The 135,171-nt window shown below is 43.2% G+C and overlaps 1 protein-coding gene across 1 annotated transcript; it reads right to left on the bottom strand.

The window, feature by feature from the left end:
• Nucleotides 1-44,126: 44,126 nt before the first annotated feature.
• Nucleotides 44,127-119,545, bottom strand: LOC126188104 (cytochrome P450 9e2-like). Its single transcript, XM_049929570.1, has 8 exons — nucleotides 119,484-119,545; nucleotides 99,481-99,868; nucleotides 84,851-84,988; nucleotides 60,710-60,918; nucleotides 60,419-60,611; nucleotides 59,461-59,682; nucleotides 48,428-48,691; nucleotides 44,127-45,090 (listed from the first exon to the last, which is right to left on the bottom strand). Exons 2-8 carry the CDS (start codon nucleotides 99,863-99,865, stop codon nucleotides 44,921-44,923), a joined length of 1,581 nt encoding a protein of 526 aa, XP_049785527.1. The 5' UTR covers nucleotides 99,866-99,868; nucleotides 119,484-119,545; the 3' UTR covers nucleotides 44,127-44,920.
• Nucleotides 119,546-135,171: the final 15,626 nt, after the last annotated feature.

A 135,171-nucleotide genomic window follows, 5' to 3' on the forward strand; every position in this document is an offset into this window, starting at 1 on the left:
GCAATTTATTGACCATTTTTTCCACTTCCTCAAATGTGATCCTATTTCCATCATCTTTCCTATCCCATTCTACCTTGAAATCTAAAATATTACTGATCGCATTTTCACCTACATTGAGCAACTCTTCAAAATATTCCCTCCATCTGCCCAAGGCATCCACAGGATTCACCAGCAGTTTTCCTGACCTGTCCAAAATACTTGTCATTTCCTTCTTACCTCCCTTTCGAAGACTGCTAATTACACTCCAGAATGGTTTTCCAGCAGCTTGACCCATAGTCTCCAACCTGTTTCCAAAGTCTTCCCACGATTTCTTCTTGGATGCTGCAATTATCTGTTTGGCTTTGTTTCTTTCTTCAACATAACTTTCTCTGTCTACCTGGGTTCTGGTATGTAGCCATTTTTGATACGCCTTCTTTTTCCTTTTACAGGCTGCCTTGACTGTATCATTCCACCAAGCTGTTTGCTTCATCCTACTTTTACACACTATTGTTCCAAGACATTCTTTAGCCACTTCTAGTGCTGTGTCCCTGTACCTTGTCCATTCCTTTTCCAATGACTGTAATTGACTGCATTCAACTAACTGGTACCTTTCTGAGATCGCTGTTATGTACTTGTGCCTGATTTCCTTATCCTGAAGTTTCTCCACTCTTATCCTCCTACATATGGACCTGACCTCCTGCACTTTCGGCCTCACAATCCCAATTTCACTGCAGATTAAATAATGATTAGTGTCATCAAAGAATCCCCTGAATACACGTGTGTCCCTCACAGCCTTCCTGAATTCCTGATCTGTTATTATATAGTCAATGACAGATCTGGTTCCCCTGCCTTCCCAAGTATACCGGTGAATGTTCTTATGTTTAAAAAAGGATTTTGCAAAAACAGACATTATGTCTTATGGGATAACAGCAATGAGTGATTTTATAAGACGGATTTTAAGTAACATTTTAAAAAAGGAGTTTGTGATTACTAAGCCCATACTGGCACAGAAATCCAAGAGTTGTTTCCCGTTCCTGTTGGCCTCCATATCCTCTCCAAATTTACCCATAACCTTTTCATACCCTTCTGTTCGATTTCCAATCCTGGCGTTAAAATCACCCATGAGCAGAACACTGTCCTTGTCCTTTACTCTAACAACTGCTTCACTGAGTGCCTCATAAAAACTATCCATCTTATCTTGATCTGTCCCTTCACAATGCGAATATACTGACACAATCCTAATTTTCTTGCTAGACACTGTCAAATCTATCCACATCAGTCGTTCGTTTACATACCTTATTGCAACTACGCTGGGTTCCATTTCTTTCCTGATGTAAAGCCCTACACCCCATTGTGCTATTCCTGCTTTGACTCCTGACAGGTAGACCTTGTATTCTCCCACTTCCTCTTCTTTCTCACCCTTTACCCGAATGTCACTAACAGCTAAAACGTCCAGCCCCATCTTACTTGCAGCCTCTGCCAGCTCTACCTTCTTCTCAGAGTAGCCCCCATTGATATTAATAGCTCCCCATCTCATTACAATTTGTTTGCCAAGTCGTATCTTAGGAGTCCCTGGTTTGTCAGTTAGAGGTGGGACTCCGTCACCTCCAAAGGTCCGAGGCATTTTGCTCTGATTGTTGCCAGCATCATATTTAAAGTACCAGGGAAGCAGGTTGCTAGCCTTACTTGCCCCGAGTCCCATTGTGTTTGATCCCTAACGGCTGAGGGACTAACCAGTGGATTTGGTAGTCTTTGCCGTATCAGCGCAAAGGTGACCACGGCTCGGAATATGTCCGAGATGCCCAGCCTTATTCCAAAGTAACTGGTATCCCGACTGTCGGGACCACTTACTTGGCCACTCATACGTTGCCAAGTGGATGTGTTAATAAAAAATGTGATGGACAAAGTCAGCGAGCCGCAAGAAGTATGCAAAAACTTACCCACAGAAGTACAAAAGTTAAGTCTAAGAGTGGACCAGTTAAGTTTAGAGTCAAAATTTGCCCAAAAAAATGCAGAGATAAGATATGTGCAGATGTAAAGGAGATACGCGAAAAAGCTGATGCCGGGATGCTGAATAAGAGCAGCACCGTTGCTAAAAAGGTAATGTCAGTGTGCAATATCTATGTAGATACAGTAGAAGAAGCTCTAAAAGAGAAAGAAAGTCAATTTCTAGCTAAAATCGATTCAGGTTTAAAGGAAGCGAGGAAAGGTTACGAGGCAGTATTCCTAAAACTACTGATATTCCAGAACAACATTTGACAGAAAAGTAACCCATACTTTTAGAGAAGTTAGATACTTTCACTGGTTATCCAGAATTGTGGCTAGCCCCTCGAAGGAAAATAGCGAAGATTGCAGAATGCAGCAACACCTGTCAGCAGCTATAAATGTCGAGCAAACGCAGTTGCCATGTGCTATCCACAAGCGAATATAAACATGCCTGTCACTGACAGGACGGCATGTATGTCAACATTACTTGCAGATGAAGGATTACTTAGGCATCGACAATTTCCGGTATTTACCACTGAAGCGAAAAGAAGAAACCCCATGGTTTCGAAATGTTTTAACTCATACTTGGACCGAAGCCTAAAAAATTAGATTCGTTGTTGGATACACAGAGCGTGACGTTCTGCTATGGGCTACGGCCATGGTGGAACATTGCTAGTACTATGAACAGTTTGAGAGAGCCTTTATGGATAAATATTGGTCTGAGACCATGAAAGAGAGGCTCAGACATGAAGTATTCAACCCAGCTCCTTTCAATAGCAAACGTATAAGCTTAAGGGGCTATTGTGGAAAGTATTTGAATAAAACCAGGTGCTGGACGAAACTGTTACGTCAAGTAGACGTGCTGAAAATTTTGAAGAGCTGTCTACCAGCCCAGATTAGCACTCATTACCATTCTGGAATACGACGCCAAATACTTTCTATATGTACTGGACTCAATAGATTTGATGTATGAAGAGAGACCAGTACAACCCAAGCCCGTTAGCACGTAGACAGTGCCCCAGAGATTTACGGACCAACAAGTGAACAACAGATTCGTAGTACAACACAGATGGCAACTTAACCCCACACAGACCTATGGTAATGGCAACGGTGAAGACAATGGCAATGGCAAAAAGCCGTAAATTCAAGGGCAGATATAAAAGAAATGGGCAAAAATTTAACAAAAACAATTACAATGGGCAAGTAGCATATGGCCATCCTGTACAATATGCACAGACACAAGCTACCAGGAATAATCAGCCGATTGCTTGGCAAACACAGAACAATACCAGACAGACAAATAACCCATAGACAGTAAAGTAACGCACATATGCCAAATAACACTCAAAGGCAAAGAGAATTTCAGTCAAGAGCCTCAAAGGATACCAACTGGCATAATCAAACATCAATAGTCCATATAGTAGAAGTTACGCCTAACCCAGACACCAAAACCACTATGACACCAGAAAACTTGAATGGAGTGGAGGCACAAGCTTGACTGACTCTTGCTCCGTAAGATATGATGACGGCTGCTTCATAGGTCACCTGTGCAATGTGACTCTGTCAGTGGTAGTAGTGTTTGTAAACCACTTCTCTTGTGGATGCATTGTAGCTCCTTAAGATTCTTCCCATGAGTCGCAGACCAGCATTTTTTTCCCTACATACTGTTTTACGTAGTAACTCCACTTTTGGCCTCCTAGGATGCTTAGGCCTCGGTATTTTACAGTATTTCTGTGTCTAGCAATAAGGCAATAGAACAGTGCTGTACTTTTTCTCATATGTATGCACAATATATTACGTTTATTTACAACTCGTCTCTGTACCAGTCTTATAGACTACCGCATCATTTATGACCAGCAGTTGTGTATTGTGATAAGCAAACCGCATGTGTTTTGTATGCATACAGTTACTCTGACCCAAAAGACCTATTTCAGCAGTAAATTTAGCGGTATATGTGTGTTGAAACCATACTTGTAGTTTGAGAGGCGTATTGCATCATTGTGCAGTAAAGTGATACATACTGCAAATTCTCACTCTATTTGCAACATTTTGCATACAGCGGTTGTGTGGCGTGGGCTGGGCGTTTTTTTTTAGGTTAGATGGCTTTGGTCAAGTACAGAAAGGGCAACAGCCTCAACGGGTGCGGGGCAAAGTCAGGACATGCGGGGACCTAGCAGCAATCGGTATTGTAATTGTAAACTGTCGAAGCTGCGTTGGTAAAGTACCGGAACTTCAAGCGCTGATAGAAAGCACCAAAGCTGAAATCGTTATAGGTACAGAAAGCTGGCTGAAGCCAGAGATAAATTCTGCCGAAATTTTTACAAAGGTACAGACGGTGTTTAGAAAGGATAGATTGCATGCAACCGGTGGTGGAGTGTTCGTCGCTGTTAGTAGTAGTTTATCCTGTAGTGAAGTAGAAGTGGATAGTTTCTGTGATTTATTATGGGTGGAGGTTACATCAACAACCGAGCTAGGTTAATAATTGGCTCCTTTTACCGACCTCCCGAGTCAGCAGCATTAGTGGCAGAACAACTTAGAGAAAATTTGGAATACATTGCACATAAATTTTCTCAGCATGTTATAGTCTTAGGTGGAGATTTCAATTTACCAGATATAGACTGGGACACTCAGATGTTTAGGACGGGTGGTAGAGACAGAGCATCGAGTGACATTATACTGAGTGCACTATCCGAAAATTACCTCGAGCAATTAAACAGAGAACCGACTCGTGGAGATAACATCTTGGACCTACTGATAACAAACAGACCCGAACTTTTCGACTCTGTAAGTGCAGAACAGGGAATCAGTGATCATAAGGCCGTTGCAGCATCCCTGAATATGGAAGTTAATAGGAATATAAAAAAAGGGAGGAAGGTTTATCTGTTTAGGAAGAATAATAGAAGGCAGATTTCAGACTACCTAACAGATCAAAACGAAAATTTCTGTTCCGACACTGACAATGTTGAGTGTTTATGGAAAAAGTTCAAGGCAATCGTAAAATGCGTTTTAGACAGGTACGTGCCGAGTAAAACTGTGAGGGACGGGAAAAACCCACCGTGGTACAACAACAAAGTTTCCAAAGCTGTTTCACAGAGGAAGACCGCACTGCAGTTCCTTCTCTAAATCGTCGCACAAACGAAAAAATGGCTGACATCGAAATAAGTGTCCATGGAATAGAAAAGCAACTGGAATCACTCAACAGAGGAAAGTCCACTGGACCTGACGGGATACCAATTCGATTCTACACAGAGTACGCGAAAGAACTTGCCTCCCTTCTAACAGCCGTGTACCGCAAGTCTCTAGAGGAACGGAAGGTCCCAAATTATTGGAAAAGAGCACAGGTAGTCCCAGTCTTCAAGAAGGGTCGTCGAGCAGATGCGCAAAACTATAGACCTATATCTCTGACGTCGATCTGTTGTAGAATTTTAGAACATGTTTTTTGCTCGAGTATCATGTCGTTTTTGGAAACCCAGAATCTACTATGTAGGAATCAACATGGATTCCGGAAACAGCGATGGTGTGGGACCCAACTCACTTTATTTGTTCATGAGACCCAGAAAATATTAGATACAGGCTCCCAGGTAGATGCTATTTTTCTTGACTTCCGGAAGGCGTTCGATACAGTTCCGCACTGTCGCCTGATAAACAAAGTAAGAGCCTACGGAATATCAGACCAGATGTGTGGCTAGATTGAAGAGTTTTTAGCCAACAGAACACAGCATGTTGTTATCAATGGAGAGACGTCTACAGACGTTAAAGTAACATCTGGCGTGCCACAGGGGAGTGTTATGTGACCATTGCTTTTCACTATATATATAAATGAGCTAGTAGATAGTCTCGGAAGTTCCATGCGGCTTTTCGCGGATGATGCTGTAGTATACAGAGAAGTTGCAGCATTAGAAAATTGTAGCGAAATGCAGGAAGATCTGCAGCGGATAGGCACTTGGTGCAGGGAGTGGCAACTGACGCTTAACATAGACAAATGTAATGATTTGCGAATACATAGAAAGAAGGATCCTTTATTGTATGATTATATGATAGCGGAACAAACACTGGTAGCAGTTACTTCTGTGAAATATCTGGGAGTATGCGTGCGGAACGATTTGAAGTGGAATGATCATATAAAATTAATTGTTGGTAAAGCGGGTACCAGGTTGAGATTCATTGGGAGAGTCCTTAGAAAATGTAGTTCATCAACAAAGGAGGTGGCTTACAAAACACTCGTTCGATCTATACTTGAGTATTGCTCATCAGTGTGGGATCCGTACCAGATCGGGTTGACGGAGGAGATAGAGAAGATCCAAAGAAGAGCGGCGCGTTTCGTCAAAGGGTTATTTGGTAAGCGTGACAGCGTTACGGAGATGTTTAACAAACTCAAGTGGCAGACTCTGCAAGACAGGCGCTCTGCATCGCGGTGTAGCTTGCTCGCCAGGTTTCGAGAGGGTGCGTTTCTGGATGAGGTATCGAATATATTGCTTCTCCCTACTTATACCTCCCGAGGAGATCACGAATGTAAAATCAGAGAGATTAGAGCGCGCACGGAGGCTTTCAGACAGTCGTTCTTCCCGCGAACCATACGCGACTGGAACAGGAAATGGAGGTAATGACAGTGGCACGTAAAGTGCCCTCCGCCACACACCGTTGGGTGGCTTGCGGAGTATAAATGTACATGTAGATGTAGATTTTCGATGATTGTGATCCTGCACAGGTATCATTGATTGACTGTCGATGTGTACTGATGGCTTCTGGGAGAATTATACCCCTACCCAATCCACATCTGCACTCCATATATTACACGCGTCAAAACAAGTTTCGCATCTTCCCTGGTTCTCAGAACTCCTGAAGATAGACGTTGACTGTGGACATTGTATCACAGACACAGTCCCTTTGACTGTCCAGAGATGTCACTAAATCCGCCCAAAGATGTAAACAACCATGCATGAGCAGCGCCTATTAGATTGAGGGGATCCGACAGCTGATCAGTTCCAGTCATTCCACCAGGAAGGAGGTACATGGCTTGTGTTGTCTGTAATTCAACCATGCCTATACGGTCAATACCGCGGTTCGATCACGTCCGCATTGTTACTTTGTGCAAGGAAGGGCTCTCAACAAGGGAAGTGTCCAGACTTCTCGGAGTGAACCAAAGCGATGTTGTTCGGACATGTCGACAACATGCCTCCTCAGGCTACCCGAGGGCTACTACTGCAGTGGATGACCGCTACCTACGGTTTATGGCCCAGAGGAACCCTGACAGCAACGCCACCATGTTGAATAATGCTTTTCGTGCAGCCACAGGACTAGTGTTACGACTCAAACTGTGCGCAATAGGCTGCATGATGCGCAACTTCACTCCCGACGTCCATCTTTGCAACCACGACACCATGCAGTGCGGTACGGATGGGCCCAACATGCCAAATGGACCACTCAGGATTGGCATCACGTTCTCTTTACCAATGAGTGTCGCATATGCCTTCAACCAGACAATAGTCAGAGACGGGTTCGGAAGCAACTCGGTCAGGCTGATCACCTTAGACGCACTGTCCAGCGAGTGCAGCAGGCTGGAGGTTCCCTGCTGTTTTGGGTTGGCATAATGTGGGGCAGTGGTACGCCGCTGGTGGTCATGGAAGGCGCTGTAATGGCTGTATGATACGTGAATGCCATCTTCCGATCTAAAGTGCAACCATATCGGCAGCATTTTGACGAGGCATTCGTCTTCATGGACGACAATTTATATCTTCCTTCATGATAGCAACGTCGCTCGACTAGAGTGGCAAGCATGTTCTCCAGACATGAACCGTATCAAACATGCATGGGATATGATTCTTTTCTCCCGGCGTATTTGATAATCAAAATATCCACAGGTGTGCTGCCGGTCTATAGTGTCCAACGGGCACAATATTTCGGCGATCATACATGTCGCCATCATCAGGTGAACTGACGGACTGAGCTCCTGTGAACGTGCCGGCACGGAGATCCGTACGCTATGGCTGCTCAGAGGGAACTGGGTTCGGTCGCGGCGGCGGCCGATTTAAATACCCTCCGCCCGATGCGCGCTCCCTCCGCCGTCCGCGCCCCGCACCACGGTCGCGCGGTGGAACAGATTGCGACGGCGTCTGAGATGACGTCGGTGTGATGGCTCTGTCCGCCGTGGTCGTCACAACTATACGTTTGCTCGATTTACTCTCGATTAACCCAATCGCTGGTTTCCAAGCCTTGCTAAGATTATAGCCACAGTCGCGGTTTATGAGGTCGTCATTGGTGCGAATTTCGATGGCCTCTCTAACAACGCTGTCCCAGTATCTTAACGTCTGCACCAGAATCCTCGTGCGGTCATACTCCATGGCGTGATTTTCCGACAAACAATGTTCAGCGACCGCCGAATTGCTCGGATACATCAGTCGAGTGTGCCTCTGGTGTTCACGGCATCGATTCTCGACGGTACGCATCGTCTGACCAATATACGACTTGCCACATTGACACGGAATCTGGTACACGCCGGCCTTCCTCAAACCGAGGTCATCTTTGGCGCTCCCCACCAGTGCACGAGTTTTATTTGGAGGACAAAACACAGTTCCGACCTGGTGTTTCTTCAGAATGCGGGCGATTTTCGCCGAGAGTGCGCCTGTGTATGGAATAAATGTAGTGCCTACCTCCTCCCTCGTTCAAAAAGGGTTCAAATGGCTCTGAGCACTATGGGACTTAACATCTATGGTCATCAGTCCCCTAGAACTTAGAACTACTTAAACCTAACTAACCTAAGGACAGCACACAACACCCAGTCATCACGAGGCAGAGAAAATCCCTGAACCCGCCGGGAATCGAACCCGGGAACCCGGGCGTGGGAAGCGAGTCCTCCCTCGTGACTGCATCCATCTCAACAGGTTGTGCTGCAGTGGTTGGGCGGAGAGCACGTTGAATCTGCCACTCTGAGTACCCATTCTTTCGAAATACAGTTCTCAGGTATTCCAATTCCTGGGGTAGACTCTCTGCGTCAGAGATAGTGCGCGCCCTATGTATTAGAGTTTTAAGTACCCCGTTCCTCTGTGAAGGGTGCACGCTGTCTGCGTGCAAATACAGATCAGTGTGCGTTGTCTTCCGATACACCCCATGACCTAGGGTGCTGTCAGCCCTTCTCTTGACCAAGACGTCAAGGAAAGGTAATTTACCCTCCGTTTCAGTCTCCACTATGGATGCATTTATCCCATACACAGGCGCACTCTCGGGGAAAATCGCCCGCATTCTGAAGAAACACCAGGTCGGAACTGTGTTTTGTCCTCCAAATAAAACTCGTGCACTGGTGGGGAGCGCCAAAGATGACCTCGGTTTGAGGAAGGCCGGCGTGTACCAGATTCCGTGTCAATGTGGCAAGTCGTATATTGGTCAGACGATGCGTACCGTCGAGGATCGATGCCGTGAACACCAGAGGCACACTCGACTGATGTATCCGAGCAATCGGCGGTCGCTGAACATTGTTTGTCGGAAAATCACGCCATGGAGTATGACCGCACGAGGATTCTGGTACAGACGTCGAGATACTGGGGCAGCGTTGTTAGAGAGGCCATCGAAATTCGCACCAATGACGACCTCATAAACCGCGACTGTGGCTATAATCTTAGCAAGGCTTAGGAACCAGCGATTGGGTTAATCGAGAGTAAATCGAGCAAACGTATAGTTGTGACGACCACGGCGGACAGAGCCATCACACCGACGGCATCTCAGACGCCGTCGCAATCTGTTCCACCGCGCGACCGTGGTGCGGGGCGCGGACGGCGGAGGGAGCGCGCATCGGGCGGAGGGTATTTAAATCGGCCGCCGCCGCGACCGAACCCAGTTCCCTCTGAGCAGCCATAGCGTACGGATCTCCGTGCCGGCACGTTCACAGGAGCTCAGTCCGTCAGTTCACCTGATGATGGCGACATGTATGATCGCCGAAATATTGTGCCCGTTGGACACTATAGACCGGCAGCACACCCGTGGATATTTTGATAATGCATGGGATAGTTTGAAAAGGGCTGTTTATATATGCCGCGTGGGATTAGCCGAGCTGTCTAGGGCGCTGCAGTCCTGGACTGAGCGGCTGGTCACGTCGGAGGTTCGATCCTCCGTCGGGCATGGGTGTGTGTGTTTGTCCTTAGGATAATTTAGGTTGAGTAGTGTGTAAGCTTAGGGACTGATGACCTTAGCAGTTAAGTCCCATAAGATTTCACACACATTTGAACATTTTTTTTGTTTATGTATGATGTGATCCACCAACCACTCTGAGGGATCTACGCCGAATTGCCAATGAGGAGTGGGACAGTCAGGACCAACAGTGCGTTCATGAAGTTATGGATAGTATGCCACGAGGAATACAGGCATGCATCAATGCAAGAGGACGTGCTACTGGGTATTAGAGCTACCGGCATGTACAGCAATCTGGACCACCACCTCTGAAGGTCTCTCTGTATTGTGGTACAACATGCAATTGTTGGTTTTCATGAGCAATAAGAAGGGCGGAAATGATTTTTATGTTGCTCTCTATTTCAATTTTCTGTACAGGTTCTGGGAGTGTTGGAGCCGAGGTGACGCAAAACTTTTTTTTGATTTGTGTATTTACAGTAGATAACATAGTGCGTGTGCTCCATAAAGCTCTTCGCAGATGCTGCTAGTGTGAACTGTACCGAGAATCTGGTGCCACTGCACGGTGTGTGCTGGAGAGTACCCCCATCATACTTGCATATTACAATAAGCAACTTGCGTCTGCTCAGCTCCCCATCTTTCACGTGTGTGTAGCAACGTTTTCGTAACACCCATCGATGTGCAGATATGAGGCTGTCACCACAATGCAAATCGAGAGCGAGTGCTGCTGAAGGCTGCGAGTATACCTCTACCACTAGCCCGACAGCTGCTTCTGCACCACATACCACCTGATAAGCACAATGTATTCGCATTGCAATGTGACCGTTATCCTGCGAAGCTGTAAGACAGTTCTACATTAGTTCTGTGATGGCAGCATACAGATCAGATTGATTTGTAGCTATTAATAGCTTCCAGCTATAGTAGCTAGGAAGCGTTAGATAAGGATCAGAAGGACCAGTTTTTGATCCCACTTCAGTCGTAGGATTTGTATCTGTCACTTGTTTTAACTCTTTTAACGTTGCTTTGTGTGGGGCTAAACACTGTCATTATTAACTGTAGATTAACAATCTCTTCTCTTTTAGTCAGGGCAGTTCATAAATTTGGTATGTTGGCTAACGAACCGTAAATAGCGTTGGAGTCTGTGTAATCGGTTTCCATATAGTTAACATGTAAGTTAACCACTTTAACAAAACAAATGGTCGTTAAACATAACCACCACATACATTTTCAAAAAGCTCTATTGTTGAAATACAACAATCTTTTTTTGCTACATCAAGCACACTTAGATCAACATTTAATACGAATACATTGTGATCTTACTACTTTCTTCGAAAAAACTGATGAACGTTAAGAAACCCTAATGTAGTTTGGTGCCGGCCAATGTGACCGAACGGATCTGTGCGCTTCAGTCTGGAACCGCGCGACCGCTACGGTCGCAGGTTCGAATCCTGCCTCGGGCATGGATGTGTGTGATGTCCTTATATTAGTTAGGTTTAAGTAGTTCTAAGTTCTATGGGACTGATGACCTCAGATGTGTAAGTCCATAGTGCTCAGAGCCATTTGAACCATTTTTTTTTTTTTTTTTTTGTAGTTTCGTGACTTCGAACTGTTGGACAAGAGTCTGCATAATACTACCGTTTGTCGATATAGAAATTCTTCTACAGGATTAGAAAACGCGATTTCATCCCTCCGGGATACTGTTGTTAACGCTGTGTCACAGAGTATCATCCATTAACAAGTGCTTTACAATGTTCTACAATATCAGAATCCAATTAAAGCATGTCAGAAAAGGCTGACCTACACATACAAAACGCAGTGTTCAGAGGACACGATAGAAATTTGCGACAGAGTCTGTGAGGCTTTAATGTAAGTACTAAATATAAGAGAGAGATGACACCACATATGTGAGCATTAATAGAGGAAAGGTGATACATCTTAGAGACGCAGTGTCGAGATGAAACTACCATATCTCCTACACATACACTCCTGGAAATTGAAATAAGAACACCGTGAATTCATTGTCCCAGGAAGGGGAAACTTTATTGACACATTCCTGGGGTCAGATACATCACATGATCACACTGACAGAACCACAGGCACACAGACACAGGCAACAGAGCATGCACAATGTCGGCACTAGTACAGTGTATATCCACCTTTCGCAGCAATGCAGGCTGCTATTCTCCCATGGAGACGATCGTAGAGATGCTGGATGTAGTCCTGTGGAATGGCTTGCCATGCCATTTCCACCTGGCGCCTCAGTTGGACCAGCGTTCGCGCTGGACGTGCAGACCGCGTGAGACGACGCTTCATCCAGTCCCAAACATACTCAATGGGGGACAGATCCGGAGATCTTGCTGGCCAGGGTAGTTGACTTACACCTTCTAGAGCACGTTGGGTGGCACGGGATACATGCGGACGTGCATTGCCCTGTTGGAACAGCAAGTTCCCTTGCCGGTCTAGGAATGGTAGAACGATGGGTTCGATGACGGTTTGGATGTACCGTGCACTATTCAGTGTCCCCTCGACGATCACCAGTGGTGTACGGCCAGTGTAGGAGATCGCTCCCCACACCATGATGCCAGGTGTTGGCCCTGTGTGCCTCGGTCGTATGCAGTCCTGATTGTGGCGCTCACCTGCACGGCGCCAAACACGCATACGACCATCATTGGCACCAAGGCAGAAGCGACTCTCATCGCTGAAGACGACACGTCCCCATTCGTCCCTCCATTCGCGCCTGTCGCGACACCACTGGAGGCGGGCTGCACGATGTTGGGATGTGAGCGGAAGACGGCCTAACGGTGTGCGGGACCGTAGCCCAGCTTCATGGAGACGGTTGCGAATGGTCCTCGCCGATACCCCAGGAGCAACAGTGTCCCTAATTTGCTGGGAAGTGGCGGTGCGGTCCCCTACGGCACTGCGTAGGATCCTACGGTCTTGGCGTGCATCCGTGCGTCGCTGCGGTCCGGTCCCAGGTCGACGGGCACGTGCACCTTCCGCCGACCACTGGCGACAACATCGATGTACTGTGGAGACCTCACGCCCCACGTGTTGAGCAATTCGCGGTACGTCCACCCGGCCTCCCGCATGCCCACTATACGCCCTCGCTCAAAGTTCGTCAACTGCACATACGGTTCACGTCCACGCTGTCGCGGCATGCTACCAGTGTTAAAGACTGCGATGGAGCTCCGTATGCCACGGCAAAGTGGCTGACACTGACGGCGGCGGTGCACAAATGCTGCGCAGCTAGCGCCATTCGACGGCCAACACCGCGGTTCCTGGTGTGTCCGCTGTGCCGTGCGTGTGATCATTGCTTGTACAGCCTCTCGCAGTGTCCGGAGGAAGTATGGTGGGTCTGACACACCGGTGTCAATGTGTTCTTTTTTCCATTTCCAGGAGTGTACTAGTCTACCTGTATTGCAAGACATTTTTTTGTAATAGCAGGGTGGCTTTATTTAGGAATCCAACACATCATATTGTTCCTCACTCTTTGGCTACGAAAGCTCATTTTTGGACATAATCTCCGTTAAACGTGACAGCCTTCTAGGAGGGCTTGTGTGCCCGCACAGCACCGCTCTGCTGGTCGACGTCACAGCCAACGCCTCGCTGCGTCAGTAACCTCCCCGGCATCCACATACCTACTGTTTCCTGTGGAGTGCGTCCCTCACTGGGGCAAATAGACGGAAGTCGGAAGGTCAGTTTCTTGAGGGTTTGCACAATCCACTAGAGAGTTGTCGTTGCTCCACAAGTGAACATATCAAATCGATTACCCCCCCCCCACTCCCCCCTCCCAGAAGACCCTCGCCATGGGTTTACCAGCTGAGGGCGCGGCTGTGAACTTTTTCGTCAGTGCCACCACTCCATCGAATGCTGTTTTGTTTGCAGTTCGAAGTGGTGAACCCATGTTTCATCACCTGCGACAATATTGAACAAAAGTTGCCACGATCAGCCTCTTAACATGCAAGCACCTCCACACAGATAGTCCTTCGTTGCTATATATGGTCTTCTATGGCAGTAAGGAACACAGTGGGCTTACACCTTTGTATACCCCAACTGGTGGGCGAGGGTATCAGCATTACGAACAGAGACGTCCAGTGGTGCAGTGAGGTGTTTGACTGTGGTCTGTTGGTCACTTCAAATGAGACTGTCGGCACATTCCAACACTGCAGGAGAGACAGCTGTATGCGGCGGGCCGGCACACGGGAGATCGGACAGGTTCTGCACGACCTTGTGACACACGCCTTGCCCAACGACTCGTCATGCTTTTTTTTTATCTCCCAGGTCTTCATAGACATCCCACAAGCGCTTCTGAATATTTACGTTGCTCTGGTTTTTCGCCAGAAGAAACTCAGCAACAGCTTTCTGCTTGAAATGCACGTCCATTACAGACGACTTTTTGGAGGTTACATATAATACCGCCACGTATTGGAACTTCATGAAACTGTGGGGGCTGAAACGAGAATTTTCCACGTTATCTCTCAACGAATTTCGCATTTTTTCAACTGAAATTGGGCGAGAAAAAATGTGTTGCATTACTTATTGAACACTCCTCGTAGAAGTAATACTCTGAGAGTAAGAGGCATACTGAAGAAAGTGTCATGGAAGCGCTGGAAACCATTTCGAGCAAATGCAAAAATTATATGGCTATACGGTCTAAATTGGACCTGGCGGATGTTAAAATGGATGTTCTAACTGTCCAAGTGCATGGACTATTGCAACAGCTTCGTGTAGACGACTGATACGTTATGGGTGTGTCAGACATGTCTGAAAGAACAAACGCCATCCATCCACGTAATTTATTGGTGTCAGTGTGCAGTCAATCCAACACCTTCAGTGTGGATGCTCGACTGCATCTGACCTCCCGTGGGAATCTCAGAGCAGCGAGCACGGAGGACGCGGGCGGGGACTGTGGGCAGGCGGCACTAGGTGGGAATGCGTGAGGCCGAGACGTCTGCGCAGCTGTCATAAACACTGCGTCCAGATGGAGCAGTGGTTAATGGAACTGCCTAGTAAGCAGGAGGTCCCGGTTTAAAATCCCGGGCCAGCACATATTTTCACATATCGCCGCTAATTCCGCATCAAGTCCTTTGATTTCCTTTCTCTTCCCTCCACCTTCAATTTGAAACGTCCCCTTAGAACCATTTATACATGGAACGTCCCCTTTAGAACCATTTATACAAGACTGTGCTTAACCTGGCACACAATAATTTTAGCGCAACGCAATCTGACTATCAAAAATCCCTGCAAAAGAATGGCCCTGACAAACATTAAACTATACCTTTCACAAATCACTTACCTCACAAAAATCTTCGTTGCTCGAACTACTGCAATACAGCGAGTGCCACTACTGCCAGCTAAATAAAAGATACAAACTACGGAAGGCACTAACTACTGATAGTCTTAGCAAATGAAAGATTCTAATAGAGAACAAACAATGTATTTACCTCAAGATTCATAATATATACAGCAGTTCATGACATTTTTCAAAACTCCGCCATCTCTCTCCCCACATCCACCACTGCTGGCGGCTCACCTCCAACTGCGCAACGCTACGCGCTGTTAACATCCAGCTATAGCAGTTCATGACAACAATGGCAGACAACAATGCAAACTAGCCACAGACTGCACACAGCACAGCCAGTGATTTTCATACAGAGCGCTTCGTGGCATTACCCATATAAAAATCTAAACAGCCTACTTACAAATTAACATAATATGTATCACAGCTGTGGATTCCATGTGGTGTCTGTTGCTTCGGACATGTCCGGAAGAACAGGCACCGTGCACTCGATGGGCAATGAATCCGCCATTTTAAGTGCAGATGTACAGTTATGTAAAAGTAGCGAGCAAAGAGGACATGGGCGGCAACTATGGACAGGCGGCGCTAGGCGGGCTGGCCGAGAGCCTTCCAGAAACAGTCCGCGCAACTGCGATAGACACTGCGTCCGCGTGGCAACACTGCGTCCGGGTGACTTCCCTGCTTGGCGCGTCGGCCAGGTAGGTTCTGCCAACCGTGATAAGAAATCTGCACCGTGAGATGCTGTGCTTAATTTGTGTGGATTTACCTTTATAAGCAACTCTAAATTCTGTGTTTATGTTGGCTAACGTACCCGGAAAACAAAATTTGTGTCCCGTTTACTTTCAAAGTATAGTGATTGATTCGTCGAAATTACATCTCCGTTTAACTCTGAGATTTGATTTAATCGTTCGAAATGGTGTATAAGTGTTGTATTCCACGTTGCAGAGGAAATTACGAAAATGGGCCACGAGTAGCGGTGTTTTCTTTTCCAAAAAGCACTGAACTACAGCAGAAATGGATATCTGCAATACATCGTGAAAATTTCCAGGTTACACAGAATTCGAAGGTAAGCTCAGGTTCTTTACAATTCAGTTAGATTGTCTCAGGGTGTGTGTTCTTTAATTTAGAGAGCGGGAGCAACTAATCACGTATTTAAGTAGCACGCTCTTTAGATGTTCATTAACAACGTGGATTCGATTGATTTGATGCCCTTCTATAGAAGATCAACTACATTACATACATTACTGAGTCACTGGAAAGTTGTGATTTACTTATGCAAGAATAGCTTTAGCCTTTTAACCTGAAATACCGAGTGAACAATAATCGATTTGATCTGAAGATAACTGACACTAATCCCATCAGTTCCCCTCGGGATTATTACATGTAGCTGATAAAAGATTTTCTCATTATTTCAAGGTCTGCGAGCTCCACTTCACTCAAGACCTCATTCTGAAACATAGTGAATATTTCGACAGTTCCACAGGGATGAAATATTCTGTGCCACTTCCAAAACCTCGCCTTAAAACAGGAGCCATACCATCCATTCTGCCTAACTGTCCGAAGTATCTTTCGTCAGCTTCTTGTTCGATGGAAAGTGGAGATGAGAGACGAAAGCGTCTAGAAAATAGATACTTAGAAATAGCTATTGCAGCGAGTGCAGCAACTCATGCTCAGTATGAACAGGAAAGACATTTTGTGGACTTTAATGGTTTTGTTAAGTGTTTAGTGGGTATCAAATTGCCTAATGACTGGCATCTGATAAAGTCAGAAAGTTCCATAACTTTTGTTCTAATAGACGTCAAAGGTATTCCTAAACTTTTGTGTTCTGTTGTGGTGACTACTGACCTGAGTATGTCTTTATACGAAGGTGAGAGTGTAATCTCAAAACTTGGTACAAGAAAGTTCCCTTTAACTATGAACCATTTAAATTACTTAATTAGCATTATTGATAACTTGGACAACTTTACTAGGAAAAACAATAGTAGCACTGGAAAAGACCACTTGCTATTCGTTACTGATTATTTCAAAGATATGGTAAAACATTTTGAAGAGAGTGAAAGTAACAAAATAAAATTTATATGTGAGCAATTGAATCTAATGGGAGTCCACAAGAGCCATTACAGATACTCAACAGACTCTATTATATTTTGTAGTATTCTATTTTCAATATCACCACATGCTTACAAGTTTATAAGAAGTACACAGTATCTTGTGCTCATTCTAATACCCTGCATGAAATCTGTTCACATTTTCAAACAAACCCAGGAGCTGAGCAGCTAGGTGGCAATTTTCTGATGTATATAAAACATAAATTCCAGTTTCTTTGTGAATCAGATCATGTTGTTTCACTAATGTTAGATGAAATACACTTGAAACCTTATTTAGACTTCACAGGAGGTAACATTTTGGGTGCTCCATTCAATTCTAAAAATGTGGCAACTAGTGCTCAGGTTTTTATGATACAGAGTTTGTTGTCTTCATATAAAGATGTAGTCCACATTCTTCCAGAAAAAATATAAATGGTGAAGGACTTTTCACTGTAATAAAGAAAACAATTTCCGGACTGCATGCAATAAGTTTTAAGGTAGTCTGTGTTGTTAGTGACAACAGTTCAGTTAACAGAAGGGCAATGTCATTCTTTGCTTCCCCTCCTCAACTGTCAGTTGTGTACAAACACCCCTGTGATGACACTGATCCTCTTTTTTATGCTTTAGATTCTGTTCACATTATAAAATGTGTCAGAAACGATTGGATTAATAAAAAAGATCCTGATCAGACAATTATGTACCCCCAGTTTGAAACAGATTCAGAAAATACACAGCTGTGTATGGCCAGATTCTCTTCAGTTAAAAAACTTCATGACATAGAGTGTACACAGATAGTAAAATTTGCCAATAAGCTTAATTTAAAGTCTCTTTTTCCAAGTAACGTGGAGTGACAAAATGTCAAACTTGTACTTAATGTTTTCAAAGAGATGACTGTCCAAGGTTTGCTAGCCTTGGGGGAACATCATCATATTGAAAGTTTTGAGAGCACTGCTAAATTCATTAATTTAATTTGTACATGGTGGAACATTGTTAATGTTAGCTCACCTGGTAAAGATATCCCTTTCAAGGATGCAATGCTGAAACTACTCTCGAGCACAAGTAATGAGAATTTCAGATATTTAGAAAGATTTCTATCATGGCTGGATAAATGGAAACATATTTCTGATAGTACATTTGTATTATCCAGTCATACACATTTGGCCATATCACATACCACTCTTGCCCTTCTAGAACTGAGCAAGTATTGCACTGAGGAACTGAATTTTAAATATCTTTTGCCAGGTAAGGTTCAGACAGATGTTCTAGAAGCAAGATTTGAAAAATATCGAACAATGGCAGGATCTCAGTATTTGGTACCTTTGAGACAGGTATTTGAAATTGAAACCAAGCTAAGAATTCATACTCTGCTTTCCTTGAAAATTTCGTCCTCTGCTCTTGGTGTAGTTGGCATAGATTTAGATTCTTTTGAAAGTGATTGTGTATATGATATTACCTTACCACCACCATCAAACTTCGAGAGCATAATGGATTTCAGTGAAGAACAAGTTCAGTCTGTTCAGGAATACTTGCCTGTTTTCACATACTTGTCTGGATACTGTGCCAGAGCTGTTCTTAAGAAGCAGAGGTGTGAAACATGTAAAACATACTTAGTGCTTGATAAAACATTATCAGTAATAGAAAGTGATGAAAGCTATTAACTTATAAGAAAGGTAGATAGAGGTGGATTGTATTGCCGTAATAATGTCATTAAAGGTGTTATTTTCTCTTATTTGATTGTTAAAAACTTGGTGTCTGGAGAACAGAGCTCTTCTTCATGAGATGTACATCCCAGAGAAATCTAGTTATAAGATTAGCTGTTGATGTAATTAGAAGGGAAGACTTTTTCCTAAGGGAGTTTTCTTGTAGTCAGGTAGATCACACTGATGACAAAATTCCTCAGTCTGTAGTAAAAGTAGCATGTAATATATTTCTCAATAATTATGTTAAAAAATGACAGCCATATTGGCAGTAAAATGAAAAAGAGAAAACTGTCAACTGTAAAGTAGTTTAGAATAAATTTTGTGACAGGTTAACAAACATTTACGTTTGTCATTCTCTCCTAATTCCTACTTTTCCCTACTTGATGTGTGTAGCTGCAGTGCTTAAAATGAATGTGCATAAAATTAGGCCTATATTCTATTTACAATGATGTCATATCATTATCAAGAATATTCTGTTACATATTTGAGAGTTTTGATGAGAGAGACAGACAAAAGTGTCAAACTTACAAAATCCCTGATTTTGCTTTGTGGGTTAAAGGTTAGAGTAGATTCAGTTTTTGTACTGTAGACTCAAAAATGATATGAGTCTCATGGGTGGGGGACATGTCAGAACGTATAACATAAAAACATAGGACACTTTAATGTAATACTCACTTCCCTGATCATTTTGCGAGTAGATTGTCAAGATATCCAGATACTTTACAGTAAACTGAAACTGCTAATATCTACAGAATGTACACAGTCAGAGCGAAACATAATTATACACTTTTATTAAATATATCGTACACAAATTACCTATTCTTGACTGTTGTGGCCAAGAGCTGTCAGAGCTTAAATCTAACAGACATATTTACTTCAGCTGTTCTAACAGTCCGTGTTAAAAAAAAAAAAATCACACGTACCAAGAAGCTTTTCAACCTGTGCTTTATCTTAAATCAACTTTTTAATGGTTGCTGGTAATTTATTGAAAATTGTATTCCTGAATATTGGACCAAGGTAAGTGATTTTAGGTCTTTATGTAGATTGTTCTTATTCCTAGTATTGGTACAATGTATTGAGCTATTGGTTGGAAGTAGAAACATATTGTTTGCAACAAATTGCATTAAGGAATAAATATACTTAGAAGCAGTGGTTAGAATACCCAGTTCTTTGAGTAGATTTATACATTATGTTCTTGAATTTAGACCACAAATGAGTCTTATTTCACGCTTTTGCATTGGTTAAATGAGCGTTTGTAATTAAACTTTTCACTGTGACAATATCTCCAATATCTATGCGATCATTGATGAGCCATTCATGCCGCAGTGAATTACATTTTTGTCCCAGTAATAAACTTATGATCACTACAATAATTACGTCATCCTGTCTGTTAACCGTTACGAAGTATCTCCGTTAGTGTCATTTACTGACTAATGGATCTAGGTTTCTGTAGCGACGTTTTTCTTAACAAGTAAGTCAGATTTTGCATACGATTTTAAACACAACAGAAGGAGATCACTATGTGTTGTAATCAGTGTGCCACATTGCGCGCGATATCATACAAGGGCGGCACAATTTCTCTGTAAAGGGCAAATTTAACGATCAGTGGATTTGTTATGGTTTCACGAAAGAAATACTCGTTCACCGGCTCTAGCGCACAGGCTGTCCTGCAGCGGCAGAAGGCGTTAGTCTAGCGCTGATGGCGTCACAGTTCCGCCGCGAGGCCTGTGCATCAGAAGGTGCTGGTTCTGCCCGTTACCGCCGCTCTTTTAGCGCTGCGAGAGCTCCCCTGTTCTCCCTCAGTGTCGTGTGTGCCCTTGGTACGTCGCATCGTTGTTTGTCTCTCAGCCTCTCGTGTTTGTGACTCAATTCGGACGTGGCGTTGTCTTGCGTCATGATGACGGCAGTGGCTCCCAGGAACATTCCACGTACAGGTACTGGCAGTTTTATTTTTGAGAAATCCACACGGCATGTGCAGCCAAGTCCGTTAGAAATCCATGATTGGCTTGCAGACACGGTCAAGGCGACTTCAAAGCAGGCTCACATGCTTATTTCGATTCTGAATCGTGTGTGTTTTACGTTAAATTTCTAGACCAACTTCAGGTTGACAGGCTCCTTTTGCAGCACGGCCAACACATTCATCGCGATGGATCCAAGAGTATGGCTACTCTGGCGAACGTGGAGGGGAATATACGAATGTTAAGGTGTTTAACCTTGTGCCCGAAGTTGATGACAGCTTCCTCAAGACTGCCCTGCCTCTGTTTGGGGACATACGGAATATGCGACGGAAACGGTGGTCCGCTCAACACAGTTTACATACGGAATATGCGCTGGGAATGCTGGTCCGCTCAACACAGTTTACAAATTTATAGTGGTGTTCGATCAGTGGACATGGTGGTCAAACGGAATATCTCATCTCATTTGCAAGTATATGCATACTGGGTACATATAATTTATACACAACAAAAAAGGATCTGTTTTATATGTGATAAGAGTGGACACCTCCACATAAATTACCCAGATCGTGTCGTGATCTTAAAATACACTTACGATCAAAAGTCTGTGATAGCATCTGTGACAACCGGTCTTACGAAGAATGTTAAGAAACTATGAACATATTTTTGGTTGGCAAGTGACAAGATACAAATTTAAGAGTATCTGACCAGTCAGCATCAGATATTCGGTGATGGGGACAAACAAATGACAAAAATTCAAAGGCATCGTGCAATATGCCCTAGACAAGTATGTTCTGAGTAATGTCTTAAGGGATGGGAAAGACCCACCATGGTGTAATAGCCGTGTAAACAAAGAGAACTTCATTCCAGATTCAAGAGAATTAAAAACTTAGCTGACAAACAAATGCTGAACGAAGCGAAAATGAGCGTAAGTTGAGCAATGAGAGAAGCGTTCAATGACTTTGAAAATAAAACTTTGTCAACCGACTCGAGTAAAAACCCTAAGAGGTTTTGGTCGTAAGTAAAATCAATAACAGTGTCAAAATCATCTATTTATTCACTCATTGACCATGCTGGCACCGAAACTGAAGACAACAGAGTGAAGGCCGGAATACTGAATTCGGTTTTCCGAACAGTTTCACGTCGGAAGGTCGTAACACTGTCCGTCCCCCCAATCGCCGTACGGACGTCGGAATGGGAGATAAAGGGATAACCGATTGCGGAACAGAAGTACAACTACAATCGCTTAGTGGTGGAGAAGCGTCAGGACCAGGTGAGATACTTATAAGATTCCACAAAGATTATGCTAAATAATTCACTCCCTTTCTAGCACTAATTTCTCGTACATCACCTGAACAAAGAAGGGTACCTAGCGACTGGGAGGTCCATAGGACTGGAAGGTCCGCAGGACAGATTCGCACAGTTGTTGACCTATATCGTTGACGTCAGCCTGTTGTAGAATTATGGAGCATGTTCTACGCTCAAGAATTATGACGTTTTTGGAGAATGAAAATCTCCTCTATAAAAATCAACATGGATTCCGGAAACACTGATCCTACGAATCTCAGCTCAGCTCTTTTCCCCCATGAGATCCACAGCGCCGTACACGACGGAGCTCAAGCTGATGCCATGTTCCTCGACTTCAGGAAGGCGTATGATACCGCCCAAAACTGCCGTTTTGTGAAAAAAATACGAGCTTATCGAATATCAGAGCAGATTTGCGACTGGGTCCAAGACATCCTTCCACAGAGAACTCAACACGTCGGACATAACGGAAGAAAATTGACAGATGTAAAGGTAGTTTCCAGAGTACCCAAGAAAGTGTCACAGGGCCGTTTCTATTTATTATATATATATATATATATATATATATATATATATATATATATATATATATATATGATCTATTAGAAAGCATCGGATGCTCTTTAAGGGTGTTCGCAGATGATGCGACTGTCTATAACAAAATAGCAATGGCAGAAGATAGTAACGATTTGCGGAATGACCTCCAGAGAATTGATGAATGGTGCAAGCTCTGGCAGTTGACCCTGAACGTAAATAAATGTAACAAGAATCAATACGCAAAGAAGTGGGATACCGAAGTACTAAGGAATGACGAGATACGTTTGAAGTTCTCTAACGCTATAGATACAGCAGTAAGGAATAGCGCAGTAGGCAGTACAGTTGAAGAGGAATGGACATCTCTAAAAAGGGCCATAACAGAAGTTGGGAAGGAAAACATAGGTGCAAAGAAGGTAGCTGCGAAGAAACCATGGGTAACAGAAGAAATACTTCAGTTGATTGATGAAAGGAGGAAGTAAAAACATGTTCCGGGAAAATCAGGAATACAGAAATACAAGTCACTGAGAAATGAAATAAATAGGAAGTGCAGGGAAGCTAAGACGAAATGGCTGCAGGAAAAATGTGAAGACATCGAAAAAGATATGATTGTCGGAAGGACAGACTCAGCATAAAGGAAAGTCAAAACAACCTTTGGTGACATTAAAAGCAACGGTGGTAACATTAAGAGTGCAACGGGAATTCCACTGTTAAATGCAGAGGAGAGAGCAGATAGGTGGAAAGAATACATTGAAAGCCTCTATGAGGGTGAAGATTTATCTGCTGTGATAGAAGAAGAAACAGGAGTCGATTTAGAAGAGATAGGGGATCCAGTATTAGAATCGGAATTTAAAAGAGCTTTGGAGGACTTACGGTCAAGTAAGGCAGAAGGAATAGATAACATTCCATCAGAATTTCTAAAATCATTGGGGGAAGTGGCAACAAAACGACTATTCACGTTGGTGTGTAGAATATATGAATCTGGCGATATACCATGTGACTTTCGGAAAAGCATCATCCACACAATTCCGAAGACGGCAAGAGCCGACAAGTGCGAGAATTATCGCACAATCAGCTTAACAGCTCATGCATCGAAGCTGCTTACAAGAATAATATACAGAAGAATTGAAAAGAAAATTGAGAATGCGCTAGGTAAAGATCAGTTTGGCTTTAGGAAAAGTAAAGGGACGAGAGAGGCAATTCTGACGTTACGGCTAATAATGGAAGCAAGGCTAAAGAAAAATCAAGATACTTTCATGGGATTTGTCGACCTGGAAAAAGCGTTCGACAATATAAAATGGTGCAAGCTGTTCGAGATTCTGAAAAAAGTAGGGGTAAGCTATAGGGAGGGACGGGTCATATACAATATGTACAACAACCAAGAGGGAATAATAAGAGTGGACGATCAAGAACGAAGTGCTCGTATTAAGAAGGGTGTAAGACAAGGCTGTAGCCTTTCGCCCCTACTCTTCAATCTGTACATCGAGGAAGCAATGATGGAAATAAAAGAAAGGTTCAGGAGTGGAATTAAAATACAAGGTGAAAGGATATCAATGATACGATTCGCTGATGACATTGCTATCGTGAGTGAAAGTGAAGAAGAATTAAATGATCTGCTGAACGGAATGAACAGTCTAATGAGTACACAGTATAGTTCGAGAGTAAATCGGAGAAAGACGAAGGTAATGAGAAGTAATAGAAATGAGAACACCGAGAAACTTAACATAAGGATTGATGGTCACGAAGTCAATGAAGTTAAGGAATTCTGCTACCTAGGCAGTAAAATAACCAATGACGGACAGGGCAAGGAGGACATCAAAGGCAGACTCGCTATGGCAAAAAAGGCATTTCTGGCCAAGAGAAGTCTACTAATATCAAACACCGGCATTAATTTGAGGAAGAAATTTCTGAGGATGTACGTCTGGAGTATGGTAGTGAAACATGGACTGTGGGAAAACCGGAACAGAAGAGAATCGAAGCATTTGAGATGTGGTGCTACAGACGAATGTTGAAAATTAGGTGGACTGATAAGGTAAGGAATGAGGAGGTTCTACGCAGAATCGGAGAGGAAAGGAATATGTGGAAAACACTGATAAGGAGAAGAGACAGGATGATAGGACATCTGCTAAGAGATGAGGGAATGACTTCCATGGTACTAGAGGGAGCTGTAGATGGCAAAAACTGTAGAGGAAGACAGAGATTGGAATAAGTCAAGCAAATAATTGAGGACGTAGGTTGCAAGTCAAGTGCTACTCTGAGATGAAGAGGTTAGCACAGGAAAGGAATTTGTGGCGGGCCGCTTCAAACCATTCAGTAGACTGGTGACTAAAAAAAAAAAAAATTGCGCGTACATACGGAAGAAACCTACTACTGTACAACTATACTATTGATGACAAACGGCTGGATACAGTATCTGCCGTAACTATCCAGAGCGACCTTAAGTGGAATGACCACAGCCGGCCGGAGTGGCCGAGCGGTTCTAGGCGCTTCAGTCTGGAACCGCGCGACCGCTACGGTCGCAGGTTCGAATCCTGCCTCGGGCACGGATGTGTATGATGTCCTTAGGTTAGTTAGGTTTAAGTAGTTCTACGTTATAGAGGACTGATGACCTCAGATGTTAAGTCCCATAGTGCTCAGAGCCATTTGAACCATTTTTTTTTTTTTTTTGAATGACCACATAAAACAAATACCAGACTCAGATTCATCGGAAGAATCTTAAGGAAATGTAGCTTACTCACGAAGGAAGTGGCTTAAAAGACGCTTCTTCGACCGATTCTTGAGTATTGCTCTTCTGTGTGGGATCCCTACCAGAAAGGAGCGATACAAGAGACGGACCAGATCCAGCGGAGAGCGGCGCGCCTCGCCACGGGATCGTGTGGCCGGCGCGAGGGCGTCACGGCGGTGCCCGGCAGACTCCACCGGCGGACGTTACAAGAGAGGCGTCGTGCGTCACACAGAGAGACACTTACTATTGAAATTTCGAGAGTGCGCTTTGCGGGAAGCGTCCCGCCACATATGTCTCGCGTATTGGCCACGAGAAGAAAATTCGAGAAATTAGAGCCAATGCAGAGGCTTACCGACAATCACTCTTCCCATGTGCTTTCGCGAATAGAACAGGGTAGGAGGGCCCATTAGTAATACAAAAAGTACTCCCCGCCACACACCATTAGGTGGCTTATGGTGTTTGATGTAGGTGTAGATGAACATCGTAAAAGGCTAACTTTAGTGGAGTGCCATTGTGCCTAACCAAGTTTCTGAGGGGCAACACGAGTCATCGCTCGACGGTCCCAGTGCATTTCTGCCGTTAACTTCGCGTAGCGACTTCGCCACTGTAGCTTCCGCGCCACCACCGTGTCCACCTAAAAACAAACGTAGACGGACTCAGGTCGACGAGGAGTGAGACGATTCCTCTTCCCATCTCCGTTCTGCTGAAATTTTTTTTAATTTGTGGTAAGGTCTTATGGGACCAAACTGCTGAGGTCATCGGTCGCTAAGCTTACACACTACTTAGTCTAACTTAGACTAACTTACGCTAAGGGTGACACACACACACCCATGCCCGAGCGAGGACTCGAAGCAGCGCGGACCGTGGCAAGGCGCCCCAGACCGCTTAAGCACCCCGCGCGGCGCTGGAAAAGTTCCGCCGGAAGAGTCCTTTCTCCTCCGCGAGTTCAGACCAGATGATAACATGTCAGCTGCTATTCGAGATTCGAAAGCGTCCAGCAACCACTCCGATGTGCCCCCGAGAACACCTCTTCAGAATCACATGAGGACAGACCATTTCCGTAGCTCTATACTATATCGACGGACTTACCGGATATCCCTGAGTCTGTAACGTGTTCCCACCCTTCTGCGAACCCAAGCTTCGGGTCCAAACCACTCGAACGATAACCTCGAGTGAAGATGTGTTCAACATCCAGGGGAGGCGATGCAGTTTTACTTTAATGATGGTCTGCCTCATGTGCCACGATGTCCATATGGTTTTATAAATGTTAATCCACGTTTCAGATCCGACGATGGCACCTTCAGAGTGCTGAAACCGGTCATCTAGTAAACGATATTGAAGCGATCGTGGCTTTTCAATTATTTTAAAAAAACAGAGTGATCGCCCCACGACACACCATGTGTTTACTGCAAAACAGTTTTACTGGTTGAGGCACATGATCTAAGATTACAGCTACGGCACCGTCATCAGTGAAACAAGCGGGTATCACGTCTATCGCTGACAGTTGTCCACATAAAAGTTCGGAAAGATAAAAACGATCGAGTTTGCTGTTGGAAGTAGCTGTAAACTGCGTATATCCGACGAGAGTGGAATAGTGACAAATCCGTGCATAGCGTATTTGCGCAGAGCGCACCGAACCTTCTAGGTTCGCACTGAAATTAAAACTGGGGGTCTGATATACAGGACGCAAAACACTATTAAAATTTCCGCCTAACAGAAGTTTTGCGGAGTTTTGCGAAATAAATAAAGTATATCCTATTCAAAAAACGCGCGCGGTTTTTGGAACAGCCAGATCCTGAAGGGGGATAAAGAATAATTAACGTAAAGTCACAAAAGTCCAGCTTATCCCTCGTCCGTCTTCTAAATCAGTCTCTCTCTGTAAAATTACACAGTACCAATAGGTAGTTCAGCAGCCACATTAAGGAAAGTAGGAAAGGCGGGGATATTCAAGGTAAGAAAGGTATAGGCCTGCATCTAGTTAGTACCAAAATAATTCAGCTGGTTACCTGCAAGTGACATTTAAAGTCGTGTATCACAGTCCATGCTAGAGTCAAAGGATGAATTTTGTTGTAAAGAGGCTGCTCCTTCACTTCACTGGTTGTTTCTTTTTTCGCCATGCCGCACGCTCTGGTTGTAAACACCGCTTGTTGCAGCTTTGTAGGAAGGCGACTGTCGCATGGGGCAACGTGCAACGTGGGGGGGGGGGGGCGTAGGGGGGAGGGGAAGAGTGGCAGAGGGGGGGGGGTGAAGTTCTGCGGAAATTCAGTATCAGGTGCAGAGGACACACCCCCACTCTTCGACAGGTGGGCGGTGTGGCTCTGGAGAATCAACGGAAACCAAACTTGGCGGCGTGTCTTTTACCGTTGCCACGTGTTCTACTGCCACGTTTGTGCCGATCTGGTACCGATACGCAACGGTCTGTGGCATACTTTCCCCATCTGTGGGCGTGAATCCAGCACCAAACGGATTGAACCATCGGGCTTTTCTGCTACCGCGAGGGGGTAGTTGTAAATGGAGGTGGTTGCTGGTTCAATAATGTCATCGCCTAGCATCCTCTTGATCGCTAAGAAAAGTTTACGACAGTAGGTCGGGTGGATCTGGTAAGGTAGCACGAAGAATTTTGTGCGCTCGTGCACTCGAATTGCATATTCAAAATTACGTACAGCTTCCGTTTTTGGCAGAAACACATCCGCGTTTTCAAGTAACATTTCTTTCAGGTCTTCCTTGTCACTCATTGGAATGTTTTCTAGACTCTCTAACACGTTATAAATCGCATTGCGTAACTCCCTACGAGTTTGTTCATGTTCTTGCACGGTGCGAGAACGCTCATCACGCCACAATCGATTACTATCTTCCTCCCGTTTTGTAGTGTAATTTAGGTTGAGGCATTCAGCAGGAATTTGTGCCCGTATTGCAAGATCAACTAATGTAATTTTCTTGACAACATCTTTCTATAGTCTGAGCCCTCCTCGACATCCAATACGGCCTGATGTTGGTTCAGGAGAACCATGCTGAATATTATTGCAATTGCCAGGAAAGTGACGACCAGAAAGTTCGCTTCCAAGGTGTGCCCTTGGCAGCTCAAATCAACCATGTTTGTATCCGCGCTTCCGTGTACTTTCCTCTCAGTGCGCCAGTGGTTTTCGTTTGCTTCAGCGTGAGTGCTGGCCGTGATGTTCCGCAATACATCTCTTGTATGCAGAGTCCGATAACGCCGTAACGTGGCTACCATGGTCCACAGTTCCGGTCACATTATGTTGCCTACGGTAAATATTAAGATGTAGATCCGGTCGTGTCACGATTTCCTTCTCTTCATGCAGAAGCTCTGTTGCGTCTTCATATTCTAGCGCGCTGATGTTCTCTTTCCGACTGTTCCTGCGGCTTTGTTTAGAGCCGTGTTGCAGCAGCCGAGCACCAGTTTCTATTTAAACTTGTGATTCGTTTTCTCTGCAACGGATTGGATGGCCTAATCTGAATATTATGATCTTGTTAGTTTTCTTGCTGCTATCGACTGTTGCTCTCCCAGTTGTTTCTTTTCTGCTGTAGTTCTCCAGTACCCCGCTGGAACTGGTTGGGATTTTGTTGTTCTCTCCAGTTTCCTTTTTGCCGTTCATTGTAATTGTCGTTGTAATGTCTCGTCTACCTTTGTTCTCCCACGGTGGTTGGTTATTCCCTCTACAGTTCACATTTTTGTTTTCCCGTGATCTATAATTTCCCCCCTTTCGTTTGCTGTCGTTCTGAGGAGTCTTGCCAAATGCGGTCATTGTTTCTGTTCCTGTCTCTTGGGTTTTGCATGTTGTAGAAATAGTTTAATTCACCTAGCGCGCTCTTGATGCATTCAGTGGAACTGTTGCATCTTTCAATGAGGAGTTGTTGGCAGTGCAGAGGTTGTTTGAAGCAACAGTGCCTCATAATTTTCTTGGGACTGTACGGCTGGTCCAAAGACCGATTGTTCTTAAACAAGCGACTCGGAGAACTTCACTGGACTAAGGAATCCTGACGCTTCTAGATCTTTGCCCAGCATTATCTTCCGCTTGATTCTTTCTTGCGTGTCCTGCGACTAACACGTGTTACGGAACGCAACCTTGAATTCTGCGCATGAGCGACAGCACTCAGCAACACTGCGCGTGTATTTCGCGATCGAACCCTCTACAAGCCCGCGGATAAATTCCATCTGGTATTTTGTGGTCACGATTCTGGTAACACATTATCGTCCTAAGCTATCCAACTATTTTGGATGTAATGTATTGCTATCCTCTGTGTACACTTGGAAACCTTGTATGGAAAAGAAATGTTTGTGGCCGAATGGTTCGACATTTCTCGCGAAGGAATTTTACCTTGTCTCTGCAGCAAATGTCTCCATAGATCGGTGTCCAAACGATCCTTGTTCACTGTTAAGGCCTCTTCCTGTATCGTAAGATTCACGGAGCAATGATTGCGTTCGCCGAAGACGTACACAATTGTGTTCGGGTTCGTGTCTGTCATACTTGCGTCACCGACGGCGCGCGCTCCGTCGTGGGCCCTACGATGGCCGGTGTGTTCTCCTCTGTGCCGGTGACGTAGCCTCATGTTGCGCACGAAATGTCGTAATACGTGCTCTTCTCTCCTTCCCTGATCACGGGGGAGTGCTGGCGTACCAGACCGTGGTTCTAACTGCGCAACCCGCTGACGCGCTTGCTGGACACCTTTTGGTAGGTCGTTTTGCCGTGCGGTGATCCGAGTCTACTCTTCTTTGACCTCTGATACTTCTGTCTGTTTGTTTTCGGTCTGCTCGATGCGCTTGACGTTCTCGATAACCTTTTCTTGCGTTTCCTGGACGGTCGTCCGTCCGCGTTTTTGGAGCGTGGCGAGAATCTTTTTGATTTTGCACATCTCGATTTTGGCATGCTTTAGTTGTTCTTTAGCTAACAAGGCGTTCTTGCGTGCACCTTGGGCTACTAATGTTGCCTCCAGGGCATCGCGTTTTGCCTCGTTCGCGACCTCTTGCGCCTCCGTCAATGTTTTCTTGAAGCATTCTACCCGTTGTTTAACTCCCACGTTCTCCTTCTTAATCTGCTCTACACTTCCGACAAACTGTTTAACTACCATCTGATCTCCTTCGACTCCGTATTGACTAATTCCTTCATCTGCTTTGAGGTTACCTTTTCTGTCTCCTGCCTCTTCTCCACCGCTTTTTGTCTGTTCCGCTCCGCTTTGTGCATGAATCGTATGAGGGTCTCAAATTGAGAATTTCCGCTTATATCTCCAGGACTAGACGAACGCGATCCCATCGCTCTGTGACGCTTTGTTGGTGTACCTGCTACGCTACCCTCACTGGCGCTACGCCTTGCCGTGCCAGCAGACTCTGTACGGCACTCTGCTACGATTTCACCTTCGTGCTCAATGTCCGACTGAGTTTCCTCGTCACAATAAGATAATTCCGCGTTCGTCATATCCGCAAGGTCAGCTACTAAATTCGCCTGAGAATTCTCCGCAGCTTTCTCCTGATCAGTGCTACCGGTCTGTGTCAGTATGCTTTGTTCTTGGAATTTTCATATTTTTTTTTCTTTTTGCGCTGTGCATTGTTCTTGATTGTGTAATGACATGAGGAAGAACTTTGTGGCAGTGTTTGTAGTGCACCCACAAGTCTTGATTACAGCTAGTCCTCTACATTAATTAAAGCTCTCTCTTGTTGCAGGTAGAAGGTACATCGAAGAGAGATGTTAACAATCTTTTCTATAGGCATGCATTACAGTTGCCACGGATCTGTTGTAAAGGAAACCGAAGTTTATAGTGTCGAAAGAATATTTTAAGGGAAGTGCCGAATTTCTCATCTCTCTCTTAGTAAACCTATTCCCACTGATCGACCACAAAGTTCTCCCTGATTAGTGTGACTGAGTCTGCGTGTATAATTGTATGAAACTATATTTTCCCCTTCTCAGGTAAGCCTGGCCCAGTCGTCATTTGTTGTTGGGGTCCGAGTACCACTTCAGGGTCTCACAATTGATTCTTTAAAGCTTGGGTTAAAAAGCAGTTACATAGTTAAGTGATGAAACTCCTGCCAGCACTGTAAGACAGATAAAATTACAGAGCAAAATTTTAGAGTCCTTTGGGACAAAGACTGACTTCAGATCAAAATATGGACTTAATCCGCTTTTTTTAAATTGTATCTTAAGAAGTATCATTCGAGAATGGAGAAAATCGCTGAACAAAGAAGAAGGAAGCGCAGTTCAGGTTCGGTTGGGCCCCAAACTCAGTGGACTCTGTGTTGCCTGTCTGGCTTTTGCGGATGAGTTGGCTACTTTAGCAATCAGGAAATAAATCATCTTACAGGAAAAACAGAGAGAGAAAAACTAGAAAAGTGAGAAGGTGAATTACATGATGAACTCACTGATGGGCCAAAATTCATGGGAAGATTGGAAGAATACCTGGGACAAGCAATCCAGCAGAATGGGCTAAAACAAGAAGCGAGTAGTGTCCGTTTCTGGAAATTTGATCGGGTGTATCAACTGAATAAAAAAGTTTCTTACTGAAAGCACAAGTTTGTCGCTGGCGTAAATCATTTTTGCAAGGCAGAGAACATGTTGTGATGAACCTCACTCAGTGAAACCTTCATCTTCAAAAACCGACGAAATCGTCGGAGGTGTGCGTGCTATCGTGAGATCAGGCCGACATTTAAGAATAAGGATGAGTGAGCTGTTAAACACTTTCACTGCACCTCAAATTTTGACCCAAGATTTGCACATGCGAATGGTTAAACCAAAATGGTGCCAAGAAACCTCACAGATGAGTAGAAAGACAATCAAACAAAGGTCTGCTTGAAGTACGTGAGAGGATTGCCGATGACGACAAATGATTCAGTCGTGTAATTCTGGATTTTTTAGTAGATCCAAAGACCAAGCACACTGAGACGTCTCCTTGATCAAAAAAAAGCTCGGATGAGCAAATTAGAGATCGAAACAATGCTGATTTACTGTTTCGGCAGCAGGTGTATCGCGCATAAAGAATTTGTTCCTCCAGGACAAACTGTCAACCGAGTGTTTTACATAGATGCCCTTGAAAGGTGCATGAATCTAGTGAGGCTGAACATTGCAGACACGTGGATACTGCTTAAAGACAATCCCACATGCCACACAGCCACTTCCATCACGGAATTTTTGACCACAAAAGGCATTTATGTTGATCCACAGACGCCCTGACCACCTGATCTGAGTCCCTGTGAGTTTTTTCTTTTCCTGAAAATGAAAAATGTCTTAAAAGGACGTCGTTCTGAGACTCCGAAGAACAGTCAAAAAATGTGAGCGACATGTTAAAGGCTCTACCAGTTGATGCCTTTCAGAGCTGCTAGCAAGACTAGGAACGACGACTCCGCCGGTACTACTTCGAAGTAGACAATATTGTTGTTTGAACAAAATAAAAAAGTTGTTAAATAGAAGATCTGTCTCATTATTTTTCTCACACACCACCTACATTTATTCATTAGTTTTTGCTCGATCACCGCTAATTTTTCAAAATTTCTGTGGTTACTGTGATGATGTTCACACAGCACGTGGCAACAGTCCATACAGACATTCCCACTTAATACTCCCACGCTCGAATATGATTGTTGTCTTCTGTCCGAAGGCTGGTTTCATGGAGCTCTCCACACCACTCAATGCTGTGCAAGCCTCTTCATCTCTGAATAACTGCTGCAAGCCACATTCATTTGAACTTGCTTACTGTTCTCGTCTCTTGGTCACCATCTATAACTTTTACTCCCCCCCTCCCCCTCCCCCCCAATACTAAATCGACGATTCCTCGATGTCTTAGAATGTGTCCTACCAACTTATCTCTTCTTTTAGTCAAGCTATGTCACAAATCTCTGTTCAGTACCTCCTCATTAGGTTCTTTATGTGACCTACCCGCTTAAAATGGTTCAAATGGCTCTGAGCACTATGGGACATAACATCTTAGGTCATCAGTCCCCTAGAACTTAGAACTACTTAAACCTAACTAACCTAAGGACATCACACACATCCATGCCCGAGGCAGGATTCGAACCTGCGACTGTAGCAGTCCCGCGGTTCCGGACTCCAGCGCCAGAACCGCTAGACCACCGCGGCCGGCGATCTACCCGCTTAATCTCCAACGTTCCCCTGTAGTACCGCAATTCAAAAGCTTCTGTTCTCTTCTCATTTTCCAAGATTCATTTCTGTACAGGGCACATACCAGAAAAATTCCTTCAGAACAGAATTCCGAAACCTTAAATTTATATTCACTGTCAACATAATTGTATTCTTCAGAAACGCTTTTCTTGCCGTCGCCAGTCTACATTAAATATCCTTACTTTGCCGGTCATAATAAATTATTTTACTGCCAAAATAGCAAAACTCATCTATTACATTAGTATTACTCATTCCCTAACCTAATTCCCTCAGACTCGCCTACTATCCTCTTGTTTTGCTTCCCACCTTTCAAGATACACTACGCGATCAAAAATATCCGGTCACACCCAAAAACATACGTTTTTCATATTAGGTGCATCTTGCTGCCACCTACTGCCAGGTACTCCACATCAATGACCTCAGTAGTCATTAGACATTGTGAGAGAGCCGAATGGGGCGCTCCGCGGGACTCCGGACTTTGAACGTGGTCAGGTGATTGGGCGTCATTTGCGTCATACGTCTGTACGCGTGACTTCCTCACTCCTATGTCCACTGTTTCCGATGTGGTAGTGAAGTGGAAACATGAAGGAACACGTACAGCACAAATGTATACAGGCTGACCTCGTCTATTTACTGACAGAGACAGCCGACCGTTGAAGAGGGTCATAATGTGTGATAGGCAGACATATATCCAGACCATCACACAGAAATTCCAAACTGCATCAGAATCCATTGAAAGTACTATGACAGTTAAGCGGGAGGTGAGAAAACTTGGATTTCATGGTCGAGCGGCTGCTCGTAAGCCACATATCACGCCGGTAAATGCCAAACGATGCCTCACTTGGCGTAAGGAGCGTAAACATTGGGCGTTTGAACAGTGGGAAAACGTTGTGTGCCGGCCGAAGTGGCCGTGCGGTTAAAGGCGCTGCAGTCTGGAACCGCAAGACCGCTACGGTCGCAGGTTCGAATCCTGCCTCGGGCATGGATGTTTGTGATGTCCTTAGGTTAGTTAGGTTTAACTAGTTCTAAGTTCTAGGGGACTAATGACCTCAGCAGTTGAATCCCATAGTGCTCAGAGCCAAAACGTTGTGTGAAGTGACTAATCAAGGTACACAATGTGGCGATCCGATGGCAGGGTGTGGGTATGGCGAATACCCGATGAACGTCATCTGCCAGCGTGTGTAGTGCCAGCAGTAAAATTCGCAGGTGGTGGTGTTATAGTGTGATCGTGTTTTTCATGGAGGGGGCTTGCACCCCTTGTTGATTTGCGTGGCACTAACACAGTACAGGCCTACACCGTTGTCTTAAGCACCTTCTTGCTTCCCACTGTTGAAAAGCAATTCGGGGATGGCGATTGCATGTTTCACCACGATCGAACACCTCCTCATAATGAACGGCCTGTGGCGGAGTGGTCACACGACAGTATCATCCCTGTAATGGGCTGGCCTGCACAGAGTCCTCATCTGAATCCTACAGCACACCTCTGGGATGTTTTGAAATTCGGAGTTCGTGCCAGGCCTCACTGACCGATATCGATACCTCTCCTCAGTGCAGCACTCCGTGAAGAATGTAATGCCATTCCCCAAGAAACCTTCCAGCACCTGACTGAACGTATGCCTGCGAGAGTTGAAGCTGTCATCAAGGCTGTCGGTGGGCCAACACCATACTCAATTCCGGCATTACCGGTGGAGGGCACCACGAACTTGTACGTTATTTTCAGCCAGATGTCCGGATACTTTTGATCACATAGTGTAGTACTGTCTATTCTGTTCAAGTGCACTTTCAGTTCCTTTGCTACCTATGATAGAATAACAGTTTCATTGGCAAACCTCAATTTTTTGCTTATTCTCCCCGAACTTTAATTCCTTTTCCAAATTTTTCTTTGGTTGTCTTTACTGCTTGCTCTATGTAAACATTGAATAACATTAGGAATGTCTACAATCGTGTCTCATTTCCTTCTCAACAGCTCTTTCATTTTCACGCCCCTCAACTCTTATAACAGCCGTCTGGTTTCTTTAAAAGTTCTATAGACGACAACCTTTCGCTCCCTGTATTTTATCCCTGCTATCTTCAGAATTTCAAAGAGAATGTTCCGGTCAACATGGCCAAACCTTTCTGCAAGTCCACAAAAGCTATAAATGCAAGTTTGCCTTTCTTTAACCTGTCTTCTAACATAAGTCGTAGGATCAGTATTGTCTCACATGGTCAACATTTCTCCAGAAAGGAAACCGATCTTCCACGAGGTCAACCTCCACTATTCTTTTGTTAAGAGCTTGTGTTAGTATTTTGCTACCATGTATTATTGAACTGATAGTTCAGTAACATTCACACCTGTCAGCACTTGCATTTTTAGAATTGGAATTATTGCACTCTTCTTGAAAACGCGTAGAATATTATAAATCTCGGAGACTCTTTTACCGGTCACAACGTTCCTTAAATTTTTTGTAGCCGTTTCGGAATCAGGACTGATTTCTTTCCTGTTTACCGTTCTTCTCATAATATTCGTAGTTGAGTCACCGAATGGAAGCCGCAGTATGTTTAGATCACTCCGTTCAACTAAGACGGAGGACGAGTACAAAGCGTGATTTTCAATATGCGGTGCTACAAGAAGTAAGTTAAGGAGAGTCAGGGAGAGTTTCGAACACGCAGACCTGGCTTCCGGCTCCTTGTATAGTTGATGCCCCACAACTTTTATAGAAAACCATGTTTTACCACCATCAAATGTTATGGTAGCCTTTATTACTCGTATTACTGTCAGGTAACTAATCATCATCAGATACAAGAATTTTTTTTTTGTTAGTTACAATAGCGACGTGGAACGTGATGTTCCGTACTAATCTACATAACGTTAAAAACACGAACAGAACAACTGCAATCGTAGCAGCCGACGACGGTACAACATGAATCTCGACAAATATCTACAAGTTGTGGGGCAATATATACTGAAAATGTCTTTTCAGTTATTATGGGCACCACAAGATCTAGCTTAAACGGTGGAACAGCGGAAAACCGTGGGTTAATCTGTGGTTTTTATGGAGAATAGCATGAATGTTGTGGATTACATTGGCGTAATTTACGTCCAGCTGCATCTCTTTATAATTGATGTCAGTCGTCTCATCAGTCCGTGCCAAAAACCAGAATAATGCTACAGGCTTGGAGAAGCATAATGCCGAATTGGGAATGATGGCTTGCCTCCCAAATTGCTGCTTGTCAACCCATCTAAACATATCTGGGATGTAAGTGACTGCCGACTGTTTCATCACGAAACATATCACCGTAATAGGCAGAAACTGTGAGAAGTGTGTGCGTTAATGCCCGGCACTATCCACTTCTCTCCATAACAAGTAACAAACCCAGTCCGCACTGTTAACGCGGGTGCTTAAACTAATATTCCCACTGGAAAGCACTACGCCGCATTCACCGAACGAACTGAATAGATTTAGGGCGATTTCCTTTCCTATACCCGTACAAAAGAGCAAATCTACCGTCTCTAAAGACTACGCCGTCGACACGATGTGAAATTCTCTGTTTTGACCCTCTTACACTGCTTTAGCTGTACTACGTCTTGTAAAAACTCTGTTACCGGGAAAGCATCATGAGTCATACCGCACGTGATTTTATCGAATGTCGTAACCTTTTTGGGTCATCAGCAACAGTGAGATCAAATGCGCTCGTCATGTTTACAAATGAGATGCTGATAGGCTTTTCTTCGTTACCGGCGGTTGTTTACAGCTTTCGGCTTTAGGCGTCAAGCTTAGTGAATTTTCTGTCAACACAGTGTTGAGAAAATACATTTAAATTTTACTGTAAACAGAAAACAGCTTCTTCCAAGATCTTGAGATTTTCTGTATCAACATTTACTGCTCCAACGTCTGGGTTTTAGATTCAGTGATGTTGCTCATATCGCAGATATTAGCAGACGACTGTGATACTTCTATCAGATATTAAGAGTACTGACAGGAGAGCGGCATGTGAATTGTGTTACAGTGGGTGGTTTCTCCTTTGTTATGAGACGCTCATAGTAGATGTCGGCGCCCGTGTTTAAGCTTTAAGGGACGGGCATGGTAGAAGGGTTTGCAACTGATGTGAAACTGTTAAGTTTCATTCTTTCTTTATCAAAACAACTGATTGCAGTAGTCACAGAAGCTACTCGTACAGTGCGCGTTGTCGCATCGTCATGTTTAATGATGCCAGATTTACGTGCAGCCCTTTAGTAAATGTCAATGATACAACGAATTTGTAGTTATTACTGAGGAAAATAATGCTATGTAGAGAGCTGAAACTCAAACAGCAGAGAAAGTATTCGTGCAGGAACTTCCTTATAAAGTACAGTGGCGTCAGGTACATACCGTTCCTGATGCCCAGAGATAACATTTTGTATGCATCCTTTTCATGCCAATTATTGCTTTAAGACCTCTAACTGCTGACTGAGGAAATGTTTTGGTCTCATTTGATCTCACGTTTCTCGAGTCTATATAAAAATAATCGTGTGGAGTTCATTACTGTGAGAAGTTTTTGAGATTTGTATACAGTGCAAAAAATATGAAAAATTTAAGTGATTTGTTGCTGTCGTAAATACACTACATTAAAATAAGTTACTTCCGCCATAGGTGTAGCTGGGGCAACTTTGGGACATATAAATAAATACATTAAAATATTTACAATCGTTAATGTCGAACAGCATGATGATATGAGACGTTGGCGCCAAAATATTTATCGAATGAAACAAAATATCTAATATTTTGTATGGGTTCTACACACCTGTATCAAGAGAAAATCTGTTTAAGAGTTAAGAGTACAGACACTTCCATCTCACAGTACATTTAATCTCTGTGAATAATCATCTTGAGGTTGAAGCTCTTCTGTTTGTATTTTTTTCCAAACAGATTTGCTTTTGTAGAGGGCCTACTTCAGAAAAACCCAATTTTTATCTTTATCTTTATTTCCCAGGCATGTTTCGCTGAAGTTTCAGTATCATCAGTGAGTTTTTTATTATCTTCGTCTAACACAGGAAAAAATACTCTTTACTACTTGTACACATACAAATTTAAGAGAGTACTTACATATTTGAGGAACCGACAAAGTTTTGTATATGTACCTTGTTACCACAGGCTGCAGTTTTCCTGGATTTTTACGTTTTCTTATTGCAGTTGCTTTGTTCAACAGTTTGGCATTTGCAGCCATATAACTTAATGTAGAATAGTTATTTACTTCGAAATTTTACGACTGGGAATGTTATGGTTGTGTCTACCATTACCTAATTCTATTTCGAAGATTGTGAGTGTGTTTGTGAATGTGTATGTTTGCAATATGTTTCACTTACTTTTTCTGATTTCTCCACTATCTGCAATGCGAAGGCCTGCACTAAAAAATTTTTGTTGTCACTGTTTACAAACTGCAGAAACAAGATGGCGGAAAGCTGAACAGTTGAATGTATTTTGGGTGGGAGTTTTGGATGTTTGTGAGCTGTATCTACCGTTTTGTGTGTGTATATATGTATGTAGATGAATGGGCGTGAGCTTCATTTACTTAATTACTACTTTTTATTTTTATTTATTTTTAACTTTTTTATTTTTATTGTGGTGTGTGTGTGTGTGTGTGTGTGTGTGTGTGTGTGTGTGTATGTGTGTATAGAGGGAGATTTGGGGTATATATGGGTTGGTGTTGTTTGATGGTTCTTTGAGTGCAAAGGACAGAGTTACATTGCACAGAACAGTATATTAATTTACTGCTTTTTCCCTTCAATTATGACTTTTGTGTTTGATAGTCTTCTCCAGTTATTACTTTTTGTGGGAGACTGTTGCTGCATTTCAGCATTTAGAAGTCATTGTTGATGTTTTTTGGGCTGTGTTTCATGTCCATAAGATGTAGAATGATAGATGTTACTTTTTAATACTTTTCTGTGTTCTGTGTATCTGGTATTAAAGTTTCTGCATGTGTATCGTATGTGAATTGATTTGCAATTCTGGCATGCGAACTGGCAAATACCAAATGTGTTGTGTTTGTCTGTGTTTTTAATGGTTGCTTTTAATTTTTTCTGTAGACAGTAGTGATCATGGTGTGGGTTCCTGTAGTCATGTCCTAGTTCATGAACCATGGGCAACGTATGAGTAGCCAAGTAAGTGGTCCCGACAGTCGGGATACCAGTTACTTTGGAATAAGGCTGGGCATCTCGGACAGATTCTGAGTCATGGTCACCTTTGTGCTCATATGGCAAAGACTACCAAATCCACCGGTTAGTCCCTCAACCGTTAAGGGTTAAACTCAATGGGACTCGGAGCAAGTAAGGCTAGCAACCTGCTTCCCTGGTACTTTAAATATGATGCTGGCAACAATCAGAGCAAAATGCCTCGGACCTTTGGAGGTGACAGAGTCCCACTTCTAACTGACAAACCAGGGACTCCTAAGATACGACTTGGCAAACAAATGGTAATGAGATGGGGAGCTATTAATATCAGTGGGGGCTACTCTGGGAAGAAGGTAGAGCTGGCAGAGGCTGCAAGTAAGATGGGGCTGGACGTTTTAGCTGTTAGTGACATTCGGGTAAGGGGTGAGAAAGAAGAGGAAGTGGGAGAATACAAGGTCTACCTGTCAGGAGTCAAAGCAAGAATAGCACAATGGGGTGTAGGGCTTTACATCAGGAAAGAAATGGAACCCAGCGTAGTTGCAATAAGGTATGTAAACGAACGACTGATGTGGATAGATTTGACAGTGTCTAGCAAGAAAATTAGGATTGTGTCAGTATATTCGCATTGTGAAGGGACAGTTCAAGATAAGATGGATAGTTTTTATGAGGCACTCAGTGATGTAGTTGTTAGAGTAAAGGATAAGGACAGTATTCTGCTCATGGGTGATTTTAATGCCAGGATTGGAAATCGAACAGAAGGGTATGAAAAGGTTATGGGTAAATTTGGAGAGGATATGGAGGCCAACAGGAACGGGAAACAACTCTTGGATTTCTGTGCCAGTATGGGCTTAGTAATCACAAACCCCTTTTTTAAACATAAGAACATTCACCGGTATACTTGGGAAGGCAGGGGAACCAGATCTGTCATTGACTATATAATAACAGATCAGGAATTCAGGAAGGCTGTGAGGGACACACGTGTATTCAGGGGATTCTTTGATGACACTGATCATTATTTAATCTGCAGCGAAATTGGGATTGTGAGGCTGAAAGTGCAGGAGGTCAGGTCCATATGTAGGAGGATAAGAGTGGAGAAACTTCAGGATAAGGAAATCAGGCACAAGTACATAACAGCGATCTCAGAAAGGTACCAGGTAGTTGAATGTAGTCAATTACAGTCATCGGAAAAGGAATGGACAAGGTACAGGGACACAGTACTAGAAGTGGCTAAAGAATGTCTTGGAACAGTAGTGTGTAAGGGTAGGATGAAGCAAACAGCTTGGTGGAATGACAGTCAAGGCAGCCAGTAAAAGGAAAAAGAAGACGTATCAAAAATGGCTACATACTAGAACTCAGGTAGACAGAGAAGGTTATGTTGAAGAAAGAAACAAAGCCAAACAGATAATTGCAGCATCCAAGAAGAAATCGTGGGAAGACATTGGAAACAGGTTGCAGACTTTGGGTCAAGCTGCCGGAAAACCATTCTGGAATATAATTAGCAATCTTCGAAAGGGAGGTAAGAAGGAAATGGCAAGTATTTTGGACAGGTCAGGAAAACTGCTGGTGAATCCTGTGGATTCCTTGGGCAAATGAAGGGAATATTTTGAAGAGTTGCTCAATGTAGGTGAAAATACGACCAGTAATGTTTCAGATTTCATGGTACAATGGGATAGGAATGATGATGGAAATAGGATCACATTTGAGGAAGTGGAGAAAATGGTCAATAGATTGCAGTGCAATAAAGCAGCTGGGGTGGATGAAATTAAGTCGGAACTCATCAAATACATTGGAATGTCAGGTCTTAAATGGCTACACAGGATAATTGAAATGGCCTGGGAGGCGGGACAGGTTCCATCAGACTGGACGAAAGCAGTAATCACACCAATCTTTAAACACGGAAAAAGAAAAGATTGTAACAACTACAGAGGTATCTCTTTAATCAGCGTTGTGGGTAAAATCTTCGCAGGTATTGTTGAAAGGAAAGTGCGAGTATTAGTTGAGGACCAATTGGATGAAAATCAGTGTGGGTTTAGGCCTCTTAGAGGTTTTCAGGACCAGATCTTTAGCTTACGGTAAATAATGGAGAAGTGTTATGGGTGGAACAGGGAATTGTATCTATGCTTTATAGATCTAGAAAAGGCATATGACCGGGTTCCTAGGAGGAAGTTATTGTCTGTTCTACGAGATTATGGAATAGGAGGCAAACTTTTGCAAGCAATTAAAGGTCTTTACATGGATAGTCAGGCAGCAGTTAGAGTTGACGGTAAATTGAGTTCATTGTTCAGAGTAGTTTCAGGGGTAAGACAAGGCTGCAACCTGTCTCCACTGTTGTTCATATTATTTATGGATCATATGTTGAAAACAATAGACTGGCTGGGTGAGATTAAGATATGTGAACACAAAATAAGCAGTCTTGCATATGCGGAAGACTTAGTTGTGATGGCAGATTCGATTGAAAGTTTGCAAAGTAATATTTCAGAGCTAGATCAGAAATGTAAGGACTATGGTATGAAGATTAGCATCTCCAAAACGAAAGTAATGTCAGTGGGAAAGAGATATAAACGGATTGAGTGCCAAATAGGAGGAACAAAGTTAGAACAGGTGGACGGTTTCAAGTACTTAGGATGCATATTCTCACAGGATGGCAACGTAGTGAAAGAACTGGAAGCGAGGTGTAGCAAAGCTAATGCAGTGAGCGCTCAGCTACGATCTACTCTCTTTTGCAAGAATGAAGTCAGTACCAAGACTAAGTTATCAGTGCACCGTTCAATCTTTCGACCAACTTTGTTGTATGGGAGCGAAAGCTGGGTGGATTCAGGTTACCTTATCAACAAGGTTGAGGTTACGGATATGAAAGTAGCTAGGATGATTGCAGGTACTAGTAGATGGGAACAATGGCAGGAGGGTATCCACAATGAGGCAATCAAAGAAAAACTGGGAATGAACTCTATAGATGTAGCAGTCAGGGCGAACAGGCTTAGATGGTGGGGTCATGTTACACACATGGGAGAAGCAAGGTTACCCAAGAGACTCATTGGTTCAGCAGTAGAGGGTAGGAGGAGTCGGGGCAGACCAAGGAGAAGGTATCAAGATTCGGTTAAGAACGATTTTGAAGTAATAGGATTAACGTCAGAAGAGGCACCAATGTTAGCACTGAATAGGGGATCATGGAGGAATTTTATAAGGGGGACTATGCTCCTGACTGAACGCTGAAAGGCATAATCAGTCTTAAATGATGATGATGTAGAGAGTTGTCTGTCGTGTGGGCTACTTTATGTCTTATTTTTTTAGTATGTTTCCTATTCTATGGGCTGCTTTGTTGCTGTAAGCCACAGTGCGCTGTTTGCTTGTTGTTATGTGTGTTTCTTGTTCATGTGTGCCTGTGTGTATGTTCTGTGTGTTTATATTCTGTGCCTTTGTGATCTATGTGTGTTTATGTCCTGTGTGTCTTGCGTTTGTAAGTTGACGACAGGTTTTTATGTTTAGGTGCTAGGTGTCCCCTTTATTTTCGTTTTATTTCGTGATTTAGTTTCTCTATAATGTTTATATCGTATCAATTCTCTATAACAATTTGTCTGATTGTCTGTAATAGGTTTTTGTATTTGTCATCACAGTGTGGAGTTTTGTTCAGACTGTGTAGCATACATTGCAAAATGGATAGTTCGTGCGTAAAGAGAGATTGTGTATAGACGGTGGCCTTCCTGAATATGGAAAACTGGGTTTGCTTGTTTTGTCTGTTCTATGGCGAATTTTATTTTTGCGTGAACTGCGTTTATATCATTGTGGAGTTGTTGGATGCGACTGGGTATTTCATCTTGAACGCACACGATATCATCTACATAGCGATACCAATATACTATTCTTTTTGTTTGGGTCTCATTGTTGTCTCAAATATTTTGTTTTCAATGTGATTGAGAAATATGTTAGCTAGGAGTCCACTGACTGGTGAGCACACGGGAAACCTGTCCTGTTGTGAGTAGAGCTGGCGGAGTACAACAGGTTGTCAACGAAAAAGAAAAACTGTGTTTTGCTCAAGGGGGACGCTTTCCTAAACCAATGAATCTATGTGAAATTAGTTCTTAACAATTCATTCAAAACTACTAGCAGGGAACTCTCTGTCTGTGACTTCGAAATGTGTGACGTACATAGGTGAAACCCTTAGATGATCTACCAACAGAAATAAAATGCTTGAAAGACGGCAGTGTTTATTTGGCAATACATTCTGTACAGAAGATGAATACTTGTATATAAAAAAGTTGTCAGTTACCTATAAACAAACTGCATGTTTATGTAAATAGCACAACTTCTGTCTTGAGGATTATGTACAAAAAGGTGTAATTAGTATAACTACAAATCAATAAAAGTACCACAACGATAATTTAAAAACTATTTATCGAATGTGACAACAATAAAGTTGAGAGTTTACATTATCATTGTCCAGGTGTTTCACTGAGATACACTCTAGCTGCAGTTTCACAACACTATTTTTTATATTGTTTTCGATACGTTTATCATGAGACAAGACGAGAACAAATGATTCGTTATACACTATACCTGCATCACAACATAGTTTAAATGCTGACTGTAACACTCGAAAAGGTATAACTCAATTCATATGTGATTGGTATCAGTTGATTGCGTCGTATCTCCTTCTCCAAAGCCTTTGCGAAGTATGGAACGAGTTCTGAGTCATCAAGTAATGTACTGGGAGTCATCTTAGTGTCTTAGTTTGAATAGCATCCAAAAACTACCGTTATGACAAAGTCCATTATTTGTTTTCAAAACTGTTCCACTTTACCCTTTCTGCATCCGAACCATAAAGTTTCCTGCACTCAAGTCAATAACTGGACGTACAATAGCGATTATCGCTTTTTCCATGTGAACAGGGACGATGTCGGTGTGGAGTCATCTCTTGGTGCTCTGAATTACCAGTTGAACAATACTGTGAGAACTCCTTCGTTCTGCTGAAAGTGATGTACGTGTTAGGATCTCTGTCGAATGCCAAGCCACGCACCACCCTTTATCGAGAGCGACAGACTATTGCCTGGATCGAGTTTTAACGGAATTAGTGTCTTGGAAACAACTTCTACATTAAACTGGGACATGAGGTACAGCAGCACAGTCTTTACCTCCATGATAGCGAATCTCTGGGCTGCAACAAGGAAACATTAACAACGTTATTCTCATATCACATAGAATGAAAGCAATATGATGGTAAATTTGTTCATACACCATAGATTTATGGTCTGTGGATTTCTTGCATTTTGAACTGCTAACGGTGAGAAACTACAATTTTTGTCGGTGTGAAGTTGAAGTATTTGTAAACATGAGTCACAAGAAAAAGCATAGGACTAGCCACTTTACGCTGAGCAGGACTCAATGTAAAGAGGCTAGTCCTATCCTGTTTGTTGTGACTTATGTTTACAACACAGTTTAACTTCACACCTACAAAGATCCATGCTGAAGCGAGTCTGAAACATTGGAACATAAATAAACCAGTACATGAAGCACGAATGATGACCAGAAATACACAAAACAGGAAAATAGGTTCTATTAGTGTATAACATTTTACGATACAGACTCAAATTTTCTCTGAATCTAATTACAGTTTTTTAGAAAAAGATAAGTAAATTTACTTCTGCGACGACACCAGCGTCAGTCCTTGGGTGAAGTGCACGTTTAGTCGTTCAGACAGCTAAATGTATTTACGTTGCACTTTTTTTACCAACAGTTCAAAAAGAGCCATGCACCAAATGAGATTGGCGGTGGCGTAACATTTCTGGTGTACAAAAGGTCATAATCAACTTTTTCTAGGAATAACAGCAAACAAACGTATCACCTTACGTACTCAAAGTAGGTACAATACAGAGTGGAGTAGTTGCGAATTAACGCGGCGGACAAGTGTGTTACAGGACGGATTTGAACTTCACTGATAAAGCTTCAGAAGTAGTTTAGAGCTGTTTTGCGACGTAGAACCGTAACACTTTACTTAATAAATTATTTCTTCTTACTGATCTGAATATGGCCAACTCTGGGCCATGTAAAACAATATTTATAGTTCAAATTGCTCTGAGCACTATGGGACTCAACTTCGGAGGTCATCAGTCCCCTAGAACTTAGAACTACTTAAACCTAACTAACCTAAGGACATCACACACATCCATGCCCGAGGCAGGATTCGAACCTGCGACCGTAGCGGTCTCGTGGTTCCAGACTGTAGCGCCTAGAACCACACGGCCACTCTGGCCGGCAATATTTATGATTTAGTCTTTCGGTTGCTATTTATTTTCCTTTTTTTCAGTTTTTTTCATTCTTTCGCTGTCATGGCTGATTATTTGCATTTTTTTCTTCCTATTTTTTAAAATCCTGACTGTTTTTCATTATGCTCCTAATATTTCTCTGTTTTGAAACTCTTAACCCGGTAGAGACATTTCTTCTAACTTTGGTCTTTTGACGGTTATTTACCCACATTTTTTTCTTTTTGTTACTGAAATAATTGTTTGCTTAATCAGTGTTATTCCGTTCCTTTTACGTAGACTAATACGCGGAGAACTGTTTACTCTCCAACAAGATCGGCGGTGGTGGCTACTTTACTACCCCCATCTGTACTTCATAGACATCAACATCCTCTCTGATAATGAGTATAGTCTCCTCGGCCTTTACATAACGCATCTACAGTGATCTCTATACCACCTGAACGTTGAACTTCCACTGTCTGATCGTGCCAGCCATAGATGATTATATTTCGTTTCTTGCCGAACTACAACATGGCTGCTAGGAAATGTCACTAGAACACGAAAAGGAAATACTTTCAGATTCCGCTGTTATATCACAAATTGACATAAAGTTCAAAACAAGAAATCGGTCTGCAATTCTTTGTCACGCACAGGCCGATCGATATTTCTTGCCAAACTGCAACATGGCGGACGATGCAAAGCACATGAATTTGCATACTCGCTGCAGTTCTGTACTCAAGAGACCAGACTTCTACATCCAGGTTGTATAGAGATCTCTGTATTCGACCCATAGAATAGAAATATCTCTGGAGTGAGCATTCAGATGCGCATTCTATTATCAACATACTTTGCCACCATTGTCACGGGACGACGTAGATTTGTACGTAATGTATCCTATAAATTTCGAATAGCGTCATATCACTCGTATCGGTAGTACAAACAGATTAACTTCGTAGGTGCCATGGACTTGGTATAGGCGATTTGTAGCCACCATAGCAATATAAATTTGATACCTGGAATAAGCTGTGCTCGTAGTTTTGAAGAGCAAAATGAACGGGAATCACGTCGCGGTATCGTCACATTAGTTCGCTTAGTGCAGTACCGAAAGACGTAAATATATTTATGAGCCAACATCTGTGATACAAAAAGTCAAAGGAATTGAGGAACTAACAACTTCGAAGGTTATTAATGGTCTAAACAAAATGCATAACGTATGTTCTTGACAAGTTTTGTTCGGTAATGTGCTGAAAACTGAAACAACATTTAAAAAGATCGACATTTAATTGCTAGAGGAAAAGACACATACAAACACGTCCAGCAATAGCTATAAACGAAGAAATGGAGCCTGTTTACCTCATCCGTTATGTTTTTTTCTTACGTAACTAATAACGTCATAAACAACTACGTTTTCTCCTGCATTAGAGTTGACCTATTCATTTAACATGTTAGGTAGTGGAAATTGCTTCGTTAATTTATGTTCTTATTTACATGCATGTCAGCTCTGTTCTGTTATTGTAAAAACTGAATAATTTTTCGCTTTGAGACATCTGACATCACTGGTGTAAGAACACTCAATATAAAAAATATCCAAGTCGTCACGGAACATTTGCAACTTTCCACGAGTGCAGAACAATAAGAAAATAAATATTACGATATTACGACGACACAAAAACACAGCAGCGAAAATAGGTTAACTTACGATGTTAGCACACGACGACACCGTCAAAACTTTCTTCGCGAGAAACTTTGTGCCGTGATGTAACGGTCCGTTGACGAGCAATGTGAATGCTTCTATTTGAAATGCATTGTTGAATGTTTTCGCGTGACGAGACGTGACGCCCAATGAGAAATGGCCTTAAGAAAATAGCGTCGTCCCGAGAGATCACGTGACACTTCCAGCTTAATGCTGACAAGATGCTCTGAACGCAATGCTCATTCCAGAGATATTTCTACTCAACGATTCGACCGACCTTTACATACACAACGCTCCTGCAGCACGAATTACGACAGTCATTTTCCTTCGATGACGAAGGAGGAAATCACGGAAAACTTGAGTTCTCATTTGAACTTGACACAAAAACCGAGGGAATTTCATCAATGATGTTGCACTACTCGCTTGCAAAATCTCTGTAGTGTCTCCTCATACTTTTTGTTTTCCATCGTGTGTTTAACGTGTCTTTAATGTAGTGATGCTGATCCTGCTTTTCTTTAAGAACTGACATAATTCAAAATAAAAAATAAAGTACAGCTTACCTATACAAACACGAGGTCCTGACCCGAATGGAGAGTATGTGAACGGTACGATGAGCTGCTTGTTCTCCGCAGTGAAGCGCTCAGGTCTGAAGCAGTCAGGCTCTGCGAAGTATTTGGGATCGTTGTGGATTCCGTGAACGGGCACCCAGATCCCGTCTCCAGGTCGCAGTTCGACGCTCGGGCACGAATCCGTGGCTGGTAGGCGGTACGTGCGGACGCATTCTCGGTCCAAGAAAGGCGCAGGAGGGTACATGCGCAGAGTTTCTGGAATGTTAATTAAGAAAACCATTGGATATTGCAGCTGTTCCACAAGCAGGTCTTTGCATTAATGTGAAGCAATGGTCCCACAGGATTTACACATAGTAAGTAATAATATACTAACAATCAGATCAGTTTGTAATTCGTTGTGTTTTCCCTGTGTTGCATTTGACTTTACAAGTGTGCAGTGAAGTTACAGTGTCTTGCTGCCGTTTATATTTTATTTCTTGGAAACTGCATAATCTACGTACTGTATAACCCGTTGCAGCAGTGGATCGTAACATTCTATAAAGTTGCTAAGGCTCTTGTTTTCCAAATACATCATTTTGTTACGAAAAATATTGTTTGACAGATATCCGAGAAGTGTTTAGAAAGACAAAGAGAAGCAGTACCACGTGGGGCTAAAAAGATGTAGAGACCATCCACTACGTCAGCCATACCAAAATAAAACAAAAACGCAACAAAACATCATGTGACATTCCGGTGACGGATTACACTGCAATCATCATATGGCACGCGAAATATCATCTGATTACGAACATGACGTACGTCGCCGAGAAAGTGAGCCTACAAGAGACTATCGCCCGTTGCACACCGAGGAATGGTTCAAATAGCTCTGAGCACTATGGGACTTAACATCTGAGGTCATCAGTCCCCTAGAACTTAGAACTTCTTAAACCTAACTAACCTAAGGACATCACACACATCTATGCCCGAGGCAGGATTCGAACCTGCGACCGTAGCGGTCGCGCGTTTTCAGACTGAAGCACCTAGAACCGCTCGGCCACATCGGCCGGCTACCGAGGAATCATTTGAACAAGTTCCTGATGTTACTTGATCGTCGCTAGAAGTAATTCTTGCTCTAGGATCTCGAACAATCGAATTTTGTAACAGTCTTACTCGGGCCTACACAGATCCACTTGACGTTTCGCATCAGGAATTAAGAAGTCAGAGTTCTTCACATTTAAGCGGCCTTGACTAGAAATACGTGTCGTTTAGCCAGATTCCTTCTTTTCACTCGGCAACGAACCAAATGTCATACTTCACGAATTATCTTCTCTGTTATGCTTTGTGTTCTGTGATTGTAACTGGTTTAGATGTTGCTTTGCTACACTGAGGTGGCAGAGGTCATGCGATATCTCGTAAAATCGTGTCGGAGCTCCTCCTGCGCGGCGTTGCGCTGCAGCTCGACGTGGTACGGACAAGTCGTTGGAAGTCCCTGCCGAAATATTGAGCCACGCTGCCTCTATAGCCGTCCATAATTGCGGAAGTATTGCCGGTGCAGGATTTTGTCCAAGAACTGACCTCCTTATTATGTTCCATGTATGTTCGATGTGGTTCATGTCGGGGTCTGGGTAGCCAGACCATTCGCTCGAATCGTCCAGAATGTTCTTCAAACCAACCGCCAACAATTGTGGAACGATGACATGGCGCATTGTCATCCATAAAAATTCCATCGTTGTCTAGGAACGTGACGTCCATGGATGGCTGCAAATGGTCTCAACCGAACATCCAGAGGACCCAGTCGATTCCATGTAAACACAGCTCACATCGTAATGCGTCTACGTCCAACTACCATTCCTCGTTCAAAGTCTGTTAATTCCCATCGTGCGTCCTTAATCACGTCGGAAACCTTTTCACACGAATCACCAGAGCACAAATGACAACTCCGCCATTGCGCTGCCCTTTTTAATTTTGTGCACGCGATACGACCGCCATCTGTATATGTGCATATCGCTATCCCACGACTTTTGTCACTTCAATGTCTAGCAGACGTTGAATTTATAAACTTGTTATTGGCCTATTGCTGAGGGATACTATTATAAAGATATTTACGAGGTTCCTGAAGTCACTCATACTGCGGATGCTGAACAGTTCTTTGAGACAATGTACGTCAACGCTGAGAAATCTTGTTAGTTTAGATTGGCTTTGGTTGATAGTAGCTGATACTGTCATAGTTTTGTGTAGACCATCAAAAAAAGTCATGTTTCTTGGTTTATCAAGTGTCGCAAGGGCTATGTTTATAACAGAAGCCTTACTTCAGAGCGCACAGATAGTCTTTGACTCTTCTACACTGCTTAGAATTATTGCTAAGGAACAGAGATATTGTTGGGCAGGAATAAACACAGGCAGTGAAAGACAGTACATTCGTAGTAGATATGGGGTGGTAGGCTATATTTACAACGAAAAATGGCACAAATCTCATGCCACGGGAAAACAGGGTAACAGACATAAATATCGTTCATGTCTGACACAGACTCCCGACATAAAGGTATATATCGGACTCTCAGAAAGGAACAAGCCCTCCTGGGGCACTAACGAACATTAGGCACCCGTTGCTTCCAAACTGTTGAGGGGTTTCTGGAGGATACGGCCGCACACATCTCTCAAGGAGGTTATCAGTCCTTGCAAGGTTCTGGGAGGGGGTGTTAATCGAGAAACAGGTCTGTCAAGAGCATTGCAGACATGCACCGAGGAAATACGCAGGCCATTACGTACGTTCGGTATCTTCACATTCCAATGTGTGGGACACCTCAGCGATCCTGTATGGGTGGATATTGTGGGCCATAAACACAAGAGTTGGGACCTACAGCAGCTCGAAGGAAACGGACGTGATCCAGAATAATCTCCCAGTAATACCGCTGTGGTGTAACGGCACCTCACGCAAAGATATGCAACGCTTTTCGCCCATCGTACATAAAACCTGGCCACACCATAACGCCTAAACTTCAGACATCAAAAAAGGCTTTGCATCACCTCTGTTCCGAGACTACCGGAAACTGTACAGAAAATTGGAATAGTGATCAACATAAACATCGTTTCTGCCCAGTTTAATTGCTCATGAAAACCGCACATTGCGTGTTGTACTACCGTACAGCGAGACCTTCAGAGGTGGTGGTCCAGATTGTTGTACACACCTACCTTTAATATCCAGTAGCACGTCCTCTTGTATTGATGTATGCTTGTATTCGTCGTGGCACACTATCCACAAGTTCATCAAGGCACAGTTGGTCCATATTGTCGCACTCGTCAACGGCGATGCGGCGTAGATCCCTCAGAGTGGTTGGTGTGTCGCGTCGTCCATATTAAAGCCCTTTTCAACCTATCCCAGGCATTCTCGATAGGGTTCGTGTCTGGGGACATTCTCGCAACATTAGTCGAGCGATATCGTTATCCTGAATTAAGTCATTCACAATATGTGCACCATGGGGGCGTGAGTTGTCTTCCATAAAGACGAATGCCTCGCCAATATGCTGCCGATATGGTTGCACTATCGGTCGGAGGATGGCATTCACGTATCGTACAGCCGTTATGGCGTCTTCCATGACCACCAGCGGCGTACGCCGGCCCCACATAATGCCACCCAAAACAGCAGGGAACTTCCACCTTGCTGCACTCGCTGGACAGGGTGTCTACGGCGTTAAGCCTGACCGGGTTGCCTTCAAACACGTCTCCGATCATTGTCTGTTTGGAGGCACATGTGACACTCATCGGTGAAGAGAACGTGATGCCAATCCTGAGCGGTTCATTCGGCATGTTGTTGGGCCCATCTGAACCGCGCTGCATGGTGTTGTGGTTGCAAAGATGGACGTCGCCATGGACGTCGGGACTGAAGTTGCGCGTCATGCAGCCTATTGCACACAGTTTGAGTCGTAACACTAGTCCTGTGGCTGCACGAAAAGCATTATTCAACGTGGTGGCGTTGCTGTCAGGGTTCCTCCGGGCTATAATCCGTAGGTAGCGGTCATCCACTGCAGTAGTAGCGCTTGGCCGGCCTGAGCGAGGTATGTCATTTACAGTTCCTGTCTTTCTGTATCTTCTCCATGTCCGAACAACATCGCTTTAGTTCACTCCGAGACGCCTGGACACTTCTCTTGTTGAGAGCCCTTCCTAGCACAAAGTAACAATGCGGACGCGATCGAACCGCGGTACTGACCTGTAGCAATGACAATGCGACCCGGGTACCTCCTTCCTGGTGGGATCACTGGAACTGATCGGCTGTCGGACCCCCTCCGTCTAATAGGCGCTGCTCATGCATGGTTGTTTACATCTTTGGGCGGATGCAGTGACATCTCTGAACAGTCAAAGGGACTGTGTCTGTGATACAATATCCACAGTCAACGTCTATCTTCAGGAGTTCTGGGAACTGGGGCGGTGCAAAACTTTTTTTGATGTGTGTATATCAGTGACGCCGATGAATATTCTGTGTTGTGTAAAGTGATCTTCCCTCTCTCTACACTGTCTGGTGGCCAGACTCACTTGCCACAGGTGAGGCGAGATTCGTCGCAGAACATCACTCTGGACCACTGTTGCTGACTCTAAGCCATATGCTCCCTAAACCGTCGAACTTTTTGCGACGACTGCACTGATGAAGTGGGCTCCTTTTACAGGCTTCCGAGCATGCAAACCAGTCTGATTTAATCGCCGTGAAATGGTTCTGGCAGAGATTCTTGCTCCCATTGAGCTCGTAAGGTATGTAGTGATATGCCTAGGAGTGTAGTGTCTATTCCTTTCCGCGACTAGAGCTACGTATCAATCCGCTTTTGATGTGGTGGTTCGTCTACGACCGCCGACATGCTTTCGCATAGCATTTCCACTTTCAGCGGCCTTTTTTATTGGCGAGATGACACTTTTGGACACACCCATTACTGAGGCCACGGTAGTGACACGTTCACCAACTTCGAGCCGTCCAACTCCTCGTCCACGACCGTAAGCACTCAAATTATGTCTTGTTGTATCATTAATCGGTTCCACAATGATCTTCGTCAATCACGGTACTGCATGAATTGTCGAATGCATCCAGAGTGCTCGTACATAGGCGTCGCTGCAGTTAACACGTGCCGGCCCCTGCATTTCCTTTCACTATGGTTGGTCAGGTGTTCCGTACTAATTGTTGGTTGTTCCATAGCAATAAACAGTTGTTCCTTAGTAAGTGTCATCGTTCTTTTCCAATTGTCAAGGATGTATATGCTGAATCAGTACTTCTGACAAACATTTCTTTTTGATTTCTTCATTTTTTCTTTTAATCTTTTCGGTTTAGATGCCACCCACTTCTTATTAATTTCATTCCTGAGAGACTTATTCTGCTGTATTCCTTTCTTTTGATGAACATTTTTGTGCATCCTTCTTTCGTCGATCAATTATATCTTTCTCAGTTGCCCTGCTTGTGCCTCAATTGTTTCTCTGACTTAGTGTTGATTCTTTTTAGGAATATTCATTCCTCATCAGCTGAATTACCTAGTGTGGTTTCACTGTCGCAGCATCGGATCAGGGAGAACTTCAGTCGCACATCATCATTCCCCAGTATTCAGGTGTACTGCTTCTTTCGAATAGTTTCTTCTTTTGCATACTCTTTGTCATTACTAAATTGTCGTCTGAGGTCGTCGCAGAAATCCGGACCCAGAATTTTCCCGTTAGCAGCCAGCGGTGCTGTCTACTGTAACACGCTGTCTACTGTAACACGGAGGCCGTGGTATACGGCCAATAAAGTAACAACTTGAAATAAGGATTTCGATACGTGTGGTGTCTACAATCTGTATCCTGGACGTCCCATGCAGCCAGTAATTCCTCGTTTCTCTCACACTACCACCATTTACTGAGTGTTGAATAAAAGTCTTTAACTTGGTCAAAAACCCGTACCGTAATTTGGGATGTGCCCTGTCTGCCAAAAAAGATTTTATTTGTTGTCGGATAGTGCACTACGTATGAATCAGCAACTTGCTCAGATGTTTAAGGGCTGTGAATAGCACAGCGAAGTAGAGACAGTTACTTAGTTTACTGTAAATGCGGCATTGGCCTTATCGATCATGAGCCTGCTCACTGAGCCTATTTCTATTCCCTTCTGTCGAGTGCATTGGTTGTCCATTCTGAACTGACGTTCATCGTTGCTGTGCCATCTCGAATACTGTTTCGCCATCTAAGTCTGGGTCTTCGTGATTCTCCCGTTTATCTATTCACATCAAAAAAAGTTTTACATCACCCCAGTTCCCAGAACTCCTAAAGATAGACTTTGACTGTGGATACTGTATCACAGATACAGTCCCGTTGACTGTTCAGAGGTGTCACTAAATCCGCTCAAAGGTGAAACAACCATGCATGAGCAGCGCGAGGTCGTCTTTGCAACTACGACACCACGCAGCGCGGTTCAGATGGGCCCAACAACATGCCGAATGCACCGCTCAGGATTGACATCACGTTCTCTTCGCCGATGAGTATCGTATATGCCTTTAACCAGACAATCGTCGGAGACGTGTCTGGAGGCAATCTGGTCAGGGTTAACGCCTTAGACACACTGTCCAGCGAGTGCAGCAAGGTGGAGGTTACCTGCTGTTTTGGGGTGGCATTATGTGGGGCCGACGTACGCCGCTGGTGCTCATGGAAGGCGCCGTAACGGCTGTACGATACGTGAATGCCATCCTATGGCCGATAGTGCAACCATATCGGCAGCATATTGGCGAGGCATTCGTCTTTATGGACGACAATTTTCGCCCCCTTCGTGCGCATTTTTTGAATGACTTACTCGAGGATAACGACATCGCTCGACTAGAATGGCCAGCATGTTCTCCAGACATGAACCCTCAGAAACATGCCTGGGATAGTTTGTAAAGGGCTGTTTATGGACAGCGAGACCCATCAACCACTCTGAGGTATTTACGCCGAATCGCTGTTGAGGAGTGGGATAATCTGGATCAACAGTGCCTTGATGAATTTGTGGATAGTATGCCACGACGAATACACGCATGCATCAATGCAAGAGGACGTGCTACTGGGTATAAGAGGTATCGGTGTGTACAGCAATCTGGACGACCACCTCTGAAGGTCTCGCTGTATGGTAGTACAACATGCAATGTGTGGTTTTCATGAGCAATAAAAAGGGCGGAAATGATGTTTATGTTGATGTCTATTCCAATTTTCTGTACAGTTTCCGGAGCTCTCGGAACCGAGGTGATGCAAAACTTTTTTTGATGTTTGCATTTACCTAGAGAATGCTGCTGCTGATAGTCTGTTCTCTGACATTGCTGCTGTGTGATCAAACCAGGTCAACCTTCGCTTCTTTAGCACTTCTACGATATTACGGTGCTTGTTCAACTACCGCAGTTGTTATTTCTGTCTTATTCTCCGTCCCATGTTATTTTCGTCGAATACAAGCTGATTTTTTAAAAATGTTTGGATATTAATAGTTTTTGTTCATCTCGGTTTCATTTTCTTCTTGTCTCAGTTTACAAGACGGGGCCTGTAGGAGATTTTTAAATATTTTTTTGTCTGACGTCAGTTATGATCAGTAGCCTCATAATTTCTCATGTAGCCTGGGGTAGCATCTTGCATGAAATGGGAATATGGCGACTTAGATGCGAGTCAGAAGCAGTTCCTTACTTTTTTTCTTGAAACCTATGGAATGTTCGCCGGCTGCTTTTAAACCTAGCCGGTGGGTACGAATTTCAACTGCAGAGGTGTAACTTCGCGCCTACTTAAAAATCAATCAAGCAATCAAAATGAAGCCTCCGAGAAAATTCTGTAAGTTTTTTCTGTTAAGAAAGGACTTTAGTACAGTTTCTGGCGTGCTCTTCCTGAACCGTGACTGGGCGAGCAACTGACGCTGTTGTGTGTTGGCCTCTAGCCCCCCCCCCCACCCCCACCCCGCCCCCCTCCATAACATGTACAAGCTGAACGTTGCGTCAGGGAAGAAACGAACAAGAGATTCTGTGGTCACTCTTCTCAGAGTATCTGGAGAGTGCGGACATTATGTTGTAGGGAGGAGACGTAACTTTGAGTCAGCTCTCAGTAAACCCTGTTGGCGTCAGCACCTTTAGCAATAGGTTGTGAATGACGATAGTTAATTTATATTTTGCCGTGTAAAATTTGCTTTCTCGTGTGAAACTTGGTACCATGTACTCAACATGATGTAGAGACTTGCACCCACTCATTTGGACGCCCCTACCGTCTCTCGTAGTCAATCTTGTAATTAGTTAGCGGCTACTATTACTAGAGAGATTATACGCCCTCCACCTGTTTATCAGTTTTATCGTCCGTATTCTACAAATCCTTCTAGAAACCGACGTGTCCACCAGTCACAATTTTCTCTTATTATCTTTCACTGTGCAACTAGGCCTTCATAACGGGTGCGTGAGTTGTAATCCACCCGTACGTACATCTTGATCTTCACCCAAATTGTCATTATCCTCTCACCACATGTGAAACCTCGCGACCTAGTCACCTACGTTTGGTGATAAGATTGCTGATTATAACTACGAAGGCTTCCGCGGCCAGTGTTATAATGATTAAGATTCTTCTGGGTGTTGTACCGCTTCGTCGAATAAAATACTTTAATTACAAACTTAAAACCGGCGTTTCGACTGCATTACAACGCCCTTCCTCAGGGCAAGACTGGTTTTTCTGGAGGAAAAGTGGCTCTGTTTAGTGCAGGCGGTCGGTGTCAGTATGACTTGTATTTGAAACTTTAATGGGTCGAGTGTATAATAAGCTAGTCATGGCGGAAGGGGGAGCGCAGGAAAGAAGCTGTTGACTGGCCAGCCTGCTTGTCAGTGATTGGCGACAGTCTGCAAATCAGTGCCTGGCTTCTGGCGAGCACGTTTTCTTCATAGTGTGCGCGTAAATGCCCTGACAGTTCCCCTGTAGCTGTTTGTGTAGACTGTCCCGATGCAGGACTTCAGATTTTCCTATTTGCATCCAGATATTCTGTCTTCTCTCCATTAAAACGTAGTATAGTTTTTGCAGCCATTTTTTATTCTTTTGATTAATTATGTTTTGGAACTACTAATTAATGCTATAACATCTACATTGGCAAGTGTAATAATGCTTACATCCCGCAGTTGGGTCCATTAGGGTCACTTTCAGTAGATTATCCATCGATCTTCTGTAAGACGAGGTTAATATAACTGAAATGGCGATCCCTTGTCTCAGCCCAGTGTAGACTTTGAAGAGCCTCAATAAATCTGAAGAAGGGCATGATTCCAACAAGCCTTTTTAAATTACTGTATTTGCACCACTAGTTTCAGACACTTTTCGTTTTCAAATGCATCTACATGTGCAGATATGGTCACATCGTTATCAGTTCGTCGAAACCTCGCGCGTCATGCAGATCTGTGCTCAGCACGGTCGTCAACGACCATCTTATCAAATCACATTATACGAACTTGTGTGTTTTGTAGTAAAAATTACAAGAAGATGGCCGTTGACGACCGTGCTGTGCACAGATGTGCATGGCATGAGGTTTTGTTTAACGAACTGATAACGATGTGTCCATGTCTGTTACTGTAGATGCACCTGAAAATGGGACAGTGTCGGAAACTAGCAGTTAAAGTAATTTAAAACACAGTCTGAAAGAATCATGAAGTTTTTCATCATCATCATCGTCATCGCCGCCGTCGTCGTCGTCATCATCTTCTTCATCTTATACTGCTTCTTACTCGTCTTCCTCCTAAAGCCTATTTCCTTCGCTACTCCAGAGTCTACCCGACCGGTTGTCCATCCATCTTTTCCTTGGGCGTCCAGTATTTCCTTTACCTATTAGTGATTTATTTCTTACGATTTTCACAATCTTCCGTTTATCCATGCCATCTGTTCGTTCCATTCATGATTTCTGTTATGTACCCACTCATTAAAGGGGCCCAATTTACGTTCTTTTCTAATGCTTTCTCTTCTCTCTCTGTTTCCAAGAGCCTTCCCTGTAATCCTTCGAAGAATGTTCATTTCTGTGGTTTCCAAAAGTCTTTGTTGATGTTTCAGGTCTTGTCTCAGCTGTGTATGCCATAACTGTCTCACTATTGTTTTATTTATTCCTGCCTTTACATCTTTCCATATATGCTTACCTTTCCAATTTATATATTTAAGAGCCGGCCGAGCGGTTCTAGGCGTTTCAGTCCGGAACCGCGCTGCTGCTACGGTCGCAGATTCGAATCCTGCCTCGGGCATGGTTTTGTGTGATGTCTTTAGTTTGGATAGGCTTAAGTAGTTCTAAGTCTAGGGGACTGATGACCTCAGATGTTAAGTCCCCTAGTGCTTAGAGCCATTTGAACCATTTTTATATATTTAAGCACTCTGGCACTATTTTTGCTTTTGTTACTTGTTCTCTAACTTCCTTCACGACATTTCCAGTGTCGCTGGACAGTCTCTTTCTTCCATTAGCCTATTGTACCAGGCGGCAGCTTTGAAGGTCTGAGCTGACGAGAGAAAAAGAAAGACTCCCTCGGGCCCCGAAACCTAATGCCATTGTGGTCGAGAACATAAGAATTGACCAAGAGAGTCCGGCAGGAGAGGCAACGGGAGGGGCTTGACGCCAGTAATTTCAAGTACCCTCGTCAAACTCAGCTCACGGACCTACGGTCGCTGACGCGTGTATTCCCTTAGTTGTTTTTCACATTTTTTTGAAATTTTCAGTTTCCCCTACCGGTGTCTGTATATGACATAAAGTTTTCTCTCTACCAATTTCAACGAATCTGCTTAATTTTGAGGATATTTGAAATTTACAAATCGTGCTTAGACGTGTCTGACGATGTATGCTATCACAGGCCTTTTGAAATCTAGAAACATAGGAACATCTGCATTGTAACTTTCCTCCCCGTGAATAAAAGATCCAGTGTGGATTTTTTTCTCCAGAAAACGTACTGTTAGTCATCAATTAGTTATTCAGTTAAGTGGAATAGCCTGTTTAACATACAAATAAAAGATCTAAAGATATCAGGAAACAAAAATAAGAAATAACGTTCAGAAACGACCGGCTGCAATTACACGGCTTCGGTGTCATCCCGACTCACCGGAGATGACCATGTCGAGGTACTGGCAGCCCATGACCTGCTCGTAGCTGGGCTGCCCCCCACTCTTCTCCGTCAGCTCGTCCACCTCCCTCTGCAGCCGCCTCTGGACATCCTGGTGTGTGGCCAGCAGGTAGCTGCAGAAGGTCAGTGCAGTGGACACCGTGTCGAAGCCGGCGATGAAGAATATCATCGCCTGGGCCGCTATGTCCTCGTCCGTGAGATCTGCCGCAATGAGAGGAACACTGTGGGCCAAGTAAGGAAAAAAATGCTCTAATAAAGATTCCGTTCTTTATTTATAGCTCTCTCTGGTGACCACATTGCAAAAATAATGAAAGTGAGGTCCCCTCTTATCGTAGAATGCCATTCTTTTTTCATCTATACGTGTTTCGGGACTTATGGGACAAAAAATGATTCTTTATTTAAGTTTAAAAGAATACAAGTAAATTAGAAAAACAGAAGTTACGTCTTCGCGTTTGCTATTGTCGTCTTCTTATTTCGAGAAGATATTATGTGTTGTTCAAGCCCTGTTCAAGTTTAGTCGGGCCTCAGAAAGTCTTTTGATTATAATGGTGTTTTCGATTTAGTTAAACTGGTCTTTGCATGGTAAATAAGTTCATAAAAGTACTGAGCCCCACGTCTGTACAACAGCCAGTCTCAACTCTAATCCACGTAAATCCGACACTAAATCTTTTAAGATTCTATGGAAAGACCCACATCACGACAAAAGACTGTCTCGCTTAAAATTTTTGTGATGTGGACCCCCAGACCGCAACCTACAAAGCTGTGCATAAATCAGGCCCTGCACTGAATGCATGTAGAACTATACTGTGCAAACCAATGCGACGTGCACGGCAGGGGGCGCGCCTCGCCGTATACGGCTAATCAGTGTAAACTCGCAGAAAGTTTCTCCTGACCAGTGCTGTTCTTAACGTAACGCTTCCTCCTGCCGGCTACTTACACCTGCGTTTGCCCTCGGCGGTGCCGTTCTTCTGCCCGTCCTCAGGTGCCAACTCGCCACGGCGCGCCTGCATGAGCAGGTGGATCATGTCGTGGCGGATGATTCCTTGCTTCTCTCGAGTCTGAATTGTCTCTACCACCAAAGACTTGAAGAAACTCACCGCCTTCTGACTGAAGAAGGGAATACCCAGCATCTGAAGTTCATAAAGTAAATGAAATCATTCTTTTGTTACACTGTAACTAAAGTGCCTCTACATGCCTGCGTAGTTTACAAACGGTGCATATTACGAACCTCCATCATCCTTGCAGATATAAAATAGCCGAAACTGACGAATAGGCTGATATTGGACAGATCTCGGCCCGTGATGAAGAACTCGTTGTCAGGTTCGGACAATGAGTCCACTTTGACACCAAACGCTGTAGTCGCAATCACGTCGTTAGTGACGCGTCTGAAGAAGTCCCTGAGCTCTAGTGTTAGGACCTTCTCCTTCTGGGAACAAACTGCACCAGAAAGAGTAATAATTACACAGAAATAATTCTTACGAGTTGAAATCATAAAAATTCTTGTCAATAGTAATAAAGAAACAAAAATAAAAAAAATCCAATCGCGAATGAATAATGTGTAAGTAGGCTGTTTAGGTTTCTATGTTGGTAACGCCATGTAGCGCTCTGCATTAAAATCACTGGCTGTGCTGTGTGCAGTCTGTGGCTGGTTGGCATTGTTGGAATGTTGCCGTTGTAGTGTTGGGCAGTTGGATGTTAACAGTGCGTAGCGTTGCGCAGTTGGAGGTGAGCCGCCAGCAGTGGTGGATGTGAGGAGAGAAATGGCGAAATTTTGAGAGCGGATGATCTGGACGTGTGTCCATCAGAGACAGTAAATTTATAAGACTGGACGTCATGAACTGCTTTTGAACACTATTAAGGTAAATACATTGTTTGTCCTCTATCAAAATCTTTCATTTGCTAACTATGCCTATCAGTAGTTAGTGCCTTCAGTAGTTTGAATCTTTTATTTAGCTGGCAGTAGTGGCGCTAGCTGTATTGCAGTAGTACGAGTAACGAAGATTTTTGTGAGGTAAGTGATTTGTGAAAGGTATAGGTTAATGTTAGTCAGGGCCATTCTTTTGTAGAGATTATTGAAAGTCAGATTGCGTTCCGCTAAAAATATTGTGTGTCAGTTTAGTGTTGATCAGAATAGGTAAAGAGTGAAATGTCTGAGTATGCTCAGTTCTGCTCAGCTGTTTGAAAATCAAATAATGTAAGAGGTTTATCAGCACAGTACTTCACTAATTTTTCTAAGGGTATGTTTCATATGGCGACCTTACCAGGATACCTCACTGGAATCTTCTGATTTTTTCTTGTAGTTTCTGTAATTAGTGTAGCTATTGTTTATTGCTAGCGCATAAGTATAGAGAGAATTTCCTTTGTAGTTGTAGTTTTTCATTGTTGTACAGTAAAGCAGTTGTGGCATGCATGTACATTTGCACCAAGTATTTCGCAGCTGCGCTTGCAATTAACGAGATATTATTTTCAATGCTATGTTAGTGTGTTTTCTTATTTTGCTCTTCAAATTGTGCTTTTCTGTGTTGTCATGTGAAATATTGTGACAATAATGGCGTGTGAAAAACGTAATACTAGGCTCCAAAGTAAACTGAGAAATGACAGTGAAGACGAAAGCAGTATGTTAGCGCCACCGTGTAATGAATTAACTAATGTTCAAAGTAGTAATTTGGAATTGTGCATAGGGAAATGGAGCGGGCTGCAAATAATAGTGTAGACAGTGAAACAATTAGTGAACACGGAAGCATTATCGATCGATCGGTTGGCAACAGCTCGCCTCAGGAATCCGAAATGACAGGACACAATCTCGCAAATACTGTAGATTCAGGTTTTGGGTCCTCACCGTTTTCTCAAATAAGTCAAGACACATTTTCTGCTTGTCAAGATGTGAATGTTGCTGGTGCAAATTCACTGCCGAAAAGCACTGAGGAACATGTTTCATACACCAGTGCATTGTTATTATAATTAATACAACAAATGGGACAAAAGCTTCAAAAGTTAGAGATGATGGAACAAAATCAGAGTCAAACATAGCAAAAGCTTCAAAAGTTAGACACAATGGAACGAAATCTTCGAAAGTTAGACACAATGGAACAAAATCTTCAAAAGTTAGACACAATTGAACAAAATCTTCAAAAGTTAGACACCACACTTGAACAAACACGTGAAGATTTAACTACTGAGTTACATAACATCGAATCGAAATGTCAAAAAGTCTGTAATGACGTAAAAACACAAATTTGTGAGCATTTTCAACCTATTTTCTCGCTGCATGAAAATGCATTACAGAATCACGAAGCAGCCATAAAAGAACTGCTAACTATTATTCATGAAAATCATGAGGTTAAACTACTTGCAAAAATTCAGGAAAACTTAAAGGACACAGTAGATACTCTGAAAATTGGTTCAGAAAGACACATGGAGGAAATTAGTTCATTATCAGAGAAAGTAGTCGAACTTTCGGATCAGCTAAATAATTTATCTACGAAGGTAGATGATAATCTGAATGACACAAGACCGGTAGTCTTTGATGATACAGAAGAGTACGAACAAATTAGGAATTTCAAACAAAATCAGAATCAAATTAATACGCAACACCAAAGAGAAATCCGGGAAGTACAAGATCAGTTGACACAGGTAATACAAGAATTACATATTTCAGAGGACACTCGCAATCCAATACGGGAAGAGGGGCATAGAAATATGGAACTGCCACAAAATAATAACACAGGGCACTTCGGAAATTATGAAAGAATTTGGTAAGGTACACCGAATTTTGAGATGGAACCGCGGAAACGACGTAACAATGACCGTCTTGCGACTCGCTAACATGATTGTAACTATAAGCTGTTTATTACTACACGTAAATTCAAAACATTTAAGAATTCCAGCAACGACATTCATCCACAAGCGAGGCTTCATTAATTCTCTCATTGTTTTCCTCCCAACTGGTCATTAGAGCACAGATTAGAATTGATATGTGGCTATTTAGAGACTGAACCAGCTGTAAGAATGCGATCGGTCATTCATGATTGTCACAGTGAAGGAGAATTTTATCATGCCTTCCTCTCAGCATATTGGTCTCAAGCTACACAAGACCGAGTAATACATAGCATCATAATGATGAAACATTTCGAACAATCTGAATTTTCCAGTCTTGTGAAATATTTTGAAGACATGTTGCACAAGAATCAGTACCTGTCAAACCCATACAGCCCCTCAGAACTCATCCGCATTTGCTTAATCAATTTGCCTGAACATTTACGACATATTATTTTGGCAGGACGTTGCAAAGACGACATTGAAGTTTTTCAGGGACTGTTACAAGAACTGGAAATTGACACTGACAATCGCGTGACACGAAAACAGGAACACAACAATTACAGGTCATATCCGTCACAATTCCGCAATGAAAGAAATAATAACTGGACACGATAAGGCTATTTTTACAACGTAAATCGTGACCTAAAGAGACACAACCCATATGACAACCGTTGGCAGAGTAGTAATAATTACAGGGAAAGATCACCTCTCCGCGGTAATGACTATCACAGAGACAATCAGAGAAACAGTCAATATGGGAACCAAAATAATTATTGTCAAGAGAGACAGAATAACGTCAGACGCAACAGTTATGGTTAAAATTCCGGGAGAAATTCTTCACCACATAACCGACAAAAAAGAAGCTATGTAAACTACTGGCAAAACGACAGCCCTGAATTTCATCAGAACTGGCAGGATTCAAACAGGACAGGGCCCTCTTAACAAGGTGAATTTGTAGAAGTTAGATCTCCAAATCCCAATAACGACGCGTGTCAACAAAGAGACAATAGGCAATGCCTCACACTGCTGGCAGCCACAAAACGTACTTATGAAACTGACGACGTAGCTGCCGTGGATAGTAATTACGTATAAATGTAAGACATTAGGGACATCTTACTCCAGGAACACGACGTAAACCATAACAACATTGCATATCCTGTGATTCACATTACAGTACATGACGTAAAATTTGTGGCAGTACTTGACTCTGGCAGTCCCACTTCAGTAATTAGCGAAACGGCCTTTAGCAAATGCAACAAATCGAACGATTGCCCCACACTTCCGTTACGTAAGATTAAATTACAAGGTGCAATTGTTGGAAAAAGTGTAGATGTATGCCAACAAACCAACTTGAATTCTTTTGTCAAAGCCACAGATTCTCTATGAACTTTCTTATTGTTCCATTATTGTCGACGAAAATTATATTGGGAGTAGACTTTTTGAATGAATACAGAGCAATCTTAAACTTTCACAATGCTGAAATAAGTTTAGAGAAAGAAGGTAAGTCAATAGCTTTGAAATTTGGAGATTGTCTCTCAAACCATGACGAGGAAATTAATCAGCTTTACCTTCTGTTAGACAACAGTTCGGAATTTTCGACGGAACTAGACACTAACAATCACTCTGCAAGTACTGACAGGGATGATATCGACGGCATATTTGATACTAATGAGTTAATTCAGAATAAAATTCAAACAATTGAGAACTGTAATGACACTGATAGGCAGGACCTTTTTGAGATTTTACAAATACATTCCACAGTTTTTTCTCATAAAACAGGAACAATCAAGGGATTTCAATACCAATTTCGTGTTCGTAAGCATACTAAATTTTGTGTTAGACCATATGTAATTCCAGCACATTATAGGGACCATGTTAGAACAGAAATACAATCTATGCTTGAGGATGGCATTATTGAGCCTGCAGTAGGCTCATACAACAATCCATTACATGTTGTTGAGAAGAAAAATGGATCGATCAGGCTTGTCTTAGAATCGAGACAAATCAATACTATCATCATTCATGAAACAGACAGCCCGTAAATGATGGAAGAACTTCTTCAAAATTTTAATGGTGTAAAAGTGTTGTCTTCTATTGATCTCAGATCCAGCTTTTATCAGATCGAACTTCATCCAGAATGTAGAAAATACACAGCTTTTCTTTGTTTCGGCGTTTGTTATCAATTTCGGAAACTTCCTTTTGGTTTGAACATTTCTTCGGCAGTGTTCATTCGCGGGCTAAATTCCATATTACCTGATTTCTTAAAACGTCACATCACCTTATATGTGGATGATATTCTAATAGCAGAAGCCTCATGGGAACAACATAATCGCATCCTCAACAGTTTGTTACGTATTTTTGCAGAATCTGGAATTACAGTTAACTTCGAAAATTCTGAATTCAGTAGGTCAAAGGTGAGGTTTTTGGGACATATTATTTCTTCTGTAGGCATTCAGCCGGAGCCTGAAAAGTTAGAAGCAATCAGAGCCATTCCAGTTCCATCCACAAAAAAACAAGTCCGCAGTTTTATAGGTCTCGTAAATTTTTACCGTCGTTTTCTGAATATGCAAATTCTAGTTGCACCAAAACTTTGTTCTCTCACTGGAAAAAATACTATTTGGAACTGGAACGAACAAGCACAGTTGGAATTCCATTCTTTGAAAGAATCGCTACTTAACGTGCCAATACTAGCTCATCCAGATCTGTCACAAGATTTCTGCCTTAGCACGGATTCTTCTAAAGTCGGTCTTGGTGTCCATTTATTTCAAGAAGCCATATAAAATGACACTACTGTTCAGAAAACCATTGCTTTTGCTAGCTGAGTGTTAACAAAATCTGAAAAAAATTATTCCGTTACTGAACTAGAAGCTTTAGCTATCGTTTGGGCATTTAACAAATTCCGTTTCTTTCTTTCTGGTAAGCACGTAAAATTATACAGTGATCATGATGCATTACAATTTCTTATGTCTTCAAAATTAAATCATGACAGATTAAAACGTTGGGCATTGTTTCTGCAAGAATTCCACTTCACAACAGTCTATATTTCCAGCAAGGAGAACATTGTTGCGGACGCACTGTCACGCGCACCGGCTGGGCTTGAGAAAAGTAACACAGAAGGCAACCTCGAGAAAAATTTCAGTATTCTTTACATTCAGAAAATCGCCTTTGAAAACTTCATCACCACATCTTTAAAGGACATTGCCCATGAACAAGATAAATATCCGATTTGGAAAGACATCAAAAGTAAAAGGCATGAAAAGACACACACACAGATTCGGCGTTATTATCTGGTTAGAAACAACATACTCTTCAAACGCTGCACTGTTGATGACAAGCTATGGGTACTTTGCATTCCAGACGATTTTGTTAATAAGCTCATTTGGTACATTCATTTCAGCTGCGCACATTTTGGTCCACGAAAATGTTATATTCTTTGAACGACTTGTTATGTTAACAATATGGAAAAGAGAATTCAAAGAGTCTTGTCTATTTGTAAACTTTGTCAAAAGGCGAAACCATCTACTATCTCACATCGTGCTCCGTTGTTTCCTATCATTCCTTCTAAATTAAAAGAATTTGCTGCTGTTGATCTCTTGGGACTCCTTGTCAGAACATCGAATGGATTTTCGTACGTTCTAGTCGCTGTTGAACTTACTTCAAAATTTGTTTCTTTCACTCCGTTACGTAAAGCCACTGGATGGTCTGTATCCAACTACTTTGTTAAAAATTTCTTATGTGAAGTTTGACACGTTAGTAAAGTCATTTGAGATAACGGACCACAATTCAAATCTGCTGTTTGGTCCCGCATGCTTCGGAACCATAAAATCAATCCTGTTTCTATTTCATTGTACTCACCACATTGTAACCCGTCTGAAAGAAATCAATAAGCTTTGCAGACTTTACTGTCACAGAAAGCAACAGCATTGGGACAGATATTTACGCTTATTTCAAAACGTGCTGAATGAAATGCCTCATGACTCCACTGCTTTACCACCTACTCTTGTACAGAAGAATGAAGAACCACCGAACAGATTCAGAGAGCTGGTACCTTTCCCAAATACACGTAAACTTCGATACAAAGACATAATTGATTTGGCTATTAAAAATATAAAATCTGCAGGAGACAAAAGGAGAAAACTACACGGTAAAGCAATTGCAAAGAAATTATATGTTGGTCTGAAAGTTTTCATTAAAGCTCATTCATTGTCATATAAGAAGAAACACTTGAGTCACAAATTCTTTCTGATTTACAATGGACCTTACAGAATCCGATTTATACCACATGATAATTGCGTCGAAGTTGAAACTCTGCGTACTAGGAAGAGTAAAGGATTGCACCACATTTCACATGTAAAACCGTTTATTGGAAGATAATTTGCTTTTTAACTTAGTCTTTGCCATAAAATTTTTCACTTCACGCTACTAGTACGCTTTGTCACACTTAGAAACTGTTATCATGCAAAAATGTTTTGAAGTTAACTATCCAGTCAAGAACATAGGGAACATATTTGGACAGTTACTACCACTGCATTGTGATAGTGAACAGAGGACATAGTGTTACTGTGTGTGTGTATATTTTTGCTTGTTAGTTGCACGATTACGTAACGAATGTAAGACTTACATACTTAGAACATATACTGCTAATGAGATTCTAATGCATCATTTTGGTCTACTTGAAAAGACATTCTTTATTTGAAGTACTTTCTGTGAGATTAAAGATGACTTAGTATTTGGTTTCTTTGACAGCTACATGATTATATCACGACAATACTAATGTGTGACACAATTTACATTGTCGCTTTTGTGCTGTATCTGCTTTATATCTGCACAGTTTTTCTGAATTCTTCTGGAAGGTAAAACATGTTTTAGTAGTAACTTTTGTGCTATAGCTACAATGAGACAGCCTTTTTTGTAGCACAACAATACGTTACAGTGTAGTACTTTCTTGATCACGGTACTGTACGTAATAACTACGAAATCTATACGCACAGCACTTCGCTTTTGTTTATTACGAGGTAAGTGAATTGACTTTCACAGAACTTTGCTTGCGGACGACGATAATTACGACACTTGGCACATTTTTTACCCTTAAATAATGACACAGATTATGTTACAACAAGACGCACAATTTAGCGCTGCAGTACACGTATTTGAGTGATTAATTTTGTACTTAAAACATTTATTTTTAAAGATTTTTGAATTACAAAGAAAGTTTTCGGTGATACATTTCATTCCATTGCTGTAATCTGTAACACCTGAGGGTATAATTACATTAATTCTCAGGAGGTACACGCTTACTTTGTGTACCATGTGTGTAGCAAGCACAAGGAGCCCTAGCTAATATGGTATTTGCTTATACAACTTTACACATCGCTACCATATTTCTCTAACACATAAATTACACAGCTATCTGATCATTTAACTGAGAGAGACAAACATTTTCTTTACTACATCATTGACAGATGTTTACGTAATTACACAGTTGGAAACTTCAGACTTATGAAATTGTATATAGTCTGTACTGTGTGAACTGTTCATATTTTTTCAGAACCATTGTGATACTATGAGAGCTTTGAATGATGTGTTTGGTATGGGATCATGATTTCAAAGTATGATTGAGGAAGGTGACACTATTGAAATGAGCAGAGAATTTTTTTAGATTTTGGAATTATTGCAGAAAGCTACGACGTTTTTGAGATTTGGCAGAGTTTTTATGATTTTATTATTACAATGACAATGTGTATTATGCTGTTGAGGTATGTTTATGATCAATAAGGTGATGCTATACGAGGAATTTGATTATGCTATGTACACTGCTGGAAATGGAAAAAAGAACACATTGACACCGGTGTGTCAGACCCACCATACTTGCTCCGGACACTGCGAGAGGGCTGTACAAGCAATGATCACACGCACGGCACAGCGGACACACCAGGAACCGCGGTGTTGGCCGTCGAATGGCGCTAGCTGCGCAGCATTTGTGCACCGCCGCCGTCAGTGTCAGCCAGTTTGCCGTGGCATACGGAGCTCCATCGCAGTCTTTATCACTGGTAGCATGCCGCGACAGCGTGGACGTGAACCGTATGTGCAGTTGACGGACTTTGAGCGAGGGCGTATAGTGGGCATGCGGGAGGCCGGGTGGACGTACCGCCGAATTGCTCAACACGTGGGGCGTGAGGTCTCCACAGTACATCGATGTTGTCGCCAGTGGTCGGCGGAAGGTGCACGTGCCCGTCGACCTGGGACCGGACCGCAGCGACGCACGGATGCACGCCAAGACCGTAGGATCCTACGCAGTGCCGTAGGGGACCGCACCGCCACTTCCCAGCAAATTAGGGACACTGTTGCTCCTGGGGTATCGGCGAGGACCATTCGCAACCGTCTCCATGAAGCTGGGCTACGGTCCCGCACACCGTTATGCCGTCTTCCGCTCACGCCCCAACATCGTGCAGCCCGCCTCCAGTGGTGTCGCGACAGGCGTGAATGGAGGGACGAATGGAGACGTGTCGTCTTCAGCGATGAGAGTCGCTTCTGCCTTGGTGCCAATGATGGTCGTATGCGTGTTTGGCGCCGTGCAGGTGAGCGCCACAATCAGGACTGCATACGACCGAGGCACACAGGGCCAACACCCGGCATCATGGTGTGGGAAGCGATCTCCTACACTGGCCGTACACCACTGGTGATCGTCGAGGGGACACTGAATAGTGCACGGTACATCCAAACCGTCATCGAACCCATCGTTCTACCATTCCTAGACCGGCAAGGGAACTTGCTGTTCCAACAGGACAATGCACGTCCGCATGTATCCCGTGCCACCCAACGTGCTCTAGAAGGTGTAAGTCAACTACCCTGGCCAGCAAGATCTCCGGATCTGTCCCCCATTGAGCATGTTTGGGACTGGATGAAGCGTCGTCTCACGCGGTCTGCACGTCCAGCACGAACGCTGGTCCAACTGAGGCGCCAGGTGGAAATGGCATGGCAAGCCGTTCCACAGGACTACATCCAGCATCTCTACGATCGTCTCCATGGGAGAATAGCAGCCTGCATTGCTGCGAAAGGTGGATATACACTGTACTAGTGCCGACATTGTGCATGCTCTGTTGCCTGTGTCTATGTGCCTGTGGTTCTGTCAGTGTGATCATGTGATGTATCTGACCCCAGGAATGTGTCAATAAAATTTCCCCTTCCTGGGACAATGAATTCACGGTGTTCTTATTTCAATTTCCAGGAGTGTATTTATTATGATTAAATATTGAAATGTCTACTAATATGTATATGTGTAATAAAGTAAGGAATAATGAGTAGTGGTTAGGGACACTGGTTTGTGAAAAAGGGTGTTGGAAACCAAGAATCGTACTTTAAGAGTTATGAAAAGTGTGTATATGCGTGAATGTATCACAATGCTAGTGAAAATTTTTTGGACGCTGTTAAATTTACAGGATTTTGTTTCTACACATTTGTAACACAAATTCTCGACCTGTGAAATTTTTATATGAGGCTGTCACTGTAGCGGAAACTGCTGTCATAAATATTTCGGTAAGAAAGGTAAGTGACCTTGACGTAATGCGTTTTGCGCGCCCAGCTGAGAGATAGTCGCCTGAAAAAAGAAAGCCATTAGGTGGAGAAAAAAAAGAGGCCATTATCCTCGCTATTGACATTTATTTGTAGAATGCATAGCAAATACGACACGCTCAGACTTGAAAACATATGATTACACTGTGATTACACAGTCGCAACAGATGGCTGCTGGCCGTCTCTACAAGGACTACAGTGGGTCTGCACCTTTGATGACCCACCAATACCATTATTTCTACAAGGACTGCAGTGGGTCTACACCTCTGGTGGCCCACCAATACCGTAATCTCTAACAGGACTACAGTGGGTCTGCTCTGTGATTACCTACCTAACAATATTCTTCAACTCTGACTGACTCTGCTGTGGATTTGCTCTGTTGTGGCCCATTACCTGTCTGCATGTCAAGAGTCAGCACTGTCTTTCTGCTGAAAGGACTACACTACTTCTTCAAGACTGCATGGAACCCACTACTTCTGTGTGCATTTTCTTTTACTACTCGGACTTTGAGAAAAACACTGCAATTTTACCGTGATGAATGATCAGGACTGTCTTTTTGGACTGTGAGAAAACTTTAGCTGTTGACCAACATTGTATCAATAAGTGTGTGCATTTGATTTCTTTGTTATTGTAATTATGAAAAATTTTTTCAAATTTGTATTGGCCACTGCCCAAAACAATTTGTAAAATTTTTTGTGGGGAGCAGGGGTGCTATGTAAGTAGGCTATTTAGGTTTTTATGTTGGTAACGCCATGTATCGCTCTGTATGAAAATCACTGGGTGTGCTGTGTGCAGTCTGTGGCTGGTTGGCATTGTAGTGTTGGGCAGTTGGATGTTAACAGCGCGTAGCATTGCGCAGTTGGAGGTGAGCCGCCAGCAGTGGTGGATGTGGGGAGAGAAATGGCGGAGTTTTGAGAGCAGATGATCTGGACGTGTGTCCATCAGAGACAGGAAATTTATAAGACTGGGTGTCATGAACTGCTACAACAGGGTGTTACAAAATGGTACGGCCAAACTTTCAGGAAACATTCCTTACACACAAAGAAAGAAAATATGTTATGTGGACTTCTGTCTGGAAACGCTTACTTTCCATGTTAGAGCTCATTTTATTACTTCTCTTCAAATCACATAAATCATGGAATGGAAACACACAGCAACAGAACGTGCCAGCGTGACTTCAAACACTTTGTCACAGGAAATGTTCAAAATGTCCTCCATTAGCGAGGATACATGCATCCACCCTCTGTCGCATGGAATCCCTGATGCGCTGATGCAGCCCTGGAGAATGGCGTATTGTATCACAGCCGTCCACAATACGAGCACGACGAGTCTCTACATTTGGTAGCGGGGTTGCGTAGAAAAGAGCTTTCAAATGCCCCCATAAATGAAAGTCAAGAGGGTTGAGGTCAGGAGAGCGTGGATGCCATGGAATTGGTCCGCCTCTACCAATCCATTGGTCACCGACTCTGTTGTTGAGAAGGGTATGAACACTTGGACTGAAATATGCAGGAGCTCCATTGTGCATGAACCACATGTTGCGTCGTACTTGTAAAGGCACATGTTCTAGCAGCACAGGTAGAGTATCCCATATGAAATCATGATAACGTGCTCCATTGAGCGTAGGTGGAAGAACATGGGGCCCAATCAAGACATCACCAACAATGCCTGCCCAAACGTTCACAGGAAATCTGTGTTGATGACGTGATTGCACAATTGCGTGCGGATTCTCGTCAGCGCACACATGTTGATTGTGAAAATTTACAATTTGATCACGTTGGAATGAAGCCTCATCTGTAAAGAGAACATTTGCACTGAAATGAGGATTGGCACATTGTTGGATGAACCATTCGCAGAAGTGTACCCATGGAGGCCGATCAGCTGCTGATAGTGCCTCCATACGCTGTACATGGTACGGAAACAACTGGTTCTCCTGTAGCACTCTCCATACAGTGACGTGGTCAACGTTACGTAGTACAGCAGCAACTTCTCTGATGCTGACATTAGGGTTATCGTCAACTGCATGAAGAATTGCCTCGTCCATTGCAGGTGTCCTCGTCGTTCTAGGTCTTCCCCGTCGCGAGTCATAGGCTGGAATGTTCCGTGCTCCCTAAGATGCTGATCAATTGCTTCGAACGTCTTCCTGTCGGGACACCTTCGTTCTGGAAATCTGTCTCGGTACAAAAGTACCAGGTCACAGCTATTGCCCCGTGCTAATCCATACATCAAATGGGCATCTGCCAACTTCGGATTTGTAAATATTGCACTGACTGCAAAACCACGTTCGTGAAGAACACTAACCTGTTGATGCTACGTACTGATGTGCTTGATGCTAGTACTGTAGAGCAATGAGTTGCGTGTCAACACAAGCACCGAAGTCAACATTACCTTCCTTCAATTGGGCCAACTGGCGGTGAATCGAGGAAGTACAGTACATACTGGCGAAACTAAAATGAGCTCTAACATAGAAATTAAGCGTTTCTGGACACATGTCCACATAACATCTTTTCTTTATTTGTGTGTGAGGAATGTTTCCTGAAAGTTTGGCCGTACCTTTTTGTAACACCCGGTATATATTATGACTTTTGAACACTAATAAGGTAAATACATTGTTTGTTCTCTATCAAAATCTTTCATTTGCTAACTATGCCTATCTGTAGTTAGTGCCTTCAGTAGTTTGAATCTTCTACTTAGCTGGCAGTAGTGGCGCTCGCTGTATTGCAGTAGTACGAGTAACGAAGATTTTTGTGAGGTAAGTGATTTGTGAAAGGTATAGGTTAATGTTAGTCAGGGCCATTCTTTTGTAGGGATTATTGAAAGTCAGATTGCGTTGTGCTAAAAATATTGTGTGTCAGTTTAGTGTTGATCAGAATAGGCAAAGAGTGAAATGTCTGAGTACATTCAGTTCTGCTCAGCTGTGTGAAAATCAAATAATGTAAGAGGTTTCTCAGCACAGTAATTCATTAATTTTTCTAAGGGGATGTTTCAAATGGCACAGTTTCAGAATCACCAATTTCAATACTGCAATGCCAGAGTTTGCTAGCTGAGACAGTATTGACATGAAAGCCTCAACATTTCACTTCAGGCTCTGGAGAGTGCACCAAACAAGGTGGTTAAGACAATGTACTCGTATTTTAGAGGAGGGAAGACCAAATAGGAGTCTGATAATCATGAGCAAGATTTCTGGCGGTTCCCACAGATCGTTTGAGGGGACTGCCGGGATGCTTCATTCATCGAGGTTATGGCAGACTTCGTTCCCACCTACTGGGCAAGGTAGCGCGTGGTTAGCAAACTGGTCTCGCATTCGGGAGAAGTGGGGTTCAAATACCTGTGTTGGCCATTCAGATTTAGCGTTTCCGTGCTTTCCCTAAATCGATGAAGACGGAAACCAGGATTTTTTTTTTTTTTTTAAGCCGATGCCAATTTCTTCATCCAACCTTGTCGTACCAGAACAAGTGCTCCGTCTGTAATGACCTCATCGTTTACTTGACGTAAAGCTACGAGCTTCCTGAATTTTAAAATTTTCTCTGTGAAGGGAGCGTTTGGAGAAATTTCTGGCCTCCAGGCGGTCATCGTCACCTACACTCCACGATATTTGAACTTGGCACCAGATAGTAATCCACACGTGAACCATCGAAGACCGACGAAAACGTCTCCTTCATTCCGCAATATACGACAGACTGTGAGTATTCGGCGCATGCGTCTGAATCACGTTGACAGACGGGCCGCAGCGCCCTCGCTCGTGGAGCCGCAGAACTCGCAGTCGGCTGTCCTTGAGTGGCCGCTCGCCGCGTCTTCTCTGTCGTCTTCAGTTTGAGCAAATTGTGGAGGTGAGGGGATTCCACCCATTAGCCAGCTGGTAGCCGCTGCCGCCGTTCATCAGATTTTCCACTATGCGTATTTTCAGTAATGGGATCCCAAACAGACGTTGCCGTGGCCAAAAATTATTTTTTTATCATACTCCATCGAATCTGTGTTAAATGCAACATTCTTCCACAGTGCGTGCGGTCTGACCTCTGTAAACCGTACCACACTGGCAACGTATTTTGTAAACTCCAGTCTTCCACAATAACGAATGTCCGTGCTGAGGACACTGGTCGGTAAATGCTTACATTTTATACGAAACTCGGCCTGTTTTGCCAACACAATGCGGATCATCTGTCTAAATAGTTCGCACCGTTTAATTAACTTCGGTATTATATCACTTTTTAGAAAGGTCCCTCTCGCAAATTCTTTCTACTAATTGGTAATAAGTTTCAGGAGAACGTCCAAATTTGTTCTTGTATGATTTTCCTCGCTTTTGTTTTGTTTCCCTCAACTTTTGCTGTACGTCCAACCACGAATATTTTGATCAGACTGACGGCGACGCCATGGGTGGCCCTGTGTCTTCCCTGGCGTCCAACATTTGTGTGGAGATCATTGAGGAGAGAGAGCTTGAATCAGCAGATCTTAAACCAACTTTATTTTGTAGGTACACTACGTGATCAAAAGTATCCGGATACCCACAAAAACAAACGTTTCTCATATTAGGTGCATTGTACTGCCACTTACTCCCAGGTACTCCATATCAGCAACCAAAGTAGTCACTAGACATCGCGAGAGAGCAGAATGGGGCGCTCCGCGAAACTCACGGACTTCGAACGTGGTCAGGTGATTGGGTGCCATTTGCGTCATACGTCTGTACGCGTGATTTCCTCACTCCTACACATCCCTAGGTCCACTGTTTCCGATATGATAGTGAAGTGGAACGTGAAGGGACACGTACATCACAAAACCGTATAGGCCTATCTCGTCTCTTGACTGACAGACACCACCGACAGTTGAAGGGGATCGTAATGTGTAATAGGCAGACATCTATCCAGACCATCACACAGGAATTCCAATTGCACCAGGTTGAACTGCAAGTACTATGACAGTTAGCCGGGAGGTGAGAAAACTTGGATTTCATGGTCGAGCGGCTGCTAGTAAGCCACATATCACGCCGGTAAATGCCAAACGACGCCTCGCTTGGTGTAAGGAGCGTAAACGTTGGACGATTGAACGATTCACGGCACACAATTGGGTGATCAGATGGCAGGGTGTGGGTATAGCGAATGCCCGGTGAACGTCATCTGCCAGCGTGTGTAGTGCCAATGGTAAAATTCGGAGGCGTTGGTGTTATGGTGTAGCCGTGTTTTTCATGGAGGGGTCTTGTACCTCTTGTTGTTTTGCGCGCCCGCCACTATCACAGCACAGGCCTACATTGATGCCGTAAGCACCTTCTTGCCTCCCACTATTGAAGAGCAGTTCGGGGATGGCGATTGCATCTTTCAACACGATCGAGCACCTCTTCATAATGCACGGCCTGTGGCGTAGTGGTTACACGACAATAACATTCGTGTAATGGACTGACCTGCACAGAGTCCTGACCTGAATCCTGTAGAACACCTTTGGGATGTTTTGGAACGCCGACTTCGTGCCAGGCCTCACCGAGCGACAGCGATACCTCTCCTCAGGGCAGCACTCCGTGAAGTTTGGGCTGTGATTCCCCTAGAAAACTTCCAGCACCTGATTGAACGTATGCCTGCGTGAGTGGAAGCTGTCATCAAGGCTAAGAGTGGGCCAACACGATACTGAACCCCAGCCTTACTGATGGAGAGCGCCACGAACTTCTTTGCAGCCAGGTGTCCGGATACGTTTGATCACATAGTGTATGTAGGAGATACTTTCATAGTGTGGCCTCATGGAGACCATATATTAATGGAGTTCTAACATCACCTCCTTTCATAAGAACATCTTGTTCGCTATGGCATTAGAGAAAGGTGGTTGTTTACCTTTCCTGGACTTTTTCGTTAAATAGAAGAATGATAGCTCTCTGTGGCATTCAGTTTATCATCGAGTTGTCATCATCCATCGCAAACTATGAGCGTTCTTAAAACATTGTACACAGAGCTCAAGCAGTCTCAGATGCACATAGTTTATTGAAAGTGCTCGCCCATCTAAAGACTGTTCAGGGGAGTTGGATATTCTACCCGGCAGATTAACAGGGCACTATCAATTAAAGCCAAGAACCAGGAAGTGGATAAAGAGGAGAGCGCACCTGAAAAATCTGAAATATTTTTCCCTTTGTTGGCAATATTTCGCGTAAAATAGCAAGAATCCTCCGTAATTTTTAGGGTAAATCGGTTTTCCCCCCACCATTTAAGGTTGTCTCCCTGTTGCCACCAGGATAATTTGTCGTTGTGGAAAGTTAGAATTTACAAAATACGTTGCCAGTGTCATACGGCGTGTGGAGGTCAGACCGTGTGCACGGTGAAAGAGAGTTGCACCAACGTTGCACTCGCCTTTTGCAACCGAGGACTCTGCTGTTGCTGAACATTTCATCTCCATCGGAAATTCAATGGCGTATGATAAAACACTAATTCTGGCCACAACAACATATTTTCGTGACCCATTATTTTAAATAGGCAAGGCGGAAAATCTAATAAACCATGATAGCAGCTAATACTGGATAATGCGTGGAGTCCTGTAATCTCCTCGTTTTTCTCACAGGGGGGAGGCCACAACGTTGTCATTAAGGATTTACTTCAAACTTCGCACACCTTTTGTAATCCGACTCCGAGGAAATCGCAAGAAAAGTTTTTAGCCTCTATTATGTAACTGATATATCTATGTGAAAGAGCCGAAAGTAGGAAGTCAGTGTGGTCGAGCGGTTAGCGTTCGCGCTTTGCGAGATGGTCGTGGGCGGGGCGACGGTTTGAATCTCACTAACACTTATATCTTATGATAGTCCGCCCCAGTAGCTGAGTGGTCAGCGTGACGGATTGCCGTCCTCCGGGCCCGGGTTCGATTCCCGGCTGGGTCGGAGATTTTCTCCGCTCAGGGACTGGGTGTTGTGTTGTGTTCATCATCATTTCATCCCCATCCGGCGTGCAGGTCGCCCAATGTGGCGCCGAATGTAATAAGGCCTGCGCCATGGCGGCCGGACCTGCCCCGCGAGGGGCCTCCCGGCCAATGACGCCAAAACGCTCATTTCATTCATCTTATGATAATCATTTAATCTGAAGAAATGTATTAAAATTTATGCTACGGCCAGATCTTGAAACAAGGTCTCTTTGCTTTTTAGATAGGAATGCTAAGGATTACACCAGCGCACAACAATAGGTAGCATTGTTGCACCGACTACCCAAGTCCCTGTCCCTCTTTAACACAAACTTCATACGTTCAGCTTATTTCCCCCTTGATCGTCACTATCGCCGAGGCCCTCTCGGATTGTAATAGCAGTCCACCGTTGGATGTAATGGGGAAATCCTGTAACTCAAGTGTAGGCGATCTCTAGTTTTTACGATTAGATTTGAGTCTCATCTTTATCGATGATAACGATGGAAACTGAAGATGTGCATTACAATTTTTGCCACAGCGGAGACTTGAATTTAGTATGTTATCAGACTATTTACTATTTGTAATTAAATTTTCAAGGACGCGGTACAGGCTTGGAAAGCCCAAGTCAAACCTCGATAAATGATGATACGAATGACGTCATTAAAATCAGTAATACAGTAAGTCACAATGTGCCAGACCACAAGAGCAACGTACAATTACTCGTGAGATGTGCTCTCGACATGACACGTTGCTGGATGGTATTTGACATACAGACATGGGAAACATAAATTGAAAGTTGATGCAAATACTGCATGCAAATACACGTGATTTTTTTCGTTACATTACTTCTCAAATGTCATAAAACTTAAACAATATGACCAGTGATTAAAAAAATTTGTTTGTAATTGCTTTTGAGCGGGAGTCCAGCCGTGGCGTCGTATTCATTCATCTTACGACGCTCGAACACTAATTACTTGACCAACAGGAACTCTAACGTCCGTCTTCTACACACAGAGAAATAAGCACAAAATAGACGCGTGAAACTTCTCTTGAGATTTTCTCTGAATTGCCGGAGTAGTGCACCTTACTAATTGCACATTACTTTGTTTTAATGGCCTCCTAAAGGTGTACAAAGTTTGAAGTAAATCCCAACGTCGTGGCCTGCCTTTGTCAGATCGAAGACGACGGTGCAGCCGAGTTCCGCCGTTGAAGGAGGCAGCGCGCTGCCACGGGGCAGTGGGGGCGTGGTCTGTCTGTGTGCGCCTAATGCTACGCAATACGGGGTGAGTCACTGACTGTTGCCACCAAGAATAACTCCGAAGGTATGATAGGAGCTGAAAAGTTTGTGGGACGAAAGTTGCATGGGACAATGGGGGCCAGAATATGACATTGGTGTTTTGTTGCTAGGTGGGGTCGCTTCAGGGATATGAAGGTCAACTTTGTTTTTTTAAATGGAATGCTATAGCTTGGAACTTATTTTCTGATAGTGACTATAGAGACGAATCCAATGATGTGTATCAGTAAGGTCTTTGAACGTCAACGAAGGTCACAAAGGTGGTATGAACGTCCATTTACAGAAGGTGTTCGATGTGCTGACCATTGGTATCACTTCTTATCACGGATTGAGTGGTATTCCTTATCACATCGGCACTTATCGAAGCACATGCTCTGACAATTTTCTCTCGCATATCTTCTACACCTACATCTACATTTATATTCCGCAAGCCACCCAAGCGTGTGGGCGGAGGGCACTTTACGTGCCATTGTCATTACGTCCCTTTCATGTTCCAGTCGCGTATTGTTCGCGGGAAGATCGACTGCCGGAAAGCCTCCGTGCGCGCTCTAATCTCTCTAATTTTACATTCGTGATCTCCTCGGGAGGTATAAGTAGGGGGAAGCAATATATTCGATACCTCATCCAGAAACCCACCCTCTCGAAACCTGGACAGCAAGGTACACCGCGATGCAGAGCGCCTCTCTTGCAGAGTCTGCCACTTGAGTTTGCTAAACATCTCCGTAACACTATCACGCTTACCAAATAACCCTGTGACGAAACGCGCCTCTCTTCTTTCGATCTTCTCTATCTCCTCTGTTAACCCGACCTGGTACGGATCTCACACTGAGCAATACTCAAGTATAGGTCGAACGAGTGTTTTGTAAGCCACCTCCTTTGTTGATGGACTACATTTTCTAAGGACTCTCCCAATGAATCTCAACCTGGCACTTGCCTTACCAACAATTAATTTTATACGACCATTCCACTCCAAATCGTCCCGTACGCACACTCCCAGATATTTTACAGAAGTAACTGCTACTAGTGTTTGTTCCGCTATCATATAGTCATACAATAAAGGATCTTTCTTTCTATGTATTCGCAACACATTACATTTGTCTATATTAAGCGTCAGTTGCCACTCCCTGCACCAAGTGCCTATCCGCTGCAGATCTTCCTGCATTTCTCTGCAATTTTCTAATGCTGCAACTTCTCTGTATACTACAGCATCATCCGCGAAAAGCCGTATGGAACTTCCGACACTATCTACTAGGTCATTTATATATATTCTGAAAAGCAATGGTCCTATAACACTCCCCTGTGGCACGTCAGAAGTTACTTTAACGTCTGTAGACGTCTCTCCATTGATAACAACATGCTGTGTTCTGTTTGCTAAAAACTCTTCAATCCAGCCACACAGCTGGTCTGATATTCCGTAGGCTCTTACTCTGTTTATCTGGCGACAGTGCGCAACTGTGTCGAACGCCTTCCGAAGTCAAGGAAAATAGCATCTACCTGGGAGCCTGTATCTAATATTTTCTGGGTCTCATGAACAGACAAAGCGAGTTGGGACTCACACGATCACTGTTTCCGGAATCCATGTTGATTCCTACAGAGTAGATTCTGGGTTTCCAGAAACGACATGATACGTGAGCAAAAACCATGTTCTAAAATTCTACAACAGATCCATGTCAGTGATATAGGCCTATAGTCTTGCGCATCTGCTCGACGACCCTTCTTGAAAACTGGAACTACATGCGCTCTTTTCGAATCATTTGGAACCTTCCGTTCCTCTAAGAGACTTCTGGCACAAGGCTGTTACAAGGGGGGCAAGTTCTTTCGCGTACTCTGTGTAGAATCCCGTCAGGTCCAGTGGACTTTCCTCTGTTGAGTGATTCCAGTTGCTTTTCTATTCCTTGGACACTTATTTCGATGTCAGCCATTTTTTCGTTCGTGCGAGGATTTAGAGAAGGAACTGCAGTGCTGTCTTCCTCTGCGAAATAGCTTTGGAAAAAGGTGTTTAGTGTTTCAGCTTTAAGCGTGTCATCCTCTGTTTCAATGTCATTATCATCCCAGAGTGTCTGGATATTATGTTTCGATCCACTTACTGATTTAACGTAAGACCAGAACTTCCTAGGATTTTCTGTCAAGTCGGTACATAGAATTTTACTTTCGAATTCACCGAACGCTTCACGCATAGCCCTCCTTACGCTACCTTTGACATCGTTTAGCTTTTGTTTGTCTTAGAGGTTTTGGCTGCGTTTAAATTTGCAGTGAAGCTCTCTTTGCTTTCGCAGTAGTCTCCTAACTTTGTTGTTTAACCACGGTGGGTTTTTCCCGTCCCTCACAGTTTTACGAGGCACGTACCTGTCTAAAACCCATTTTACGATTGCCTTGAACTTTTTCCATATACACTCAACATTGTCAGTGTCGGAACAGAAGTTTCGTTTTGATCTGTTAGGTAGTCTGAAATCCGCCTCCTATTACTCTTGCTAAACAGATAAACCTTCGTCCCTTTTTTTTTAAATTTCTATTTACTTCCATATTCAGGGATGCTGCAACGGCATTATGATCACTGATTCTCTGTTCTGCGCTTACAGAGTCGAAAAGTTCGGGTCTGTTTGTTATCAGTAGGTCCAAGATGTTGTCTCCAGGAGTCGGTTCTCTGTTTAATTGCTCGAGGTAATTTTCGGATAGTACACTCAGTATAATGTCACTCGATGCTCTGTCCCTACCACCTGTCCTAAACATCTGAGTGTCGCAGTCTATATCTGGTAAATTGAAATCTCCACCTAAGACTATAACATGCTGAGGAAATGTATGTGAAATGTATTCCAAATTTTCTCTCAGTTGTTCTGCCACTAATGCTGCTGAGTCGGGAGGTTGGTAAAAGGAACCAATTATTAACCTAGCTCGGTTGTTGAGTATAACCTCCACCCATAATAATTCACAGGAACTATCCACTTCTACTTCACTACAGGATAAACTACTACTAACAGCGACAAACACGCCACCACCGGTTGCATGCAATCTATCATTTCTAAACACCGTCTGTGCCTTTGTAAAAATTTCGGCAGAATTTATCTCTGCTTTCAGCCAGCTTTCCGTACCTATAACGATTTCAGCTTCGGTGCTTTCTATCAGCGCTTGAAGTTCCGGTACTTTACCAACGCAGCTTCGACAGTTTACAATTACAATATCGATTGCTGCTTGGTCCCCGCAGGTCCTGACTTTGCCCCGCACCCTTTGAGGCTGTTTCCCGAGGCCATCTAACCTAAAAAACCGCCCAGTCCACTCCACACAACCCCTGCCACCCGTGTAGCCGCCTGCTGTGTGTAGTGGATTCCTGACCTATCCAGCGGAACTCGAAACCCCACCATCTTCAGATGTTGTGGGAACGTCTTCATAAAAAAAACGTCTTTTACGAGTATCCACAAGAAAAAAATCCAGAGGCGTCAAGTCTGGTGAACGAGCTGGCCACGACACATCTCATCCGAGTCCACTCCAACGATTTGGGAATTGTCTCTGCATCTCATTTTTAGCTATCAGCGAAAAATGTGCCGGACACCCATCGTGTTGATACCAAATTCTGTCCCTTGTTCCTAAAGATATTTCTTCCAATAACAGACCTAATGTTTCTTCCGAGAATGTGGTGTACTTCCTACCATTAAGATTTCCTTCGATGAAATAGGGGCCTATAATTCCATCCGCCAGAATTTCACATCATACATTCACTGACCACGGTTTTTGCTGTGCAACTTGCCGCAGCCAACATGGATTTTCAGTTGCCCAATAACATAACATTTCCATGGTTCGTGAATGTAACTAAAATCAATTTAATCTGAACTTGAGCCCATCGGCAGAATTCAGTGCGACGCATGCAGTCCGTACCAGTTAATTCTTGGTGGAGACGATACGGTGAGGATGATGTTTTTGGCGACGCGGAACACTAACAACACTACTCTGGCTAATGCCAGATTCCCCTGCAATCTCATTCGGACTAACACAAGGGTCTCGAACACAGTGGGAAGAGTACCAATTTCCGTTTCCTCTGCTAACTTTCCTTCGCCGGATATGTTTCCGATGCGTTAAAGATCCAGTTGTTCTCAATTTATCATACACATATTTAAATGTACGACGTTCATGATGAGTACGTTGAGGATATCTTTCAGTGCACAAGTCTCTAGCTCTCACTGAATTTCTTTGGTATTCTCTGTAAATGAGAAACATACAGACTTGTTCTTCGATGGAATACGTCGTTCACATTCGCTTGATTCGACGATACTAGTCTAGTGTTGCATTGCGAAACTGTCGAATGGTGTTTACATGATAATGGCACGTTAGATGGATACGCCGTATTTGGCGAATATTTACTATTTGCACGATATACGAGAGAGAATTGTCAGAGCATGTGCTTCGATAAGTGCCCAAGTAATGGGGAATACCATGCAATCCATGATAAGAAGATTGCAGCACTGCATTGATACCAATGGTCATCACTTCGAAGACCTTCTGTAAATGGACGTTCATGACAACTTTTTGACCTTTGTTGACCTTCGGAGACCTTACTGTTACACATCATTGGGTATGTCTCAATAACCGCTATCAGAAAATAAGTACCAAACTATAGCATCCCTAAAAAAAACTTTCATATCTATGACGCGACCCCATCTAGCAACAAAAAACTGGCGCCATGTTATGACCCCCCGTTGTCCCATGCAACATTTGTCCCACAAACGTTTCAGCTACTGTCATACTTCCGGAGTTATTCTAGGTGGCAATAGTTAGTGGCTGCCCCTGTATGTTGCGGAACGGAGGACGCCTTAGATGGCTTGCTTGACGGTGATTGGCAGGTGACCAGTTGAAATATTATGGAGTTTAGTTGACTACGACCGATTGCAAACGTGAAATTTCTTCGAAAATAATCTTCCTTCCGTCCTTTAACCCATGTGTAACTCATTTAGCGCTCTCTAATCACACTGGCGCCCATGGCAAACTTATTGTCTTCAATAGGAGTGCGATCAGCGATATCAGTTTCATAAAGTGGAATTTTTAATCTCGTTACATGAAAATTAGCTCTCGTTTTATGCCACATACGGTCTTCGTTCATGGAAACATCACCAGGTCATTAGATAAACGGCAAATTTTTAACTCTTGGAGTGATAAGGCAAATGAATGCAATTCTGCGCTCCACAGGTACACCAAGAAAGAAGGGATTTTTAGGGTCCACAGGGGGGGGGGGGGGGGGAGGGTGGTAGAGGTCAAGAAATGAACCACACAGGCACCTTCATGCTCGAGGAGAGGAGTGTTCCTCAGAATCCTTACACGATGTGGGATCGTTGGTGTGGTGCAGCGCCTTGTTGAAGGTGAATGTCACCTGCAGAACTTTGTAAGCGAATAAACATACGTACATGATCGGGGCGGAGGTTCCTGCGTCGTTCTCCCGCGAATATAGCAGAGGATTAGGGGCCCCCATACATTGCCATGTCAAACCCCACACACAAAAATATGTCCACCGCCCGCCTGAACAATGAGCTGTTGGAATTAATTCCTTCTGTAGTTTCTGAGACTCCGTATCCTGCAGTGGATGTGGACTAACTTATACATCAACTTGTTTGTTCAAAGTAAGCTTTAATTTTTTTTACGTTGAGAAAACAAATGCAGAACAATAAAGTGACGACAATAACATAAACACTGCACATTATTGCAACAGGATAACAGTCTTGATTTTCTACTAAGGATAGTGTTGCTGTCTGACTTAGTCAGCGACGCTGCACTAGTAACAGAAGAGTCGACAGTTTAATATGACACATGCAATTACACTAAATACAACGTGTAGACACTCACTTCTCAGCTCTGCCATTTCTTTCGTTAGGTGCCGGACCATCTGCTGCCCAATCTCTGATATAAGTACGAACATGTTTTTCATCTTCATAGAGGTGAAGGCTGGACTCAGGGTAGTCCTCATGTCGTGCCACTCCTTCCCTGCAGAAACGTGTTGTACATGGAACTTCCATTTAAAAAATTGTTTACTTTAACATAGGTCGGAAGAGCAGCTCAACATCAATTAAAAATAACGTATTTGATGACAGATTGAATGTACAGAGGGCTCCCTACTTCATACTAAAGTACTTACCGGCTTGAATCATATTCAGAAAAGATTTAGCATAATGTTGCAATAAATTTAGCTGCACAGTTACAATGTCAATAAGGGACGCTAATGCTTTTATTTATTAAATGCTGTGCAAGATTTACATAAAACCGAAGAGGTGGGGGGGGGGGGGGGGACGGAGTGGATAGTTTGTTAGAGCGAGTTGAAGCATCCCGCTGGAAAAATCTTTTAGAAACGAACGAACTATAGATTGTGCAGTCATCACAGACCCGTTCTACTCTTCACAAACACCTCCCCATATTTCCGTATTGTAAGTGCTTTTCATTATTGAGTACTATCTAGGTGACCAGATAGGCGATAGTTCGGCATTTGAGCTACTAATGATAAAAGTTTGAGCAAAAATTTTTAAGGAGTGGAGACATCGTCGTTTGGGCGTTATTTTTGTTGATCAACGCGATTTTTGGACCACACAGGCAAATCCAAGAGTGATTTTATGGACTGATTTTAATTTAATGTTATTTTCAATGATGTTTACCGCTCCGCAACCTGCTGAAATACTGAAATACGACAAACCCAAAGTTCTACTAGTCTCCAAATTACGATTCCAGCTGCTATAGGTAGGTAATTAGGCTATTACAGTAGTGCATACATATTTTTACCTTACCGTCAAAATCGGTTTTCCTCTTCTTCCTTGTTACAAACTTATCTATAATTAGACAGTATCACAAAGGCAGACAGCGCAGAAACGACGGCACTTAACTTGAACTCAACTGCAAGTAAGAATTGAACTGATTATCAAACCAACGGCTGAGCTCAAATAAACCCAAAAATGTACAACAGTTGGTCATGGCTAAATTAGGAATGGGTGGCAGTTGGTAGTGCTATCGCTAGCTTAAACCTACTGATGGCCTGTTGACTGTCGCTCGTTGTATGACCGAAAATCAAAACATCTTTCAATTGCAGAGCACGGCAACGGCAGTACACCAGTAGAGAAAACAGCTGAAACAACGCAAAAGAACTTCTTTTTTTGAGAAACTTAATTTAGCACTCTCACATAACTACTCCTCTTTCAACAACAAAATTTACAAGCATGTCGCGAGATGTAGCCGCGCGGTCTAGGGCGCCTTGTCACGGTTCGCTCTGCTCCCCCCGTCGGACGTTCGAGTCCTCCCTCGGACATGGGTGTATGTGTGTGTGCTGTCCTTAGCGTGAGTTAGTTCAAGTTAGATTAAGTAGTGCGTAAGCTTAGGGACCGATGACCTCAGCGGTTTGGCCCCTTAAGAACTTACCACAACTTTCCAGTTTTACAGGCATGACCTAGGGCTAGCAATGCGACGCGTTCTTAGTGACCTGATAGCAGAAATATTATCAACCATATAGTGAATAAAATATTGAGACTGAAAAGTAGCATCACAATTTAAGTTAAATCCCATAATAGGTACGTGGGCGACACCCTCATTCTATTTGATAGTACAGATGATGACGTAACAATCCTAGTTAATAAGTTCAATTGCGTGCTTTAAAATATATATAGTTTATCCTTGAGCATGAAAAAAACATCATATCTTTTCTTGGTATGAAAATATCAAAAAAGAACTAAAAGTATTTACAGAAAGCCTATTGGTATAGAAAACACTATACCAAACTCCTCTACACGTCCCACCTCTCATAAAAGAACTGCATGTAGGTCAATGCTATACGAAGCCCAGAAATTTCCTGTTCAACACACAGAACACCACCAAGATATAGAAACCACAAAATGTACTGAAATATGAATTAGATATGCTCCTACACCTATTAATAGGACGTCACAAGAGATAAAAAATTAATTGAACGAACAACATAACGTACACTCAAAAGCGACAGCACCCCAGCACTTAAATATGTAAAAATGCCTTATCTTGGTATAATGGCTGACAAATTAGCTAGGCTGCTCAAGTACACAGATGTAAAAAATTAGCTCAAGCACCAATAACAACCTAAGTGTGAAGCTTACTCACAACATAAAACCGCCAGATACAGATCTTGATTCAATTGGCATCTACAAAATTACCTGCAGCCAACGCAACAAATATTATACAGAGCAAACACGCAGAAATTGCAGAACTCTATTTAAAGAACATATAGACTGATACAGTCTAGGTAATTGTAATAAATCGGAAGTAGCAATACACATTAAGGACACAGGCCACCCTTTAAAAATTGAAATTTTGCACAAAATGAAAGTTTACGCTATTAATACAAAACACGGAGGTAGTATTCTTAATGAGTTAAGCGAATTCAAAAACTCGAAATTCTTCAGCAGTCTTAAGCCAGTTTCAATGCAATAGATTTAAGATGTGTAAATGTGAAACAAATCATTACCAGCATCTTGAATATCGCTGAAAAATACGATAATCGATAGGCCTACTCATTCACACGCTGCACGACCACCATATTGTATTAAGCGTACTGCGTTTAAATGGATGTAGAAAATTTTGTGCACTGAATTATGTCAAAAAACGGCGACGAAATAAATAGTACAATATCGTAATGTTACAAACAACTCCGCCATTGTACTAAGGATGCAGAACAAAGCTCTAATACCCTAAAAATCATAAGTGAAGAACTGTCAGGTAAAAAAGTGTATCATACGATTTTCGCAACGTAATAACTGATGCAAGATTCTTTGCATCAAATACCGGCTGTGGTGTAGACAGCTCTATACCAGCATAAAACATCACTGGACACCAGTTTCTCACCAACCATTGCCCCCTTTCCCTCCAGTTACCCCAACAGCCACTCCAGCAGCGACCAGTAAACAACGTGTGCTATGTTAATTAAATTTAAGACAATTTGTTTTCAAGTAACAATTTTCTGTATACTTACAAGCCTGAGATGGGCAGAACGTACTCGAAATGTATTACAAGTTGTTAAATTAAACAAAAAACAAATTAAAATAACTTGTAGCAGAAAATACCAATAAATAATAACGAGGTAGTGTGTAATTTCATTAAGGCGCAGGGGTGGGGGGGAGGGTCCGGTCCCCTTTGACGCCTCCTCCCGCTTTGACGACGACGCTACGTCCTTGTACTGCCGCCCACGTCCTAGCTGGCAATATTCCGGATCTTCAGCCCACATTACAACATGAGAAACTAAATGCTGTAAGTAACGGGTATAGACCACCGCAAGCGGACTTTCAGATTATTTTGTGGAAAGCATGGAATTTGTTCATGCCCCTTTCAACAATACAGCTCGTGGCGAGCCGGCCGAAGTGGCCGAGCGGTTAAAGGCGCTGCAGTCTGGAACCGCAAGACCGCTACGGTCGCAGGTTCGAATCCTGCCTCGGGCATGGATGTTTGTGATGTCCTTAGGTTAGTTAGGTTTAACTAGTTCTAAGTTCTAGGGGACTAATGACCTCAGCAGTTGAGTCCCATAGTGCTCAGAGCCATTTGAACCATTTTTGAGCTCGTGGCGCAGTATGAAGATTTGGAGCATTGGCTGAAATACGACTGTGGAGTTGTGAACCGAAAATGTTGCGAGTTTAAACTGCGAGTTACTTCTGTGTTATTGTTGATCTGTTTTTATTAAGGCGAAATAACGACACTGAGCAACTAGGAGCAGCGATTTCCGAAATACGTCCGTCACTACACTACCTTGTCAATTTTTTAGACTAGTAGCTATGATCCAGAGTAGAAGTAGGTGTGACACCGCCATGTGGAGTATCTCCACAAATATATGATTACCTCGAAAACTATTGACTAACAGAACCCAGAACATTATAATCTTGATCATCTTGTGCTACACAGACGATTCACATTAATATTAAAAGAGAACCACAAAACTTGTGGTAACTCTTCGACGATGTGACGGGACATCCTCCTCTAGCATTACTTTTCCGCAATAGTAGTTGTCGGTACCAGTATTATTTTTCGAACTTTGCAGAGCTCAGTATTATCTCAGTTGCTTTTCTGAAAACTTTCATACAGTTTTATACACAGTCCCCCCATGAACCATGGACCTTGCCGTTGGTGGGGAGGCTTGCGTGCCTCAGCGATACAGATGGCCGTACCGTAGGTGCAACCACAATGGGGGGGTATTTGTTGAGAGGCCAGACAAACGTGTGGTTCCTGAAGAGGGGCAGCAGCCTTTTCAGTAGTTGCAGGGGCAACAGTCTGGATGATTGACTGATCTGGCCTTGTAACATTAACCAAAACGGCCTTGCTGTGCTGGTACTGCGAACGGCTGAAAGCAAGGGGAAACTACGGCCGTAATTCTTTCCCAAGGACATGCAGCTATACTGTATGATTAAATGATGATGGCGTCCTCTTGGGTAAAATATTCCGGAGGTAAAATAGTCCCCCATTCGGATCTCCGGGCGGGGACTACTCAGGAGGACGTCGTTATCAGGAAAAAGAAAACTGGCGTTCTACGGATCGGAGCGTGGAGTGTCAGATCCCTCAATCGGGCAGGTAGGTTAGAAAATTTAAAAAGGGAAATGGATAGGTTAAAGTTAGATATAGTGGGAATTAGTGAAGTACGGTGGCAGGAGGAACAAGACTTTTGGTCAGGTGATTACAGGGTTATAAATACAAAATCAAATAGGGGTAATGCAGGAGTAGGTTTAATAATGAATAAAAAAATAGGAGTGCGGGTTAGCTACTACAAACAGCATAGTGAACGCATTATTGTGGCCAAGATAGACACAAAGCCCATGCCTACTACAGTAGTACAAGTTTATATGCCAACTAGCTCTGCAGATGATAAAGAAATAGATGAAATGTATGATGAGATAAAAGAAATTATTCAGGTAGTGAAGGGAGACGAAAATTTAATAGTCATAGGTGACTGGAATTCGTCAGTAGGAAAAGGGAGAGAAGGAAACATAGTAGGTGAATATGGATTGGGGGGAAGGAATGAAAGAGGAAGCCGCCTTGTAGAATTTTGCACAGAGCATAACTTAATCATAGCCAACACTTGGTTCAAGAATCATAAAAGAAGGTTGTACACCTGGAAGAATCCTGGAGATACTAAAAGGTATCAGATAGATTATATAATGGTAAGACAGAGATTTAGGAACCAGGTTTTAAATTGTAAGACATTTCCAGGGGCAGATGTGGATTCTGACCACAATCTATTGGTTATGAACTGCAGATTGAAACTGAAGAAACTGCAAAAAGGTGGGAATTTAAGGAGATGGGACCTGGATAAACTGAAAGAACCAGAGGTTGTAGAGAGTTTCAGGGAGAGCATAAGGGAACAATTGACAGGAATGGGTGAAAGAAATACAGTAGAAGAAGAATGGGTAGCTCTGAGGGATGAAGTAGTGAAGGCAGCAGAGGATCAAGTAGGTAAAAAGACGAGGGCTAATAGAAATCCTTGGGTAACAGAAGAAATATTGAATTTAATTGATGAAAGGAGAAAATATAAAAATGCAGTAAATGAAGCAGGCAAAAAGGAATACAAACGTCTCAAAAATGAGATCGACAGGAAGTGCAAAATGGCTAAGCAGGGATGGCTAGAGGACAAATGTAAGGATGTAGAGGCTTGTCTCACTAGGGGTAAGATAGATACTGCCTACAGGAAAATTAAAGAGACCTTTGGAGAGAAGAGAACCACTTGTATGAATATCAAGAGCTCAGATGGAAACCCAGTTCTAAGCAAAGAAGGGAAGGCAGAAAGGTGGAAGGAGTATATAGAGGGTTTATACAAGGGCGATGTACTTGAGGACAATATTATGGAAATGGAAGAGGGTGTAGATGAAGACGAAATGGGAGATAAGATACTGCGTGAAGAGTTTGATAGAGCACTGAAAGACCTGAGTCGAAACAAGGCCCCGGGAGTAGACAACATTCCATTTGATCTACTGATGGCCTCGGGAGAGCCAGTCATGAAAAAACTCTACCATCTGGTGAGCACGATGTATGAGACAGGCGAAATACCCTCAGACTCCAAGAAGAATATAATAATTCCAATCCCAAAGAAAGCAGGTGTTGACAGATGTGAAAATTACCGAACTATCAGTTTAATAAGTCACAGCTGCAAAATACTAACGCGAATTCTTTACAGACGAATGGAAAAACTGGTAGAAGCCGACCTCGGGGAAGATCAGTTTGGATTCCGTAGAAATGTTGGAACACGTGAGGCAATACTGACCTTACGACTTATCTTAGAAGAAAGATTAAGAAAAGGCAAACCTACGTTTCTAGCATTTGTAGACTTAGAGAAAGCTTTTGACAATGTTAACTGGAATACTCTCTTTCAAATTCTGAAGGTGGCAGGGGTAAAATACAGGGAGCGAAAGGCTATTTACAGTTTGTACAGAAACCAGATGGCAGTTATAAGAGTCGAGGGGCATGAAAGGGAAGCAGTGGTTGGGAAAGGAGTGAGACAGGGTTGTAGCCTCTCCCCGATGTTATTCAATCTGTATATTGAGCAAGCAGTAAAGGAAACAAAAGAAAAATTCGGAGTAGGTATTAAAGTCCATGGAGAAGAAATAAAAACTTTGAGGTTCGCCGATGACATTGTAATTCTGTCAGAGACAGCAAAGGACTTGGAAGAGCTGTTGAACGGAATGGACAGTGTCTTGAAAGGAGGATATACGATGAACATCAACAAAAGCAAAACGAGGATAATGGAATGTAGTCAAATTAAGTCGAGTGATGCTGAGGGAATTAGATTAGGAAATGAGACACTTAAAGTAGTAAAGGAGTTTTGCTATTTAGGGAGTAAAATAACCGATGATGGTCGAAGTAGAGAGGATATAAAATGTAGACTGGCAGTGGCAAGGAAAGCATTTCTCAAGAAGAGGAATTTGTTAACATCGAGTATAGATTTAAGTGTCAGAAAGTCGTTTCTGAAAGTATTTGTATGGAGTGTAGCCATGTATGGAAGTGAAACATGGACGATAACTAGTTTGGACAAGAAGAGAATAGAAGCTTTCGAAATGTGGTGCTACAGAAGAATGCTGAAGATAAGGTGGGTAGATCACGTAACTAATGAGGAGGTTTTGAATAGGATTGGGGAGAAGAGAAGTTTGTGGCACAACTTGACTAGAAGAAGGGATCGGTTGGTAGGACATGTTTTGAGGCATCAAGGGATCACAAATTTAGCATTGGAGGGCAGTGTGGAGGGTAAAAATCGTAGAGGGAAACCAAGAGATGAATACACTAAGCAGATTCAGAAGGATGTAGGTTGCAGTAGATACTGGGAGATGAAGAAGCTTGCACAGGATAGAGTAGCATGGAGAGCTGCATCAAACCAGTCTCAGGACTGAAGACCACAACAACAACACAGTATGTTATATTTCAAGCTAAGATTTATGAAAAGGAATTACTTTATAAAATATTTTAGTTTCGCTTTTATAATCGATAAGTACTAGTTCTGAATGTACAGTTAATTTTTTTAGAAACATTTGAAGTTAAGAACTATTTGCACGCTTAAAATTTCTGTTATTAATTACACCATCCTGTACTGTTAACTATGTTTGTTTCTGGATTCATTTATGAAATAATAATCGAAATTAATAATGTAACGAAAACTAGTAGGAATTCATTTGTTAAGAAAAATTGTAAACCCTTTGAAATATTGTTATTTCCGCAGGGTATGATCGGACGTATTTTTGTATAATAGGCGGGAACAATGAAATTTCGGCTTTGTTAATGTGAAACATCAAAGTACTGTATGATATACCAAAATGTGAGAAAATTGTTTAATGCGTACAATAGATGGAAGAAGGTAGGGAGGAGGGAGGAGATTACAACGCCCAGGCTTTTTTGCGTCTGTAACGGATGCCGGAGGGGGCGCGGGGTGTCGGTGAACTCTCTGGCATTAAAATAATCTACTGATAAAAAATTATAACTTTCAAGAGGTTTATGTATTATAACTAAGGCAGTAACTTATAAAGATTGTTAATAGCTGTAAATGCTAGGCGAGTCAATAAAAACTGGCGAGTTACAATAGAAAATACAAATGACTGTGCTGGTATATTACACAAACTACTCCTCAGCTTCGTAACAGGAAACACACTTCACAGTTCTTTCTGAATGTGTGTTACATACGTGATTATGACTCGGTCCACAATACTGTTTTGGTTTTCTTAGATGTTGTATGTCTTCTTGTTTGTTTTAGCTTGTTACGCACAAAAAGGGTACAGGCCTTTCCCTACAGGAGGCTGATCTCCAGGTGTTGTCGTTTCTTCGATTTTATTTTGTGGAATACTTTCCACTGACTGGACGATTTGTTTAAAAACCTGCTTACATTGTCAAAATGAAACAATGGAAACCCCAGATTCGAACATGAACACTATATAGAAAAGACAGTTGCTGTTTACCATAAAGGTGACAGGACGAGTCGCAGACAGGCACAACGAAAAGACACTACATTAGCTTTCTGCCGAAGCCTTCTGAAGAAAAGGAAACGCACACGCACACGCATATTCATTCATAGAAGCAAACACATCTCACGCTCACATGACCGCCACCTCTGGCAACTCCGACCGGAATACTTGTTCCTGCTACCTGTCGATACACTGCTTCCAACCTAGCACGTTGAAGGAAAAGTTTCTGATTGCTATGAGTCTTCTCGTTCCATCTTGGATATTGCTGGGTGAAGTTTGTGGTTTGCACTGTTAGCAAAGATATCGATGAAAGAGTAAAACATTGATAGAGACCATATCTTTGTTCTCCTCTCGCAGGCGTACACAAGAGCCATTTGATCAACGGTATCAGTTCCACCTTTCGTGGAATTGTAATATGTATTTACGTGGGTTTTGAATCTCTTTCCTCCTTCAGTGCTTTAGTCTTGGCGCATTGTTGATAATATCAGCAATTTTAACTAGGTTTTGTTTTTATTCTGTAGGATACCAAAATAACTGGTGGACTACCAGTTGTTAGGTCTTGAACAATAACATTGATAAATATAGATCTCGATTTGATGCGTTCTTCATTATACCTGGAATATGCTTCCTGTCTGAGTGCAGAGTTCCTGCTGTAGTAAATTTATATAGCCTTGGTGTAGCTCTTCCGTCAAATCCACCGATGTGTAGTATCGATCTGTAGTAATATTTCGACCAGTATTTTTCACAGACACTGCCAGACGTTTAACGACAGCTGCTGAAAATCGTTCTTTCTCGGACAAACTTTGTACTTTAACTGCATAGCGTTCCATATTAGTGACGTGTCTGTCTACTGCGTCTGACATCACGCGTACAGTGATGCCATACTTGCCCGGTTTCTCCTCGTTCTCTGAGGGATTAACGTCCTGTAAAGTTTCTTGAAACGTTATCTTGGCTTTATATCCTTGTAAACAGGCCGACACGTTGGGTTTGATCGGAGATAGTGTAAAGTGACTGAATTGTCCTTATTTGCACCCTTTGTATCAGTATTCCTATAAACAAGTACAATGGTTTCTCATTAGTAGAAGTGACATTCAACCTAACTACCTCTTCATTTGAATGTTTTAGTATAACATTCAGCATGTTACGTGTAAACGCCAAGGCGTCTCCAAGAGAATGCCAAACAGTTACTCCAAACTCCTCCCTTGCCACATACATCAAAAATAGTTTTGCATAACCCCGATTCCTAGAACTCCTAAAGATAGACGTTGACTGTGGATATTGTATCACACAATCCCTTTGACTGTTCAGAGATGTCATTAAACCTGCCCAAAGATATATACAACCATGCATGAGCAGCGCCTGTTAGACGGAGGGGGTTCGACAGACGATCAGTTCCAGTCATTCCACCAGGAAGCAGGTACCACGTCTCGTGTTGTCTGTAGTTCAATTAAGCCTAAAGGGTCAATACCGCGGTTCGATCGCGTCCGTATTGTTACTTTATGCCAGGAAGGGCTCTCAACAAGGGAAGTGTCCAGACGTCTCGGAGTGAACCAAAGCGATGTTGTTCGGACGTGGAGGAGATACAAACAGACAGGAACTGTCGATGACATGTCTCGCTCAGGCCGCCCAAGGGTTACTACTGCAGTAGATGACCGCAACCTACGGATTATGGCTGGAAGGAACCCTGAAAGCAACGCCACCATAATGAATAATGCTTTTCGTGTAGTCACAGGACGACGTGTTAACGACTCAAACTGTGCGCAATACGCTGCATGACGCACAACTTCACTCTCGACGTCCCTGGCGTGGTCCATCTTTGCAACCATGACACCATGTAGCGCGGTACAGATGGGCCCAACAACAAGCCGAATGGACCGCTCGGGACTGGCATCACGTTCTCTTTACCGATGAGTGTCGCATATGCCTTCAACCAGACAATCGTCGGAGACGTGTCTGGAAGCAACCCGGTCAGGTTGAACGCCTTAGGCACACTGTCCAGCGAGTGCAGCAAGGTGGAGGTTCCCTGCTGTTTCGGAATGGCATTATGTGGGGCCGACGTACGCCGCTGGTGATCATGGAAGACGCCGTAACGGCTGTACGATACATGAATGCCATCCTCCGACCGATAGTGCAACCACATCGGCAGCATATTGGCGAGGCATTCGTCTTCATGGACGACAATTCGCGTCCCCAACGTGCACATCTTGAGAATGACTTCCTTCAGGATAATGACATCGTTCGACTAATGTAGCGAGCATGTTCTCCAGACATGAGCCCTATCGAACAAGCCTTAGATAGATTGAAAAGGGCTGTTTATGGACGACGTGACCCACCAACCAATCTGAGGGATTCACGCCGAATCGCCTTTGAGGAGTGGGACAATCTGGCCCAACAGTGCCTTGATGAACTTGTGGGTAGTATGCTACGACGAATACAGGCATGCATCAATGCAAGAGGACGCGCTACTGGGTATTAGAGGTACCGGTGTGTACAGCAATCTGGAACACCACCTCTGAAGGTCTCGTTGTATGGTGGTACAACATGCAATGTGCGGTTTTCACGAGCAATAAAAAGGGCGGAAGTGATGTTTGTGTTGATCTCTAATCCAATTTTCTGTACAGTTTCCGGGACTCTCGGAACCGAGGTGATGCAAAACCTTCTTTTTATTTGTGTATATTAGCAAGAGACTTCCTAGGTATTCTGGACTGTGTAATTATACACTTTATTCTGGGCTGTGTGATTACATACCTTCTTTCAAACTTGGTCACAGTTACATGCCGATGGTCACTACTTTACGCTGCATTACCTTCATCGTCTTCATCATCTCCAATGTCCACATTACTTTCCCGATCTGAATCATACTCCGTAACACCATCTTTCACTTTCATTACCTGAGTTAGAATTTTCATCTAAAATATCATTCAAAAATCTTTCCAAAGATGGTTCACGTATTCTTTTAAACATTTCTGAGTCTCGATGTGAACAGTAGTGAATTGAAGCAACTTACTGGAAATATACAAGATAAATACAGCCGAATGTCATCAACAATCACTTCCTCTGAAAATAAACTGATTGCGGAAATTATCAAGAATTCCAGCCAACAAGAACATAGACTTGCATCGTTTCAGACATTGTAAACAAAAAAATCTTACACAGAAAATTTTTCTGTATCTTGGAAACCTAATTAGTGGGGGAGAGTGCGGGTTGTTGAACGCATATTAAAAGTTTCATTTTTCTTGTTTCAAAGGACGAGATTCCTGCAAAATTGGCCGGCCGGAGTGGCCGTGCGGTTCTAGGCGCTACAGTCTGGAGCCGAGCGACCGCTACGGTCGCAGGTTCGAATCCTGCCTCGGGCATGGATGTGTGTGATGTCCTTAGGTTAGTTAGGTTTAATCAGTTCTAAGTTCTAGGCGACTGATGACCTCAGAAGTTAAGCCGCATAGTGCTCAGAGCCATTTTAACCATTTTTGAACCTGCAGAATTGATGACCAATTAACGTTTCGTACAATATTCAATAAACAATAACTCAAAGGGAAAACATTCTATGACTAACCCTGGCAAACATAAGCAGTAAGGAATATTCCTCCTCCAGCGTCCTAGGGTGAGGTACGTTTATGGTCAAGACAAGTTTCATTCAGTGAACATCAGGTGACACTGCCAACAGTGAGAATCTGTTATGAAGGCTGTTGGTAGTATCATACCATGATGTTTACTTAGCAGTGTATCCTCTCCTAGCGACGGGATGATGGTCTGTCGAGAGTGCGGTTTATCATTCAGTGATACTGATGGTCTCGTTGATCGGGACCTCACCACTGTCACGTGAGTAGGCAATCGATGGGTTCAGGAGGATCATACTCAGCCCCATGCTGGTTCTCGAAAGCTCCACACGTCCAGTGCTTGGGTTGACAGATATATTGATCGCTTGGACACGCAGGATCGCACAGCCTCGTCACGTTTCCTTGGTCACGAAATGGGCTTGGCTGTAGCTAGTCAAGTATGCACACTGACAGTCCGAGCTAGTCTGGAGCACGATGGAGTATCAGCGTGGCGATCGCTGTTGAGAGGAGAGAGAGGGGAGCGTCTACAGTGGTGCGACCAGCAACAACTCTGGACACCAAAGTGGCCCTGCGTCGTCTTTAGAAAAGTCCCAGTTCTGCATGCAGCGTCATGTCTGCTAGTGTATGCTCCCAAGAAATCGAACATTGTCATGTTTCTGTTGACATCGTCACTTCGGCTCAATACGTTGGCATGATGACACAGTATACAATGTGCTCACCTCTGGTTCACGCAAACAGTAATTTGGAGAGCATGTGATACATTTTCGACTTTTTGAGGCCGGTGACATGAGTCCTACTATTGAGATCTCCGTGACATTATCTTGCAGTGAGATATTGTTGTTGTGACCTACATTGCTACAGACGGTTTTCGGCTGTTGCCCTGGGCACAGCTTTCTCTAGATCTTTCAGCCACTAGCCGAGAGACTGGCATGTCGCCATTCACCAGCCTCTACAACTGATGAACTCTGGCATCGAGATGAAGTAGCATGGAATCTATTATCTGAACAGTCCGGCTCGAAGCTAGCTGGATTTGAGCCCTTTTTTGCTGCCGGAGGCTGCTCTGTGATATTTTGCTTCCTATGTTCTTTTAGATCACCTACAAATTTAATCATCACATACACCAGGCAGGGAGACCCTTCAAAGTTAGATATTAAAAGGACCTGCTAAGTAACGGTGGGGCAAATGTGCACAGTCCCACATGTGCTGAACCCATCCGCAACTTTTCCAATGCACATCATGGTGACTAGAAGACTTAGAACTTTTGTATAAAAGAAAGTACAGGTCAGAGGCTTGACCTGTTAGAAGAACGGGGAATTATTAAATATTTTGTTCACAAAGATGGGCCAGTTTCAAATGAATAGGTGTAATTGAACGACAGGAATTTTGTGGATAGTTTCAGTCCTAATCTCAATAACATACCAGAGAGATTGCTCGATATTCCGGATGACTATGTATATGTAATTTTCCTCGTCTTTTAATGCTGGTGTTCTGCTTATTCTTTGTTACGCTGTTAATGTATTCCTTGAAGTTTTGATGTTCAGATATGTATATTTTTTAATTATATACTGTTTTATCATCTTCGTTCCCCCTTCCCACTCTTTACAGCCTCCTTTTTCTCCCACTGGTTTTTGCTGCCTACCCCTTTGATTTGTTCACCCCCCCCTCTTTTTCCCCTTCCTCCTTTTCTCCCTTCCCCTTCATCTTCTTATTGTATTGTTTATTATTTATGATAACTTACAGTTTATATTCTTAGATTTTACCACAGTAACTTTCCTTGATGGTAACTTATTAATTATTTGTCATGATGTAAATTTTACGTAAGTTCGTAGCCAAACATGATCTGGTCTCAAATGCCATAATTTTAATTTTTAATGTTTGAAACTAGTTTAGTGTAATAAATGTCATCCACTAGTGCAAACTCTCCTCGCCTGTAATGTCATAGTGCCGTTTCTAGCCAGAAGCTTTCCTTAGCCCAAGCGTTACGTAAATGAGGCTAGTGCATTAGCCGTACGTTGGTGAAGTACTATTCAATGACGAGCACCATGTTGTGCAAGTTTTTAATATTGTGGAGGTGAATTTTACATTTTGCTGATACCGTTCAGCTATACAACGTACCTCCTCTACAACATCCAACACAATAAGGCTGAATAACATTTGTATTCGCAACGATTCGTTAGTGTAGTATGTATAACTTACCATGTATTCAGTGTTAACCGGTTTAGTCACCCTTTTTCTCCTGAAGAAGATATTTCATAAACTTTGAAACCATAGTGAAGGGATTTAAATAAAACGTTTCACCTGACAGGCTGTTTATTATTTCTTTACGAATATTTTATCCTACGGCTGCTGCATCAAACATGTGCAAAATTTTAAAATTTAGTCATCTATTGTTCCTACTATATGGTAAGCATACAACGAGGAAAGTTTTATTATTTGCTATCCTTTTTGGTATTGCAATTTTAATGGTTAATAGTGTATGTGAGCGTATTACCTTTCAAAGCGAAAAGCATTCTCGTTAGCAGTGGATTGGCCTTGTCAGTCGTAAAGAAGTCCATGTGGTCGGTGAAGTGGTCGAAATCCTTGACGGTGACAGATCGGATCAGTTCGGGGTCTCTGACCATGACTGCCGGCATCGTGAAGGAGAAGACGCCACCGTACGGAAACGGGTCGAGCTTCCGGTACAGGTCTAGGACGATCTCGGTGAAGGACTTCCTGTAGAGCAGCACGTCCAGCATGTTGCCCACGAGGGGCAGCGGCGGCACGGAGGGCACCCCAAGGCGGGCGAAGTGCCGGCTGTGGCGGCGCCACCACAGGAAGAGCAGCAGCGCGCCGGCGGCGGCCAGGGCCGCACACAGCGCGGGCCAGTCGGCCGTCATGTCCTGCAGGGATCGCCGGCAGCTGATCGTTTAGGCAATAATTAAAATGCGCATTGATTATAAATCAAATGATGATTTTAAAAGGATGTATTTCCGTCAATACTTAACATAAAAACACGTTTACCGCTGTTACAAAGAGGGAAGTTTGTCTCGATGCTGCCTTTCGACTGTGTACGTGGTGTTCTCATCAGCTCACTTTCTATAATCGAATATCAGCAGCAAGAAGGCAGACTCCAGGGTTAAATCACGCACTGACCAGCCAGAACATTGTGACCACCAACTTAGTACCCGGTATGCCCACGTTTGGCACGGATAACAGCGGCGACACATCGTGGCCTGGAAGCAATGTGGCCTTGGTAGGTCACCGGAGGGACGTACCACCACACCTGCACACACGAGTAACCTACCGACGATGAGCCGTCACACCACGTTAAATCGCATCCCGGATGTGTTCAGCCGGGTTCAGATCTGGCGAGTTGGGGACGCAGTACGTCAGTGGGAACTCGCCACTGAGCCGCCAGCTTGTCTCCGTCTCGTAGTGCAGGTGTCCTGGAGCCGCTGTCCTGGAAGACGACAGATTCGCGCCCTTCCATGGCAAGATGAAGAAGGTATCGGGAGTCATCAGACTATGCAACACTCTACCACTGCGCCAGCATCCAGTGAGGACGGTGACGTGTGCATTTGAGCAGTAGCTGCCGATGTCGTGGTGTTAACACTGGCACACGCGTGGCTTGTCCGCTGCAGAGTCCCATCGTTAGGAGTGTTCTGTGCACTGTGTGTTTGAACACACTTGTATTATGCGCAGCAGAGTCTGGTGTTAGTTCCGCTGCAGTTCGCCCCCCGTCATGTTTTACCATCAGAGTGCATATATTCGCTAATGAAATTCGTTATAAGTAATCCATCTCAATTCGCGAAGAACAGTGATGCTCATACGTAAAACACTAGAGGAAAAAATGACCTTTCCTATCCGTTATTGAAGCTGTCAGTTGCTCAAAAAGGAGTACATTATTCAGCAACAAAAATCTTTGATTATTTACCCAACAACATAGTCTCGCAGGTAGCAGATCAAGTTTTAAATCTAGCTTCAAATCATTTCTTTTGGACAACTACTTCTATTCCATGGACGAGTTTCTGTTTCAGAACTGGTTAAAAAAAAAAATTGTACCTCTAAATGTAGTTGCATGTGTAGAAGTAAAAATTTCAGTAACATTATTAGCACTATTCATGTGTGTATATGTATCTTCTAATCTGACTCGTTCCCCAGTCTGGCCAGCCTGCGACGTCCGACGTCTGTAATGAGCGGTGGCCGTCCAGCCTCACGCCATCTGGATGCGTTTCCACCGCGGTTTCCACAGGTGCTGAACATACTCACCTTAGCACTCCTCGAACACCCGACAAGTCGTTCAGCTTCCAAAATGCTCGTACTAAGCCTACGGGCCATCACAGTCTCTTCTCGGTCAAACTCAGATACATCGCACGTCTTCCCCGTTCTACAAGCGGACAGCACGCTTATGTTATACTAAATGCAATGTATTTGTGTCTGACTGGCAGTCATTCCTCGACAGATGATGCTGCTGTCGCCTGGACAGGTTTATATCGATAGCAGGTCGTTGGTAATAATGTTCTGGCTGAACAGTGTATGATAATACACTCCTGGAAATTGAAATAAGAACACCGTGAATTCATTGTCCCAGGAAGGGGAAACTTTATTGACACATTCCTGGGGTCAGATACATCACATGATCACACTGACAGAACCACAGGCACATAGACACAGGCAACAGAGCATGCACAATGTCGGCACTAACACAGTGTATATCCACCTTTCGCAGCAATGCAGGCTGCTATTCTCCCATGGAGACGATCGTAGAGATGCTGGATGTAGTCCTGTGGAACGGCTTGCCATGCCATTTCCACCTGGCGCCTCAGTTGGACCAGCGTTCGTGCTGGACGTGCAGACCGCGTGAGACGACGCTTCATCCAGTCCCAAACATGCTCAATGGGGGACAGATCCGGAGATCTTGCTGGCCAGGGTAGTTGACTTATACCTTCTAGAGCACATTGGGTGGCACGGGATACATGCGGACGTGCATTGTCCTGTTGGAACAGCAAGTTCCCTTGCCTGTCTAGGAATGGTAGAACGATGGGTTCGATGACGGTTTGGATGTACCGTGCACTATTCAGTGTCCCCTCGACGATCACCAGTGGTGTACGGCCAGTGTAGGAGATCGCTCCCCACACCATGATGCCAGGTGTTGGCCCTGTGTGCCTCGGTCGTATGCAGTCCTGATTGTGGCGCTCACCTGCACGGCGCCAAATACGCATACGACCATCATTGGCACCAAGGCAGAAGCGACTCTCATCGCTGAAGACGACACGTCTCCATTCGTCCCTCCATTCACGCCTGTCGCGACACCACTGGAGGCGGGCTGCACGATGTTGGGGCGAGAGCGGAAGACGGCCTAACGGTGTGCGGGACCGTAGCCCAGCTTCATGGAGACGGTTGCGAATGGTCCTCGCCGATACCCCAGGAGCAACAGTGTCCCTAATTTGCTGGGAAGTGGCGGTGCGGTCCCCTACGGCACTGCGTAGGATCCTACGGTCTTGGCGTGCATCCGTGCGTCGCTGCGGTCCGGTCCCAGGTCGACGGGCACGTGCACCTTCCGCCGACCACTGGCGACAACATCGATGTACTGTGGAGACCTCACGCCCCACGTGTTGAGCAATTCGGCGGTACGTCCACCCGGCCTCCCGCATGCCCACTATACGCCCTCGCTCAAAGTCCGTCAACTGCACATACGGTTCACGTCCACGCTGTCGCGGCATGCTACCAGTGTTAAAGACTGCGATGGAGCTCCGTATGCCACGGCAAACTGGCTGACACTGACGGCGGCGGTGCACAAATGCTGCGCAGCTAGCGCCATTCGACGGCCAACACCGTGGTTCCTGGTGTGTCCGCTGTGCCGTGCGTGTGATCATTGCTTGTACAGCCCTCTCGCAGTGTCCGGAGCAAGTATGGTGGGTCTGACACACCGGTGTCAATGTGTTCTTTTTTCCATTTCCAGGAGTGTAGAAACAAGTTGTTCCAGTAAATATGGGCCCGCAAACAAGCTCTACGCTAGATAATTATGAATATATAGCGCTTTAGTGAGTTAGGTGACTGAGGACAGTGTACTGAACATTATTTAATTTACTAGCACACTGATAATTGTAGCTATTAAGAGTAATATGTTTTCGATTAATTAGTATCTCCAACTACATGTGGCAAAAATAAAACATAGTTGCTTATCTTCCCATAGGCAGCAGGTGGGGTGTTGAAGTGTGCAGGTGTAGACGCAAAATGGTTAGTCTATACTGACAGGCGTACTCCAATTACAAGGTACACCATTGACCTCGAACGCTCGAGGCCGTACGAAACCATGCCTAGAATAACACTCGATCATGAAAAAACAGTGGTATGTGTCATTTCCAAGCAAAAGGTTGCTTTCCGCCACAAGTGCCATTTTAATACAGAGAAAAAAGGAAAAAGATATTAATACCATTGGAGGGAAACTATATGTAATTCAATGACGTCAGTACATCATTACATCTGTTTTCAACCGGCACAAGACACTTTCCGCCCAAATATTTTAAACAAACTTGAAACAATCTGCCCACGGAACGTTCACGTGGAGGCAAGGAAAAATGGAAAAATGATTAAAGAACGCATGAAACGTTTTCTAACTTCAGTCCTTGGAGAACAAGTGGAAAAGAGACTCTTGCTGTGTGATTCCTGGTCAGGTCACACAGATCGTACCCTTCTGGATGTTACCCTTCCCAACGCAAGTTTTGCAAATAAAGATGTTATGCCGAAGACATTGCCACCGAAAACAACAAAATATTGCCTACTTCTCAATGTTTACTTCTTCCGGTAATATAAGCTCTGTATCAGGACTGCTAATTCTGTAAGGCTACAATGTGCCACACCGCAAGTGAAGATACGTGATTGTTATTTCATCATCAGACTTCACTCTGTGATTTACAAACAATTTTGTGGACCGAAGTATACGTCTATGTTGTGTTAGGTTGCTGTCGCTTCTGATGAGAACAACCCTATCACTAAACTGTTCACAGTAACGGTCTCTAAAACCTTCCTACTGATAACGAATCCTACTTGGTGAAAGACAGGTTATGACATTGACATACCCATGCATCATTTGAAAATGTAATTAGTGTGGCTTTTGATATTGGACTGCTTAATGCGAAAGTGATTTTGAATGTAAAACAGTGGCTTTAACGAGAGGTGCACTATGTTCTCTTCCACTTTATTTTAACCACTTAATCGGAAACACGAAACTGCGCTATGAGGATTAATATAAGCACTGACAGTTACGTAGGATATGTGTGTTTTCCGTTATTATAATTATTTTAAGCAGGGGCATTTTGGCACTGTTGAATGAAAATGTAATGATGTACATGTCTGTGCTGCACTATGTTCTGAATAAATTAATTGTTACAGGGTAGAGAAGGGTTGGTGAAAGGAGAAGTTGCCATATTCATGAGAAATTTTTATATATTGAAGGATGCACATATTCACAAATTTTGCTTAGAGCAGCATATGGGAGCATGAGCGAAAGAAGTGAAAAATCAAAAAAGTTTTATTTGTAATATTTAGCAACACTTCCAGCTATCTCTAAGTAGTCGCCTCTCCGACTTAGACAACTGTCGTAGAGTGGTACCAGCTTTCCTATACCCTCTTTATAGAAAGCAGCCGCCTGTGATTTGCACCAATTCTCTGTGTTGAACTGCAGCTCCTTGGTAGCGTCAAAATGTTTTTGTCATAGGCAGCGGTTCATGTGAGTGAGGAGATGAAGAATAGAGGGAACCAACTCCTGGCTGTTGGTGGATGATCAAGCACATCCCTTCGAAAAACGTTGCAGGAGCATCTCCATTGAGCCTGCAGTATGTGACCGAGAAATGTGAAGAAGGAAACCCGTGACAGTTACGTTATGTGGGCTGCTTGAAATCAGGCGAAAGCCCTTAGCAGGACTTCACACTTGGCAGGGGACAATATTTTCTGGGCATCTTTATGTGCTCACTGTGCGCTCAGAACTGAAAAGTGTGGTGTGACGCAATACATGGGCATACAAGAGACTCTTCACGACACATATGCACAAAGCTTCACCGGATTTTGCCCTCGTAGTAGCTGTGACCGAACGTGAGGAAGATTTTGAGTTGTTAACTGGAATGGACAATTTATGTAACATAGTCTACCACTCCAACTGTTGTTATTAATAGTTAAAATAAAAATATTAGTTACAGTGACAAATGTATTGCGGAATATAAAGCTATCTTCAACCCAGGCAATACAAGATGTTTATGAAGGAAATGACGAGGCCTTCACAGCTGCTATTTTTTGGAAATGCTGGCCAGACACGGAAATGAAATGAATGAATCAACCCATGGGTCGATTAAAACACTATAGAGCTTTAATATGAACGGTGCTGTTGGAGATGGTATAGACTTGCAGCTTTCCTGCGACCCTTCAGCTGCTAACTGGTGGAGGAACATACAGTTTAATTTGAATGAGTCTCCTCTTCTCTCAATGTTATATCAATTTGGGTTGGGAATTGGAGAAAATGTTCTTCCAACAGCCACATTCAGCAGAGTTTTGACTTGAATGGAAAATACAGTAGACACATGACTTTGACTCATTTGCTTATTTCACCTAAGACTTGAACATCTCTAGCTTTTTCCGTGAGATTAGTAGAATTTCACTGTGTAACTCGTTAAAACATTTCTTATTGTTCTCTTTGGTTTATGTTGTTAACATGGCGTTTGAATCCGAGACAATTTCTCTTGCCTTTCGTAGCTATCTATCAATGTGTTTTTCGACCAAGAGTATTTCCACACTTCACAAGTTTGTTAGGCATACACTGATTAACCAGGACATCATGACCACAGACCTACTATCGATATAAACCCGTTCACGCGACAGCAGCATCACCTGGCGGGGAATGACTGCTAGCCAGACACATGCAACGTGCATACACTACCACTGAGCGTGCTTTCCATGGGGGAGGTGCACGATCTGTCTGACTTTGACCGAGGGCAGATGGTGATGGCCCAGAGGTTCCTGCACGAGAATTTCGGAAACTGAACGGCTTGTCGGGCGTTCGAGGAGTGCTTCGGTGAGTGTCTTCAACAGATTGGAGATTAAATTAGACTAGATTAGATTAGTACTTGTTCCATAGATCATGAATACGACACTTCGTGATGATGTGGAACGTGTCAGGTTAATAAAAGGTGTCTATACAAGGTATTACATTACACAAAATTCTACATAGCACTTATATTTTTTGGGGTGGGGGTGGGGAAATTACCCAGTTACTATATCCAAAAATTCATCTAATGAGTAGAAGGAGTTGCCATTCAGAAATTATTTTAATTTCCTTTTAAATGCTATATGGCTATCTGTCACACTTTAGATGCTATTAGGTAGGTGACCAAAGGCTTTTGTGACAGCATAATGTACCCCCTTCTGAACCACAGTTAGATTTAACATTGAGTAGTGAAGATCATCCTTTCTCCTAGTGTTGTAGCCATATATACTGCTATTACTTTTGAATTCATTCGGATTGTTAATAACAAATTTCATAAGTGAATATATGTATTTGGAGACTACAGTGAAGATCCATAGCTCTTTAAATGTCTGCAGGATGATCTTGGATGAGCTCTAGCAATTATTCTGATTACACGCTTTTGTGCAATGAACACTCTTTTACTCAATGATGAGTTACCCCAGAATATGATGCCATACGAAAGCAGAGAATGAAAATAGGCGTGGTAAGCTAATTTACTGAGACGTATATCGCCAAAATTTGCAGTGACCCTAATAGAATAAGCAGCTGAACTCAAACGTTTCAACAGATCTTCAGTGTGTTTTTTCCAGTTCATCCCCTCATCAGTGCATACACCTAGAAATTTTGAATATTCTACCTTAGCCAGCGATTTCTGATCGAAGTCTATATTTATTAATGGTGTCATTCCATTTACTGTGTGGAACTGTATATACTGTGTTTTGTCAAAGTTTAATGAGAGCCTATTCGCAGAGAACCATTTAATGATTTTCTGAAAAACATCATTTACAATTTCATCAGTTAATTCTTGCCTGTTGGGTGTGATAACTATACCTGTAGCATCGGCAAAAAGTACCAGCTTTGTATCTTCGTGAATAATGGCAAGTTATTAATATATATTAAGAACAGCAGAGGACCCAAGACCGAACCTTGCGGCAACCCATTCTTCATTGTTCCCCAGTTCGAGAAATCACGTTTTTTGCATATTATGTGAACTGTTTATTTCAACTTTCTGCACTCTTCCAGTTAGGTATGATTTAAACCATTTGAGCACTGCCCCATTCATACCACAGTACTTGAGCTTATCTAGAAGTATTCCATGATTTAAAAAATCAAAAGCCTTTGAGAGAGCACAATAAATCCCAATGTGTGCCTTCCGGTCACTCAGAGCATTTAATATTTCATTAGTGAAAGTGTATATAGCACTTTCCGTTGAAAAACCTTTCTGGAAAGCAAAATGACATTTTGTTAAAACTTTATTTTTAGAAAGATGTGAAGCTACTGTACAATACACTACTTTTTCAAGAGTTTTGGTAAGGCAGTCAGAAGAGAGATTGGGAGGTAATTGTTGACATCAGACGTATCCCCTTTTTTATGCAGTGGCATACGTCACTCTGTCTGTGAGAATACCCTGCTTCAGAGAGCTGTTACATATGTGGCTAAGAATCCCACTTATCTCTTGGGAACAAGCTTTTATTATCCTGCTGGAAATGCCATCAATTCCATGTGAGCTCTAATTCTTGAGAGAGTTTATTATCTTCCTAATTTCAGAAGGAGAGGTGGGTGGAATTTCAATTGTATCAAATGGTGTGGGTAGGGCCTCTTCCATTAACTGCCTTGCTTCTTCGAATGAACATTTAGATGCTATTTTCTCTACAACATTTAAAAAATGATTATTCAAAATGTTTTCGACTTCGGGCTTGTTGTTTGTCAAGTTTCCATTCGCTTTGATGGTAATGCTGTCATCCTGTACTCTTGGTTGTCCTGTCTCCCTTGTAATAATATTCAAAATTGTTTTGATTTTGTTATCAGAGGTTTTAATCTCACACATGATGCACATGCTTCTGGACTTTTTAATAACCTTTCATAATGTAGCACAGTAGTTTTTATAATATTTGGCTGTTTCTGGGTCATTACTCTTTTTTGTTGTTAGATACAGTTCCCTTTTATGGTTACAAGGTATTTTTATTCCTTTAGTAAGCCAAGATTTTTTACATGGTTTCTTATAATTAGATTTGACTACTTTCTTCGGGAAACAGTTTTCAAATTCTCTCACAAGTGTATCATGATATAAGTTATATTTTAAATTAACGTCGAGTTCATTGTACACCTTATCCCAGTCTAACTGCTGAAGATTTTCCCTGAAATTTCTAATTGTTGAGTCATTAATTGAACGCACTACTTTGGAGGGTAGTTTTGAATTACTGAATGGAGCTATGTCATATACTGTAACTAGCTGAGCACCATGATCAGAAAGCCCATTCTCAACAGGAAAAGAATTTATGTTTTTAAACTTATCTTGGTCTATAAAAGTGTTACCTGCCAACACGTGGCGAGACCGAGGCGAAACCACGTCCACACGTCGTGAGGTTGGGCGGCCGCCGGACGTCGTAGGTTGGGCAGACTGGTGAAAGAAGACAGGCGCTCGAAATGTGGCGGGAGCAACATCGGGCTTCAATGCTGGGCCGAATACAAGTTTGCCCGAACACCCAGTGCGCCGAACACTCCTAACAATTGGCCTCAGCAGCAGACGACCCCCGTGCATGTACTGATGTTGACACCACGGCATCGGCAACTACGACTGAAATGGGCACGTGACCATCGGCACTGGACGTCGGACGTTGACACAGTGGCAGAGCGTTGCACGGTCTGATGAATCCCGATACCTTCTTCATCATGCCGATGAGAGGGCGGGAATCCGTCGTCTTCTGGGGGAACAGCTCCTTGACACCTGTACTGAAGGTCGGAGACAAGCTGGCGGCGACTCCACTGTGCTCTGGGGAACACTCACGTGGACATCCATAGGTCCAGTGGAGCTCGTGCAAGGCACCATGAGGACCAAGCAGTATCGTACACTGTTTGCAGGTCACGTTCACTCCTTCATGACGATCATGTTTCCCTGCGGCAGTGGCATTTTTCAGCATAATAATGTCCCACGACACGAGGCCAGGAGAGCGATGGAGTGGTCTGATGAACACAGTGGTGAAGTCTAGTTGATTTGCTGCCCCCCCCCCCCCACCCCCCAACTCGCCAGATCTGAACCCGATCGAACATATGTGGGATGTGATTGAACGTGGCGTCGGAGGTCAGCGTCCCCTCCTCGGAATTTACGGAAAGTAGGTGACTTGTGTGTGCAAAATGGCTCTGAGCACTATGGGACTCAACTGCTGCGGTCATAAGTCCCCTAGAACTTAGAACTAGTTAAACCTAACTAACCTAAGGACAGCACACAACACCCAGCCATCACGAGGCAGAGAAAATCCCTGACCCCGCCGGGAATCGAACCCGGGAACCCGGGCGTGGGAAGCGAGAACGCTACCGCACGACCACGAGATGCGGGCTTGTGTGTGCAGATGTGGTGCCAACTCCCTCCAGCGAACTACCGAGGCTTCGTTGCTTGCAAGCCATTACGCGTCGCCGCAGTTATCCGTGCCAAAGGTGGAAAACGCGGTTATTATGTAGGCGGTCATAACGTTCTGCCTGGTCAGTGTATCTGCTACAACGCGTGAGTGTAATTGCCTGTGCAACAATGAGACACGCTGTTGACGTAATTTGTCTAGAAGAAAAAGGCAGGAAGTAGCAAATGAAGTCTTATAAGACCATGCATCACTAATTTCAATTAGTTATAGGTTAAGATTAAAGTAGCGCTCTCAGTTCTTTTCACGTTTTTTCACACTGCATCATTCCCATTACGAGAGAGACGTGATGTGGCGGTGATACATGTAAAATATTGTTGATGTTTATTTTTTCCCGTACTAGTCCGTGACCTGCAGGCAGTGCGATTTTTATAAGCGACTGGTGTTGTGAACAGGCAATTTGTACATCAGGAAATTCGCTTTAAGAAGTGTTATAAGCGACTATTACTAAAGACAGTTCTTAATAAGAACAGTGAAAAGGGTGCATTACAGAAATCGAATTTTCTCTGAAATGCCGTTTTCTTTAATGGACTGCAACGTTAGTATCAATATTAAACACGTAGTAAAGTTGACTAACTTGAATGCTTTAGACAGGGACTACTGGTTGGAAACGAGTATTTTTTTTAACAAGTAATTTACACTTTGTAATAGGTAGTTCAGCTCATAGCAAAAGATAAAGGTAACGGTTGCAAGCCTCGAAGAACCCATTAGTATATAATATGTTTACAGAGCTGAGTTATTGGTTCCAAATAATCTGGCCCAAGCACGCGTTGTTTGTGACATGGGTGTAACGATGCTCCACAAGTGCTCTACATACTGTACTCGGCGAAGAGTACACTTCACGGGAAAGCTGATGGATACTGTTTAATCGCTTTGTTTGCTTTTCGCTGCTTATTCATCCGGGTTTCCGGAAAATGCATGCAGCCGCATCGTACAATAAATGAATGTAAGCAAATTCGAGTAACGAGTAATATATCATCTTCAACAACCAGTCAGGAACAGTAAATAGTGATAAATTCTATTATGGACGTGTTACAGACGATCGTGGATTGTTTTTCAAGTGAGCGCCATTAACGTTAATGAGGGAGACAGCTGTTTATTGTGAAAAGTGTCTGGAAAGACGCGCTTCGCACGTATCAATTATTCAGGATCTCGTTCGGCCTGAAAGTCATGCAGGGGTTGGACAAATATGTGGAAACACAAAAAACAAATCGCGTTGCCATACCTAATACAGCGGAGAAAACCTGTTTGCTTTCGAAACAGCTTCCAGTCGTCTAGGACTGGATAAACGTAAGTCTTGTATGGTTTTGAAGAGGGCCGTGCGCCTGCCCTTCTCCCTACAAAATGGTCGCAGGTTGAGGTCACGACGGTGGAGGAGGGCGGCCTCTCGACAGCAGACCTCAGGGCCTCAGCGATGTTGAGGTCTGGTGGCAGCGGTGGCCAGGGGGGCGCGGCAGTTCGTCCTCGTGCCCACTAATGGCAGGCAGGTTTTGTGGCTTCGGCACAGCGTTTCCCTGTTACGGCCATTTCGATAACTGAAGTGTGGGTTTGGAATTGCAGCCCGCCCTGCACTTCCGAGCTTACGGAGCTCCCTTGGTGTTGTTTTACTCAGGGGATGCGAGAGTGAGACATTCCGTCCTGCAGTGACTTTTGCAATTCTCTTCAAAGACCGTCTTTTACGATCACTCAGCAAACACCTTCTTCCATGTTGTTACTTAGGGGATGATGTTTTTACACTTTCCCAGTTGTTGTTGTTGTGGTCTTCAGTCCTGAGACTGGTTTGATGCAGCTCTCCATGCTACTCTATCCTGTGCAAGCTTCTTCATCTCCCAGTATCTACTGCAACCTACATCCTTCTGAATCTGCTTAGTGTATTCATCTCTTGGTCTCCCTCTACGATTTTTACCCTCCACACTACCCTCCAATGCTAAATTTGTGATCCCTTGATGCCTCAAAACATGTCCTACCAACCTATCCCTTCTTCTAGTCAAGTTGTGCCACAAACTTCTCTTTTCCCCAATCCTATTCAATACCTCCTCATTAGTTACGTGATCTACCCACCTTATCTTCAGCATTCTTCTGTAGCACCACATTTCGAAAGCTTCTATTCTCTTCTTGTCCAAACTAGTTATCGTCCATGTTTCACTTCCATACATGGCTACACTCCATACAAATACTTTCAGAAACGACTTCCTGACACCTAAATCTATGCTCGATGTTAACAAATTCCTCTTCTTGAGAAACGCTTTCCTTCCCATTGCCAGTCTACATTTTATATCCTCTCTACTTCGACCATCATCGGTTATTTTACTCCCTAAATAGCAAAACTCCTTTACTACTTTAAGTGTCTCATTTCCTAATCTAATTCCCTCAGCATCACCCGACTTAATTTGACTACATTCCATTATCCTCGTTTTGCTTTTGTTGATGTTCATCTTATATCCTCCTTTCAAGACACTGTCCATTCCGTTCAACTGCTCTTCCAAGTCCTTTGCTGTCTCTGACAGAATTACAATGTCATCGGCGAACCTCAAAGTTTTTACTTCTTCTCCATGAATTTTAATACCTACTCCAAATTTTTCTTTTGTTTCCTTTACTGCTTGCTCAATATACAGATTGAATAACATCGGGGAGAGGCTACAACCCTGTCTTACTCCTTTCCCAACCACTGCTTCCCTTTCATGTCCCTCGACTCTTATAACTGCCATCTGGTTTCTGTACAAACTGTAAATAGCCTTTCGCTCCCTGTATTTTACCCCTGCCACCTTCAGAATTTGAAAGAGGGTATTCCAGTTAACATTGTCAAAAGCTTTCTCTAAGTCTACAAATGCTAGAAACGTAGATTTGCCTTTTCTTAATCTTTCTTCTAAGATAAGTCGTAAGGTCAGTATTGCCTCACGTGTTCCAACATTTCTACGGAATCCAAACTGATCTTCCCCGAGGTCGGCTTCTACCAGTTTTTCCATTCGTCTGTAAAGAATTCGCGTAAGTATTTTGCAGCTGTGACTTATTAAACTGATAGTTCGGTAATTTTCACATCTGTCAACACCTGCTTTCTTTGGGATTGGAATTATTATATTCTTCTTGAAGTCTGAGGGTATTTCGCCTGTCTCATACATCGTGCTCACCAGATGGTAGAGTTTTTTCATGACTGGCTCTCCCGAGGCCATCAGTAGTTCAAATGGAATGTTGTCTACTCCCGGGGCCTTGTTTCGACTCAGGTCTTTCAGTGCTCTGTCAAACTCTTCACGCAGTATCTTATCTCCCATTTCGTCTTCATCTACATCCTCTTCCATTTCCATAATATTGTCCTCAAGTACATCGCCCTTGTATAAACCCTCTATATACTCCTTCCACCTTTCTGCCTTCCCTTCTTTGCTTAGAACTGGGTTGCCATCTGAGCTCTTGATATTCATACAAGTGGTTCTCTTCTCTCCAAAGGTCTCTTTAATTTTCCTGTAGGCAGTATCTATCTTACCCCTAGTGAGACAAGCCTCTACATCTTTACATTTGTCCTCTAGCCATCCCTGCTTAGCCATTTTGCACTTCCTGTCGATATCATTTTTGAGACGTTTGTATTCCTTTTTGCCTGCTTCATTTACTGCATTTTTATATTTTCTCCTTTCATCAATTAAATTCAATATTTCTTCTGTTACCCAAGGATTTCTATTAGCCCTCGTCTTTTTACCTACTTGATCCTCTGCTGCCTTCACTACTTCATCCCTCAGAGCTACCCATTCTTCTTCTACTGTATTTCTTTCCCCCATTCCTGTCAATTGTCCCCTTATGCTCTCCCTGAAACTCTCTGCAACCTCTGGTTCTTTCAGTTTATCCAGGTCCCATCTCCTTAAATTCCCACCTTTTTGCAGTTTCTTCAGTTTCAATCTGCAGTTCATAACCAATAGATTGTGGTCAGAATCCACATCTGCCCCAGGAAATGTCTTACAATTTAAAACCTGGTTCCTAAATCGCTGTCTTACCATTATATAATCTATCTGATACCTTTTAGTATCTCCAGGATTCTTCCAGGTATACAACCTTCTTTTATGATTCTTGAACCAAGTGTTGGCTATGATTAAGTTATGCTCTGTGCAAAATTCTACAAGGCGGCTTCCTCTTTCATTCCTTCCCCCCAATCCATATTCACCTACTATGTTTCCTTCTCTCCCTTTTCCTACTGACGAATTCCAGTCACCCATGACTATTAAATTTTCGTCTCCCTTCACTACCTGAATAATTTCTTTTATCTCGTCATACATTTCATCTATTTCTTCATCATCTGCAGAGGTAGTTGGCATATAAACTTGTACTACTGTAGTAGGCATGGGTTTTGTGTCTATCTTGGCCACCATAATGCGTTCACTATGCTGTTTGTAGTAGCTAACCCGCACTCCTATTTTTTTATTCATTATTAAACCTACTCCTGCATTACCCCTATTTGATTTTGTATTTATAACCCTGTAATCACCTGACCAAAAGTCTTGTTCCTCCTGCCACCGAACTTCACTAATTCCCACTATATCTAACTTTAACCTATCCATTTCCCTTTTTAAATTTTCTAACCTACCTGCCCGATTAAGGGATCTGACATTCCACGCTCCGATCCGTAGAACGCCAGTTTTCTTTCTCCTGATAACGACGTCCTCCTGAGTAGTCCCCGCCCGGAGATCCGAATGGGGAACTATTTTACCTCCGGAATATTTTACCCAAGAGGACGCCATCATCATTTAATCATACAGTAGAGCTGCATGTCCTCGGGAAAAATTACGGCCGTAGTTTCCCCTTGCTTTCAGCCGTTCGCAGTACCAGCACAGCAAGGCCGTTTTGGTTAATGTTACAAGGCCAGATCAGTCAATCATCCAGACTGTTGCCCCTGCAACTACTGAAAAGGCTGCTGCCCCTCTTCAGGAACCACATGTTTGTCTGGCCTCTCAACAGATACCCCTCCGTTGTGGTTGCACCTACGGTACGGCCATCTGTATCGCTGAGGCACGCAAGCCTCCCCACCAACGGCAAGGTCCATGGTTCATGGGGGGACTTTCCCAGCATGCGGTATAAATCTTCCATACTGAGCCTCTTGTATCACTAAACACCTTCGGCTGCCTGGTAACGGAAGTCGCCACCAAACGAGCACCAGTAAGTTGCCCGTGTTTGAATTCACTCAGCTGCGACATGGTGCGCTCACAACTACACAGAAGACGGCTGACACGTGAAACACACTGAGGACCCTGCACAGTCGCCGCTCGTGCTCCAGTAGAACGGCGAAACCTGTGGGCTCGGCTAGCATCTGCATTTATGTTCAAGCATGCATATCTCGAGGTGTTCCCATATTTTTGTTCAAATACTGTAATTTAACCATTGGATCCTTACCTCAAAACTTTCAGTTTACAATCTGTCTTCTGCATAATTTACACACTATAAAGATTTATAATCCTATGTAACGTAAATTTATGCTTCTGCGGTTCTGCCTTTCGCGAGTGTTATGGTGAAACTTGGCTTAAAAACCAGTGGCAACGTAAAGCTTTACTGCAACAAATGAATGACAAAGTAGACTGAATTTCATTACAGTTAGAAAACTGGTAGATAAAAATATAAAAAGGATTAAGAAGACACATGAAAACAAAACTCTCCTCCAAATTGATGAAGAATTTGCTAAAAACAACACAAGGAGCTTTTACAGAACTTTCAAACAAAGGTTATCAAGATACAAAGCATCCACCCTCCAGTTTCGAGATGTAAATGGGACCATAGCTCACAACAACACGGAAAACTACAAAATACTAGCAGGCTACTTTGTGAAACTCTTGAATTGTGAACCCATCCTTGAAAAATTTGAATCCATCCCAAACAACCGTGAGAAGCCGGATTCAGAACCACCGACGACTGAAGAACTACAGAAGGTCATTTCAGAACTTAAAAACAACAAGGCGTCCGGAGAAAATCAAATAGTGGCCGAACTATGGAAAAAGGCTGACAAAAATGCAGCTACATCCCTTCAGTGTGTTTTCGATCAAATCTGGAAAGAAGAAGAGATCCCCGCAGAATGGAGAACAGCTGTCATCCACCCTACCCTCGAGAAAGGTTTGAAGACAGACCCCAACAATTACAGAGGAATATCACTGCTGGATATGACGTACAAGATTGTTTCTAAAGTCCTTCTGAACAGGGCAGAGCCGCAACTGGGCCCGCAAATCGGGGAATACCAGGGAGGTTTCAGAGAGGGTGGATCATGCTCGGAACAAATACTAAACCTCAAAAACATTATGGCATACCAAAAAATCAAGGGCAAAGACATACGTAATCTCCTTCATTGATTTCAAAAAAGCATATGATTCGATTGATAGAGAATCTCTGTTATCAGTCCTGGAAGAAATGGGTTTGGATAAGAAAACAACTAATATTATAAAAGCGAACCTTACAAATACATTTTCGAAAGTTAACTTTATGGGCGAACTATCGGAACCCTTTGAAATAAAAACAGGAGTGCGACAGGGCGATGGGCTCTCACCGTTGCTGTTCAATTGTGCGCTTGAGAAAGTAGTCAGAGAATGGAACACAAATACAGAGCTATTACAAATGATTGAAGCGATTTCATAAATTCACTGCAGCTCCATTCATTGACATATGGTCACGACACACTACAGATACGTAGAAAAACTCATAAAGTTTTGTTCGGCTGAAGCCGCACTTCAGGTTTCTGCCGTCAGAGCGCTCGAGAGCGCAGTGAGACAAAATGGCGACAGGAGCCGAGAAAGCGTATGTCGTGCTTGAAATGCACTCACATCAGTCAGTCATAACAGTGCAACGACACTTCAGGACGAAGTTCAACAAAGATCTACCAACTGCTAACTCCATTCGGCGATGGAAGCGCAGTTTAAAGCTCCTGGATGCAGTGAGCGAAGAAACGGTTGAACGCGTGCGGGCAAGTTTCACGCGTAGCCCACGGAAAATTGGCTCTTGCCACAACTGGAGACCGACAGCGCCGACTTCATCTTTCAACGGGATGGTGCTCCACCGCACTTCCATCATGATGTTCGGCATTTCTTAAACAGGAGATTGGAAAACCGATGGATCGGTCGTGGTGGAGATCATGATCACCAATTCATGTCATGGCCTCCACGCTCTCCCGACTTAACCCCATGCGATTTCTTTCTGTGGGGTTATGTGAAAGATTCAGTGTTTAAACCTCCTCTACCAAGAAACGTGCCAGAACTGCGAGCTCGCATCGACGATGCTTTCGAACTCATTGATGGGGACATGCTGCGCCAAGTGTGGGAGGAACTTGATTATCGGCTTGACGTCTGCCGAATCACTAAAGGGGCACATATCGAACATTTGTGAATGCCAAAAAAAACTTTTTGAGTTTTTGTATGTGTGTGCAAAGCATTGTGAAAATATCTCAAACAATACAGTTATTATAAAACTGTGAAATCGCTTCAATCATTTGTAATAACCCTGTATTAAGAGTGGTATAAGACTGGGTTGCAAAATGAAGAACCTTAAAGTAAATTGCATTGCTTTTGCAGATGATATGGCCCTGTTTGCTGAAACAATGGAAGAAGCACGGGAGCAAATCCTTGAACTAAAGAAACAAGCAGCTAAAATTGGTCTTCACATCTCCTTTGAAAAAACTAAGATATTGACAAACATCAAGAACTCATGTAAATACCTCAAAGTTCAAGAACAGAAGATTGAAATAGTAAAAGAATTCAAATATCTCGGAGAATGTATTAGTTGGAATGCTGGGGAAAGCAAAGCAATGGAATCCAGAAAAAATAAACTTGAATTGGCCTTCCAACTAACAAAAAATTCATATAACAAAAAATCCCTTTCATGGGGGTCCAAAATTACACATTACAAGACAGTGATTAAGCCAGAAGCACTGTATGCAGCAGAAACACTTAACATGAATTTCAAAGGCCAAATGGAGAAACTTGAGGTAAAGGAAAGAAAAATTTTAAGAAAAATCATTGGGCCAAAATTTCAAGACAATAAGATTATATACATCAAAAATGAAACTCTCTACAAGAAAATTGAAAAACTTTCAGATTCTATGAGAAAAAGGAGAATAAATTTTTATGGTCATCTTCTCAGAATGAATTCCAACAGATTAACTAAACAAATCTTTGACTTCTTCCGTAACCAATAAACGAAGCCCAACTGGTTTAAAGAAACTGAGAAAGACCTAGTGGAATTCAATATTTCAGAAAATTCACTTATTGATCGAACTGCTAAATTAATTACTAAAGATGAAAACATAAGGTTCCAAGACAAATCCACACAAAAGTCCAAATCCTTCATCTCGGAAGAAGAGAGGAGAAGAAGATCAGAAAGAATGAAGAAATATTGGGCCCTAAGAAAAGAACAACGCACAAAGAAATGATTGATCCAGCGTACCCAAAAGAGGGTGAAACGAAAGAAGAAAGAATGACAATGGCCTGGGTTGACCGTTTATCTGCCTTACCGTTGACTGAAAAAAAAACCCTCATCGATGTTATTGGAAATGCCCTTTCGATCATCGACTTTTGGATGTTGCAGCTTTTGTTACTTTTACGGTTTGCAAATGGAAATCGGAGAATTTCTATCCAGTTCTCCTATGGTTAAATATGACACAAAGCAATGATATAGCAGTACCGGCTTAAAATTCATGCTATTAGGGCATGGGCTGTGATTGAGTCTGCCTCATTTTGTAATTTTCTTACTCGCTCGGATTTCTGTGATTTCGAACTCTCTCGGTTTTTTTCTTATTTTTACCATGTGATAAAACTACACGTCGCGTGGCGGGTAAACAGGCATGTAACTTGGTAGTGTAGCTTAGACGGAACAAATTGACTGTGTTCGCCGATAAAAGCTGTATCATAGAACCTGATGTCTACCTGGCCTCTCTGTAAATCCTCTACCACCAGGAGATTGCTATCGTAGATCGAAGGGTACAGAAAACGGCACAAATATATACGGTAAGAACCAAGAACACCGGCTCAGCTCGCAATATTACAATTTTTGTGTCAATCATTTTCGCTACTCCAAACATAACATCTTCAGAATTCATGTCACTTGGGAACAAGCATATAATTCACAGGTTCAGCTCACCGCACTGTCGACAACTGAATTAAGTACTAATTGACTTAAAAACTATAAACTGACTTGTCCCATGCCATTATGATATATCGCACGGGTTAATTAGCTTATCACATTTGCGAAGACAGACGTATAAAAATCGTTCACGATTGTTCATTTGCATAACGTTTTTGTTAGAACTGTGGATTTAGTCATTTATGAAACGCTGTTTTCTTGTACAATATGTTCGAGATGGAAGGATTTTCAGCGTTGTATCAAGCTCGAAAACAATACGAGGTTATGCATTCTGTGGGAAATATGCGCTGCCCCTGTGCAGCTATCAAGGGCAAGAATTATTCAGCGTTGGAATTACTTCACGGAGCGATCAGATATATGCCTAGCTGTTGGTGGAGATTATATTCTGAAATAGTGAAAAAGCTAATCGTTATTGAATAATAATTTTCTGCGGCCTTTTTACTGAACGTGTCTTGTAGCATAACCGTACACTTACAATACAGTTTTGCGAATCTTGGTACCACAGGTGTTGGAATACGGCGGCCACTTAATACGACACTCATTGCTGACTCAGCCGGCATAAAGCATATTGCCATATCTCAAAGGTTCTGCTTTAACAAGTTCATCGTTGTACGAATAACGTGTTGTTACGGACTTTCAGATCCGGTATTGTCAAGGATTTAGATGTTTAACGGTTCATTGTACAACTGTACTTTACTACACCGACGATCAAGAAATGATTCGTTGCGAACAGTATCGGTGATAGCAGAAGCTCACGAGGTTAGCACTCACCAGCGTAGGTGTAGCAACAGCAGAGGGCTGCCAGCGCTTTCCTGAGAGGCAGTTCTGCCAACAGTGAGCGCAGAGACTGGCTGTTACATGAAGCGATGCTCTAGGGGTGGGGGAGGGGGGGGAGGGAAGGGGAGTAATGGCCTGAGGAAAGTCCGTGGAAGGGGGGGAGGGGCGGCCACCAGAGCACTAAACGGTGTTCAGGGTCGACCTCATACGCTCCCATAAAAAGCGACGCACTATCTCCTCTGATAAGCGGCGTAGCCTGCAAAAACAACTTGTTCGAATGAAATGAGACAGCAGTAAACTGTAGTCCCTGTGTTTGCAAAGAGCAGGATTTGGTCCCTTGTCATGTGATGTAACATCTACCTTACATGTTTTCGGAAATTCGTGTTTGGATAACGCTTTTCAGTCCAGTGACAGAGCAGTCCTTATAGCAACGTTCCAGCGAGTTTCCTGCTCGTTATCTTATCAACAAATCTTTTGGTTTCATGCGAAAGTGCAATGATTTTTCCTAAACGAATACATTTTCTGAGAAACGGCCATCACAGCAAGCTTTGTGCGCTTAAGACACAGCGTACGTCCATGTCTCACCTGGAAGAATCCCATTTTGAAATGATACCTCGATAACGTCACTGCGACACGGGTATTCATATTACTTCGTTCGTTAGACCGAGGGGGGTTCTACAACAACAGTTTCCTAAACTGCTGAACAAAATTGAATCCTGGTGGGTTTGGTGGCTGCTGAAAAATCGAAGTGTGTACTGTGTCGAAGGAAGCATGGACATCGGGGAGGGAGGCGCGTGGAGCGTGGGAGGAGGGCGACAGGTGCGTCTACCTACCGCTCCCCCCTCCCCTGCCCCCTCACCCTCTGAATTGCGGATTACAGAGTTATTGTTCATTACAGAATTCTCAAACACTCAACTGTCTGGGACGAAATAAGCTTTTTTGTGTTACCTATGAAATTTAGTTCTTGTGGGATAACACATCTCGTAGCTGAGCAACTTAAATGCAGGATGTCCTAGGGGCAATGGGCAGTATTCAGAACTATGACAGGAACTATCATTCGAGGCAAAAATATGTAGTAAACATGAGCTCTAAAATGCGTACCTTGAGAGATATCAGCACTTCCTCATCTTTGAAGTTGTGAAACAAATGTCTTCTGCTGCAAGTCCTTTGCATTCCATATTTTGAAAAGGCGTAGTTTGAACTAAAAGGAAAGGTCCAGTAAACATGGACTCTAAGATGCATATCTTAATGGGTATGGGTGCTTGGTACTTGTTCACCTTCGCCACTGTGAAACACATCTCTCCTACAGAACTAGTGCTCATAGTTCTTAAGGGATACATTTTAGGGCCTACGTGCGCTAGACTGTATTTCTTGTTTCGTTCATACTCCCTCCTCCGAAAATACGGAAAGCAAAGATTTGCAGTAGAAGACTTTTGTTTCATAGTGTCGAAGGTGAAGAAGAGCTCACGGCTCTTAAGGTGTTGATTTTAGAGGCCATGTGTGCTGGACTTCTTGCTTCGATTAATCGTTCCTGTGATATCCACTAATATTTACCATTCTTTCTTTCACACATGTATTTAAAAACGGCAGCTTCTGCATCTACATCTACACCTACATGGATACTCTGCAAATCATATTTAAGTGCCTGGCAGAGGGTTCATAGAACCACCTTCACAATTCTCTACTATTCCAAACTGGTACAGCGCGCGGAAAGAACACCTATATCTTTCCGTACGAGCTCCGATTTCCCTTACTTAATCATGGTGATCGTCTCCTGTCTCTCTTCATCTTCTGGATCAGTCTTTATGGATGCCCATGAAAGAAAGCATAAGAATGTCAGGTGCACTTAACCTCCGAAGCGATCGTGACATCAGATATGACTTTTGCTCTCCTCTGCCTGCAGAAAATCTACTACCCTCGATTCCTGATGTATAAAATAAGCTACACTACTGGCCATTAAAATTGCTACACCAAGAAGAAATGCAGATGATAAACGGGTATTCATTGGACAAATATATTGTACTAGAATCTACATGTGATTACATTTTCACGCAATTTGGGTGCATAGATCCTGAGAAATTAGTATCCAGAACAACCACCTCACACCGTAATAACGGCCTTGATACGCCTGGGCATTGAGTCAAACAGAGCTTGGATGGCGTGTACAAGTACAGCTGCCCATGCAGCTTCAACACGATACCACGGTTCATCAAGAATAGTGACTGGCGTATTGTGACGAGCCAGTTGCTCGGCCACCATTGACCAGACGTTTTCAGTTGGTGAGAGATCTGGAGAATGTGCTAGCCAGGGTAGCAGTCGAACATTTTCTGTATCCAGAAAGGCCCGTACAGGACCGGCAACATGCGGTCGTGCATTATCCTGCTGAAATGTAGGGTTTTGCAGGGATCGAATAAAGGGTAGAGCAACGGATCGTAACACATGTGAAATGTAACGTCCACTGTTCAAAGTGCTGTCAATGCGAACAAGAGGTGACCGAGACGTGTAACCAATGGCACCCCATACCATCACGCCGGGTGATACGCCAGTATGGCGATGACGAATACAATGTGCGTTCACCGCGATGTCGCCGAACACGGATGCGACCATCACGATACTGTAAACAGAACCTGGATTCATCCGAAAAAATTACGTTTTTCCATTCGTGCACCCACGTTCGTCACTGAGTACACCATGGCAGGCGCTCCTGTCTGTGATGCAGCGTCAAGGGTAACCGCAGCCATGGTCTCCGAGCTGATAGTCCATGCTGCTGCAAACGTCGTCGAACTGTTCGGGCAGATGGTTGATGTCTTGCAAACGTCCCCATCTGTTGACTCAGGGATCGAGACGTGGCTGCACGATCCGTTACAGCCATGCGGATAAGATGCCTGTCATCTCGACTGCTAGTGATACGAGGCCGTTGGGATCCGGCACGGCGTTCCGTATTACCCTCCTGAACCCACCGATTCCATATTCTGCTAACAATCATTGGATCTCGACCAACGCGAGCAGCAATGTCGCGATACGATAAACCGCAATCGCGATAGGCTACAATCCGACCTTTATCAAAGTCGGAAACGTGGTGGTACGCATTTCTGCTCCTTATACGAGGCATAACAACAACGTTTCACCAGGCAACGCCGGTCAACTGCTGTTTGTGTATGAGAAATCGGTTGGAAACTTTCCTCGTGTCAGCACGTTGTAGGTGTCGCCACCGGCGCCAACCTTGTGTGAATGCTCTGAAAAGCTGATCATTTGGATATCACTGCATCTTCTTCCTGTCGGTTAAATTTCGCGTCTGTAGCACGTCATCTTCGTGGTGTAGTAATTTTAATGGCCAGTAGTGTACACACTGAATAACTGTTACTAGCTTTTTTGTAATGTGTGTCCTAAACACGTTGACTCGCATCACTTCAGTTGCGCTACTCATCGACTGGGACTCATGGGGGTAACATATCTTTCAAATCTCCCAATAGCCTCTTTAGTGAGGTCGCCGTGTTGAGAACACACGTGAGAGACGGGCGCCGGAAAGGCAGCAGACAACGTCAGCAACTGAGGGCGCATGTTCATTAGAAATACTTTTCTTTGGGTACTGCTTGACGGGGCTGTAGCGCTCCCGCAGCTGCACAACGTATTGCTGTCCCTATCTCTGTCGTCCACAGTTCGTTCTTTCCTTCGTTGACGAGAACAATGGCACAACATAATAACGATGTCTATGACAACTTGACATTAGCGAAATACACGTTCTAAATATTTCCTTACTCGAATATTGTAGAACGTTTCTCTCATCATTTCTATAGGAAATATCGCAGTGTAGTGAGTATCAATGAAGTAAGTGCTCAAACACGCTTATTGCGGTATTTGAAATTTGTGAAGGCAACAGAAAGTTCTTGCCGGATCGAAATTCCAACCCAGGTCTCCTACATGTGGCGAGCAGCCGCGCTAGCCGATCAGATCAGGGCGGCACTCGCTGGGCTTGTCGCCTGTTGTCGTGCTGCTGACGCGGCTTGTGCAGCCGGAAGTTGTTGTACCGTCGCCGACAAGGCACCAGTTGTTTGAAATTTTTCTTTTTAAAATTCAGTCTCGATCGCACCACGTAGGTGGAGCACTCTTCTCAGCTGCTGTGATGTCAGCTGAGAAGAGTGCTCCACCTGACATCTTCGAAGGATCCCGTGGGTCTGATGATGGTCATGTGATATGACCGAAACCGGTCACCTATGTTCTTGTAGCATACGTGGTGCGATCAAGACTGAATTTTAAAATTTTTTTGATCGCTGTTCGAAAAATGTTTGTTTGGTTCTGGAACTGACAATCTTGTGTTAGAGCCATCGTATTGGCCTTCTACGTCTGAGACACCGGAACAGGCGGTGGAGGTAAAGGGGTAGCCATTGTTTACACTAGTACGTTATAGCAAAAAGCAAGCAAAGACTCTGAAAAGAGAAATTTGATTAGTTCTGCAGCTCCTCTCCTGGAATAAATGCAAGAACACAACAAGAAAACAAGAAATTAGCTATGAGAAATGAACACCCCCCCCCCCCCCGCAAGCAAACACACAAAACAAGCAAGAAAAATCTGCACTGAATTATACTCATCACCAGTTTTTGTGTCGTCTGGTTGCCACTGAAGGCTTGTACCGTGGGAAACAAGGAGAGCGTGTTGTTTGATGGCTGGTATCCACATCTATAACACAAACTGCACGCATGTATTGACAGGATGCGTTATTGATAAGAACAATAAGTTATTTAACTCAAGATCGTCCAGGTGTTGTGGTACGAGGTCTCCGTAATAGCCCACGTGAGCCTCACTGTTGGTGGAGCACAAGTCCTGCTGTGTACTCTACTCAGACTCCCACAGGGCTGCGACTGAAGACTGGACTCACTGATTCACTCGATTACTGACTGACTGGGTCCTCCGGGCGATCTAAATACTGTCGGTTGAGAGGGCGTTGGCGGCGCGCTTCTTGCGAGTTTGGCCTCTCTCCTGATCGGCTCACTTGCTCCGGTGTCTATTATCGATCTTCTCGCAATCTCTTTGCCGCCTGGAGTGCTGGCGCCACCTTACGCCACCACAACATCCATTCAAGTTGATCGTCGATTCCTTAGTTTTTTTTATTACAGAGGGCACCAGACCTCTGACCAAACATGCTGAACTACCGTACCGTCACGGCTCCACTTGACCACAACGTACTCTAACGTTAGGCACCTGCGCACAGATGCATCAGGTACATAATAGAGGCGTTAAAATTCTCTTGCGACTTTCTTGGTACTGCCAGAGTAGTACACCTTACTACTTGGTCATTATGTTGTTTTAATGTCATACTAAAGGTGTACAAAGTTTGAAGTAAATCTGTGATCTCAATTTCATGTCCTCCCCTTGATAGCTGGAACTGGGTGTGGTGGAAATGGTAAGGCTAGTCAGATTTTCTGCTTCTTCCACTGTAGTGTTAATGCCTGGCTCTCGAGAAATCATTTACTCTTCTTTTTTATTCTGAGAAACTTGACTTCACAAGACTGGTTCTGGCACTGAAGGGCATCAGCCATTCAAGATTACAAATTTATATTAATTCTCAAGTTGCATGGTCTTCTAGTCACTGCAGTCGTCAGCTACTTAAAGGAAAGAAATCCTGTGTGACATTTTTATAGATCGTTTTGTCAAACTTGGTAGCAAAACACAAAATTTTACGTCGTTACCTTGTATTACACGAAACATTATTTTATTACTGTGAAGCTATGAAACTTCTGAAATAGATAGGAAAAAGTGATAACCATGTGTTTCATATTGACGCAGTCAAAGGATAATTTATGAGGGATCGAGTTTTTGATGCCAATATTTATGTTTAGATCATCATATATGTCGTGAACTGCACAGGGGTTTAGGAGAGGATGAGTCCCCAGAGTCATAGTCCAAAACTGTCCCCTAACTTGTTTTATAATTTTATATGTAGATCCGAATAGTCAGCCAAGTCAGATTATTAATGCTGCATGGCAACTGCATACTGTATTCACTGCTGACGATGACTGCATTGCAAATTATTCCTTTTTCTCCTTTGCTCATGATATGGTAAGGCGGTCTTGGTATTTCGGCAGCCTTACGTGCTTTTAGCTAGCTCGTGAAAGGGAAGTTGACTTAGGTGTACAGAAGAGTCGTAAAGTTGACGTTCAAATCCGTCCTCCACACAGGAAAAGAGCAGGTGAAGACAGCTGGCGTGTCCGCCCTGCAGGGGCTTCGAGGAGACCGAGCAGCGTGCAATAAAAACTGCACTGTGCGAGAAGCAAAAAGGAATCCTTTTTAACTAAGATAAGAACGTGAAGGACAGGTCAAAACACAAGCCTTAATTGCATGGGAACATACGTGAAGTCCTTGCGAGGTCTGCTGGAATGTTTGTTCCAATTAAGAGGTTATCTGGTAGGCTCATAGTAATTATTTCGGCAGAAGAGGCAAGTTCATGGGCATGCTGCGATAGTACCTAACGGTTGCTGCTACTGAGTGTAGTTTCGATTCCAAAACAGCAGTCCATATGAGCAAACTAGTTGCGTCTTTACCTTTAGGTACGGGCTATGCTCTGTTTAACAAGAATAGCTCGATGTAGTCGTAGGGTCGAGTGACGCACGGCTGCTTTCACGCCCCGCAGCTAATTCGCTGCAGATAATTACCTGTAACTGTGTTCGTTCAATCAAATAGTCTATGCATTGGTTAGAGTTGTGGATTGATAAAATACACAGAGATATAAAATAAAAGTTAAATTAATAATTAATAAAAAGCGTTCTATTGTAACGTCTGCAATAGATGTAGACCACACGCAATTATACTGAATAATGTTTATTGAAGAATGGACCTATAAAATAAACGGGAAGTTGTCCTACCACAGGCAGTCAAAATACAGGCATAAAATATCCTTATGAACTGCGGTAAAGTTGCGTTGAGAGTGTTACAAGAATAATAGCAAAATTCCCAAACTAAACAGTCATCAAAAACACGTGAAAACTAGGTACATTTTGTGTTCACAATACAGGAAATATTGACCAAGTCAAAACAGTTCAGAGTTCAACATGAGGATTCACAAGTGAACACATACTCTGTCTATTCTGAGTACCGTAAATCAAGCGTCAAAGGTTTAGTCTTACTCTGACACATTCAGACTCTCGAAATATAAAGTCCTTTCAGAAGCTAAAGTACGGTAGCGGCCGTCCACCACCCAGAACAGATCACCTCTACCACTGAATCACGCGCTTTACCATAGGCAGGTCTGCGCTTCATCTGGTTTGGCGGCAATCCATCGGCGGAGACGCAGTGTGAGTGTCACACCGGCAGCCGTATTTTGCAGGCAGCAGATCATGTGAAAGTGACACAGCTCCATGCCAGGCCGTTAACTTGGGAAGTTTCCGAAAACCATCGAGCAGGTAGGTGACTTGTTCCAGCTCTGGCTCTGCTCTCTGTGAGAGAGAGTCTGTATCTGTGATCTAACTGTTCACTTACTGCTCCAAAAGGCAGGTAGATATTGATTGTATGATAGTCGAGCATTTTATGATTGAGTTCCAGTAAACCAACTCCAATAGACACACACAGTTAACGTCCATTCTATTTGTGCTGAGTTGTATTTGTATTTGTTAATGATGACTGTGTAAAAATAAATGTTATCGTTAAACATGCCTATGGTCTAGGGGTAGCGTCTTTGATTACTGATCAATTGCCCTCAGTCCCAGGTCGTCATTCTGCCAACTACCTTGTCAAAGAAGACAGTGGAGCGCCCAGGGGTTGCCATTGGGGTGGGAAACTGCCTTTAAAGGCAGAGGAAACAGAAATGATCAACGGCATGCGGACGCAGAGGGTACTGGAAAACACTGAATTAAAGGCACATACTGTATATCCACAGAACATGTGGGCTGTAATGGAAAAGTGTCGTGATGAACTCTCCTTGGCAAAAGATGCCGGAACAGTCTCTGAGAGGGGATTGCCAAGAGGGAGTTAACCATGAGAGAAAAAGACTGAGTATCTAAAGAAAGGATAACGTTTTACGAGTCGGGGCGTGGAATGTCAGAAGTTTGAACGTGAACGGAAAACTAGAAAATCTGAAAGGAAATGCTAAGGCTCAGTCTAGACACAGTGTGGGTCACCGAAATGGAAAGAAGATAAGGATTTCTGGTCAGACGAGAGTAGAGTATTGCCAACAGCAGCAGAAAATGGTATAACGGGAGTAGGATCCGTTATGAATAGGAACATAAGACAGAAAATGAGTTACTGTGTACAGTAAAGTGATAGGGTCGTTCTCAACAGAATCGGCAAGAAACCATCACCGACAACAGTAGTCCATGCGTATGTGCCGACGTCGCAAGCCGAAGATGAAGAGATAGAGAAAGTATATGAGAATATTGAACGGGTAATTCGATACGTAAAGGGAGATGAAAATCTCATAGTCAAGGGGGGCTGGGATGCGGTTGTAGGGGAAGGAGCAGAAGTAAGGGTCACGGGAGAATATGGGATTGGTATTTACAGTGAAAGAGGAAAAAGACTAACTGAGTTCTGCATTAAATTTCAGCAAGTAGTAGCCAATACTCTATTCAAGAATCAGAAGAGGAGGCGGTATACTTGGAAAAGGCAGGGAGATATAAGAAGATTTAAATTAGATCACATTATGCTTAGGCAATGATTTCGAATTCAAATACTGGATTGTAAGCTGCACACAGAATCATATGTAGATACAGATCACAATGTAGTAGGGATGAAGAGTACGGTGATGTTTAAGAGGTTAGTCAGGAAAAGTCAGTGCGCAAAGAAGTGGGATGTGGAAGTACCAAGGAAGCAGGAGATACGCTTGAATTTCTCTGAGGCTACAGAAACTGCGATAAGGAATACGAGTAGCTAAGTAGGCAGTTCAATTGAAGAGGAATAGATATCATTAAAAGGGAAATCATGGAAGTTGAACAGGAAAAAAATTCAGGAATACAGAAATACAAGTCACTTAGAAGTGAAATAAATAGGAAGTGCACAGAAGCTGAGGCGAAATGGCTACAGGAAAAATGTGAAGAAATCGAAAACAAATGATTGTGGAATGGACTGACTCAGCACACAGAAAAGTCAAAACAACTTTCATTGAAATTAAAAAAAAAAAAAACGGTTCAAATGGCTCTGAGCACTATGCGACTTAACTTCTGAGGTCATCAGTCGCCTAGAACTTAGAACTAATTAAACCTAACTAACCTAAGGACATCACACACATCCATGCCTGCGGCAGGATTCGAACATGCGACCGTAGCGTTCGCTCGGTTCCAGACTGCAGCGCCCAGAACCGCACGGCCACCTCGGCTGGCTGAAATTAAAAGCAAGGATGGTAACATTAAGAGTGGAATGGGAATTTCACTGCTAATTGCAGAGGAGAGAGAGAGAGAGAGAGAGAAAGAGCAGATAGGTGGAAGAAGTACACCGAAGACCTTTATGAAGGGCAGGACTTGTCTGATGACATGGGAGGAGAAGGAACAGTAGTCCATACACAAGACGTAGAGGATCCAGTATTAGAGTTAGAATTTAAAGGAGATTTGGAAGACTTATGATCGAATAAGGCAGAAGGATAGACAAGAGTCCAACAGAATTTCTAAAATCAGAGAGGGAAATTGCAACAAAACGACTGTTCACGTTGGTGTGGAGAATGTATGAGCCTGGCGATATACCACATGAGGTTTGGAGAAAACATCATCCACACAATTTCGAAGACTGCAAGAGCCGACAAGTGTGAGAGATATCTTACAGTCAGCTTAACAGCTCATACAGTCAAGTTGCTGACCATAATAATATGCGGAAGAATGGAAAAGAAAACTGGGGCTGTGTTAGATGACGATCAGTTCGGGCTCAGGAGAGATAAAGGTACCAGAGGGATAATTCTGTCGTTGTCGTTGAGAATGAAAGCAAGACTGAAGAAAAATCAAGACACGCTTGTATGATCTGTCGACCTGGAAAAAGCGTTGGACAATGTAAAATGATGAAAGATGTTCGAAATTCTGAGAAAAATGGGCGTAAGCTATAGGGAGAGACGGGTAGTATACAATGTGTACAAGAGCCAAGAGGGAACAACAAGAGTGGACGACCAGAACGAAGTGCTCGGATTAAAAAGGCTGTTAAGACAGAGAGGTGTAGTCTTTCACCACTGATGTTCAGTCTGTACATCAAAGAAACAGTGATGCAAATAAAAGAAAGGTTTCGATGTGGAATTAAGATTCGTGGTGAAAGAATAATGATCTTATTCACTGATAACATCGCTGTCCTGAGAGAAAGTCAAGAAGAATTACATGATCTGCTGAATGGAATGAACAGTCTAATGAGTATAGAATATGGATTGAGAGTAAATCGAAGAAAGACAAAAATAATGAGAAGTAGCACAAATAAGAGCGACGAACTTAAAGTCAGGATTGGTGATCACTATGTAGATGAAATTAAGGGATTCTGCTACCTAGGCAGGAGAGTAGCTTATGACGGTCGGAGCAAGGAAGATACCAAAAACGGACTGGCACTGGAAAAAAGGGCATTCCTGGCCAAGGAAGTCCACTAGTATCAAACACAGGTTTTCCTTTGAAGAAGAAAATTCTGAGAATGTACGTGTGGAGCACGGTATTGTATGGTAATGAAACATGGACTGTGAGAAAACCAGAAAAAAAATCGAAGCATGTGCTGTTACAGAAGAATGTTGAAGATTAGGTGGACTGTTAAGGTAAGGAATGAGGAGGTTCTCCAGAGAATCGGCGAGGAGGGAGATATTTGAAAAATACCGACAAGAAGCAGGGACAGGATCGAATGGTTAGTGGTCATAGCAGGAGACACATTAAATGTCACTTAGCGTCACCCATGACTTTTCGCACACAGAATAAATCAGGGTTCATTTAATACTTAGAAGAATAATTATTTTTGAGACATTGTGCATATTTTTAACAACTTTGACCGTGTAAGGAGAGTAGACAGTTTACTTTTTACCATTTGTAGGTGATCTTGGTAGAAGAAGAAATAACTACTAGAGTACAAGTAACTGGCAAAGCAAGTGCTCATTAACATCGTCAGTATCTTTATTTAACCGTGATTCTTGAAATTTAAATTCACATCTCTGTAGTAATCCAGTAACCTCCATTGAAGTTATTTCCAACATTGCTCACACACAATTTACGTCATCCAAGATTTATCGCAGGAAGTTGTACTAGACTCCGAGCCACGGAAACGTTCGAAGTTCGCTCAATGCCGGTAAGTTACAGAATGAAAATCCCAGTAAGACTGCAGCCCTGAAGAACCATCCAGCCAATCCCAAGAAAAGCTGAAATTTTTGATGCAATCGGTAAATGAGGCCTAAACAATTCCTTTGAAACGAAATACAACTATCGACGAGTGTAATTGAGCTGAGGGTAGGTTTGGTGTTGAATTAATAAATCTATTTCGATATGTGTTGACTTCCACTTACCTTTTATTTGATGACCAGTACTACGAGTAGACAGGTGGAGTTGTGGTGGGAAGCCCATTGTCATCTGTTATTGCCAATTTGCTTATGGAGGGCTTCGAGGTATGTGCATCGCATTCATGTGCGTAGACGATCCTTTTGTAGCTTGACCTCATGACAGTGAGAGTTTGAACGACTTTTTAGACCACCTGAATTCGCTCCACCAGAGTACAAGATGACTGCCTTCCCTTCCTTGGCGTGTTGGTCAGAAGGAAGGTTGATAGTACATTGGGACATGCCCTTTATAGGAAGCCTGCTCACACTGACTTCTGCGGGGTAAGAGTTGTCACCATCTGGCTCAACAAGAAGGTGTCATCACGGACCCTGAGCGATTGTCAGCTGAGTCAGCTCATCTGGAGGTCACCTTTCGTCAGAACGGTTGTAATGACTGATTGATTGATTTTTATTGTTGTAGAGACCTCAGAGATCGTCTGAGGCATTAAGAAAGTCAGTATTACACAGTATAAATGTTACAGAAATAATTACAAAAACAAGAAAAATATTACACAGTATAAATATTACACAAATAATTATAGTACCTTCACACAAATACAAAACAAAGAAATTTCTGGTGCAACTGATACTGCACAGTAAATTTAGCCAATTACACACTTACTCGGCTATAGAAGCATATACAAACTGATCACATAAATTGTAGTCGTATCAAATTCTTTGCCTCTCTTAAAAATTCACCAGTTTCATAAATGCTGAGCTCAAGAAGAAATTCTCTTACTTTTTTTTAATTGTTGAATTGGAAAACCCCTGATATGTTGGGGTATGACATTAAAAAATTTTATGGACTTATGTAGGAAGCACTTTTGTGTTTTTTTTTATAGTTACTTTGAAAAGGAACTATGTCCTGCTTGTTTCTAGTGTTATAATTATGTTGCATGTCATACTGTTGATAACTGAAATAGTTTCCCTTAATAAGCATTATACATTGTAGTATAAATATTGATGGTCGGGTCATAATCTGTAATTTTTTAAAGCTTGGCCTAGAGTAGAGGGAGCTCTGGGTGCCAAGCTACACATCAGTCTTACCGCCTTCCCTTGTAGTTTGAAGACATTAGCTGCCTTGCTTTGATGTCCCCACAGTATCGTGCCATAGGAAATGTGACTGTGTATTAAAGCAAAGTAAACCACTTTAACTACTAGCACATTTAGACAAAGACGAAGCTCCCTTAGAGCAAATATTCCTTTGCCAATGTTGCTTCCCACATTTTCTATATGGCTACCCCTGGATAATTTTGAATCAATTGAGATTCCAAGGATATTAACAACATTTGAGCTCTACTCAAATTCAGAGTTATTATTCCATGATACATGCAGGTCTTGTACTTTTTTTTCGGTTGACACAAAGGGAATTAGCTTTATACCAATTTTCAACTCTGACAGTGCACTGGTCTGCTTCATATTTCACCTTCTATGCTACTTCTGCAGTTATACAGACTGCAAGATCATCTGCAAATAAGTAAGCCCTAGTTGACGGCCCAACTATGTTACATGGTAAGTCATTTATATAAATAATAAATAGAATTGGACCAAGTACTGAACCTTGTGGGACACCCAAGCCTACAGGTGAGTAATCTGATTGTGCACCATTAAAAACCACCTTCTGCACTCTATCACACACATACGATTTCATCAGTTCCAGAGCACTTCCTGTAAAGCCATAGAATTGCAGTTTGTTCAATAAGATTTCATAAGATGACACAGTGTCGACAGCTTTTGATAAATCAGAGAGTTTATTCTGAGCCACTAGCTTGCTTTCTAGTTGCTTCACATACTGAAAGACAGATCAGACGTACATTGCGCTATCGATCAACTGTGTGAAATATGTTTTTTGACCAGCATCTAAGATCTTGGCCCTTCCACGTTCCATAAATAATGATCTTGATTTGCGTAAGGTGGATGTCTAGCGTTTTTTTGCAGTTGTGTCATGTCATATGTTGGTCACTCTTTCAGGACTGTGTAGGACCAGTAATAACGTTTAATACAGTTGGTGGGTTTTGACAAACTGCCTATTGGCTTCTGTCTCGGGTTCTTCGGCCGACGTTCATCTAATGATTTTTCTGACGTTTCGCCAGCACGAGTGGCTGGCATTGTCAAAGCTTCACCCTCCATTGCCGGTGGTGAACTGGAGCCGAGCTCGCGGCCGCAGACTATATGTACCTGGCGCGCCAACGTCCGAGGGCTTCTCCGCGGTCATTTCCGGTGCGGTTCTCCTCTTGCTACCTGCGACGGTCGTCGCTGCAGTACGGGAAGCCAGGACCCGTTTACCTTCAGGCTTTTCTCTTTCTTGTTCAAACTGTTCGCGTGTTTTTGTATTTCTGTAGCTTCTCTGAACAAGCGCGTGTAATAGTGCTTCTCTATAGCCAGAACTTCCGTGTCGGCGAATTTTATTACGTGGTCGGTCTCATTCAGTGCGTGCTCTGCCACGGCCGATTTCTCCACCTGCCCCAACCTGCAATGTCGCTTATGCTCTTTGATCCTGGTGTTAATTGGACGTCCAGTCATTCCGACATAAACTTTTCCGCATGTGCATGGTATACGGTACATTCCCGACATTGCAAGTGGGTCTCTTTTCTCCTTCGCCGATCTAAGACACTCTTTGATCTTCCTTGTCGGTTTGAAAATCGTCTTTACGCCATGTTTGCGCAATATACGGCCGATTCTGTCCGTCACTCTGGGAATGTATGGCAGAAAGGCCGTACCCGACATTTCTTTTTCTGGTTCCTTACTTCGCCGAGTGTTTGGCTCTGTTACACTTCTAATGTAATTTGTGGAGTACCCATTGCTCCTCAGAACAGTTTCCAAGTGTTGCATTTCTCGTTTGAGGTGTTTCGGCTCACATATTCGTCCTGCTCTCGTTACGAGCGTACTAATCATGCCTCTTTTCTGGCTCGGGTGGTGGTTTGACAGTTTGTGCAGGTATCGGTCCGTGTGTGTCGGTTTTCGATACACGCTGTGTCCCAGGTTTTCGCCTTCCCTTGTGACCAGCACATCTAGAAATGGCAGTTTCTTGTCCTTTTCTACTTCCATGGTAAATGTTATGTTGGCATGGAGGCTGTTCAAGTGTCTTACGAAGTCACCGAGCTGTTCTTCACCATGGCTCCACACCATGAAAGTATCATCGACGTACCTGTACCACACCTTAGGTTTGCAAGTCGCCGAGTCCAGTGCCTGTGCTTCGAATTGTTCCATGAAGAAGTTGGCCACCACTGGACTGAGAGGACTACCCATGGCGACGCCTTCCAGCTGTTCGTAGAAATCGCCATTCCACGTGAAATAGCTCGTGGTGAGACATGCATGGAAGAGCTTTTTGATGTCTTGCGGGAACATGGAACCGATGTGCTCCAGAGCGTCACTGAGTGGCACTTTCGTAAACAGCGAAACAACATCAAAGCTGACCAGGATGTCGTTTGGTGGAAGTTTCAGTTTCTTCAGCTTCTCAATGAAATGTCCTGAGTCCTTAATGTATGTGTCGGTCTTCCCCACGTGTGGCTGGAGCAGAGAGGCCAAGTGTTTTGCCAGTTTATACGTTGGTGAGCCAGGAGCGCTAACGATCGGTCTCAGTGGAACGTTGTTCTTATGGATCTTGGGTAATCCATACAGCCGAGGTGGTAGGGCTTCCGTGTTGCGCAGGTTTCTCAGTATGTCCGCCGGCAGAGAAGACGCCTTGCTTAATCGATTCGTATTCCGAGTGATACGCTGCGTCGGATCTCCGCTTAGTTTTCGGTACGTCTTCGGATCTAATAGGTCTCGGATCTTTTGCTAATAATCTTCGGTCTTCATTACGACGGTCGCATTCCCCTTATCGGCAGGCAGTACCAATATACTCTTGTCGGCGTTGAGATTCTTAATGGCTTGTACCTCTTCTTTCTTCAGGTTGCAAGTTGGTGGTTTTGCTCGGCGCAGTATCCTGGCTGTTTCCGTGCGTATTTCTTCTGCCCTTTCACAAGGAAGGGTCCGAATGGCTGCTTCGGTGTTGGCAATGATGTCCTCCATAGGTATAGTTCTCGGGACGATAGCGAAATTCCCTCCTTTTTGAAGAACAGACACTTCCTCTTCGGACAATTGTCGTTCAGTGAGGTTGACCACTGTGTGTGACATGTCGGGAATCGCCTTGTCGGTCTGCTTCCGGCATCTTTCAAACTTTTTCTTCTGCCGCTCGGTGCAGCGCTCGAGTTCGTTCTGCATGCTCCTGTGAGTGAT

Source organism: Schistocerca cancellata, chromosome 5, assembly GCF_023864275.1.
Source record: "Schistocerca cancellata isolate TAMUIC-IGC-003103 chromosome 5, iqSchCanc2.1, whole genome shotgun sequence".
Lineage (NCBI taxonomy): Eukaryota > Metazoa > Arthropoda > Insecta > Orthoptera > Acrididae > Schistocerca > Schistocerca cancellata.

Coding starts and splice junctions, on each gene's coding strand:
- LOC126188104 (XM_049929570.1), bottom strand. CDS start 99,865: ATGACGGCCGACTGGCCCGCGCTGTGTGCGGCCCTGGCCGCCGCCGGC. Junction 60,919..84,850: donor AGAAATGGCAGAGCTGAGAA/GTGAGTGTCTAC, acceptor TTTCTGGTGCAG/TTTGTTCCCAGAAGGAGAAG. Junction 59,683..60,418: donor CGCCGAGGGCAAACGCAGGT/GTAAGTAGCCGG, acceptor TCATTGCGGCAG/ATCTCACGGACGAGGACATA.